This window comes from Triticum urartu, chromosome 4 (genome assembly GCF_003073215.2).
Source record: "Triticum urartu cultivar G1812 chromosome 4, Tu2.1, whole genome shotgun sequence".
NCBI lineage: Eukaryota > Viridiplantae > Streptophyta > Magnoliopsida > Poales > Poaceae > Triticum > Triticum urartu.
Genome location: NC_053025.1, coordinates 149,051,722 through 149,195,900, shown reverse-complemented (window position 1 = coordinate 149,195,900; position 144,179 = coordinate 149,051,722). Strand labels below are relative to the sequence as shown.

General features: G+C 44.9%; 1 protein-coding gene and 1 long non-coding RNA gene across 3 annotated transcripts; one reads left to right on the top strand and one right to left on the bottom strand.

The window, feature by feature from the left end:
• Positions 1 to 109,822: 109,822 nt before the first annotated feature.
• On the top strand, positions 109,823 to 112,892 carry LOC125551161 (laccase-22). Its single transcript, XM_048714321.1, has 6 exons — positions 109,823 to 110,113; positions 110,450 to 110,601; positions 110,957 to 111,201; positions 111,285 to 111,416; positions 111,515 to 112,438; positions 112,510 to 112,892. Exons 1-6 carry the CDS (start codon positions 109,823 to 109,825, stop codon positions 112,638 to 112,640), a joined length of 1,875 nt encoding a protein of 624 aa, XP_048570278.1. The 3' UTR covers positions 112,641 to 112,892.
• LOC125551163 lies at positions 109,960 to 113,702 on the bottom strand. 2 transcript variants are annotated; one of them, XR_007302222.1, is made up of 3 exons: positions 113,342 to 113,702; positions 110,181 to 110,855; positions 109,960 to 110,100 (listed from the first exon to the last, which is right to left on the bottom strand). It is a non-coding gene; the product is annotated as an uncharacterized LOC125551163 (long non-coding RNA). The 2 variants fall into 2 exon arrangements; XR_007302221.1 differs by having other exon boundaries at positions 110,181 to 110,736; positions 113,342 to 113,693.
• Positions 113,703 to 144,179: the final 30,477 nt, after the last annotated feature.

Below are 144,179 nucleotides of genomic sequence, written 5' to 3'. Positions count from 1 at the left end.
CGAGTTCAGCACATGTTTAGCTCGATGACGTCCCTCGAACTCTTGATCAGGCAGAGGGTCGAGGGAGATTTTCGTCAGCATGATGGCGTGGTGACGGTGATGGTGATGTGATCCGCGCGCAGGGCTTCGCCTAAGCACTATGACGTTATGACTTGAGGAGTAAACTATGGAGGGGGCACCGCACACGGCTAAGAGAACTATTGGTGTGCCTATGGGTTGCCCCCCGTCCCCATATATAAAGTAGGGGAGGCCGGCCGGCCCTAGGGGCGCGCCAAGTGGGAGAAGTCCCACTAGGACTCCTAGTCCTAGTCGGCTCCCCCTTCCTTCCAACGGAGAGGGGGGAAGGGGAAAGACGAGGAGAGGGAGAAGGAAAGGGGGTCCTCGCCCCCACCCCTTGTCCAATTCGGATTAGCTTGGGGGGGCACCTCCCGTGGCCTGCCTCCTCCTCTCCACTATGGCCCATGAGGCCCACTAACTTTCCCGGGGGGTTCCGGTAACCTCCTGATACTCCGATAAATCCCCGAACCTCTTTGGAACCATTCCGGTGTCCGTATATAACATTCCAATATATCAATCATTACCTCTCGGCCATTTCGAGACTCCTCGTCATGTCCGTGATCTCATCCGGGACTCCGAACAAATTTGGTCACCAAAACACATAACTCATAATACAAATCGTCATCAAACATTAAGCGTGCGGACCCTACAGGTTCGAGAACTATATAGACATGTGATACGTCTCCAACGTATCTATAATTGATGAACTTTTCATGCGGTTATATTATCATTCTTGGATGTTTTACAATCATTTTATAGCAAATTTATATCATTTTTTGGGACTAACCTATTGGCCCAGTGCTAGTTGCTGTTTTTTGCTTGTTTTTTACATCGCAGAAAATCAATATCAAATGGAGTCCAAACACCGCGAAACTTTTTGTGGATTTTTTATGGGCCAGAAGACTCCTGATGGGCCAGAGCAGCACCTGGGGGGTGCCCCGAGGGGGGCATAACCCACCAGGGCGTGCCAGGGCCCCCTGGTGTGCCCAGGTGGGTTGTGCCCACCTCGGTGGCCTCCCGTACCCCTTCTTTGCACTATAAATTCCCAAATATTCCGAAACCCCTCGGGGTTAACCTAGATCAAAAGTTCCGCCGCCGCAGGGCTCCGTAGCCACCAAAAACCAATCTAGACCCGTACCAGCACCCTGCCGGAGGGGGGAATCATCTCTAGTGGCCATCTTCATCATCCCGGCGGCCACCATGATGAGGAGGGAGTTGTCCACCCTCAGGGCTGAGGGTTTGTACCAGTAGCTATGTGTTTAATCTCTCTCTCTCTCTCATGATCCATATCATGGGCTTTGTTAATATAGTCGGATCATATGATGTTTCTCCCCTCTATACTCTTGTTGTGATGAATTGAATCTTTACCCATTGAAGTTTTGTCTTGTCTGATTGAATATTCAGATATGAGAACACATGATATATATCTTGCGGTGTGAATACTTGAGGTGACAATGAGGTATCATATTGATACACTTGATATATGTTATGGCATTAAACTCGCGGATTCCCGCGGTGATATTGGGGTAATCTATGCATAGGGGTTGATGCACGTTTTTATTATCTTTTCTCCGACGGAAGCTTTGGGGTCTCTTTATAGTTCTTTGTGTGGATTGAGTATTATGAATATGAATTTGCTTTGGTGTTATCTTAGTACGGACTCTAAGATAGATCGAACGGAAAAAATAGCTTTGTGTTATTTTAGTACAGACTCTTGAATAGATTGAACGGAAAGAATAGCTTTGAGGTGGTTTCGTACCCTACAAACAATTCCTATCTTTTGTTCTCCGCTAATAGGAACTCGGGAGTGATTCTTTATTGCACTTTGAGGGATAATCATATGATCTGACTATGTTAGCACTGTTGAGAAATTTCACTAGCGAAAGTACGGACCCTAGGCCTTGTTTTTAAGCATTGCAAGTTTGCAACACCGTTTTTGTGCATGTTCACTATTAGTTACCTTGCTGTTTTTATAATTTCAGATTACAAAAACCAATATCTACTCTCCATATTACACTTTTATCACCATCTCTTCGCCGAACTAGTGCACCTATACAATTTGCCATTGTATTGGGTGTGTTGGGGACACAAGAGATTGCTTGTATTTGGTTGCAGGGTCGTTTGAGAGAGACCATCTTCATCCTACACCTCTCACGGATTGATAAACCTTAGGTCATCCACTTGACGGAAAATTGCTACTATCCTACCAAACTCTGCGCTTGGAGGCCCAACACGTGTCTACAAGAATAAATTTGTGTAGTAGACATCAACATGACTGCGACACATCTCCCGGTCAATAACCAATAGAGGAACCTAGATGCTCATATTGGTTCCTACATATTCTATGAAGATCTTTATCGGTCAAACCGCAATAACAACATACATTATTCCCTTTGTCATCGGTATGTTACTTTCCCGAGATTCAATCATTGGTGTCATCATACCTAGTTCAATCTCGTTACCAGCAAGTCTCTTTACTCGTTCGGTAATGCATCATCCTGCAACTAACTCATTAGTCACATTGCTTGCAAGGCTTGTAGTGATGTGCATTACCGAGAGGGCCCAGAGATACCTCTTTGATACTCGGAGTGACAAATCCTAATCTCGATCTATGCCAACCCAACAAACACCTTCGGAGACACCTGTAGAGCATCTTTATAATCACCCAGTTAAGTTGTGACGTTTGATAGCACACATAGTGTTTCTCGGTATTCGGGAGTTGCATAATCTCATAATCAGAGGAATATGTATAAGTCATGAAGAAAGCAATAGCAATAAAACTTAACAATCATTATGCTAAGCTAACAGATGGGTCTTGTCCATCAGAGCATTCTCTAATGATGTGATCCCGTTCATCAAATGACAACACATGTCTATGGTTAGGAAACTTAACTATCTTTGATTAACGAGCTAGTCAAGTAGAGGCATACTAGGGACACTCTGTTTTATCTATGTATTCACACATGTACTAAGTTTCCGGTTAATACAATTCTAGCATGAATAATAAAAATTTATCATGATATAAGGAAATATAAATAAAAACTTTATTATTGCCTCTAGGGCATATTTCCTTCAGTAGAAGCATGAGTCCATCATTGTTCTAAACGAATGATTTGAGATGAGAGATTGTAACAAATGGTAGTTCATATTCATCATGATAAGGATCATGCAAACATCCACATTTTGTCGCTCAATTTTATTGTGAACACTAACAACTGTATATCCTAGTTTATCGCTATTTCAAGCGGTCAAGCAGTTATTCCTTTCCACTTATTCTTTTCAGAACTTTATATTCTTTATATAGTTAAGTCTCCTATCCTTGAGACAAACTGTAGGCTCGTCTCATATTTTGTATGATATATAAGCCAAACACGAATCTCGGCAAGACTTATTTTACAAAAGCACTTTTAAATTTTTAGGAGGATTAATTTCTTTGCTTGCCCTCTTGTGAGTTGAAACCTTCAATGAACTAGCATATGCAATTATTTCATCTTATTTCAATAATTTAACAACTGCAGTGCGGAGGACTTTTAATTATTATGAAAGTAATCATGGGCTACTTTTAGATCACAAAAGTCATCAAGTACGTTCACAATTTAGTAATAATGGTCTCATGCATCAAGATATGCGTATACTCATTGGAAAGGATCATCCCTTATTCAAGAGAAAATGATAGTTCAACCTTATTGAAAATAAATCCTAATCTTGACTTGCGGAAGGGAAATGCATAAAAGTAAAGATACAAAGTGCACGTGAATCTCCCCCAAGCTTACAATCAAGCCAGGCGATCCAGGCACTAAGCGTTATATGCTCACTCCTAAGAATCTTGGAAGGCAGCGCAGATGCTTTTGAGTTTTTTCTTCATCCCCTCGATCACGCCATGCTGATCATCTACAACATGGTTCAAAAACTCAAGTTGTGCAGTGTTGTTGTGAAGGGCTTCAATCATAAGCCCGACCTTATGAAGAAGACCATCTACCCTTGCTTCCAAGTCTGTACTCATCAACAAGTAAGAATCAATTCCAACTCCGATCACATTAACACAAGAATTTGAAACTTTCTCCAATTCCCTGATCTTTTCCTTCATCTCCTCTGGGGTCGGCGGCTCCTTCCCACACTTAGCTTGAGGAGGCCCTAGAGGAAATAATGGAATAGATCCATGGATATTGAATTGATAGGGATTAGGAGGATACTTATCTGGAGTTGTATCATCATCTCCTTCTTTTGCTTGTTCTTCCTCTTTGATCTCCACCACCTCGACCTTCTCATCAAGGTCCTTATCTGGACGCGACACCTCCTTGAGGCTTAGCTTCCTTAAGCTTTCCCATCCCGAGGACATGACATCATCCAAGTCGGGGATGGGGATGATGCGAGCACGTGTGGATGAGCCCTTGTTGCTCATGGTGGCGGCCGGATTCATGATCTGTAACTAAAAGCTTCTTCGTGGAGAAGGGAAGCAAAAGAGATGTGAGATCAAATGGTTTAGGGATTAATGATGTGCCCCTTCCCTCCTTATAAAGGCTAAGCTTACAGGTAATCACGGGATAAAGGATAAAAAGTTAGTTAGAAAGAAATCATAACAAAATCGGGAAGGGATCTAAAAACAAACCAAAAGACAACCTTCCATACATGTGCTTGTGCTCGTATGGCCGGTCGTTTGGCCTACTGCTGCCAAGATCCCCCCTCTCTCTCTATACCTGTGGCGATGGCAAGGTCATGCAAGCGTCCATACAGGCGCTTGCGGTCGTTTGATAGGCCGGTGTTTGTTCTATAATTTTCTCCTCCGTTTAGGACAAATCAAACGAATGCTCAAATGGGTGGTGGCGTCTGCATGAAACACCATCTTTTCTTCTGGAATTTTTGCCTCTTTCGTCTGCATCCATGCAACCGCCCGAACGGGCTCCAACGATCATTTGGAACGCCGTCTTTCGTGTTGTTGGTTGCAGCGTCAACTTTTCCCATAGAAAATTTTCTCCAGCCTACTTAAAATTAAAATTAATACTCTTGATAACCCAAAAAGCTTTATGCTCTAGCTATAAAGGTAAATGACAAGCCTTACAATACACCATAATGTAGGGTGACATCCCCATGGGATTCTTGTAGGCGGTGCAGTATGCCCATAGTGTTTCATTTAATTTACCTGCCTAGTCTTTTCTGGATTTCTACACTGTCTTCTGCAATATAGTTTTTACCTCCCGGTTGGAGAGTGATAGCGGCTTCAAGCTACGTAGGTATTTCCCCAAAGAGGAAGGGATGATGCAACACAACAACGGTAGGTATTTCCCTTAGTGATGAAACCAAGGTTATCAAACCAGTAGGAGAACCAAGCAACACTACGTAAACAACACCTGCACACAAATAACAAATACTCGCAACCCGACGTGTAAAAGGGGTTGTCAATCCCTTTGGGGTAACTGTGCCAGAAATTGGCAAACGGGCGTAAATAAATTGTAGAAGATTGATAGATTGAAGGACAAATAAAATAAACTGCAACAATGTATTTTTGTATTTTTGGGTTTAATAGATCTGAAAATAAAAGCAAAGGCAAATAGATCTCAAAGGCAAATAATATGAGAAAGAGACCCGAGGGCCGTAGGTTTCACTAGTGGCTTTTCTCGAGAAAAATAGCAAACGGTGGGTAAACAAATTACTGTTGGGCAATTGATAGAACTTGAAATAATCATGACGATATCCAGGCAATGATCATTATGTAGGCATCACGTCCAAGATTAGTAGACCGACTCCTGCCTGCATCTACTACTATTACTCCACACATCAACCGCTATCCAGCATGCAGCTAGTGTATTAAGTTCATGGAGAAACGGAGTAATGCAATAAGAACGATGACATGATGTAGACAAGATCTACTTATGTAGAAATAGACCCCCATTGTTTTATCCTTAGTAGCAACGATACATACGTGTCGGTTCCCCTTCTGTCACTGGGATCAAGCACCGTAAGATTGAACCCACTACAAAGCACCTCTTACCATTGCAAGATAAATAGATCAAGTTGGCCAAACAAAACCCAAATATAGGAGAAGAGAAATGAGGCTATAAGCAATCATGCATATAAGATATCAAAGAAACTCAAATAACTTTCATGGATAAAAGGAGATAGATCTGATCATAAACTCAAAGTTCATCGGATCCCAACAAACACACCGCAAAAGAGTTACATCATATGGATCTCCAAGAGACCATTGTATTGAGAAACAAATGAGAGAGAGGAAGCCATCTAGCTACTAACTACGGACCCGAAGGTGTACAAAGAACTACTCACGCATCATTGGAGAGGCACCAATGGAAGTGGTGAACCCCTCCGTGATGGTGTCTAGATTGGATCTGGTGGTTCTGGACTCTGTGGTGGCTGGAATTGATTTTCGTCGACTCCCCTAGGGTTTCTGGATTATTGGGGGTATTTATAGAGTAAAGAGGCGGTCCCGGGGGGGCACCCGAGGTGGGCACAACCCACCAGGGCACGCCTGGGCCTCCAAGCACGCCCTGGTGGGTTGTGCTCACCTCAGAGAAACCCCCAGGTGCTTCTTCGGCCCATTGGTTGTCTTCTGGTCCAAAAAAATCCACAAAAAGTTTCGCTGCGTTTGGACTCCGTTTGGTATTGATTATGTGATGTAAAAAACATGAAAAAAACAGCAACTGGCACTTGGCACTATGACAATAGGTTAGTACCAAAAAATGATATAAAATGATTATAAAACATCCAAGATTGATAATATAATAGCATGGAACAATCAAAAAATATAGATACGTTGGAGACATATCAGCATCCCCAAGCTTAATTCCTACTCATCCTCGAGTAGGTAAATGATAAAAAAACAGAATTTATGATGTGGAATGTGTTGGGGAACGCAGTAATTTCAAAAAATTCCTACGCACACGCAAGATCATGGTGATGCATAGCAACGAGAGGGGGGAGCATTGTCTACGTACCCTCGTAGACCATAAGCGGAAGCGTTATGACAACGTGGTGGATGTAGTTGTGCGTCTTCACGATCAACCGATCCTAGTACCGAAAGTACGGCACCTCCGCGATCTGCACACGTTTGGCTCGGTGATGTCCCATGAACTCACGATCCAGCAGAGTGTCGAGGGAGAGCTTTGTCAGCACGACGGCGTGATGACGGTCAGGATGATGCTACCGGAACAGGGCTTCACCTAAGCACCGCTACGATATCACCGAGGTGGATTATGGTGGAGGGGGGCACCGCACACAGCTGGAAACAATCAACTTGTGTGTCCTAGGGTGCCCCCTGCCCCTGTATATAAAGGATTAAGGGGGGAGGCCGGCTGGCCCTAGTGGCGCGCCAAGGGAGGAGGAATCCTCCTCCTAGTAGGAGTAGGATTCCTCCTTTCCTAGTCCTACTAGGAGGAGAAGGGGAAGGAAGGAAGGGAGAGGCAGAGGCAGAGGAGAAGGAAAGGGGGGGCGCCCCCTCCCTAGTCCAATTAGGACTCCCCATAGGGAGGGCGCACGGCTGCCCCTTGTGGGCTGCCTCCCCTCTTCCCTATGGCCCATGAAGGCCCAACTTCCCCCCCCCCGGGGGGGGGGGGGCTTCCGGTAACCCTCCGGCACTCCAGTTTTCTCCAAAATCACCCGGAACACTTCCGATGTTTGAATATAGTCGTCCAATATATCAATCTTTATGTCTCGACCATTTCGAGACTCCTCGTCATGTCCGTGATCATATCCGAAACTCCGAACTACCTTCGGTACATCAAAACACATAAACTCATAATACCGATCGTCACCGAATGTTAAGCATGCGGACCCTGCGGGTTCGAGAACTATGTAGACATGACCGAGACTCATCTCCGGTCAATAACCAATAGCATAACCTGGATGCGCATATTGGCTCCTACATATTCTATGAAGATCTTTATCGGTCAAACCGCATAACAGCATACGTTGTTCCCTTTGTAATCGGTATGTTACTTGCCCGAGATTCGATCGTTGGTATCTCAATACCTAGTTCAATCTCGTTACCAGCAAGTCTCTTTAATCATTTCGTAACACCTTCTTTGACTGTTCCATTTTGAACTACTTCAAAATCTTGTCAAGGTATGTACTCATTGAAAAATATATCAAGCATCTTGATCTATCTCTATAGATCTTGATGCTCAATATGTAAGTAGCTTCACCGAGGTCTTTCTTTGAAAAACTCCTTTCAAATAGTCCTTTATGGTTTCCATAAAATTCTACATTATTTCCGATCAACAATATGTCATTCACATATACTTATCAGAAATGTTGTGGTGCTCCCACTCACTTTCTTATAAATACAGGCTTCACCACAAGTCTGTATAAAACTATATGCTTTGATCAACTCATCAAAGCGTATATTCCAACTCCGAGATGTTTGCACAAGTCCATAGATGGATCGCTGGAGCTTGCACACTTTGTTAGCACCTTTAGGATTGACAAAACCTTCTGGTTGCATCATATACAACTCTTCTTTAATAAATCCATTAAGGAATGTAGTTTTGATACTCATTCTCTAGATTTCATAAAATGCAGCAACTGCTAACATGATTCAGACAGACTTTTAAGCATCGATACGAGTGAGAAATTCTCATCGTAGTCAACACCTTGAACTTGTCAAAAACCTTTTTGCGACAATTTGAGCTTTGTAGATAGTAACACTACTATTAGCGTCCGTCTTCCTCTTGAAGATGCATTTATTCTGAATGGCTCACCGATCACCGGGCAAGTCAATCAAAGTCCATACTTTGTTCTCATACATGGATCCCATCTCAGATTTCATGGCCTTAAGGCATTTCGCGGAATCTGGGCTCATCATTTCTTCCTCATAGTTCGTAGGTTCCTCATGGTCTAGTAACATGACTTCCAGAGCAGGATTACCGTACCACTCTGGTGCGGAACGTACTCTGGTTGACCTACGAGGTTCAGTAGTAACTTGATCTGAAGTTTCATGATCATCATCATTAACTTCCTCACTAATTGGTGTAGGCATCACTGGAACTGATTTCTGTGATGAACTACTTTCCAATTCGGGAGAAGGTACAATTTCCTCATCAAGTTCTACTTTCCTCCTACTCACTTCTTTTGAGAGAAAACTCCTTCTCTAGAAAGGATCCATTCTTAGCAACAAAGATCTTGCCTTCGGATTTGCGATATAAGGTGTACCCAACAGTTTCTTTTGGGTATCTTATGAAGACGCACTTCAATGATTTGGGTTTGAGCTTATCAGGCTGAAACTTTTTCACATAAGCATCGCAACCCCAAACTTTAAGAAACGATAGCTTAAGTTTCTTGCTAAACCATAGTTCATATGGTGTCGTCTCAACGGATTTTAAATGGTGGCCTATTTAACGTGAATGTAGCAGTCTCTAATGCATAACCCCAAAACGATGGTGGTAATTCGGTAAGAGACATCATAGGTTGCACCATATCTAATAAAGAAAGGTTATGACGTTCGGACACACCATTACATTATGGTGTTCAAGGTGGCGTGAGTTGCGAAACTATTCCACATTGTTTCAAATGAAGACGAAACTTGTAACTCAAATATTTGTTTTCACAATCAGATCGTAGAAACTTATTTTCTTGTTACGATGATTTTCCACTTCACTATGAAATTCTTTGAACTTTTCAAATGTTTCAGACTTATGTTTCATCAAGTAGATATACCCATATATGCTCAAATCATCTGTGAAGGTAAGAAAATAACGATACCCACCGCGAGCCTCAACACTCATTGGACCGCACACATTAGTATGTATTATTCCCAACAAGTCTGTTGCTCGCTCCATTGTTCCGAAGAACGGAGTCTTAGTCATCTCGCCCTTGAGGCATGGTTCGCAAGCATCAAGTGACTCATAATCAAGTGATTCCAAAAGTCCATCAGCATGGAGTTTCTTCATGCACTTTACACCAATATGATCTAAACGACAGTGCCACATATAAGTTGCACTATCATTATTGACTTTGCATCTTTTGGCTTCAATATTATGAATATGTGTATCACTATGATCGAGATTCAATAAACCATTTATATTGAGTGTATGACCGTAGAAGGTTTTATTCATGTAAATAGAACAACAATTATTCTTTGACTTAAATGAATAACCGTATTGCAATAAACATGATCCAATCATATTTATGCTCATCGCAAACACCAAATAACATTTATTTTAGGTTTAACACTAATCCCGAGGGTAAAGGGAGTGTGCGATGGTGATCTTATCAACCCTGGAATCACTTCCAACTCACATCATCACCTTGCACTTAACTAGTCTCTGTTTATTTTTGCAACTCCCGTTTCGAGTTACTACTCTTAGCAACTGAACCAGTATCAAATACTGACGGGTTGCTATAAACACTAGTAACGTACACATCAATAACATGTATATCAAATATACCTTTGTTCACTTTTCCATCCATCTTATCCGCGGAGTATCTAGGGCAGTTCCACTTCCAGTGACCATTTACTTTGCAGTAGAAGCACTCAGTTTCAGGCTTGGGTCTAGCTTTGGGCTTCATCATGGGAGTGGCAACTTGCTTGCCATTCTTCTTGAAGTTCCCTTTCTTTCCCTTGCCCTTTTACTTGAAACTAGTGGTCTTGTCAACCATCAACACTTGATGCTTTTTCTTGATTTCTACCTTTGCCAATTTCAATATCGCAGAGCATGGAAATCGTTTCCGTTATCCCTTGCATATTATAGTTCATCACGAAGTTCTAGTAACTTGGTGATAGTGACTAGAAAACTCTTTCAATCACTATCTTATCTGGAAGATTAACTCCCACTTGATTCAAGTGATTGTAGTACTCATACATTCTAAGCACATCCTCATTAGCTGAGCTATTCTCCTCCATCTTGTAGGCAAAGTTCTTGTCAGAGGTCTCATACCTCTTAACACGAGCATGAGTCTGAAATACCAATTTCAGCTCTTGGAACATCTCATATGCTCCGTGGCGTTCAAAACGTTTTTGAAGTCCCGGTTCTAAGCCGTAAAGAATGGCGCACTAAACTATCAACTAATCACCATACCGAGCTTGTCAAACGTTCATAACGTTTGCATCTGCTCCTTCAAAAGTCCGTCACCTAGCGGTGCATCAAGGACACAATTCTTCTGTGCAGCAATCAGGATAATCCTTAGATCACAGAGCTAGTCCGCATCATTGCTACTAACATCTTTCAACATAGTTTTCTCTAGGAACATATCATAAATAAAACGGGGAAGCTATACGCGAGCAATTGATCTACAACATAGATATGCAAATACTATCAGGACTAAGTTCATGATAAATTAAAGTTCAATTAATCAAATTACTTAAGAACTCCCACTTTGACATCTCTTTAATCATCTAAGTGATCACATGATCCATATCAACTAAACCATGTCCGATCATCATGTGAGATGGACCACTTTTCAATGGTGAACATCACTATGTTGATCATATCTACTATATGCTTCATGCTCGACCTTTCGGTCTCAGTGTTCCGAGGCCATATCTGCATATGCTAGGCTCGTCAAGTTTAACCCGAGTATTCTGCGTGTGCAAAACTGGCTTGCACCCGTTGTATGTAAACGTAGAGGTTATCACGCCCGATCATCACGTGGTGTCTTGGCACAACGAACTGTAGCAATGGTGCATACTCAGGGAGAACACTTGTACCTTGAGCTTTAGTGAGAGATCATCTTATAATGCTACCGTTGAACTAAGCAAAATAAGATGCATAAACGATAAACTTCACATGCAATCAATATAAGTGATATGATATGGCCATCATCATCTTGTGCCTTTGATCCCCATCTCCAAAGCACCGTCATGATCACCGTCGTCACCAGCTTGACACCTTGATCTCCATCGAAGCATCATTGTCGTCTCACCAACTATTGCTTCTACGACTATTGCTACCAATTAGTGATAAAGTAAAGCAATTACATGGCGATTGCATTTCATACAATAAAGCGACAACCATATGGCTCCTGCCAGTTGCCGATAACTCCATTACAAAACATGATCATCGCATACAATAAAATTTAGCATCATGTCTTGACCATATCACATCACAACATGCCCTGCAAAAACAAGTTAGACGTCCTCTACTTTGTTTGTTGCAAGTTTTACGTGGCTACTATGGGCTAAGCAAGAACTGTTCTTACCTACGCATCAAAAACCACAACGCGGTATAGTGATTGCTTTTTGATCTTCAGAAAGAACCATGTTCATTGAATCCGATTCAACTAAATCTGGAGAAATAGACACCCACTAGCCACCTATGTGCGAAGCACATCGGTAGAACTAGTCTCGCATAAGTGTACACGTAATGTCAGTCTGGGCCGCTTCATCCAACAATACCGCTGAATCAAGAATCAACTAGTGACGGCAAGCAATATCTATATACCCATGCCCACAACTCCTTTGTGTTCTACTCATGCATATAACATCTACGCATAGACCTGGCTCTGATACCACTGTTGGGGAATGCAGTAATTTCAAAAAAAATCCTACGCACACGCAAGATCATGGTGATGCATAGCAACGAGAGGGGAGAGTGTTGTCTATGTACCCTCATAGACCGTAAGTGGAAGCGGTATGACAACGCGGTTGATGTAGTCGTACGTGTTCACAATCGACCGATCCTAGTACCGAAAGTACGGCACCTCCGCGGTCTGCACACGTTCGGCTCGGTGACGTCCCATGAACTCATGATCTAGCAGAGTGTCGAGGGAGAGCTTCGTCAGCATGACAGCGTGATGACAGCATGTAGGAGTAGGATTCCTCCTTTCCTAGTCCTACTAGGAGGAGAACGGGAAGGAAGGAAGGGGGAGGAAGAGGAGAAGGAAAGGGGGGCGCGCCCCCCTCCCTAGTCCAATTCGGACTCCCTATAGGGAGGGGCGCGCTGCCCCTCATGGGATGCCTCCCCTCTTCCCTATGGCCCATGAAGGCCCAACTTTCCCCGGGGGGTTCCGGTAACCCTCCGGCACTCCGATTTTCTCCGAAATCACCCGAAACACTTTCGGTGTCCGAATATAGCCGTCCAATATATCAATATTTATGTCTCGGCCATTTAGAGACTCCTCGTCATGTCCATGATCATATCCGGGACTCGGAACTACCTTTGGTGCATCAAATCACATAAACTCATAATACCGATCGTCACCAAACGTTAAGCGTGCGGACCCTATGGGTTCGAGAACTATGTAGACATGATCGAGACTCATCTCCGGTAAATAACCAATAGCGGAACCTGGATGCTCATATTGGCTCCTACATATTCTACGAACATCTTTATCGGTCAAACCGCATAACAGCATACGTTGTTCCCTTTGTAATCGTTATGTTACTTGCCTGAGATTCGATCGTCGGTATCCCAATACCTAGTTCAATCTCATTACCGACAAGTCTCTTTACTCGTTCCATAATGCAACATCCCATAACTAACTCATTATTCACATTGCTTGCAAGGCTTATAGTGATGTGCATTACCGAGAGGGCCCAGAGATACCTCTCCGATATACAGAGTGACAAATCCTAATCTCGGTCTATGCCAACTCAACAAACACCATCGGAGACACCTGTAGAGCATCTTTATAGTCACCCTATTACGTTGTGATGTTTGATAGCACACTAAGTGTTCCTCCGGTATTTGGGAGTTGCATAATCTCATAGTCATAGGAACATGTATAAATTATGAAGAAAGCAATAGAAACAAACTAAACGATCATCGTGCTAAGCAAACGGATGGTCAAGTCAATCACATCATTCTCTAATGATGTGATCCCGTTCATCAAGTGACAACTCTTTGTCCATGGCTAGGAAACTTAACCATCTTTGATCAACGAGCTAGTCAAGTAGAGGAATACTGGTGACACTCTATTTGTCTATGTATTCACACATGTACTAAGTTTCCGGTTAATACAATTCTAGCATGAATAATAAACATTTATCATGATATAAGGAAATAAATAATAACTTTATTATTGCCTCTAGGGCATATTTCCTTCAAAATTCTGCCTAACATGTCATCCCAATTTCTTTTCTTTATAGCATGCACATTTGGACTTTTATATTGTTCAAAGAAATAGTCTAGTTTTGACATGATAACTTAAATACTCAAGCATATCAACAAGCAACCATGTCTTTCAGAATATCAATGCTAAAATAAGCTATCCCTAGCCCATCATGCTCAATCATTGATCCATTCATGAAACGCACTTGCATATTTACTACACCCAATGCTCAAGTACGATCATAGTGCCTCCTAGTTGGTGCTTTTATAAAAGAAGATGGAGGCTCAAATTTAAAAATAAAAATTGCATAAAGTAAAAAAGAAGGCCCTTCACGGAGGGAAGTAGGGATTTGTAGAGGTGCCAGAGCTCAAAGCGAAAATTGAGAGATAAAAACATTTTGAGAGGCATACTTTTCCCACCAATGAAAACAAATTAGAGTTCCCAACACTTTCCATGCTAGATATATCATAGGCGGTACCCAAACAGAAATTAAAGTTTATTATTTTTCCACCATACTTTCACTTTCCATGGCTAACCGTATCCATGGGTGCCTTCCATACCAACACTTTCCAAGGAATTTATTATTTGACAACATAAAGTAAATTCATTATTCATTTCGGGACTGGGCATCCCTAATACATTTGCCTTACTCTCGTGCAGTAACAAGTAAATAAACACTCATCGTGAGAATAACACATCTAGCATGGGAAATATTAGCCACCCCTCACTGCCTCGTGAGCAGCACGAGCACACAAAAAGAGAAATTTATTTTGAATATTAGAGATGGCACATACAAATTTGCTTAGAATAGCAAAAGAATACCGCATATAGGTAGATATAGTGGACTCATTTGGCAAAACTGGTTTAAAGGATTTTGGATGCACAAGTATTGATCATACTTAGTGCAAAATGAAGGCTAGCAAAAGATTGAGAAGCGACCAACCAAGAAATGAATAATCTCATAAGCGAGCATTAAGCATAATTAACACTAAATAATGCACCACAAGTAGGATATAATTTCATTGCATAACTATTGAATTTCGTGCTTCCATAGGGAATCACAAACCTTAACACCAATATTCTTACTAAAGCATAATTACTCAACAAGATGACTCACATATCACATCATCATATCTCAAAACTATTACTAAGAATCAAGTTTATTTTGTCCAATGATCTTCATGAAAGTTTTTATTATATCCTTCTTGGATATCTATCACTTTGGGACTAACTTTCATGTGTTGCTTTGGACAAGCTCAAACAAACATAAGTGAAGATCATGAGCAAAATATTTCTTTCTCTCAAATTAATATAAGTGAAGCAAGAGAGAATTTCTTGAAAATTTTACTAACTCTCAAATAAACCTGAGTGAAGCAAGAAAGCATTTCTTCAAAAATACTAAAGCACACCATGCTAAAAAAGATATAAGTGAAGCACTAGAGCAAATCCATAGCTCATAAAAATTTAAGTGAAGCATAGAGAGCAATTTTAACAAGTCATGGCATAATTTTGGCTCTCTCAAATAGGTGTGTCCAGCAAGGGATCAAGACTAAAAACAAAAAATAAAACAAGCAAAGACTCATATCATACAAGACTCTCCAAGCAAAACACATAGTATGTGACGAATAAAAATATAGCTTCGAGTAAAATACCGATGATCGTTAGAAGAAAGAGGGGATGCCCCGAGCTTAGTTGCTTGCTCTCTTTTGGATAATACCTTGGGATGCCGGGGCATCCCCAAGCTTAGGCTCTTCTTGCTCCTTATTCCTTCATCCATCGTAAGATAACCCAAAACTTGAAAACTTCAATCACACAAAACTCAACAAAAGCTTTTGTGTGATCCGTTAGTATAAGAAAATAAATCACTACTATAAGTGTTGTTGTAAACCAATTCATATTTTGTTCTTGCATTATAGTACTGTATTCCAACTTTTATATGGCAAAAACTCATCAAAGAAAACCATAGAATCAACAAAACAAAGCACACAATGCAAAGAAAACAGAATCTGTCAAAAACAGAACAGTCTGTAGCAATCTGGATATTTCTAATACTTTTTTAATTCCAAAAACTCTGAAAATTAGGACGACCTAGGCAATTTGTATATTAATCTACTGCAAAAGGAATTGGTATGTAGCGACCTGACCCGAATGGATCAAGTCTCTGTGCTTAAGTGTCATCCCTGGATCGGTATGCTGACACACACAGTACTCGAGGATTTATAACAGAGGTAAATCACATGTATAAAGTAACATAAATACTATTACCTCAATCCAAAATAGCGTAAGTAACAAGGTTGTGGATTCCCATCAACACCAACGGCAAAGTTGAGTGTAGAAATCGTAACCCTAACGTATCACTTACTCGTCGTAAGATTCCTGCAACATGAGACGTTGCAGCCACAAAGGGTCAGTACATTGAATGTACTGGCAAATTGACACCATAGAGAATGATGAACAAAGGCTATCACTACATGCATATTTGGCTGGTGGAAAAGCTCTATGGTTATAGTTTTTGCGAAAAGCCGATTTTTCCCTACTGCAAAGGAATAAATTTTATTTAACTATCAAGGTGGTTGTTGAACATTGAGAATGGTTGACAGCATCCTCAATCCCAATTAAGTAACATCATTAAAACCCAACAATATTCATCTAAAGTAACGTGATGAGATCAACAGGATAATCCAGGTACTAGATACTCAAGATGTCCATAACCGGGGACACGGCTAACCATGATTAGTTTATACACTCTGCAGAGGTTTGCGCACTTTTCCCCACAAGACTCGATCTCCTCCGTTGGATTTCTCGCACTACATGGTGTTTGAGAAACGGATGACCGAGACATAGTCTTTCAGAAGCGTTTGCACCTTACGATGGGTAGACCGTACCACCTACAACCCCTACATCTGCTAGTCTACCACTGTAAGAGTTCACACGACTTAATCAACTATGCTAGAGCCCATAATAGCTTGTGGCTGCACACGGAAGTTTCTAGCATGAATAATCTTATGATCCCTTTGAGCCTGGGTGGCGGACCGTAGGATGATCACACAGTATATCCCTGGGATCTCCTAGGGCAACACTGGTATATCCCCAGGTGTCCGGGCAAGTCCACTGGTATATACCCAAGGTGCCCCTAGCAATCCACCCAGATGTGTATTAAAGTTGCCACCTTAAGTTGAACCATTAATTAAAAATCTCACATCTGTCATGAAATACTCTCAAACCCAATCCACGTCTACGAGCATAGCATGGCAATGTAAGCTTAACGTAAAAGTAACTCCCAAGGTTTGAATGCAGGGCAATAGGTTCCTACCTCATCAACTACTTCCCAATACCCACATGTTATCAATCCTACTCATGCAATGTTTGAGGGTGAAGCTAATGCATAAAAACTGGGTATGGAAGGGGATATGATCAAAGTGTGAACTTGCCTGCAATGTTGATGAAGATGATTCACACTCAAAACTCTTGATATCTCTACTCGTCACACTACGGTCAATCTATCGTAAGCAAGAAATAGTAACCACACATAAGCAATCACTCAAAGGATCAGAAAGAACGAAGAAGATGAATCGGAAAACACCAAAACCAAGCAAATACTCTTGCAACATAAAACAATTTCTAACAGTACCAAAATTATGTGAATTTGGCCTTATCAGAAAGTTTAGGTCAAGAGCTTTGATTTGCAAAAAGAATCAACTCAAACGGAGCTACGGAACTCAACTTATGATCAAACGAAGTTTGAATTCAAATATGATCTAATTCAAATTTTTAAACTTTTCAAAAACATGTTTGAGTTGGATTACTGGATAGATCAGATCATAACAAAGAAGTGGGCGTTGGTTTCGTTGGATTTGGATCAACGAGCAAAAAGTTGTGCTTGTTTGAAGATCAGGGACTATTCTGTACATAAAGTATTCACATCTAGGTCCCTGGCCGAAAATAACAGAAAAAGAAAAAGACTAAAAGGCGAACGTTCGCTTATAAGGGCTAAACAGCGGGCGTTCTCTATATAATTAAAACAAAACCGGTTTTAAACGAAAACTAAACCAAAAGAAAAAACCGGCGAACCGGGCGGTTTTACTCGGGTTATACCGGTTCGGTCGGTTCGGCGGTTCGGCGCGAAAAACCGACGACCGGCGACGACGGTTGGCGGCGACAGTGGGGCACCGGCGAGATAGCTGGCGACGGCGAGCGGCTCTTGGGCGGCGGCTTCGACGGCGAGCGGAGGCGGCGACGCGGGAAGTGAGGCGCGGCAGCGGCGGCGAGTGCAAGCGGCAGCGGCGCGGTTCGGCGACGGCGGCGGCAGCAAGTGCGGCGGCGGCGCGAGGCGAGGGCGGCGGGCTGTGGGTCCAGCGGCGGCGGGTTTTATAGGGGAGGGGGCGGAGGAGACGTGCGGGAGAGGCAAGGAGAGGCGGCGCGAGGAGTCTGCGGCGGGGACGGCGGCCATGGCGGCGTGGCGGCGTACTGCGGGCAGAGTCCCGCCCGGGAGGAGACGAGCGGGGCGCGCGGGCGAGCTGGGTTGGGCCTCAGTTGGGAGCTGGGCCGGCCCAGTTTCAACGGAAAGATTTTTTTAAAAAAACTTTTCGGGAGAATTAAAATAATAAAACGAGATAATTAAAAATATTATATAGGCATATAATATATCAAAATTTTCAGAAAAAGATTTTCTATAACCTAAACATTTTTCTAGCATTAAAGAAAATTCACACAAATTCAGATAATTCAAACAGTGCTACTGGTCTATTAAAATCCAACAAAAATCATTTTAAAAATACCAAAATGATTCCAAATTAATTTTTCTCCAATTTTCTGTTGTAGGGAATCATGTTACCCTATTTTCCATATATTCTATTTTTGGAGAAAAATAATTTGAATAAAACTCAAATAATTCCAAATTAAAAAAATTCAAAAAGACTTTGAATTTGATTCTTTGAAACTCCCAACTCATATTTCATATAATTTGAAGAAGTCATTTTATCTTCTCTCGTGAAAATCATTGAGCTTCATAAAGTTTCAGAATTGGAAATATTTTCAAATGAAATTCAAATATTTTTCAAACACCCTTTTCATTTATTTAAATGGAAGAAGTCATGTCATCTTCTCTGTAGGGTTTTGTATTTGAAAAGAATTTGAATTCACGAAGATCATAAATGCAAAATGAAAGTTTGGGAAAGTCCTTTTATTCCCTCTCATTTAACTTTCAAAAAGTTTCGAATTCCACTCACTTTCAGTTAATCAATCAAAAAGTCAATCAAATCTATCTATTTATTATAACATTCCAAAATTTAGAATTTTGGGATGTTACAAACCTACCACCCTTAAAATGAACCTCGTTCTCGAGATTCTGAGAGGCTAGAAAGAAATAGGTTAGGTTTGGGGTCTTCTCAAAATCCAACAATCATCGCAGGGAGTCTGGGGTGCTACCACCCTTAGAAGCATGGTTACAGTTCCATCAAAACTCATATACTCCATCCTTATTCTTAACAGTGTCAGTCTTTCAGATCGTAAGGATAATTCCTTCTCTGGGCTCTTCCGGTAGTGGCATAACCTTTTTCCTCAATTCTTTTGTATCCTTTCTTCTTGGTAAGGTTATTCCGAGATTGGGTCTTCTTAGCTGACGGGTCTGGCGTCAGTACTAAATAACTATCGATATCTCATGGTGGTTAACCATTTATGGTTTCTCCTGCAGGAAATGGGTCTGGGTTGATCCTCACCGTATAACCTACGGTTGGCAACAACTGCCGTGTACAAGGGAAAAAATACTTATACCATTCTAAGTTTAAATAGGGTTTTGATCGTCGTCTCTTTACTATAGGTAAGTCACTCAGATTTTCCATCCCATATATCAAGGCGAATAATAAGAGTAAGTCGGTATGGTGATCAATCCATCCCGCACCCAAATCATTACCTTGTATACGGTTTAGCGAATCTCGCATTCTAACACTCGGTCATCCTCACAAGCATTGCAGAATTTCTCTTGTCCATGAACTACGTTCGGAATAATCCATTGATTCTGCAGGCCAAACAAACATCTATCGTTCCTTCACAACTCTCAGGTTTTGCGTTACTCCTATAAGATCGTCTTATCGATAAAATCATAACTTCGTCCAGGGTTTTTCCTTCAGCAAGAATGTGCTCGCTTCTTGGCAGGTCCTGGGGCATGTGGGTTATGGCCCATCTCATCACTTGTAGTCCTTAAACTTATCATCGGGCAACGGATCATTATTCCAACTTCCCACTTCCTAGTATTCTTTAGATCCATCCAATTGTACTGTCTTTCTTCCTTCTATTGGCACCAAACTAGGACATGATTCTCAGACTCATCATGGAATTTCCCTTGATCCATATCTCCAACATCATACCTCCTTTATATCCAATAGTAATTTATCTCTTCATCCTCGTGGGATATCCCACATACCAAGATAAAAACTTATACTTATGGGGTCCATATTCCACTTTGTGGAAAATCATTATCCTTTCCAGGGTCAAGTGTCCTTACAGGGGAATATTGGCCATCTCTGCATGGCACTTCTTCAACTGGGAAACGTGAAACACATCTTGAACTCATGAAAGTCCTTCGAGTGACTCCAACTTGTTGGCCACTTCTTCCATACGCTCCAAAACTCAGTATGGTCCTACAAATCTAGGGGCTAACTTTCCCTTAACTCCAAATCGTTTAACTCCTCGCAGAGGGGACACACGAAGACATGCTTTGTCTCCAATTTCATTGACTACCTCCTTGAGTTTTTGAGTCTACATAACTCTTCTGCCTGGACTGAGCTACCTTCAGTCTATCTCGAATCAACTTTACATTCTCCTCTGACTCTTTGATCACATTTGGTCCACAACTGACGGTCTCCAACTTCATCCCACATACTCTTGGGGCATCACACATATCGAGACAAAACTCGTATTCATTTTGTCTGAAATCCATTACAGGGTACTACCACCCTTTAAAATGCACAAATCTTCCATAGACCATATTTCTCTTATCCTCAAAAATGGTCAAAATCCTTCTTCATAGAGTAACAACTCATAAAACCCAAATCTTTACCAATGATGCTAACTTTATTGATTCTCCAATGATTACAGTCTCTTGCTTTTCCATTACATGTCTCAACTCAACACCTCAATATAAAAGAAAATGTTCTCACTTCTACTACTCCATTTCTTTTGTTGCAAACTCAACTATCTAGCACAAGTTTCCTTCTCCTTGGGGCATTCTCTGGCAAAGTGCCCTGCTCCATTACAACTAAAACATATTACTTCTGACAAGTATCGAGGTTTCCTTTTTGGGAAACTGTGGAGGTAGTGCCCTGACTCCTTGCACCTGTAACAGGTGATATGACTTAGGTCCTTCCTGGAATCCAATCGGTTTCTCTTCCGGGACTTTTCCGTTCCAATCATGGATTCTATTTCTCGTGGGTCATACTCTACTTCCTCCGTCGGGAATTCTACTAGATCCCCATTCATACAATTCTGGGAGATGTGTCCTTCTTCTCCACATGAATAGCAAGACTTAGTGCAGGGTTTACTCCGGTCCTCTTTAGGTGTGTCCTCCACATCTTCCTTCATCACGGGTTCTTCTAAAATTTCCATAAGGGCTCCTTTCTTTACTTCTTTCTTCTGTTGTACGGTTCGTTGTACCATGGGGTAAATGTGACACTGAGTAGGATAGAGGGTAGTCCCTTCACACAAGAAACAAGTAATCTGCCTAGTTGGGCATTCTTCAACTGGGTGACTTCCTTCACAATTAGGGCATTCATCCTTGTGTTCTTTATGGGTGTGTCCTATTTCTCCACAAATCTTGCATGCACCTGGTTTCCTCATATCCTTTCCATAAGGCTTCAACTTCTGGGACACAAACCGAGACTTTGGCAAAGTCAACTTAAATTCTTTCCAAGTGGTTACTCCTTGCCATCCATTGATGGTTTGGTACATCCTCCACCAAGTAGCAGCACCTCTTTCAAAGCACTGAAGGGCGTGTTGGGTCATATCCTTTCCAACTATAGGGTTATTCTTCATATGATCCTCCATGTTCTGAATCCATCGGTCCGTCTCCAACTGACTCATCGGTCTAGAAAATACAAGATCATCTTGATTCATCCTCTATTGGGTCCATGGGTTTGGGGTGAGATAAGAGAGATAGAGAGGGATACACACAATACAAACAAAAGTTTTGAAAGGACATATTTTATTTATGGCTATAGGGAAAACATCAAACAAATGATAGCTCACAAACATCGCATCTAACGTAGGTATATAACAGGGGTTTGGTCTTCTAAAGGTCAATAAATCTTCAACGTCTCCAAACTCTTAAAGCCTTGTTCATGCCTCCAATGGCTTCTTCCGATCATGCTTGTCTTCTCAAGTTCTTTTGCCAGATCATCTCGGTTGACGTGAAATCTCTCGTGACCTCCTTTAATTATTTTTGGAGATGTATTTCAAACTTCTAGGTTTCAACATCCTTGGCATGAGCCATGATCATACTGTCCTTCAGTTCCTGACAAATCTCTGGTATCTCGAGGTTGTAGCTCCTCCAGCTTGGCTACCTTCAGCTTTTGTTTCCTGAGTTTTCACGAAATGCTTCCTTGTCTAATACGGCTTCATGGAGCTCCACCTTAAACTTCTTGATGTCTACTCTAGATCCTGGTGATACACCGGCTAAGGTTAAAACTTCATCTTACTGATAGGTGCTCCATCAGCCTTCTTCCATAAATCCATTCCTAAGAAAGCATCCTTAACTCAGCACGGTGACAATAGCATCAGCGGGCGATGACATCACGGATAACCGTGTTTCAGCTCTTGTCTTTCCCATGAGCTATCATTCCATAGTTGATATCTCATGCCTTAGGGTTTCTTGACAAAACTTTGAGTCCTATGATCCATGTTCCAGTCTTTCACCGATACACCTTGATCTCGGGTATTGACAACTTCCATAGTCTGCCAAGTTCCATAAGGGTAGCCTTCCTCGGTCATACAAATCTGGGGATTCTTTAGAGCCTTCAATTTCTCCTAGTCTTCGGTCTTCAACTGTTGTAGTTTCCATTATTCAGATGCACAGTAAAATCGTCTTCATTCCGAAGCGGTCTTAGTTGTCCAATATCTTGTACTTCTTGGAGTGATCTCATCAGCCGAATCTTTGAGTGGTCAAAAGGGAAAAGGGGTATGGTCGCACTAAAGGGAATTTTTGAATAAGCTCAGAAGAGAAGAGAGGTAAAACTTCTTTTTGAAAGGGAAAGTTGTAGAGAAAAATCTTTGCTATGGGCTTGCCGGTTTCTAGGGTCACGTCCTACAGTCAACATGTGCTCTGATACCATCTTGTAGCGACCTGACCCGAATGGATCAAGTCTCTGTGCTTAAGTGTCATCCCTGGATCGGTATGCTGACACACACAGTACTCGAGGATTTATAACAGAGCTAAATCAAATGTATAAAGTAACGTAAATACTATTACCTCAATCCAAAATAGCGGAAGTAACAAGGTTGTGGATTCCCATCAACACCAACGTCAAAGTTGAGTGTAGAAATCGTAACCCTAACGTATCACTTACTCGTCGTAAGATTCCTGCAACATGAGACGTTGCAGCCACAAAGGGTCAGTACATTGAATGTACTGGCAAATTGACACCATAGAGAATGATGAACAAAGGCTATCACTACATGCATATTTGGCTGGTGGAAAAGCTCTATGGTTATAGTTTTTGCGAAAAGCCGATTTTTCCCTACTGCAAAGGAATAAATTTTATTTAACTATCAAGGTGGTTGTTGAACATTGAGAATGGTTGATGGCATCCTCAATCCCAATTAAGTAACATCATTAAAACCCAACAATATTCATCTAAAGTAACGTGATGAGATCAACAGGATAATCCAGGTACTAGATACTCAAGATGTCCATAACCGGGGACACGGCTAACCATGATTAGTTTATACACTCTGCAGAGGTTTGCGCACTTTTCCCCACAAGACTCGATCTCCTCCGTTGGATTTCTCGCACTACATGGTGTTTGAGAAACGGATGACCGAGACATAGTCTTTCAGAAGCGTTTGCACCTTACGATGGGTAGACCGTACCACCTACAACCCCTACATCTGCTAGTCTACCACTGTAAGAGTTCACACGACTTAATCAACTATGCTAGAGCCCATAATAGCTTGTGGCTGCACACGGAAGTTTCTAGCATGAATAATCTTATGATCCCTTTGAGCCTGGGTGGCGGACCGTAGGATGATCACACAGTATATCCCTGGGATCTCCTAGGGCAACACTGGTATATCCCCAGGTGTCCGGGCAAGTCCACTGGTATATACCCAAGGTGCCCCTAGCAATCCACCCAGATGTGTATTAAAGTTGCCACCTTAAGTTGAACCATTAATTAACAAATCTCACATCTGTCATGAAATACTCTCAAACCCAATCCACGTCTACGAGCATAGCATGGCAATGTAAGCTTAACGTAAAAGTAACTCCCAAGGTTTGAATGCAGGGCAATAGGTTCCTACCTCATCAACTACTTCCCAATACCCACATGTTATCAATCCTACTCATGCAATGTTTGAGGGTGAAGCTAATGCATAAAAACTGGGTATGGAAGGGGATATGATCAAAGTGTGAACTTGCCTGCAATGTTGATGAAGATGATTCACACTCAAAACTCTTGATATCTCTACTCGTCACACTACGGTCAATCTATCGTAAGCAAGAAATAGTAACCACACATAAGCAATCACTCAAAGGATCAGAAAGAACGAAGAAGACGAATCGGAAAACACCAAAACCAAGCAAATACTCTTGCAACATAAAACAATTTCTAACAGTACCAAAATTATGTGAATTTGGCCTTATCAGAAAGTTTAGGTCAAGAGCTTCGATTTGCAAAAAGAATCAACTCAAACGGAGCTACGGAACTCAAGTTATGATCAAACGAAGTTTGAATTCAAATCTGATCTAATTCAAATTTTTAAAATTTTCAATAACATGTTTGAGTTGGATTACTGGATAGCGCAGATCATAACGAAGAAGTGGGCGTTGGTTTCGTTGGATTTGGATCAACGAGCAAAAAGTTGTGCTTGTTTGAAGATCAGGGACTATTTTGTAAATAAAGTATTCACATCTAGGTCCCTGTCCGAAAATAACAGAAAAAGAAAAAGACTAAAAGGAAAACGTTCGCTTCTAAGGTCTAAACAGCGGACATTCTCTATATAAATAAAACAAAACCGGTTTTAAACGGAAACTGAACCAAAAGAAAAACCGGCGAACCAGGCGGTTTTACTCGGGTTATACCGGTTCGGTCGGTTCGGCGCGAAAAACCAACGACCGGCGACGACGGTTGGTGGCGATAGTGGGGCTCCGGCGAGACGGCGGCTCTGGCGAGACAGCTGGCGACGGTGAGCGACGCTTGGGCGGCGGCTTCGACGGCGAGCGGAGGCGGTGGCGCGGGAAGTGAGGCGCGGCAGCGGCGGCGAGTGCAAGCGGCAGCGGCGCGGTTCGGCGGCGGCGCAAGGCGAGGGCGGCGGGCTGCGTGTCCAGCGGCGGCGGGTTTTATAGGGGAGGGGGCGGAGGAGACGTGCGGGAGTGGCAAGGAGAGGCGGCGCGAGGAGTCCGCTGCGGGGACGGCGGCCATGGCGGCACGGCGGTGTGCTGCGGGCGGAGTCCCGACCGGTAGGAGATGAGCAGGGCGCGCGGGCGAGCTGGGCTGGGCCTCGGCTGGGAGCTGGGCCGGCCCAGTTTCGACGGAAAGATTTAAAAAAAAACATTTCCAGAGAATTAAAATAATAAAACGAGATAATTAAAAATATTATATAGGCATATAATATATCAAAATTTTCAGAAAAAGATTTTCTATAACCTGAACATTTTTCTAGCATTAAAGAAAATTCACACAAATTCAAATAATTCAAACTATGCTACTGGTCTATTAAAATCCAACAAAAATCATTTTAAAAATACCAAAATGATTCCAAATTAATTTTTCTCCAATTTTCTGTTGTAGGGAATCATGTTACCCTATTTTCCAAATATTTTATTTTTGGAGAAAAATAATTTGAATAAAACTCAAATAATTCCAAATTAAAAAATAAATTCAAAAAGACTTTGAATTTGATTCTTTGAAACTCCCAACTCATATTTCATATAATTTGAAGAAGTCATTTTATCTTCTCTCGTGAAAATCATTGAGTTGCATAAAGTTTCAGAATTGGAAATATTTTCAAATGAAATTCAAATATTTTTCAAACACCCTTTTCATTTATTTAAATGGAAGAAGTCATGTCATCTTCTCTCTAGGGTTTTGTATTTGAAAAGAATTTGAATTCACGAAGATCATAAATGCAAAATGAAAGTTTGGGAAAGTCCTTTTATTCCCTCTCATTTAACTTTCAAAAAGTTTCGAATTCCACTCACTTTCAGTCAATCCATCAAACAGTCAATCAAATCTATCTATTTATTATAACATTCCAAAATTTAGAATTTTGGGATGTTACATGGTATTTTATCGCTTTCTGGTTAAAAATGAAAATTATTTTCGCGAGCGCAAAAGTTTTTGTTTTTTAGCAAGATCAAACAACTATCATTCAAGAAGATCCTAAAGGCTTTACTTGGGACAAACATTAATTAAAACACAAAAACACAATCATAAAAGTAGCATAATTGTGCAAACACTCAAGAATAGAAAGAAAAAAAGAAAAAATAAATTTTATTCATTGGGTTGCCTCCCAACAAGCGCTATCATTTTACGCCCCTAGCTAGCCATAAGATTTCAATGTTGCTCACATGAAAGATATTAATTGAAACACGAAGAGAGTATCATAAAACATGTGACAAACACATTTAAGTCTAACATACTTCCTATGCATAGGCATTTTATAAGAAAACAAATTATCAAGGCAAGGAAAAACTAGCATATGCAAGAAAGAAGAAAGAAACAATAGCGATCTCAACATAATGAGAGGTAATTTAGTAACATGGAAATTTCTACCACAATATTTTCCACTCTCATAATAATTACATGTGGGATCACAATCAAATTCAGCAATATAAGTATCACATAAAATATTCTCTTCATGACCCACATGCATGCAAAGTTGACACTCTTCCAAAATAGTGGGATTATCATCAAATGAACTCATGGCCTCTCCAAGCCCACTTTTATAAAAAAATCATAAGATTGAACACTCTCCAAATAAGTGGGATTACTTTTAGATAAAGTTGACGCTCTTCCAAACCCACTTTTAATATTATCGCAAGCATATTCATCATGAGATTTAAATAAATTTTCAAGATCATAAGAATCATCGCCCCAATCATGATCATTGCAACAAGTAGTGGACATTGCAAAATTAGCATCCCCAAGCTTGGGTTTTCGCATATTAATTGCACAATTGACATTAATATAATTTATAGTAAAATAATTGCAATCATTCATTTCACTCAAGGAGCTATCATGAATCACTTCATAAATTTCTTCATCACAATTATCAGATTCACGAATCTCAAGCACAACTTCGTAAAGATAATCTAGTGCACTAAACTCACTAGCAATTGGTTCATCATGATTATATCTTTTAAAAATATTAGCAAGTCGATGAGGATTTTTATCAAGAGAAGATGCAAGCAAATAGAAGAAACATGGCACACAAGCAAAGAAGTGATGTCATGAGAAAACGGCGAATGAAAAAAAGAGGGCGAATAAAATGGCATTTTTTTGTGAAGTGGGGGAGAGGAAAACAAGAGGCAAATGGAAAATGATGTAAATTGCAAGGAGATGAGATTTGTGATTAGGAACCTGGTATATGATCCTCCCCAGCAATGGCGCCAGAAATTCCTTTTGATAGCGGCTTGAAGCTACGTCAGTATTTCCCCCAAAGAGAAGGGATGATGGAGCACAGCAACGGTTGGTATTTCCCTCAGTGATGAAACCAAGGTTATTGAACTAGTAGGAGAACCAAGCGACAAGACGTAAACATCACCTACACACAAATAACAAATACTCGCAACCCGACGTGTACAAGGGGTTGTCAATCCCTTTGGGGTAACGGTGCCAGAAATTGGCAAACAGACGTAACTAAATTGTAGTAGATTGATAGATCGAACGCCAAATAAAATAAATTGCAGCAAGGTATTTTTGTATTTTGGGGTTTAATTGATATGAAAATAAAAGCAAAGGAAAATTGATCGCAAAGGCAAATAATATGAGAAAGAGACCCAGGGGCCGTAGGTTTCACTAGTGGCTTCTCTCGAGAAAAAATAGCAAACGGTGGGTAAACAAATTACTGTTGGGCAATTGATAGAACTTCTAATCATGACGATATCTAGGCAATGATCATTCTATAGGCATCACGTTCAAGATCAGTAGACCGACTCCTGCCTGCATCTACTACTATTACTCCACACATCGACTGCTATCCATCATGCATCTAGTGTATTAAGTTCATGGAGAAATGGAGTAATGCAATAAGAACGATGACATGATGTAGACAAGATCTACTTATGTAGAAATAGACCCCATCGTTTTATCCTTAGTAGCAACGATACATACGTGTCGGTTCCCCTTCTGTCACTGGGATCAAGCACCGTAAGATCGAACCCACTACAAAGCACCTCTTCCCATTGCAAGATAAATATATCAAGTTGGCCAAACAAAACCAAATATCGAAGAAGAAATATGAGGCTATAAGAAATCATGCATATAAGAGATCAAAGAAACTCAAATAACTTTCATGGATAAAAAGAGATAGATCTGATCATAAACTCAAAGTTCATCAGATCCCAACAAATACACTGCAAAAGAGTTACATCATATGGATCTCCGAGAGACCATTGTATTAAGAATCAAACAAGAGACAGGAAGCCATCTAGCTACTAACTACGGACCCGAAGGTCTACAAAGAACTACTCATGCATCATTGGAGAGGCACCAATGGAAGTGGTGAACCCTCTGTGATGGTGTCTAGATTGGATCTATTCTGGACTCTGTGGCGGCTGGAATTGATTTTCGTCGACTCCCCTAGGGTTTCTGGAATATTGGGGTATTTGTAGAGTAAAGAGGCGGTCCGGGGGGCACCCGAGGTGGGCACAACCCACCAGGGCGCGCCTGGGCCTCCAGGCGCGCCCTGGTGGGCTGTGCTCCCCTCGGAGCAGCCCCCATGTGCTTCTGGCCCATTGCTTGTCTTCTGGTCCAAAAAAATCCACAAAAAGTTTCGCTACGTTTGGACTCCGTTTGGTATTGATTATCTGTGATGTAAAAAACATGCTAAAAACATCAACTAACACTTGGCACTATGTCAATAGGTTAGTACCAAAAAAATGATATAAAATGAAAATGACTATAAAACATCCAAGATTGATAATATTATAGCATGGAACAATGAAAAATTATAGATAGGTTGGAGACGTATCAGAGAGTTACACTTGACCACTAGTTTGTGGATGATATGGGGAAGCTACCCAGTGGGTTACCCCATATTTGCGGAGTATCCTTTCAAAAATTCCCTGTATAAAATGAGATCTACCATCAGTGATAATAATTTTAGGAACTCCAAACCTAGGCACGAAGTAGAGAGACACTTGGCATACTTGAGATGGGATTGGTGTCGAGCCCTCATGAACCTTCTCGACTCCGTATTCCTCCCAAAGAGTTATCCTGCAAGATAAAAATTCATTATATGTGTGCGTGTGTGTGTTTCGTTGTTTTGACCTCCGTATCACAAGTTTCTCTTATGTTCTTATTTCGGGCTATTTTCTGTCAGATCTAGATCGCCATGTCATCATCAAGCTCGTCGAAGGACACGTTCTTAGAGAAGGTCATCACCCCTATCTTTCGGAGGTGATGAAGCACCCTCAAACCATGGAGCTCCGTGAGGGGGTGCTTCACATCTGTGACGTTCAAGGACCGAAGAAGGAGGGGAACAAGAAGGCCAGGCTTGAAGCTGTGGAGCAAGAAATTTTCAAGTGCCAACACTACAAAAAAAGACACATCCGTGACATTTTGGGCCGAACGAAAAAAAATTATGTCATACATATGACACTTCTATGACGATAATTGTGACAAAACCCGGTATCATCATAGATGTTGTGGGCTCCTACTTCTATGACAAAAAATCATGACAGAAAATGGGCTTTTCGTCCTGGGCGGGCCGGAGACGCAGCTGCATGACATTCTTTGGTCCATCCTTGACGGAAAAAACTGTGGTAGAAGCGAGGGCGAGGAAAATTCCAAGGAGTTCCCAGTTACGGTGGGAGGTCGGGGGCCAAGCGATGCGCGTTTCTCTCGTACACGTACACGCGTGTGTACGAGGCGTTGGCTCTAACTGAACCCGAGCAAGGCGTTGGGCTCTAACTTTGCTACTTCTGCTAACTGAAGCCGATCGATGCTGCCTCTGGATGAACAGTGAGTGTTGCGGGGGGGGGGGGGGGGGGGGGGAACAGTTCCCTTGGGGGGGGGGGGGGGGGGGGGGGGGGGGGGGGGGGGGTTGGATGAACAGTTCCCTATGGGGGTGGATGAACAGGACCCCGTGGTGTTGCCTTTGGATGAACAGGACCCCGATTGATCGAGCCGGTTGGGGCTGGATGAACAGGACCCCATCGAGGGCTGGATGAACAGGACCACCCCGTGAAGGGTAGGATGAACAGTAGACGGTGGAGGGCAGGATGAACAGTAGCCCATGGAGGGGTGGTTGAACAGGAGCCCGTGGAGAGGGCTGGTTGAACAGTAGCCGGTGAGTAGCTCGCGGTGGAGGCTGGATGAACAGGAGCTTGTGGATGAACAGTCGCAGGTGGAGGCTGGAGGAGGTCGACGGTGGATGAACAGTAGCTCATGAAGGCTGGAGGGGGTCGACGGTGGAGATGAACAGTATCCCATGGAGTCCCGTTTTGCAGTACGCCACACCCCTCCCGATGAACAGGACCCCCGTTTCGACCGTAGCGCTCCAACACAAGTCCATTTCGTCCGTTTTGCGGTACGCCACACCCCTCCCGATGAACAGGACCCCCGTTTCGACCGTATGAGGTCCGTTTTCTCCGTTTTGCGGTACGCCAGACCCCTCCCGATCAACAGGACCCCGTTCCGAACGTAGGAGGTCGGTTTCCTCCGTTGTGCGGTACGCCAGGCCTCGTTTCCATCGCCTGTTCCGTCCAAGCCCTCCCGATGAACACGACCACGCATTCCGTTCCGACACAGCCGGTTGGCTCCCACGCATTCCGTTGCCTCCCCATGAACACGACGCATTCCGTTGCCTCCCCATGAACACGACGACGACGCTGTTTCTTCGTTCCGACCCAGCCATGTACACGAGCCCTGGACGTACATATGCGCGAGTAGGCATTCGAGACCCCGCCCATATGTACACATACGTGGCCGTATTTTATTTTTTGCACCCTGGCTACTGTACGTACGTGTACATGCTACGTGCGCGCCTCTACTATGACACATGCGCGCCTCTACTACGACACGTGCGCGCCTCTACATCGACCAGTATGTACGTACACGTTCGCGACTAGAATGACAATGCTACGTACGCTTCGACCAGGTGGGTCCCGACTGTCAGGCACTTCCTTGCCTGCGAAGATGTAGCTGATGGGTCCCAGCAGTCAGGGGGTGAATCATTTTTTTGCCTGGACGCACTTCCTTGCGTGCGAAGATGTAGCTGGTGGGTCCCAGCAGTTAGGGGGAAACATTTTTTTCACGAAATACAATGGCCCGTCCGGTGGGTCCTAGCTGTCAGGTGGAGGAATCATTATTTTCCGCGTAAGAAGAAGGCACTTCCTTGCTACGGCCGTGGACCCAGCTGTCAGCCTCTCCACGTACAGTCCACATCCGATGGAACTCGTTCCTTGACCACGTTGACCACGCCACGCCGAGAGCACCAGGGCAGTGGACGACGGCGAGGCCTAGGAAGGGGACGACACAGAGGTAGGGAAGACTCGGCAGTTGTTTCCCGCGCGGAGGGGAGTATGACTGTACGAGGGTTTACTGGTTCGTCTGGCGTCACCGGAGAATAACAGCAGGTGTGGGTGAGTAGAGGGATGGCTAGGCCAGCGATGGGAGTACGGTCGGGCGGTGAGGCCTGCGTGGCAGCACAGCCAGCCGCGAGGAGGAGGGAGCAGGCAGTCCTGCCGGCGCTTGTTTGAGCGGCTGGAGCAGGAAGAGCAGAGATTGAAGAAGCACGGCGGCCGTTGGATGGACATCCAACAGTCAGTGCTTGTGCGTCAACCTTTTTTTAGGAAAGCCTCAAATCTGTGGAAAACAGCATACAGCCCATCTGCCATTATTTCTAATAATTTACAACCCATTTGCTAATTCTTAAGTTTTTTTTGGAGCCCGTATTCTTTTTGTTAGCATTACAGCCCATATTGTGGCAACGGTTAAAAAATTATACGAAATTTTGCATATTTCGGTGCGGTCCGAACTGTTTTTAATCCCGAAATTTTGACTCACATTCAAACTGATTTTAAAAATAAATGTATATCAATATAAAATCCAACAAATTCTCCACGCATAAAAATTAATGTAATTTAAAATCTTGAAATGAAAAAAAGATATTTGAAACTAATTGCCGGTTTGATGTGTTTTAAAAATGTACAACCCATTTCTCATTACTGATGGGCCATTTTCTCGGCCAGCCGAATGAAAGCTCTCCTCGTCTTGAAAGATTTGCAGCCCAATAGGCCTGGCAAAGCGACTTACTTGGCAAATCACAAAAAAACTGGGCTGTGGCCGTGGACCCAGCTGTCAGCCTCTCCACGTACAGTACTCTTCCTATGGAAGTTGTTCCTTGACCACGTTGACCACGCCGCGTGGAGAGCACCATGGCAGTGGACGACGGCGAGGCCTAGGAAGGGGACGACGCGGCAGTGGAAGCCCGCGCGGAGAGGACTACGAGGGTTCGCTGGTTCGGCTGCGGTGTGAGGCTGCCGTCGCGGCAGGGCCTGGCCAGCGGTGGGAATAGTAGGGGGCGGTGAGGCCTCTGCGGCAGCACAGCCGGCCATGGGAGGCAGGAGCATGCGGCACGACCGGCGCTGCTTTGGGCGGCTGGAGCAAGAAGACCAGAGGTTGAAGAAGCACTACGGCCGTTGGATGGGCATCATATGGTCACTGGAGCTAGAATCGTTCATATTGACTAAGTTGACAAAGCCCTTCGTCCCCGTCAACTTAGTAGGCCCACAAGTCAGCCTCCCAACAAGGTGGGTCCCAGCTAGCCGGGGGAGTATTCATTTTTGTGCGTAATAAGGAGGCACTTCCGGTGGGTCCGAGCCGACAGCGGGGGGAATGTTTTTTTCACGAAATACAATGGCCCGTCCGGTGGGTCCCAGTAGTCAGGGGGAAACGATTTTTTCGCAAAATACTGGTGGCCCGTCCGGTGGGTCCCGCTGTCAGGTGGAGGAATAATTATTTTCCACATAATAAGGAGGCACTTCCTTGCGGCTGCCATGGACCCAGTTGTTAGCCTCTCCACGTACAGTACTCTTCCGATGGAAGTCGGTCGTTGACCACATTGACCACGCCGCGCCGAGAGCACCACGGCGGTGGACGACGGCGAGGCCTAGGAAGTGGACGACCCGGAGCCGTGCAAGACGCGGCAGTGGATGCCCACGCGGAGAGGAGTACGAGCGTTCACTGGTTCGGCTGCGGTGTGAGGCTGCCGTCGCTACAGAATAACAGGGGGTGTGGGTGAGTGGAGGGATGGCCTGGCCAGTGGTGGGAGTAGTATGGGGGCAGTGAGGCCTCCACGATAGCACAGCCGGCCACGGGAGGCAGGAGTAGGCGGCACGAGCGGCGCTGTTTTGGGCGGCTAGAGCAAGAAGATCCGAGGTTGAAAAAGCACTATGGTCATTGGATGGACATCATGCTGTCACTGGAGTATTGACTAAGTTGACAAAGCTCTCCGTCCCTGTCAACTTAGTAGGCCCACAAGTCAGCCCAACAATATGGTGGGTCCCAGCTAGCAGGGGGTATTCATTTTTTTGGACGTAATAAGGAGGCACATCCTTGCGTGCGAAGATGTAGCTGGTGGGTCCGACCTGTCAGCGGGGGGAACGTTTTTTTCGCGAAATATAGAGGCCCTTCCTGTGGGTCCTAGCTGTCAGGTGGAGGAATCATTATTTTGCTCGTAATAAGGAGGCATTTCCTTGCATGCGGCCGTGGACCCAGCTATCAGCCTCTCCACGTACAGTCCAGTTCCGATGGATGTCGTTCATTGACCATGTTGACCAGGCCGCGCCGAGAGCACCAGGGCGGTGGACGACGGCGAGGCCTAGGAAGGGAACGACATGGAGCCAGGGAATACTCGGCAGTTGTTTCCCATGCGGAGGAGTACGAGGGCTTATTGGTTCGTCTAGCGTCGCCGGAGAATAACAGCATGTGTGGGTGAGTAGAGGGATGGCTAGGCCAGTGATGGGAGTACGGTGGGGCCGTGAGGCCTGCGCGGCAGCATAGCCGGCCGCAGGAGGAGGGCGCAGGCAGTCCCACCAGCGCTTGTTTGAGCGTCTTGAGCATGAAGAGCAGAGATTGAAGAAGCATGACAGCCGTTGGATGGACATCCAACAGTCACTGCTCTCGTGTGTTGACTAAGTTGACAGGGCGTTGCGTGTGCGTCAACTTTTTTTATGAAAGCATACGCGTCAACCTGTAGTAGGCGCACAAGTCAGCCTCAAATCTGTGGAAAACAACATACAGCCCATCTGCCATTATTTCTAATAATGTATAGCCCATTTGCTAATTCTTAAGAATTTTTTTGGAGCCCATCTTCTTTTTGTTAGCATCACACCCCATATTGTGGCCACGGTTAAAAAGTATATTAAATTTTGCATATTTCGGTGCGGTCAACTGTTTTTAATCCAGAAATATCGATTCACATTCAAACTATTTTGAAAAATAATTTATATAAATATAAAATCCAAATAATTGTCCACGCATAAAAATCAATGGAATTTAAGATCTTGTAATGAAAAAAAATTGAAACTAATTCCCGGTTTGATGTGTTTTAAAAATGTACAGCCCATTTCTGGGAAAACCGAATGAAACTCTCCTCATCTTGAAAGATTTGCAGCCCAGCAGGGCCGATAAAGCAAGTAGGCCTTGTTTGGGTATTTCTTTAAAAAAAATAGAACTGGGCTAGCCATTTTCAGCAAGAAAAAAACACAACTGGGCTCATGATGTGGTAAACATAAATAAAACCCTGGCTAGACGGGCCACAGCCCCCGCACAGCCCTGTTGTTACCCTGATCCGTTCCTAAAACTAGTATAAATAACAACTGCTTGTTCCTAAAAAAATTGCACGACTTGCTGGGTCCCTGGTGTCAGCCGCTCGTAGTGTAATTCTCTCATTTATTGACTACGTTGACAATGGCGTGAGCCCCAGATGTCCAACCATTAGGAGGAACCATATTTTTGGGCTTGTACTATAGAGGCACTTGCTTGCGTACTGCCATGACGCTGGTGGGTCCCTACTGTCATCCTCTCCACATACAGTCATCTCCTTGTTCCTCTCGGTTGTTGACGACGTTGACAACGCAAGAGGGCGACGCACCGCACACGGCGAGCGAACCAAGGCCGCAAGGCGAAGGACGACGGCGAGGCCTCGGACGGAATGAACAGGAGCCATTGAAGATGCGTCGGTCCAGTCGCAGGCGGAGGGGAGTACGAGGGTTGACTGGTTCGGGCACGGGTGCGTGTTGGGGCTGGCATCGCCGGAGAATAACAGGACGTGTGGGGGAATAGAGGGAGGGACTGGCCAACGTTGGAGGGTACATACGGTAGGGCGACGGAGGCGCAGCCAGCCATGGGAGGTGGGAGCAGGCGGAGCCGACGGGGTGGTTTGGTTTGGGCGATTGGAGGAAGAAGAAGACAAGAGATAGAAGATACACGACAGATGTTGGATGTCAATCCAACAGCTGGTAGGCAGAATCGTTTGTTGACTGGCTAGTAAGTCGACACCACCTTGGATAGGCTATTTCCTCACGGGTCCCAAATGTCAGAATCCAAATCTGTCACGGTCATGCAGCCTTTCCTATGAAAATTTACAGCCCATTTGATGTGCTAGTTCAAAATAAGTTTGTGGGTGCTGGTGGGGGCTAATCACTTGGCTTCTGTAATGCACAGTGAGCTCAAGCAGCCAGCGAGAGTGATGTTATTTCCCTTGGTTTGGATTTGTTACAATATTTCACTCTAAATTAAATGAATGGCAAGCCATTTGCCTTGTTTCAAAGTAAATATGACAGTCACAGCCGAGTTGAAAAGGGCAGGAACATCTAACTCCAGCTTACAAACTGTACAAAAGCACAAGGGTTAATTGTCCATCAGGTTTACAAAAAAACCAGATTGAAAAGGGCAACAACATCTAACTCCAGCACTGTTTTCGGCAGCCACAGTCAAATGGATCGGTCAGGTCCATAGAATGAACATCCTGGGTCGTAAAATTTACTGGATTATGACCACAATGTGTTGTAAATAGAAGCCTGGCACGTTCAGAAGCTCTTTTGCCCACCTGAAACTCCTTTTTTGCTCTTCGACATACCCATCCGTCAAAACCATGCTGCTGATAAACTTAAGCCTGATGGACAATAGTAACCTCGCATTCAGCAGGAAGAATGTGACAAATCTTGTGTTTGCACGGTTGGCTACATATCGTTCTAGCATTATTGTCTTCAATCGAATCTCATGAGAAGTGAGAAAATCCCGATGCTTACGAATCCACTGATTGGTTATACCTTTCTTACCCCGTCCTGTTGCCTAAATAGACATGAAGATTGAAAATAATTAAGGTCTAAAAGAAGAGTGTCGAAAGAGCAACAGCTGAACGGTTAATTCTAGTACACTATATGCGGGCTTCCAATGTGCGTGAAATTATCACCTTTATATAAAACTTCTCCAGACATGGAAAGCATTGCAGCAAGCCAATAATCTTGTTCAGATCAAAACTATTCATTTGGATATATAAGATCTTGACAGAATCCAGCACCATTGATAGGCCATCCATGGAGAAACTCTTCATTGAGCATAGAACATAATATTAGTACAAAATGTGTACTCCAAGATTATATATAAATTATGCGCATAAATTTAAAATGCATCTTATGGTTACAAGTGTAGATGATAATATAAAGTACTTGAAGAACTGTGGAGCCAAACACCATATTGAAATGAGCACAGAGATCATGTATTACACCCAAGGTCTCCAGTTTAGGCGCGGAGAGGACGGTTATTTGCAACGGTGAATAACTAGAATCAAGGATCAACCTTTGAAGTGACGGGGCATCTTGGATGATGAGCTACCTTCCATCAAAAGAAATTCCAAGTCTTACAAGGTTAGGCGACTTTATTTGGAGACAACCGATTCTAACTGTGAAAACAAGCACCAAGCACTCCAACGCAGGGCAACTGGAGTGGATGATGTTGTGCAATGAGGCCTCCGATATACGAACCCGCACAAGTGAAAGTTTCTTGAGAAATGGGAGTAGAAGGTTTAGTACCGGATTGTCTGGTAGGTAGCACTGTGCAAAGGTGGCGGTGTGGAGAGAGGACAAAAACCTCGAGATGGACATTGGTGCTGAGGGCACAAGTTCATGGCGTTCGGTATGTGGTATGTGATTTCCAGGGGAATAGTGGAACTCAAGCAGCTGTAGTTCTGTGAATTCAGGGGATTCTAGCCAGGCGTCCACCGTGCAGGGCATGGTATGCTTGCTCAAGTAGCATGACGGGTTGCAGAGGCTTTGAACAGAGCCCTGGTGGGAGGAGATGATGGCTCTGGGGATTTTGAAATCATTGAAGAGAGATAGCTGACGATAGTCGAGATTAAGGGGAACAGCGCGCCATAGAGGGCGACACCGAATTGAGAGGACTTGGGTGCGGCAGCAATCCTTGGTGGGGAGAATCGAGATGGTCTCCCCAAGAATGGCATCCGGGAGATCGCTGATGCGGTCCACCCGAGATTCTACGGGTTCCTGGGATCCGGTGGGGGCGTGGTCGCCGCTTCTCCCCGCGCTGCCAGGTGCGGGATCTATAACAGGCGTCGCCACTGGCGGGAGCCTTATCTTCTTGGCGCTAGGGTCAGCCGACTCCATTTTCCTCGAGGGCGTCGCGTCGCGCTCATGGATTTGAGCAGAGTAACGAATGACGAGCCTAGTTGTAGTGTGAGCGAAGAAGAAGGGGAGCTGGGGGTTTTCTGTAGGAGGGAGGAAGAAGGGGAGCTGGGGGTTTCTGTAGGAGTGAGGTGAGGAATTTGGGGGTACGAGTGGAGCGAGCTGACGTGAGGTGGGTGGGAGCGAGGAGGAAGAAGAGCACCCAGGATTTTTGGGGGGGAGGCGGTGTGCTGGGTGTGGGTAGCGCATCTCATTCAGTAAATATATGGGCTTTTGAATTGATTTTACTATTTACTAGTGTGGATGGGTTGTTTTGTCTTGGGACCCGAGAAACAATTACTACTAGTACAGTGTAGACACTCTACAGCTACCCAGAAAAACAATTACTACTAGTACAGTGGAGACACTCTACCGCTTCTGGCTCCTCCTAGGTCATTGAAACGTCTCCCTCTACTGAATGCCGCTATACTTTTGTTCACCGACATGCGGGCCATGCAGCGCGCGGGCCCAAATGCCATCCACATAATTAGAAGGCAGTATGCAGGCGAAGAGTCGCCCCGGTTGTAGCGCGGCAGTAATGAGCCGTCGTATCACAAAACCCCACCTCCCCGCAGGCTAAGTTTGACGGACGAAGCAACCATCATTTCACTCTTCGCTGAATCCCCTTCTCCCTCACCGTCTTCAAGAAAGGCAACACTTGCATCTCCCACTGTTCTTTTCTCCGAACAAAGGGAAGGTAAGCGGATCCGTGATGTTGGTATATTTTCGTTCAGAGGAAAAAAGAAGAACTTTTGCAAAGCAGTAACCGATCCTCACTCTCTTTTTTGTTTCATTATCATTGCGATTGTGTTTTCCTTTCAGTGGTCTCCTAGTATTCGTCAGTTTCATGATGGACCAATGAGAACTAGGCAAAGATCTGCCAATATTGGAGCAGACGCGGGAGGCTGATCCCCACGAGACAGAGAGCTCCAAGAAGATGGAGGCAACCACCGAGGCGACCCCAGATATTGAGATGGTCAACGCCCCGTTTGAGGTTACAGCCCCCGTGGCACTGCAGGAGCAGTTTTCCCCTTCGAGGATGTGTCCCCCCCCCCCCCGCTGAGCTGCCCAAGGTGATTTCCTTCTTTGCCGATCTCGATTGTGGTTTTTCATCTAAGTATGTGGTGAATTTTTTTAGAAAAGGAAGTATGTGGTGATTAATAATGCAAAATTTTATTAGCTTCGATGCCATGGTATACGTAGTGGTTTAAATAACTTGTGTTTCTTATACTGAAAAGTAATTCAGAATTTGTTTCTATTTCAATTAGAGCCCTGATGCAGACAAGGATTGTGTGGTTGTACATGTCACTCGCTATGAGGCGGACGACCTGAATATACGCACTGGGAAAACAGAGTTCTTAGGCTGTTGGATCCTGGAAGCCATTTGCGGTTATACCAATGAAGAGTTGTATTTCAGCCTCACTGTTGTCAGGCGTCTTGTCCAGGGTGTACTGAAGCACAAGAAGTTCAAAGCTACTCCTTCGTTTGTGAGGAATACTGTTCTTGTCAAGCATACGCAGGAAGATGACGTGGCATGCCTCCACAAACAAGTTTATCAGTGGCAAGGCCACAAGGTTGTCTTCATGAAGGTTCACAAGATTGAGCTGCTGCGGGACGTCCTCGATGATGTTCATGGCAAGGTCCGTCTTGTGTCCAGCCCAAATTAGATCGAGGCATGAAATAGTTGCCCCAGCTAGTGTTTGATAGTAGTTTGGATTGTATCTAATTATCCGAACCTTGCATGTTATCGACCCCTCTGGGGCTAGTACTCTGTTTGAATCCGTCTATGGGAACTGCTGCTACTTTTGTGTGCCCGTGAATCATGTGAGAACCATCGTAATTGTTGCTGAAACAGATGCGTCCTCACTAGTTTTTTCATGAATATGGCATGGTAAGACATAAGTTGTCACGGTTTATCATACGAGCAGTGTGTGTTTTGATGAAATAGAGCACTCATTCGAGAACCGTGCGCCGACGTATACATAAGTACTTGTAAACACTATTGGTGCTACCCCACTTGTAAGCAGTTGTGCAAAACATGGCACATTGGCTCAGCTCGCTTCAACACTAGGCTATCGACCAGCTAACAATCAACAATCTGTTGTCTGACATATAAGCAACTATGTATCTTGTTACAGTGGTTCGTGCAGTTAATTGAGGCCACAATGTAATAAATTCCAAACGTTCACACGCTAGTCCAGCGCTCATGTGGAACACTCACATTAAACTCGTCTTCATAAAAAACTTGAAAAGCATAAGTTAAGCAATTTTATACATCTCAATGATTCATAGAACATAACAAACATATACTAGTTCACAGCAAAAGACAAAGTTGTGAGAAGGTTTACAAATCAGGAAAAAACAAGCAAGGCTTCTCTCTGAGCAAAGGGCCTCCCGGCAGGCTTAAATTTCCTGGAGTTCACTCTAGTTTTTTCTTGTTGCCACCATTCAGGGTTAGGTTCTCTCATTCCAGAATAACCAATTATAATTGTGGTCTCAGCTGGAATGCTGAACTGAACCATGCAGTGTACTGACTAGCTGAAATGCTTGTGCATTCCACTAAATTTAAGCACCGCTATTTGCAGAAATAAGCAGACCACAATGCCTCTTGTCCGTGCACCTGTCCAAAAAACCGCCGTGCAGCCATGCTAGCTTGTCCTTGGTCCATGGATGAACTGGTAGAAAGTGCATTCCGGACTAGGATGCAGTTGTTTTCGCTCGTCCCTGCACTGCAATCAGGAAGTAAAACATATGAATCAGCTTCTTTTAGATTGCGTTGGTCATTCTACCTTAGTTACTACCAATGTAGGGATACCTTGAAGACGGGAGGTTAGACGACGGCAGTGAGGGATGGCCATCTCATTTTGCGCAGTTGTACTAAAACTGAGGTGTGTGCTTTTGATTGCGCGGATAGAAACGATACGGAGACAGACATCCCGAAACGATATGGAGACAGACATCCCTGTTTGTGCAAATAAGAAATACGGTTATTTAAACAGTGACAGATATTACTACTTTCCCCCGTTTCCTCTTAGAACCAAGTCCTAGATTCATGCTACAGCTTTCCCACTTTCTTCCCTGTTTGAACCAACGCTTTGAGTCGAATGTATGAAATAGATTTACTTCTAATAATAGTAGAAGTCTAGGTGGCTTTGGAACAGCGGACGGAAGTAGAAAAGGATCCACACGAAGGGAGCTGGGGTAGTAGAGCAAGGCAGGTTTCGAAGGAATATATACCCGAGGGTCGTCGGCATGTCGCAAAGACGGCGTCGGGAGGCCGCATCTTGGCCACAATACCGCAGGGAGGAAGAAGGGGTCGGAAGCCCTCCCGAGCCGGTGCTCTCTTAGAGAGAACGGCACGGCCGCCGATCGGGACGCGTGGGCAGCCGTTGGTCTCCTCCCTCGCCGCCGACGACAGCGTGAACGATGCACCTATACCCCTGCCCCGGTCGAGGTTGTCCGGCCGGATTTGTGACCAGCTGTGAGCTGAGAGAGAGTGTGGCCACCTATGTGTTGCTTAGATATGGAGAGCATGAGAGAGTGAACGAGAGGAACCCTAGTAAAGCAAGCGCTAAGGCTCCTGCTTTTATATATAGTGGAGTGATTTTGTTGTACCAGCTTCAAAAAAATGCGCTCCTACATGTACCCACGAGTGGGTGTGAGAGAACTAGTGTGTGCGTGCACCGCTTCTCTTCGTGAGAGTACAATATACTATTCCCAAAGAACAATCTCCGCAAGAGTAATAGTACAAGTGTGTGACGTGTGAGCTAAAATAAAATGTAAGCGTCGTCTTTTGTTTTTTAGAAGTTCTGAGGGTAGGGTGTGAAGAGCACATATGTGCATGACGTCTACCTGCAAATAGACGGTGGGTGCGACGTGCGAGTCTGTGAGAGGACTCGGGATAGTCGTGACTCGTGAGGGTGCATGTGCGTGAGAGAGGGGGGCACGTATCAATGCAATGCATGTGTCCATAAATCATTATCTGACAAACGTTCACCACAAGCCTTTTCCTGACGAACGCCGTAAGGACCGTTAGATCGGCATCCGACAGTGTCAGTTTTGCCATGTCGTTTAACAGAACAGCCACTCCTCCTACACACAAATCTTCCACGTGAGTGTTAGCAACTGCCGTATGCTCCCTCCGTTCCGAAATGCAGTGCATATAGCTTTATTGAAAATTCGAACCTCGCAAACTTTTACCGAGTTTTCGTGTACCAAATTGCACATGTAGAATACCATGTATATATCATTTCATTCATCTTCGAGAGGTAACTATAAAGTTGGGTGAGGAGTCTACAAAGAAAGACCATCGTATCACCCGCAGCAATTTCAAGCATCCTTTAGTGTCGAGGAATATCATAGGAACTCTATATGATATGATTTTTATAGGATTTTTTTTCTTTAGAGCCAATTGGTTCATAGGAATAGATTCATATACTCCACATTTCAAAGGAAATAAACATGATATCATTTCTATAGCTTTAGAGCCACTTGGTTCATATGAATGGATTCCTATACTCCCTTAATTTCAAAGGAAAATAAACATTAGTGTATATTCAATAGAAAAGTTCCTATGATATGAACCAAATTACATCTCTTTTCTAATCCCTCCTCATAGGAATTGAGAAACATGTCATCTCTAGATTCAATAGAAAAGTTCCTATGATGTGAACCAAATGACATCTCTTTTCCAATCCCTACTCATAGGAATTGAGATGCTCCATGTCATCTCTTTCCCTACAACTTCCATGTATACATCTTCTATTCCTAAATAGATAGTACAACCCACTAGTAGCTTTTTTCCAAAACATGCAACTATGGCACAAGAACTATATAGTGTGCCAATAACTTTGAAAGATGGTCGCTGGATGAAGCTAACCCGACAGTGCAGAGATAGGCAAATCCGAGAACTACTGGCCGTTGGATATCATCAACATTCCACCAGATCTGCCACATGTACAATTTAGAAGACTCCATGGTTGACTTAAGCATAATGCACAAACCTCAAAACACAAGCACTTCTCCTTTGTTCTAGAATCTTCTGTATCATAGTTGATTATTTTTTTCTAAATGAATTGCCATTATTTGTTTTTTACTTTATGATTTACTCCCTCCGTTCCAAAATAGATGACCCAACTTTGCACTAACTTTGTACAAAGTTAGTGCAAAGTTGGGTCATCTATTTTGGAACAGAGGGAGTACAATGCACAACCCCATGAATCTTAACATTTTTATAAAACTTATTGATTTTGAATGAGATGAACTATAAGAACTAAACGAACATCTACATCATGCATATATGACTGAAAGCTTTACATGCTATAGTATGTATTTATTCATAATTTGGTTTCGAAATCTCATGCGTTCAATACATGTGTACCTTACTAGTTTTGAGTAGAGTAGCAAATTTCACGTTGCCCCGGGTATATCAAAATGCAGGGCCCATGCATCATTGCCTTTCGGTCGAACCTATGTCCACAATTTTTTGTACGTACTATATCTCCACTAGTCCCCGAACCCAAAATGCTGCCTCGTTCCGGTAAAACCAAGCAGCCAACACATATTTAAGGCATCGGCTCAAACCCGTTTACTACGACGTGGCCCCCCACACCGTAGTACTCCTACAAACCCTACCGCCGCACTCATCATCGGTTTTCTTCAAGAGGACGAGGGAGAAGCCGATTTGTAGTGGAGGCGCTTTCAAAAAAAAGGTTCTGTAGTGGAGACCCCTACCCTAGGGTGCCCTAGGTAGCTATCGCATGCATCATTGCTTTCTCTTTTCTTTATGCTTTTGCGCCCTAGAGTGAAATGATGGTTGCTTCGTCCGTCCAACTTAATGCGGGAAAGTTGGGGCTTTGTGATTTGACCCCTCGTCACTCATTTTATACTACTGCGGCGCTACGACCGGGGTGCCTCCAATTCCAACCGCTGCTCCGAACTGTAATTTGGTGCATCGCACGTGGAACAAGACGGTGGATGAGCCACATGTCCACCAAAGGGGTCCTATTAAGTGTGTCGCCATTTCGTGTGCGGACTGACCCTACTTGAGTTGCTACGCCAACACGACAGGAGCAGCCTACCACTTGGTTTTGCTCCTTGGTGAATCCCGACTATATTGATCTAAAAAGATACGTGCTGAACTACCCTCTCCATCTCGGTTTTTTATTTTTAGGCATCTCGGTTTATAGGGCCTTCACGTAGTTCTAGGTCATCGATTTGACTAACTAAATATGAGTTACTATGTCACAAAAAGTATATCATTGGATTCTTAAGCGGATGTAGTTGTATTTAAAAGTCGAGGGAGGGGCTTTTCCTGCGCGGTAGGCGGCAGGGCAGTTCCACCTAGTCGGTTCGACAGAGACGCGAGAAGACGAGGGAGTAGGCTGCTGCAAACGTAGGGCTGTGTGATTTGACAGCGAGTTACTGCTGGACAGGTGGGGCCCCATGATTTGACTTCCCATTATCATTTTAACTGCGGCGGTACGACCGGCGTGAGTCTCCCAGATTCCTGACCACCTCCATACAGGTGCCTCTCCCAATGCTCCACCATGTAGTAGAGGCTGGCTCTTGCATGAGAGCCCACTTCTCCACTTTTTCCTTGCCTCTCTTTCCTCCACATATGCAAAAATGCCATGTAAAGCGCACTATTGTACTTACTTTTACTTGCTCGTACAGGTGCTTAAGCTTGCCACATAGGCATAAAGTCTGATGTGGCAAGTTAATCAAGAAGAGAGAGACTAGTTTGGTGACCCAAGGAAGAAACGGTGCTAAGCGCGTGTACCTAGGTGAAAGACAATTTTGAGTCTATAGCTAATTAAATGAAGCAAACTTAGCAACACCATTTCATTGGAAGAGGTCACTCCTTGGCAAATGCAATAAATACACACGCTTAGCACCGTTTCTTCCTTGAGTACGAAGAAAGAGATAGAGAGGAGTAAAAAAAATACACTTATAGCCAACCTTGTTGTAGTATGAGTGACTAAGTGATGACTATGTATGACATGCCAACATCAGATAGCCTAACGCACCGTGTTAAATCTCCAAGGGCGCAACCGCGCGAGCGACGCGACGGTCGTGGTAGGCGCGACCATGATACGGGCTGCTGGCAGCCCTTGGATCTGAGATCAAACGGTCGCATGCTAAGTTGCTGAAAATTTGCAGAATAACCCTCCAGGATAGGATATTCACCCGTAGGTCTAGAATCATGCCATGCAACCGTTCAATCTCATATCCAAGGGCTCTCGGAAGCCCGTATCATGGGAGAATGGAAAGCCACTACCCTGCCGTTCGCACGCTGGCAGTTCGCTCCTACTCGTCCCCGCACATCCTTCAATACTACGGCGGTTTGCTCCTAGTCGTCACGTCCATTCACATTACGGCAGTTCCACTAATCCTAACCCTCCTCCCAAATCCATGGCGTCCCAAATCTCCACGATTGGCGGTGAGTACAAGGTTAGAACCATCACCGGCGATGAGTTCGACGTCATCTACACCCATTCTTCCACGACGATGAAAGGATGACTTTCTCGCTTCAGACGCATGTTTGAAAACTCAGATGATGAGTGGGTCGCTGGGCTAGATGTTGAGTACACCACAGTCCTGGGACGAGAGAAGGATCTAAAGGACGAAGAGAGGAAGAAGCCCGTTGTGATCCAGGTTTGCGTACATAATGTTTGCTTGGTCTACCACATATGCCATGCCGACGTTGAGTGCCAGGATTTTAAAAACTTCCTCAAGGACAAAACAGTGAAATTCGTTACTATAGACTTTACGAACGACGAAGAAGTCCTGGGTCGGGTAGGCCTCGTTGTAGGCAACCCCTTCGACCTCCAGAAGAATCGGCTAGTGCCCTCTCGTCAGCCTTCAATGCTGACCCTGGCAGGAGCCATGGTTCATCCTTCGTACAGTAAACTGGAGAAACCTCCATACATGTTTCATCGTCATGCATGGCAGTGGAATGTACTAGATATAGACCACATCCACTAAGCTGCAATGGATGGCTACCTTTGTTTCAATATCTACAAGGGTTGGATGAAGAGCAAAAGCCAAGTGTGCGGTTCAAGCAAAGAAGTATCGGCCAAGAGGAATAGGGACAAGGACGAAGTCGAGGACGTGGATGAGGACTCCGAGTAAGGTGGCAGTGTCGTTGCTCATGGTGGTTGTAAACTTCTAATGCAGTGTCTACCGGATTAGTTGCATAGTTTAATTTTAGGTGTGCTTAGTTTAATTTGAGGGGTGTGTTGTGCTGAGCCCCCAGCAGAACCATGTTATGTTTCTTCTCGTTACTTTAACTCTTCAGTATCTACATACTACTAGTATTACTTTAATAGAATTTAGCACCCCAATTAAGCATGTACTAGCTTTTTTAATAGTACTATATGCATAATTTGGCGACGAGCGCTCTCTATATGTACCACCTTTTTTTTAATTTCAATTTTTGCTCCATGGCGCAATCCATCGATAGTACTACTGTACAAAAGTATACATTTTTTAAAAGGCTAGAGTACTATTCATCACATATATAGCCAGTTAAATTCTCAACCTAGAATGACGTGCATGCCATGTAGTAAACCGATACAGAGGAAGTATAGTAAAAATGAGGTGATTTTACCGAGCGATCGGTGGGGGAGCATGGCCTGTCATGCGGTCCCATGTGTCATGAAGTACCAAGGCGATGCGCGTGTCCCTCTTGAGGCAAGCAATACTAGTACGTGGTTTGACATGATGGTGAACCGAAGTGTGAAATAATGGTTGCTTCGTCCGTCTGGGAAAGTGCGGCATTGTGATTTGATGTCTCATTGCTCATTACTACTACTAGGCCGGTACGAGTGGGGTGCGTCCCCCTGCTGTTCTGCACTGTTATTTGGTGCTTGACACGTCGACCCGGTTGCTATATGTCCCACATGTTGGCGACAGGAAGTACAGAATTCATGAAAGGGAGCATCGGCAGAGGAGTATACTACAGAATTCATGAAAGGGAGTGACTTAGTTTTGGAAAAATCTGTTTTTATGGAGTACGTACCCACTAGGGTTTATAGGGCTCATCTAAAAAACATTCGTTTTTCTGTTTGATAAGTCTCAATTCTACTATACTAGTAGTAGTACCATTACATGTTGGATTTCGAGGTGCGTTAGATCACCCGACGCAAGCAACATCAAGAGGAAACTAACCAATGCATGTACAAGTTCATGGAAATTTAGCGGTCATTCATGCATTTGTTCTAATTAATGCCTCGATAAACATAACTTCTTGAGAAAAACGAGCGTACTAATTACTTGTGCAAACTATGAAATTAATTTGACCACTCACCGTCTACCTTGGTTGGAGAGATTTTGAAATTGAGCCATAAACTGGAAAGGAGGGAGTAGTAACTTTTGTCTCGATTACTATTTGTGGCCTTGTATAGATGCAAAATGTATTTTTTTTATAGTGGCCTTGTATAAGTAAATGGAGGGAGTACTAACCAAAGTACGTAGTAGGGACGAGGAGTAAACGGAGGGAGTAGTAAAATTTTCTCCTCGTGCTGCGAGCCACCACGCGCGTGGGCGAGGGAGCGGGCGTAAGGCGTAGTAAGCAAGCTTCACCTCATCCTGCGAGCCACCGCGCCCGTGGGCGGGGGAGACGGTGTACTAAGCAAGCTTCTCCTCGTTCTGCGAGTTGACGGGACACATCAAAAGTACTCTAGTGTATAGAGCCTTGCCTCTAAGGTAGGCCCCACATGGTTTTCCTCTTTTTTTAATTTAACATAACGCGTCAAGTCGCAATTTGTTTGTTCACTCGTGGTAGACGACCCTCCCTCCACCAAGAAGACAACCAGTACACTTGCCAAATTACCACGTGGGCTGCCTTTTTCATACAAAAATGAGCTCCACCGTGTACCCGCGAGGGTGTGGTTGGGAAAGAGACGGGAGTACGTGTGCCGTGCGTGCACCTCTTCTCTTCGTGCACGTCCCCCACCTACGTGGGTGTGTGTGAGAGAGAGATACAAACCTAGACATAATGCGCCGTCCATCCCCATGCCTCCGCCCAGTCCGACCACCAGTCACCACCACGCCCCACTCCTCCTCACCTTATCTCTCATCTTTCTCCCTCCATTTTTATATACAAGGGGCCACTATCAAAATTACAATTTGCAGATATACAAGGCCACTAACACTAATCGATGCAATATTAATGGTGTTTGCCTCATGGTACTAGCAAAGGAGGACATTAATTATCCCTTGCATGCATGCGGGAGTTTGTAAAAAATGCATCTTGATGTTTCGTGCAATGCACGGGCATCTTGCTAGTCCATGAAAACAACACATGGTGAAATTCCACGGCGAACGAGGGATTTGAATCTATTGGGAGCGGCTGTTTGGATCTTGCCCAGGGTAGCCAAAATATTGGCGACCCTTTTGTCCACCAGTGCCTTTGCCACTGATGAACGAGGAATGGCTCGGGTGCTCATGCTGTCATGCATCCTCCAGTGCGCACGTTGGAGACGAGCTCGCATGAGCTGTGTTTTTTTGTCCCACAATGCCGCCCGAGCCGCCCACAGACCGACCGGCGACCCGCAAATTACGCCATCCAACCGTAGTCGCACACATTATAACAGCAACTCAACCAACCGGACGAAATTCACGCAAACACGTAGACAAACTGATATTTCATACAAACAACGACGGAAATCATATAAAATACCGGATTTTCATACAAACATGACGGATTTCATTACATTCAAATGAACTATGCGGTGCTAGTTCTGGACCGCACAGGTATATAATACCTGGCCTAAATGGTCTCCCGCTGATCGATTTGTGTTCCTCATTTTTGGCAGCACAATCATCGGACTGCCGGGAGCCCCGGAGGTATATGCTTCAGCGCAAAGGACGGCTCGCTTCCCCTCTGCCCAACTGATATCATTGGCTGGTGCCGAAGATGATGGTGGTCGGCACCGGTTCGAGTTCATCACCGGCCACTACTTCGCCATGGTCGGCACCGGCTCGAGTTCATCCTAACATTCCCCTCTTCCGTGGAGCCCATGCGGGGTCGACGAAGGTCCTCGCAAAAAAAGGATCCGGCAAGACACCTGCTGTGTACGCCGGCGTCGCCTCCACGGTGGCCTTCATGGGACCCAAGCGGCGGCAGCCTCCCGTTTTCTACTTCTCCTCGATGATGGCGGCGGATGCGGAGGCACTGGCCACCGACTCTTCGCTCTCCGCGCACCCGGCTTCTGTCGCTGCTTGCATGGCGCGGCCGCCGGCATGGGAGTCTCGGCCACAGAAATGGGAGATGCGGTACGAGGCGGCGGCGTGGACGGCAGCAACGACGCCCGTGCGCCGCTCCTCGTCGAGCTGGCCTGGAGTGGCGAGTTGCTGAACCGCGCGCCGGCTTGGGGCGGCAACTGGCTCCGTCGGGCGAGGGGAGGGAGGTGGATCAGCAAGCTGCATAGCTCGTATCCGGCGGGCAACCCAGCCGGCTTGGATGCGGAATAACTACTCTTCGTAAGCCATTGTAAGAGTGGACAAAATGGTGGAGGAGATAGGGGAGCGGCGGAGGTGTGCAATTCTTGGCCGGCGTTTGGCCTCGTTTAAATAGGAGATTAAATAAATGGCGGACGGGAGGAGCTCGGCCGGCGTTGCGTTTAACGCCGGCCCAGTCATGAACGGACGTGTGTCCAGAGTGGGTTTCTCGGCTTCCACACGGGCGGGTTTCATGGAGGCGTTTGAATGCGGCACGGAGGCGTGTTCAGCCGGGCGTGCCGTGAGTGGCGCCCTCGACTCTGACCTAGGATACCGCGCCGTTCTTCCACTGACATGTGGGCTCTTTGGGTGCATGGCATGCATGTCAGTGACCCAACGCAGGCAGTGCACAGCAGAGGAACCTTTGGTGGTCCAGGGCAGTCAGAAGCGGGCATTTCATAAACCGATGATTGTTCATTGAGTGTGATGTCATCTTTTTCATGTAGATAAGCCTACTATGTTGATAGCCCGTACGTTGTGATTCATAAAGACCGCTACAAACATCAATGTTCTGCTTATCACAGATAAGATTGATTAATACCCGTAACAATCCATGTCCTTAACAAAGGGTGCATGCACGTATAGGTTGAACGTGTGTCTTGCGTCGTGTGCTGTGTGCATGCAGGCGTGCAAGGGTACGTTTCAGTGTTGCATGCATGGGTGCGTATGTGCGTGTGTTCGTGAGTGCATGTGTACGTGTCAGTGTTGCACGCCAGCATGCGTGTGTGTGTGTGTACGTGTCAGTGTTGCACGCCTACATGCGTGTGTGTCTTGCGTGCGTGCATGTGTACGTGCGGGGCGAGGCTACACGTCAGTCGACTGACTTTTTCATCTCTGGTCATTAGATTTTCCAGCCGTTGGATACGAAATCAAGGGCCTCCAGTTTATCATCAAACTCCACCCCCCTGAGCCGCCAGCCACCACCGGCCGAACCGCCAGCCCCCGCCGCCAGCGGCCGGCCCGCCCTCCCCGAAACCACTCCCCACCGCCGGTCCGCCGCCGCACCGGCCATCCCTCTAGCCCCCCCCCCCTCGCCGAGCTTTTTCTCCGGGGATCCCCACCCCACCGCCCAATGAATGCCCCCCAACTGCCGGTGACTGCCAACCAGAGGTCTCACGACTTCGAATACCCACCGACCACTAATTTATTACCATTTATGTCCTTCATATACGCGCTGACGGGTGGGCCCTATGGTAATGTGCGCTGCTGAATGTGGACCGTTTGACTGGTCAATTGATCGTGTTATCAACAAATTACAGAGCTGTATGGTGAGCCAGTGACCGTATGATCACCCTAAAATGTACTCCTATTTTATTAACACGGTACAGACTCAAACTACAATTTCTTTCTTTCATATACGGGCTGACAGGTGGGCCCCACGGTTACGCGCCCAGATGGTGCAACACTAGTTGCGCCGCGTGGAACGTTTGACTGGTCAATTGATTGTGTTATCAACAAAATACGAAGTTGTACGGGTGAGCCAGTGACCGTATAATCATGATATGTATTTGTTTAACACAGTACAGACGCAAGGGCTCATATATATGCGCGAGCACTCACCGCTATAAGCGCACACACGCGAACCCTACCCCTATGAGCACCTTCGAGAGAGTGGGCTAGCATATATGATCTTGAGATTTTACGAAGTCACCATAGGTGCCTCGTAGTCGAGTGGAACGTCTCCTCCCACTGAACGTACGTCGCTGGAATACTGAAATTAACACAAGATAAATGCGAGCACCGGGACTTTAACATTGGTGGGCTCGAGAAACCACTGTCCTCTAACCATCCAACCACATGTTGGTTAGCACGACAAAATGTATGTGGTGACCGTGATGAGCTTATTCTGAAGTCCGGTGACCATATCGTGCTTTTGCTTCAAATACAATGACCGTAAGTGTCGTCAACAAAATACGGAGCACGCATCAAATGCAAAGTCCGTCAGTGTCATCAACAAAATATGGAGACGTATCGTGAGCTAGATACCATTGTACTATTGTATATGCTTATTTTCTTAGTGGCCAATTGCGTGTGTGGTGTGGTGGGCACATCATTTCTAGTTGTGGTGGGTCAACATGAAGACTCATGGGTCGGTTCCATCCTGTGCCACATATAGGTTGGACCGAGACGTGTTATACGAAGACCCATGTGGAGGACTCGGCGTACAACACGAAGCTACCAGAGTCGTGGAGGACTCTATCCCCACTGGTGATAAGCCGACTATATATGATTTGTAACCCTAGGCCCTTAGTATGTTATACAAGCTTGGGGGCTAGTTCGTCAATAGTATACACACACGCACAATGCCTGGTATTCACGTGTACTTTGTACACACCCCTATCACTAATATACAGTACCGGGAGTAGGCCCTTTCTTCAAATGCAATTGAATTCTAGCATGTGCATGTGTTTATTTCATATTATCGATCCATAGAGTGAGAGCGGTTTGAAATACAGGCAATGGATGCTTTTGCAATTCATATATAAACATTAATTAGTGCACTCCATGTTGTTAGTGTGAAGCACTTTATACATTTGTCACTTGCATGGATACATTCCAAATTGTTGTGGGGGAACGTAGTAATTTCAAAAAAATTCCTACGCACATGCAAGATCATGGTGATGCATAGCAACGAGAGGGAAGAGTGTTTTCTACGTACCCTCGTAGACCGGAAGCGGAAGCGTTAGCACAACGCGGTTGATGTAGTCGTACGTCTTCACGGCCCGACCGATCAAGCACCGAAACTACGGCACCTCCGAGTTCTAGCACACGTTCAGCTCGATGACGATCCCCGGACTCCGATCCAGCAGAATGTCGGGGAAGAGTTCCGTCAGCACGACGGCGTGGTGACGATCTTGATGTTCTACCGTCGCAGGGCTTCGCCTAAGCACCGCTACAATATTATCGAGGATTATGGTGGAGGAGGGCACCGCACACGGCTAATAGATCTCAAGGATCAATTGTTGTGTCTTTGGGGTGCCCCCATGCACCCGTATATAAAGGAGCAAGGGAGGAGGAGGCCGGCCCTAGGAGGGGGCGCGCCAAGTGTGGAGTCCTACTAGGACTCCCTAGTCCTAGTAGGATTCCACCTCCCATATGGAATAGGAAAAGAGGAAGGGAAAAGGAGAAGGAAGGAAGGGGGTGCCCCCTTCCCTAGTCCAATTCGGACCAGACCAAGGGGAGGGGTGCGGCCACCCTTGAGGCCCTTTTCCTTCTTTCCCATATGGCCCAATACGTATTCCTGTAACTCTCCGGTACTCCGAAAAATACCCGAATCACTCGGAACCTTTTTGATCTCCGAATATAGTTGTCCAATATATCGATCTTTACGTCTCGACCATTTCGAGACTCCTCGTCATGTCCCCGATCTCATCTGGGACTCCGAACTCCTTCGGTACATCAAAAACTCATAAACTCATAATATAACTGTCATCGAAACCTTAAGCGTGCGGACCCTACGGGTTCGAGAACAATGTAGACATGACCGAGACACGTCTCCGGTCAATAACCAATAGTGGAACCTGGATGCTCATATTGGCTCCCACATATTCTACAAAGATCTTTATTGGTCAGACCGCATAACAACATACGTTGTTCCCTTTGTCATCGGTATGTTACTTGCCCGAGATTCGATCGTCGGTATCTCAATACCTAGTTCAATATCGTTACCGGCAAGTCTCTTTACTCGTTCCGTAATACATCATCCTGCAACTAACTCATTAGTTGCAATGCTTGCAAGGCTTAAGTGATGTGCATTACCGAGAGGGCCCAGAGATACCTCTCCGACAATCGGAGTGACAAATCCTAATCTCGAAATACGCCAACCCAACAAGTACCTTCGGAGACACCTGTAGAGCACCTTTATAATCACCCAGTTACGTTGTGACGTTTGGTGGCACACAAAGTGTTCCTCCGGTAAATGGGAGTTGCACAATCTCATAGTCATAGGAACATGTATAAGTCATGAAGAAAGCAATAGCAACAAACTAAACGATCAAGTGCTATGCTAACGGAATGGGTCAAGTCAATCACATCATTCTCCTAATGATGTGATCCTGTTAATCAAATGACAACTCGTGTCTATGGTTAGGGAACATAACCATCTTTGATCAACGAGCTAGTCAAGTAGAGGCATACTAGTGACACTCTGTTTGTCTATGTATTCACACACGTATTATGTTTCTGGTTAATACAATTCTAGCATGAATAATAAACATTTATCATGATATAAGGAAATAAATAATAGCTTTATTATTGCCTCTAGGGTATATTTCCTTCAGTCTCCCACTTGCACTAGAGTCAATAATCTAGTTCACATCGCCATGTGATTTAACATCAATAGTTCACATCACCATGTGATTAACACCCATAGTTCACATCGACATGTGACCAACACCCAAAGGGTTTACTAGAGTCAATAATCTAGTTCACATCGCTATGTGATTAACACCCAAAGAGTACTGAGGTGTGATCATGTTTTGCTTGTGAGAGAAGTTTAGTCAACGGGTCTGCCACATTCAGATCCGTAAGTATTTTGCAAATTTCTATCTCAACAATGCTCTGCATGGAGCTATTCTAGCTAATTGCTCCCACTTTCAATATGTATCCAGATTGAGACTTAGAGTCATCTGGATTAGTGTCAAAACTTGCATCGACGTAACCCTTTACGACGAACCTTTTGTCACCTCCATAATCAAGAAACATATCCTTATTCCACTAAGGATAATTTTGACCAATGTCCAGTGATCTACTCCTAGATCACTATTGTACTCCCTTGCCAAACTCAAGGCAGGGTATACAATAGGTCTGGTACACAGCATGGCATACTTTATAGAACCTATGGCTAAGGCATAGGGAATGACTTTCATTCTCTCCCTATCTTCTGTCGTGGTCGGGTTTTGAGTCTCACTCAACTTCACACCTTGTAACACAGGCAAGAACTTCTTCTTTGACTGTTCCATTTTGAACTACTTCAAAATCTTGTCAAGGTATGTACTCATTGAAAAACTTATCAAGCATCTTGATCTATCTCTATAGATCTTGATGCTCAATATGTAAGCAGCTTCACCGAGGTCTTTCTTTGAAAAACTCCTTTCAAATATTCCCTTATGCTTTGCAGAATAATTCTACATTATCTCCGATCAACAATATGTCTTTCACATATACTTATCAGAAATGTTGTAGTGCTCCCACTTACTTTCTTGTAAATACAGGCTTCACCGCAAGTCTGTATAAAACTATATGCTTTGATCAACTTATCAAAGCGTATATTCCAACTCCGAGATGCTTGCACCAGTCCATAGATGGATCGCTGGAGCTTGCATATTTTGTTAGCACCTTTAGGATTGAAAAAACTTTCTTGTTGCATCATATACAACTCTTATTTAATAAATCCATTAAGGAATGTAGTTTTGTTTATCCATTTGCCAGATTTCATAAAAAGTGGCAATTGCTAACATGATTCGGACAGACTTAAGCATAGATACGAGTGAGAAACTCTCATCGTAGTCAACACTTTGAACTTGTCGAAAACCTTTTTGCGACAATTCTAGCTTTTGTAGATATTGACACTACTATCAGTGTCCGTCTTCCTCTTGAAGATACATTTAATATCAATGGCTTGCCGATCAATGGGCAAGTCAATCAAAGTCCATACTTTGTTCTCATACATGGATCTCATCTCAGATTTCATGGCCTCAAGCCATTTCGCGGAATCTGGGCTCATCATCGCTTCATCATAGTTCATAGGCTCGTCATGGTCAAGTAACATGACCCCCAGAACAGGATTACCGTACCACTCTGGTGCGAATCTCACTCTGGTTTACCTATGAGGTTCGGTAGTAACTTGATCTGAAGTTACATGATCATCATCATTAGCTTCCTCACTAATTGGTGTAGTGGTCACAGGAACAGATTTCTGTGATGGACTACTTTCCAATAAGGGATCAGGTACAGTTACCTCATAAATTTCTACTTTCCTCCCACTCACTTCTTTCGAGAGAAACTCCTTCTCTAGAAAGGCTCCATTCTCAGCAACGAATATCTTGCCTTCGGATCTGTGATAGAAGGTGTACCCAACATTTTCTTTTGGGTATCCTATGAAGACGCACTTCTCCGATTTGGGTTTGAGCTTATCAGGTTGAAACTTTTTCACATAAGCATTGCAACCTCAAACTTTAAGAAACAACAGCTTAGGTTTCTTGCCAAACCATAGTTCATACGGTGTCGTCTCAACGGATTTAGTGGTGCCCTATTTAACATGAATGTAGCTGTCTCTAATGCATAACCCCAAAACGATAGCGGTAAATCAGTAAGAGACGTCATAGATCGCACCATATCTAATAAAGCACGGTTACGATGTTCGGACACACCATTACACTATGGTGTTCCAGGTGGCGTGAGTAGTGAAACTATTTCACATTGTTTTAACTGAAGGCCAAACTCGTAACTCAAATATTTTACTTCTGCGATCATATCGTAGAAACTTTTATTTTGTTACGATGATTCTCCACTTCACTCTGAAATTCTTTGAACTTTTCAAATGTTTCAGACTTGTGTTTGATCAAGTAGATATACTCATATCTGCTCAAATCATCTGTGAAGATCAGAAAATAATGATACCTGCCGCGAGCTTCAATATTCATCGGACCACATACATCAGTATGCATGATTTCCAACAAATCTGTTGCTTGCTGCATTGTTCCGTAGAACGGAGTCTAGTCATCTTGCCCATGAGGCATGGTTCGCAAGCATCAACTGATTCATAATCAAGTGATTCCAAAAACCCATCAGCATGGATTTTCTTCATGCTCTTTACACCAATATGACCTAAACGGCAGTGCCACAAATAAGTTGCACTATCATTATTAACTTTGCATCTTTTGGCTTCAATATTATGAATATGTGTATCACCACGATCGAGATCCAACAAACCATTTTCATTGGGTGTATGACCATAGAAGGTTTTATTCATGTAAACAGAACAACAATTATTCTCTAACTTACATGAATAACCGTATTGCAATAAACATGATCCAATCATATTTATGCTCAACGCAAACACCAAATAACACTTATTTAGGTTCAACACTAATCCCGAAAGTATAGGGAGTGTGCGATGATGATCATATCAATCTTGGAACCACTTCCAACACACATCGTCACTTCACCCTTAACTAGTCTCTGTTCATTCTGCAACTCCCGTTTCGAGTTACTACTCTTAGCAACTGAACTAGTATCAAATACTGAGGGGTTGCTATAAACACTAGTAAAGTACACATCAATAACATGTATATCAAATATACCTATGTTCACTTTGCCATCCTTCTTATCCGCCAATTACTTGGGGTAGTTCCGCTTCCAGTGACCAGTCCCTTTGCAGTCGAAGCACTCAGTTTCAGGCTTAGGTCCAGACTTGGGTTTTTCACTTGAGCAGCAACTTGCTTGCCGTTCTTCTTGAAGTTCCCCTTTCTTCCCTTTGTCCCTTTACTTGAAACTAGTGGTTTTGTTTACCATCAACACTTGATGCTTTTCTTGATTTCTACCTTCGTTGATTTCAGCATCACGAAGAGCTTGGAATCGTTTCCGTTATCCCTTGCATATTATAGTTCATCACGTAGTTCTACTAACTTGGTGATGGTGACTAGAGAATTCTGTCAATCACTATTTTATCTGGAAGATTAACTCCCACTTGATTCAAGCATTGTAGTACCCAGACAATCTTAGCACATGCTCACTGCTTGAGCTATTCTCCTCTATCTTTTAGCTATAGAACTTGTTGGAGACTTCATATCTCTCAACTCGGGTATTTGCTTGAAATATTAACTTCAACTCCTGGAACATCTCATATGGTCCATGACATTCAAAAACGTCTTTGAAGTCCCGATTCTAAGCTGTTTAAGCATGGTGCACTAAACTATCAAGTAGTCATCATATTGAGCTAGCCAAACGTTCATAACGTCTGCATCTGCTCCTGCAATAGGTCTGTCACCTAGCGGTGCATTAAGGACATAATTCTTCTTTGCAGCAATGAGGATAATCCTCAGATCACGAATCCAATCCGCATCATTGCTACTAACATCTTTCAACTTAGTTTTCTCTAGGAACATATCAAAAATAAAACAGGGGAGCTAAATGCGAGCTATTGATCTACAACATAGATATGCTAATACTACCAGGACTAAGTTCATGATAAATTAAAGTTCAATTAATCTATTACTTAAGAACTCCCACTTAGACAGACATCCCTCTAATCTTCTAAGTGATCACGTGATCCATATCAACTAAACCATGTTCGATCAACACGTGAGATGGATTAGTTTCAATGGTGAACATCACTATGTTGATCATATCTACTATATGATTCACGCTCGACCTTTCGGTCTCCGTGTTCCGAGGCCATATCTGTTATATGCTAGGCTTGTCAAGTTTAACCTAAGTTTTCCGCGTGTGCAACTGTTTTGCACCCGTTGTATTTGAACGTAGAGCCTATCACACCCGATCATCACGTGGTGTCTCCGCACGAAGAACTTTCGCAACGGTGCATACTCAGGGAGAACACTTGTACCTTGATAATTAGTGAGAGATTATGTTATAAAGCTACCGTCGAACTAAGCAAAATAAGGTGTATAAAAGATAAACATCACATGCAACCAAAATATGTGACATGATATGGCCATCATCATCTTGTGCCTTTGATCTCCATCTCCAAAGCATCGTCAAGATCTCCATTGTCACCGGCATGACACCATGATCTCCATCATCTTGATCTATATCAATGTGTTGTCACATGGTTGTCTTGCCAACAATTTATCTTGCAACTATTGCTATCGCATAGTGATAAAGTAAAGCAATTATTTGGCGCTTGCATCTTATGCAATAGAGAGATAACCATAAGGCTTTTGCCAGTTGCCGATAACTTCAACAAAACATGATCATCTCATACAACAACTTATATCTCATCACGTCTTGACCATATCACATCACAACATGCCCTGCAAAAACAAGTTAGACGTCCTCTACTTTGTTGTTGCAAGTTTTACGTGGCTGCTACGGGCTGAGCAAGAACCGTTCTTACCTACGCATCAAAACCACAACGATAGTTTGTCAAGCTGGTGTTGTTTTAACCTTCACAAGGACCGGGTGTAGCCACACTCGGTTCAACTAAAGTTGGAGAAACTGACACCCACCAGCCACCTATGTGCAAAGCACGTCAGTAGAACCAGTCTCGCGTAAGCATACGCGTAATGTCGGTCCGGGCCACTTCATCCAACAATACCGCTGAACCAAAGTGTGACATGCTCGTAAGCAGTATGACTTATATCGCCCACAACTCACTTGTGTTCTACTCATGCATATGACATCTGCGCATAAAACCTGGCTCGGATGCCACTGTTGGGGAACGTAGTAATTTCAAAAAAATTCCTACGCACACGCAAGATCATGGTGATGCATAGCAATGAGAGGGGAGAGTGTTGTCTACGTACCCTCGTAGACCGGAAGCGGAAGCGTTAGCACAACGCGGTTGATGTAGTCGTACGTCTTCACGGCCCGACCGATCAAGCACCGAAACTACGGCACCTCCGAGTTCTAGCACACGTTCAGCTCGATGACGATCCCCGGACTCCGATCCAGCAGAATGTCGGGGAAGAGTTCCGTCAGCACGGCGGCGTGGTGACGGTCTTGATGTTCTACCGTCGTAGGGCTTCGCCTAAGCACCGCTACAATATTATCGAGGATTATGGTGGAGGAGGACACCGCACACGGCTAATAGATCTCAAGGATCAATTGTTGTGTCTTTGGGGTGCCCCCCGGCACCCATATATAAAGGAGCAAGGGAGGAGGAGGCCGGCCCTAGGAGGGGGCGCGCCAAGTGTGGAGTCCTACTAGGACTCCCTAGTCCTAGTAGGATTCCACCTCCCATATGGAATAGGAAAAGAGGAAGGGAAAAGGAGAAGGAAGGAAGGGGGCGCCCCCCTTCCCTAGTCCAATTCGGACCAGACCAAGGGGAGGGGTGCGGCCACCCTTGAGGCCCTTTTCCTTCTTTCCCGTATGGCCCAATAAGGCCCAATACGTATTCCCGTAACTCTCCGGTACTCCGAAAAATACCAGAATCACTCGGAACCTTTCCGATGTCCGAATATAGTCGTCCAATATATCTATCTTTACGTCTCGACCATTTCGAGACTCCTCGTCATGTCCCCGATCTCATCCGGGACTCCGAACTCCTTCGGTACATCAAAAACTCATAAACTCATAATATAACTGTCATCGAAACCTTAAGCATGCGGACCCTACAGGTTCGAGAACAATGTAGACATGACCGAGACACGTCTCCGGTCAATAACCAATAGTGGAACCTGGATGCTCATATTGGCTCCCACATATTCTACGAAGATCTTTATCGGTCAGACCGCATAACAACATACGTTGTTCCCTTTGTCATCGGTATGTTACTTGCCCGAGATTCGATCGTCGGTATCTCAATACCTAGTTCAATCTCGTTACCGGCATGTCTCTTTACTCATTCCGTAATACATCATCTTGCAACTAACTCATTAGTTTCAATGCTTGCAAGGCTTAAGTGATGTGCATTACCAAGAGGGCCCAGAGATACCTCTCCGACAATCGGAGTGACAAATCCTAATCTCGAAATACGCCAACCCAACAAGTACCTTCGGAGACACCTGTAGAGCACCTTTATAATCACCCAGTTACGTTGTGACGTTTGGTGGCACACAAAGTGTTCCTCCAGTAAACAGGAGTTGCATAATCTCATAGTCATAGGAACATGGATAAGTCATGAAGAAAGCAATAGCAACAAACTAAACGATCAAGTGATATGCTAATGGAATGGGTCAAGTCAATCACATCATACTCCTAATGATGTGATCCCGTTAATCAAATGACAACTCATGTCTATGGTTAGGAAACATAACCATCTTTGATCAACGAGCTAGTCAAGTAGATGCATACTAGTGACACTCTGTTTGTCTATGTATTCACACATGTATTATGTTTACGGTTAATACAATTCTAGCATGAATAATAAACATTTATCATGATATAAGGAAATAAATAATAGCTTTATTGTTGCCTCTAGGGCATATTTCCTTCAATTGCTAGCTACGAAATAGAATACATGTCAAATTCAACATAAAGGGGGTTTCAAAGATTCAAATTCATAGGAAGTGCATTCATCTATTTGAACCCGAGATAATGGCATTTGTAAATCAGATGTAAAAGGGGGCATCAATCTTTGTTGTGAGTTTGAACATGCTAAATATATTCATACGCATATCTAACTTTTTTTTGCAACCAAGGAGATTATATCTGGAACCATGCATGAACTGAGGTAAGTTGCATATTTTTTAATATATACTCGTGTACAATGTATATTCAAATGTACCCCCTCCATTCCAAAGTAATCGTAGATGTAGGATTTTCAAGAGTAAAGATTTGTGAAGTTTGACAAATCCTAAAAGTTCAATTCAAGAGAACCGAAAATGTTATGATTCTACTCCCAAATATTGAACGAAGCGCCAAATAGGCCTCTGGTCACCCGAATCCGCGCGAGACTAATGTTTTGGTGGTAGGAAATTACTGTCCTGACTCTGGCCCGTGTAGCATATCAGCCCGATGTCCAAAGGTCTAAACCGGGGTAGGTTTGTAACTTCACCAAGACTACAGAGAAGCATTCATACACCGTGGGTGCCTACCCATGCGCTCGGCCGAAATCTATCCCGCCCACATTTGGGACACCTGACATGACTGTCCTACCCCCAACCCGCAATATGTCCGAAATTTTAGATGGGGGGAAAGTTTGTAACTTTCCCCAAATTTCAAACAAGCGCGTCTCAAACCGAAACATTGTTCCCCCTTAGTTCCCCGCCTCCCTCCGTTTCCCCATTCATACTCCGTGGGCGCGAAAACGCCCTCTCCATCAGCCGCGAAACCCCAGCCTCCTCTGTCCTCCACTCCATAGCGGCCAATCCACCGCCGCCCTCCTCCATCACGCCGGAGCCGGTACCCTGATGTTGTCGTCCAACGCAACCGCAACCACAACGCCCTCAAGGATTTAGCAGCTGAAGCCGAGGCAGAGCTGCCTCCACGACACCGACGCCGACATGCGCCGTACCAGAACCACTCTGACCATGCCGTCCTGCGCCTCACTGCTGCGGCTCCACTGTCGCAACCGTCCACCGCACCGGAGTTGTTCCCGCTACGCCGTCGTTCGCCGCCTCGGAGCTGCTTTGTAGCGACCAGACCTCAAACAGTCTGATCTCTGTGCTCCGGTGTCATCCCTGGATCAGTAATGCTGACACCACATAGTACTCGGAGGATTCGTAGCAGAGTAGCAATCACACACTTATTACATCGAGTGTCTCAAAAGAGAACTTAATACAATAAATATGGCTTAAGGCCATCTAATAACGGTAACAGCGGAAGGCTTGGAAGATAAGTGAGTCCATCAACTGCAACGGCATCACTGAGTATAGAACCACGACCTAAAACTCCTTAATTGTCGTCTGAAAAGTCTGCAACATTAACGTTGCAGCCCAAAACGGGTCAGCACATGGAATATGCTGGCAATGTAACACATAGAGAGTAATGGAATGAAACAGCTATACTATATGCATATTTGGCTGGTGGAAAGCTCTATGGTTACAGTTTGGCGTAAAGCCAATTTTTCCCTACTTCAAAGGAATAAAATTTATTTAACTATCATGGTAGTTGTTAAACATTGAGAATGTTGACAGCATCCTCAATCCCAATTAAGCATCATCATTAAACATAACCCAACAAAATTAATTTAGAGTAACATGCTGTGATTCACATGATAATCCAAGTACTAGATACTCAAGATGTCCATAACCGGGGACACAGCTAATCATGATTAGTTTATTACACTCTGCAGAGGTTTGCGCACTTTTCCCCACAAGACTCGATCGCCTCCGTTTGGTTTCTCGCACTACATGGTGTTTGAGAAGATGGATGACCGAGACATAGTCTTTCAGAAGCGCTAGCACCTTACGATCGGGTAGACCGTACCACCTACATCCCCTACATCTGCTAGTCTACCACTATAAGAGTTCGCACGACTTAGTCAACTATGCTAGAGCCCATAATAGCTTGTGGCTGCACACGGAAGTTTCTAGTATGAATAGTCTCATGATCCCTTTGAGCCTGGGTGGCGGTCCAAAAGAAAACAGGCAAGTCCTGGAATACCTAGGTGCCTCAATCCACCCAGATGTGTGTTTAAGTTGCCACCTTAGATAAACCATTAATTAACAAAACTCACATCTGTCATGGATATCACTCACCCAATCCACGTCTACTCGCATAGCATAGCATGGCATAATAAGCAAACGTAGAAGTAACTCCCAAAGGTTTGATAATAAACAGGTAATAGGTACTACCTCATCTACTTCCCATCCCACAATTTAGTTAGATCCTAACCATGCAATGTGTGAGGATTGATCTAATGCAATAAAACTGGGTAGTAGAAAAGGTATGATCAAAGTGTTACTTGCCTTGCTGATGATCCGCGAAACCTAGAGATTCGAAGTAACAGGCGGCGCACTCCGGGTATTCTATCGCAGACAAACAAACAAGCATACAATAAGAACTCATCTAATGCACGGGTAAAACTCAAATAAGAGATCTAACCAGAAGGTTCAACTTAAGAACTCCGGTTGGCAAAAAGAATCAAATCGAACGAAGCAACGAAAGTCAAACAGCGAAAGAAAACAACTTCGTTCTACTAATCTGGATCTAGGGAAAATTTTACAGTACCAAAATCTTGTTTAAGTTGGTTAAACGGATAGAGGGTTTTGAGACGAAACTCTAGGCGCTTGAATCGCCTGATTTCGATAAACGAGCGAAAAGTTATACTAAAACGGAAATCAGATCAGGAATCGCGATCAGAAAAATCACGGATTTAATCCGAGAAAAAGAAAAACGACGAACGTTCGCTAGAACGAACGGACGGACGAACGCTCACTATTTAAATAAACCAGAAAATCGATCTATTTAAAAAATCGAATCTAAAAAACCGACGGAAAAACCAAACGGTTTTTCGAAAAAAAATAAAAAAACTGGGCATGGATTTCGAGGCGGCGACGAACCTCGGGCGGCGTGCGGCGGCGGCAGCGTCCGGCGGCGGCGGCGGGCGGCGAGGCGGCGCGGCGGCGGCGGCTGCGGCGGCTAGGGTTTTGGGGCTGGGCGCTGGCTCTCCCGGCTGGGCCTCTTCCCCGGCTTTTAAAGCCTACCCCGGGCCGGTGTCCAGGTCGGACACGGCCCGTAGGTCGGTGCGCGTTTTTTTTTATAATTACGCACAGAAGAAAAATAAAAATAAATACTAAACGGACTCCAAAAATTCCGAAATAAATTTTCACGGGCTTCTAAAATCAAGCCGCACAAGGTGAACATTTATTTAGGACCTAAATGCAATTTTGAAAAATGCACATTTTTCCTAAATTCAAATAAAACACCGAAAAACTCCGAAATAAAATCTTATTTGATTTTATTATTAAATCCTCAATATTTCTCTATTTTGGGAAAGTCATTTTATTCCCTCTCTCATATTTTTGTAATAGAAATAATTGATGATAAAATAAATAAAATCAAATGATCCTATTCTCAAAATTTGAGAAAACTCAAATATGAAAATAACGAAATCCCCAACTCTCTCCGTGGGTCATTGAGTTGCGTAGAATTTCTAGGATCAACCAAAATGCAAAATAAAATATGGTATGCAATGATGATCTAATGTATAACATTTCAAATTGAAAATTTGGGATGTTACATGCTTCCCCGCCGCCAACAGACGGCCACCGCACCACACTCAACAACTTGGCCATGGGTTCGTCCAAGGCTGCACCATCCTCCACAACTTCTGGTTTCCGGCGAACAAGAAGATCGTCGGAAAAACAGAAGGAGGATACAGCACTGCCAGCAGAAAGAGGTACTCATCTTCCCTTATTCGTGCAAATCTTACGTCTCCGCTCACACCGTATTCATCCCATGAAAGAAACTAGTTGAGCGCTTCTTACTGCATCTTCTTCGTGATACTAAATGCACAAGTTTTCCTCCATTTTACTATTTCACCTTTGCTAGAGGTCAGTAGCCCGCCTGGATTTCAATTCAGGGTCAGTCGAACCGCAATTAAAAGAAGCAGCACCCGCTTAGGCGCGCGGAGCACCTAGTCCGCCTGTTCCCCGGGGAAGCGGCACATCGGTGTCTATCTTAGGGGTGTGGGGCGCAGGAGCTGCTTGCGCCCGATCTGGAGGTCGGCGGGGCTTGAATGGATGGCCGGGGGGGCGGTGCCAAGCACGGCGGTGCGGTGAGGTCGAGGGGAGGGCGCAGGCAGGGGAGGAATACTGGGTCGGTCATCGCTGGCATTTCGAGGAAGATCGTCAACACTGACTCGCTGGAGGTAGATGAAGGCGATCTGCCCGTTCTTTGTACATCGAACGGTGCAGAAAAAATGGACTGACCTATTTGCTTTCAGTCGACTGTTATTTTCATAGAATCCTGTAGTAATTTAGTGTGCCATGCATGTTGTAGAGCTATCATATGTCTCCCGTCATTTATTTCTCACCGACCTGCTATCTGCTACCTTTACACTGTACTAATTGTGCACACACTTCACCCATACTCACACTATTGTTTTTTTATGCATGGGTATTTCAGACTCTGACGCAGTGTTGATGAATGCAGAAAAGAAAAGACAGAAGTCGCTCCAGTGTAATTCGAAGATAAGCACTAAGCATTCCAGCGCTCTAACGGGTGCAGTGTCAGCAGTTGAAGACAGTAAACGTAGCTCTGCAATTGATGATCTCAATTGCCACACACAACCATCCCAGCTGCTTGCTTTAACTTCGCGCTGTCAAATGTGGTTGCATGTTGCATATGGTGTCTAGCTTGTATTGCTTCCAATTTGGTTAAATTGCATCTGCTTACTTTACACATTATACCTTTGATAATGACATGCCTTCCTGTTTTTGATACATACTGCATATGTCTATTAACCATGTTCGTACATCAAACTAATGCTCTTTTGTATCCCTCGTCAATCACTTATGATGAGACAATCACCCGGGTGGGTTTCTGTGAGACACCATACTCGTTTAAAAGAGTGCAGTGTCATCCTCCCCACATGATTCTCAAGAAATAGCAAGGCTAAATGAAGATAGTCAACGTAGCTATCTAGTTGATCACCGCAATTCCCCCACACCACCATCGCAGGTGCTTGCTCTTACTTGGCAGTGTGATATGTAGTGTTCGTCTTACATGAAAGTAGTGTTCGTCAGTATCATGCATCAATGAGTTCTGAAGAGAAAATTTTATTCCTTTTTCTTGTGGGTTTGACTTGACAAGGCAAAATCAAGAAAGAGGAAGGAAAAGAGTAAGGAAGGCGATGATGGTGGTCCCCTGCATCAACGTAAACGGAGCATCTGTACCGATTCTCCTTGTACTGATAGTGCATTACAAGGTCCAAGTCTCCGCTCCCCTACTCCACCATCCAAGGTGATTGCTCTAACTTGGCAGTGTGATATCTGGTTGCATGTTGCATATGGTGTCTAGCTCGTATTGCTCCTAATTAGTGTAAACTGCATCTGCTTAGCTTACACATGATACATGTGAATATGACACGCTTTCCTGTTTTTGGTACATACTATATCTTATGATAAGGCACCTTTAAGTCACCACTGTGATATTGGTTGTGTCTTGCATATGATTTCTAGCATGTACTGCTTCTAATTTGTTGAAACGCCATACAGTTTGAACTTGGCAGAGTGATATTGGTTGCATCTTTCATATGGTGTCTAGCTTGTAGTGCTTCTAATTTGTTGAAATGCCTTCTGCTTAGTTACCACATCATAGGTGTGAATATGTCACACCATCCTGTTTTTCATACATATTCCATCCTCGCATCATGTGGTTGCCTTTCATCCGAGTAGTGTTCGTCAGTATCATGCATGAATGAGTTCTGAAGAGGGGATTTTATTCCTTTTTCTTATCGATTTGACTTCACAATGCAAAATCATTACAGCTGAAGGAAATTAGTCCGGCAGTGGATGATGGTGGTCCTTCGGAGCAACTCAAACAGGGGGTCTCTACTGATTCTACTCCGCCATCCTCCCAACAAGATTCGCAAGACAACACAAGGTTGGACAGTCAACGTAGTTGTGTAGATGATGAGCACATCTCCCCTACTCCACCATCACAGGAGCTTACTCTAACTTGACACTATTATATGTGGTTGCATGTTGCATATGATGTCTAGCTTGTATTGATTCTAACTTGAATTGCATCTTCTTACTATACACATAATGCATGTGAATATGACACATGTTCCTGTTTCTAGAACATACGTGTACATGATGAGCACATCTCCCCTACTCCACCATCACAGGTGCTTGCTCTTACTTGGAACTGTTATACGTGGTTGCGTTTTCCGTATGATGTCTAGTTTGTATTGCTTCTGATTATGTTGAATTGCATCTACGTAGCTTACAACTTATACCTGCAACGATCACTTACCCATAAGACACATTTAACTTGGGACTGTGATGTAGGTTGCATCTTGCATTGTCTTCTAGCTTGTACTGCTTCTAATTTCTTGAAATGGCACTTACGATGAGACACTTTTTACCTGATAGAGTGATATTGGTTGCATGTTCATATGGTGCCTAGCTTTCATTTCTTCTAATTTTGTTGAAATGCCTTCCGCTTACTGTTTTTTCATACATATTCCATCCTCCTATCGTACATGTGAATATGAAACGCTGTCTTTTTTTGTATATATTCCATCCTCCTATCCTGCGCTTGCCTTACATCAAAGTAGTGTTCGTCTGTATCATGCATCAACCAGTTATGCAGAGCTAATTTTATTCATCTTCTTGTGGTTTTGACTTCATAAGGCAATATCAGAAAATAGGAAGGAAAAGAGTAAGTTAGGGGATGTTGGTGGTCCTCCGCACCGACGCAAACAGAGACTCTCTAGATTTGCCATTGCTACTGCTAATGAAGTTGAAGTCCCAAGTCTACATGATGAGTTCATCTCCCGTACTCCACCATCGCAGGTGCTTGCTCTAAGTTGACAGTGTGATAATTGGTTTCATGTTGCATATGTTGTCTAGCCTGTATTTCTTCTATTTTGATTAAATTGCACCTGCTGAGTTTATACATTATACATGTGCATATGACATGGCTTTCTGTGTCTAGAATACACTGCATCTATCTATCATACCATGTTCTTACATCAAAGTACTGCTGTTGTGTATCCCGCATCAGTCACTCATGATTGGACGCTTTTAACATGAAAGTTTGATAGTGGTTGCATCTTGCATTGATTTCTACGTTGTACTGCTTCTAATTTTTCGAATTGCCACTTATGACATGACACTTTTAACTTGGCAGAGTAATATTGGTTGCATCTTTCATATGGTGTCTAGCTTGCATTACTTCTATTTTCTTGAAAATCCTTCTGCTTAGTTTGCACATCGTAGCTGTGAATATGTCATGCCATCCTATTTTTCTTACATATTCCATCCTCATACGGTTGACTTACATTGAAGTATTGCTTGTCTGTATCATGCATCAATGAGTTCTGAAGAGTGATTTTATTGTTTTGTATTGTGGGTACAACTTGACATGGCAAAGTCAAAAAAGAGCAAGGAAAATAATATAGTAGGGAGTGCTGTTACTCGTCGGGTGAAACGGAAAAGGTTCTGCCGTCGAGATTCTGCCGGTACTTATAGTGCAGTAGAAGGTCCAAGTCCACCGGCTAAATCTACAAACACAGTATCACCTGCTCCACCAGCTGCAGCATCCGCCTCAACTGTACATGCATCTCAACCAGTTACTCGTTCGTTTGCTCCGAAACTGGCCAGTTCCCAAGCTGCCTTCACACCTAACACTACTTCTGAAGCACTGCTGACACAACAGGACTTGGCAAGATCAGATGAACCTCATGAGCATCAACACCAAGACAGTACCTAACCGAGTCAAGTTGCAGTTGCATGCTCCTTTATATGTACTCTCATAGTTTGATATACACTAACACTTTCCATATTCATTGTTGAACTAGCACCACGGCGCAAGCGGAAACAGACATCAGGGATAATGCTTGACAGATTAACAAAATCTAAAGGAGGAAGAATGGAGATCCATTTTGAGGCAAGTTTAAAAAGGCCACGTGATGCTACAGAGTCAGCCAAGTTAGTATCAGAGGCAGCCGTTGCCGTTAGGTGTCATGCAGGTATCCTCCCAACGTGGATCCAGTACAGGAATGAGAAAGACAATACCCAGTTTAACACCTTCCTTGACCATTTATCCGTAAGTAATGTTATTCATCGCAATTAGTAATATTGTCTTGCTCTGTCCCATACTTTCTAGCTTCCTCCTAATAAGACTCACATTCTTTTTTCAACAGATGAGGTTCAAGTTGGATCCGAAAGATGATGCAACTAGACAAGCATGCACTCATGTTTTTCAGTCTGCTCTGCGACAGTATCGGTACCACCTTAGAAAATCTCACTTTGAAGGCAAGGCTAACAATGAAATCGCCCAAACATCTCCAGTGGAATATATTACAGATGAAGACTGGACAGCCCTCATTAAACACTGGTCTGATCCAAAGTATCAGGTAGGCTATATGTATTTTATCAGAGCACATATTGAACTTGTATTTATGTATGTGCCTTACAAGTGTATCTTCTTCTAGGCTAACTGTTTGAAGAACAAAACCAACCGTTCTAAAGTGAAATTCCAACAGACCACAGGATCTCGTAGCTATATTGCACACTGCGAGGCTCTTGTAAATAGTTGCTACTTCCTTCTTTTTTTGTGCCATATTATCGTATCTATATTGACTTGTTACAAATACAGAGCAAATCTCGTGCGGACCAAAAAGAACCTGAACCGAATGTAGTGCAAATCTTCAAGGATTGCCACACCAGCAAGATGAAGGGCATGAGCACACCAGTTCAAGCCGATGTTGTAAGTCCTTACTCCTCCTGACTTGAACTGATTGGTACTGTGATGTGTTCATTTAACTACTTGGTTTGCAGCCAATGTCAGTTACTCTGTTCACTTTTATTCACAGTTGTCTTAACGTATCATTTCACCTTACATGGTTTAAAAGAGATGAAGGATATTCTTTTGGTCTTGATCTGTAATCTAGTTGTTATGTTCACGTGCACACACAATGATAAAATAGCCTGTTTGTTTTATATCTGTTTGCCCATGATATGAATGATGTCATACTATGTTCATCCTACTTTAAACCATGTCTCTTTATCCTTAGATGTCGATGTCAACGAATGTGAGGAAATAGACAATACAGTAGGCATGCTACATGGACATATGTTTCGAAAGTGATTTTATTATGTAGTTGGCACTACAATACATGCTAATGTATTACAGTAGTTCACCAAAATAAGTTATGTATAAACGTTTAACCTACTTTGTTTGTTTTTGTCTCATTAGTAACTTATCTGGTACACTAATCTACAAGTTCAAACTTTCAGGAAGCTATGGAACAAATGATTAAACAGCCACAACCACATGAAGGTGACGAGGCTACTACAGGCACAATGTCACCTCTTGCTGCAGTGCGTCAGTATCTCTCCACTAACAGTGCAAAAAGCACCTTCCTGTGTAATTCTGGGTTGGTTGTCAAGGTAACCTCGTCCAAATCGCCTACTGAACAAAATCTTCCTGCTAGACAGAGTGATATATCTGTGCTCCAGACACAAGTCCAATCCCTAATGGACGTTGTTTCGGAAACAAGAATAGTGGTTGAGAAATGTTGTCAAGATATGAATGGTTTTGAAACCAGACTATCAGACATTCGCTTCGTTGTTCCAAAGCAATGGCGGAAAAAAGGTGGAGATCGTGCTGCTCCATCAGATTCTACAGCCTGAAACATTAGCACTCAGGTCAAATGATTTGTGCTTCTATACATCTGATGGTGCTTTTATCTGGAAGGACTGTAAACTTTATGCCAACAGGCCTTTTGTTGTATGGTTGGAATTTATTTTGTTGTGATACAACATTTATGAAGCTGCCTCAAGCTGCAGTAATTACAATGCTATTTTTGTATACTGTAGGTTTATCTTAGTAATGTATTCGGCCGAAAGCTTCGTAGGAGCCCAACATGCCAACATTCGTCGGGCCCATTCCAATTGGGCTAAAAACGATTACGGGCCAAAATTGGCATGTAGCCCACTAAAAATATCTGGGCCTAAATCAGCATAAGCTTTCATATTTTTCTGGTAGGCCTGTGCCCATAGTGGGCCTTTAACAGGCCTAAACATAATTTGGGCCCTCAGTAAAAATAGGCCGTTTACAGGTGTAAATATCTCAAGCCCATAAAATACATGGGCCTTTAATAGACCGAAAGTGAGATTGGGCCCTGATTGTGCCAAATAACCCACTGGACTTTAACAGGCCAAAATTCGGACGGGCCATAAATGCGCCGACCTAATACACGGGCCTTTAACAGGCCGGAACTTCGGTTGGGCTAGATTATCATCATTTTTATATGGGCCGTTAATGGGCCCGATATGACATTGGGCCACATATGCCCCATGGTTTACGTCCGGCGTTAACAGGCCAAAAATGACAACAGGCCAAAAGTGGCCCAAAGCTATAGTGGACCTCTAACAGGCCGAATGTCAGACATGGCCGAATATGACCCAAATCCTTCACGGTCGTTTATGGGCCGAAAGTTTTGATGGCCTGTAAATGGGCCCAAATGAAGTCGGACCTTTAAGAGGCCGGAAATACACCGGGCCGTAATTCGGCCCAATTACTTAGCGGACTATTAACGGGCCAGAAGTGACCATGGGCCGCGTTGATGACAAGTTTAGGATAGGCCATTGACGGGCCGATTTGACAGAGAATGTTGGGCCTTTAGCTGGGCCGGCCCATTATGGTCGGCAGAATCTTGTGGGCCTTTAGCTGGGCCGGCCCATTTTGGTCCGCAAAATCTTGTGGGCCTTTAGCTGGGCCGGCCCATTATGGTCTGCAAAATTGTGTGGGCCTTTAGCTGGGCGGGCCCATTATGGTCTGCTAAATTTTGTGGGCCTTTAGCTGGGCCGGCCCATTATGGTCCGCTAGATCTTATGGGCCTTCAGTTGGGCCGGCCCATTTAATATTTGTGGGCCACTTTTGGGCCGGTCCATGTGTCAACATATCATAGGCCCATCTCGACCGTTGGATGAGTGACACCTGTGCCAACGCGGAGCTGACGCGTGGATCCGTCAGCCAATGAGAATTTTACACGTGGAAAATCGGCATTGGTCGTGGCTGTTAACGGGTTATCGGATCCAAAATCCGACCCGATAGCTTAACAGCGTTCCGTTACGATGGATGCCACGTGTCGGTCACCCTTGACGAAAGCACTTCTGTGACGCGTGATTTATTGTCATGGAAGTGGACACTTCCGTGATGATAATTTTGGCAATGTCATGGAACACTTCTACGACAGCACAGGTATGACTATCTTGATTCTGTCATAAATTTGTCATGGATGTACATGCATGACAGAAAACGCGACCTAGTGTGACAAACACGTATCATCACGGAAGTGTATTTTTTTTAGTGCAAGGGATGGTGAAGTGTGGACTTAGTACAAACCACTCCCTGATCACGAATTTCGTTTGTGAGTATAAGTGGTATTGCAAGGAGATCAAGTAGGCCATCTTTAAGCTTCAAGCCCAGATTGAGGATCTTCAAGCACAAATTTTGACCTACAAAACCAAAACTATGAGTATGAATCCAGGCTTAAAAGGATGAGCCTAGCTGCAAATTTTAGGATCCCAGAGACTCGTTCTTCTTTCTTCAATGGGGAGCCCATGCCCTGGAAGACAAAGGCCAAACCTACCACTTCATCAACACCATCATCGAAGAAGGAAACTTGAGTATACGGGTACGGGAACCACCCTTGGCTTGTTCCATGCTTGGGGGAGGTGCCCCGGTATCGTATCACCATCAATTTTTATCATCATCTATCTTAGTTTGATCCTTAGTTATTCCATGATCTAGAATAAAAGTATTAGTATGGAGTAGTTTGAGTGCTTTTTGTTTCAGTGTTGTCAATGTAATCGTGATTGAAATTTATAATAAAGAGTAGTATGAGTTTGAGTGTTTCTTTACTTCCATTCTTTTGCTTTGATCACATCAATGGTTATAAAAAGTTCATATGCTATCCTATAACATGTGGTGCTTGCTTATAATATTTTGCTAGCCGAAATTCTGTACTAAGTAGAAATACTACTTGTGTATCCAGATACCCTTAAACCCAGTTTTTTTAATCATAAGAGTCCACTATATCTACCTATGGATTGAATAAGATCCTTCAAGTAAGTTGTCATCTGTGCAAAAGTAATAAAAATTGCTCTTAAATATGCATGATCTTTATTGTAAGGGAAAACAAGCTTTGTACGAACTTGTGATGGTAACGCAATAAAAGTGATGGACTACATAATAAAGGTTACTATCACAAGGGGTAATATAAAGTAATGTTCCTTTACATTAAGAGTTTGCACATCCAAATAATGAGTGCAGACAAGCTCTGCTCCCCTCTGCGAAGGGCCTATCTTTTAATTTTCAATGTTTACTTTTATGTAAGAGTCAAAGTGTTCATCCCTATTCCAACCTTAATTATTCTCCATTTGGCAAGCATTATGTGGTAGGGAAAGATCCAGGCACATATATCTAGTTGGATATAGGTAGTCATGAGTTATTATTGTTGACATTATCCCTGAGATAAATAAGTTGGGTGGTGAAACATTAAACCCCCATCTTCCTTTGTGTTTGATTGAAAAGTTTGTTCCAAAAATATGCTTTGAGTCTCAACAACCATAGAAGACTATATGGTAGTTGAGTATGTTGAATTTGCTAAATTAGAAACTCTTACATAGACCCTTCCTAGAAGTATGATGATTTGTAATTACTTCAATGATTGAGAACTGATACGTCTCCATCGTATCTAGTTTTCCTAACGCTTTTGCTCTTATTTTGGACTCTAATGTGCATGATTTGAATGAAACTAACCAGGACCGACATTGTTTTCAGCAGAACTACCATGATGTTATTTTTGTGTAGAAGAAAATAAAATTTGGAGAATTATTTTGGAATAAATAAAAAATACTGGAACCAAGACCCACCGGAGGAGGGCAGCTTCCCACAAGGCACCAGGGCACGCCACCGCCCTTTGGCGTGCCATGGTGGGTAGTGGGGCCCACGAGGCTCCGCTAGCCCTAATTTCAACTCTATAAAATCCTATTTTTCTAGAAAAAATAGGAGAGAAAGTTTCATCGCGTTTTACCATATGGAGCTGCCGCCACCTCCCGTTCTTCATCGGGAGACCAGATCTAGAGCCCGTTCGGGGCTCCGGATAGGGGGGTCTTCGGTCATCGTCATCACCAACCATCCTCCATCACCAATTTCATGATGCTCACCGCCGAGAGTGAGTAATTCCTTCGTAGGCTCGCTGGTTAGTGAGGAGTTGGATGAGATTCATCATGTAATCAAATTAGTTTTGTTAGGGCTTGATCCCTAATATCCACTATGTTCTGAGGGTGATGTTGCTATGACTTTGTTATGCTTAATACTTGTCACTAGGACCCGAGTGCCATGATTTCAGATATGAACCGTTTATGTTTTCACCATGATTTCAGATCTGAACCGCGCGCCACTCCCCCCCCCCCCACGACGATCCCCCTCGCACTCCCTCTCCTCCCCTGGATCTAGATCGAGGATGCAGTGCCCCGACCCCATCGCCGCTCATCACCGATCGCCCCCGACGCCACGTCGCCGGCACCCGACCCCGACTCCTCCCAGAGCACACCTTGCTCAACTACAGGGCTCGGTGAGCCCCAGTCTCCTCTTTCCCTCTCGCCCGTCGCATGCCCCGACCATGCTCTCCGTGCATGACTACGTCGGGCCGCGCACCGCGCCCCTGGACGCGCACTGCGCCCGCCTGCGCCTCCTCTGACCGCCGTGGTCGGGCGCCCCCTTGCACACCCCGCGCCGCCCCGCGCCGTTTCCTTCCTCTCTCTGCTCCGTGCCGCGCCGCCCGCTGCCACGCGCGCTCGCACCACGCCATCGGTCCGTCCGCGCCGTCCCACTCCTCGCGCCCCTCGCCGCGCCATCCCGCTCGCCTTGCCCGCTAACCTCACGCCCCTCCCGCACGCGCGCCGCCTACCCTGAGCCGGCCGCCCTCTGCATCTTCTCCATTGCCTGGCCTACACCCAGCGCCCTCCTTCCGCCTCCTGGCAGCGCCCCGCTCTCGCTGTCACCGGCCACGGCCGCCGCAACCTACCGCAGCCCACGCCGCATGGGCCCCTGCTCTCCGCGGCCTCGCCCCTCCGCCCCCGGCCACTGCAGCACCCGCACGCCCCTGCTCTTCCACTGCCCGCTGCTGGGCACAGCTCCGCCCGGCCGGCTCGCCGCACCCGCTAGCCGCAGTCGGGTTCGCCTCGCCCCTGTGCCCGTTCGGGCTGCGCCCAGCGCCCACTATGGCCTCTGGCCCATTGACAGCTGGGGCCCACGCCCCTGAGAACGAGAATAAAAATATATAAGAATAATTAAATTAATTAATTAATTAGTTAACCTAATTAATCATGTTAATTAACCTGTTAACTACCACACAGGAACTTGGTGCTCTCGGGTTCTGGCGCACCCTATATGCGCCAAAAAATTTAGTAATTCAAAAAAAGTTCAAAAGATTATAAATCTTCTTTGGAATCAAACATGATCAGGCATTCTACTCATATAAAAAGTTTGGACAAGAAATGATTCATTTTGACTTCAGGGCAAAAAAGAGAAGTTTTTGACGACAAAATAGCATGTATAGTACTTGTATATAGTGTTTTTTGCCAAATCTTCGACCCAGGATGCAATGGAAGTCATTCTTCGATGAATCTTTTTATACGACTACAATACTTGATCATGTTTGATACCAAAAAAGATTTGGAATTTTTTGAACTTTTTTTGAATTACTAAATTTTTTTACATATAGGGTGCGCGGTACCCAGGTTCTCCTTTGTATTTTCCGTTAACTACCTAATTAGTCTAGCTAAATTTGTTAGTTAACTAGGCAGATAATGACAGGGGCCCCACCCCTGTCGACCAGTCAAAGTTTGACTGGTCAACTGGGGCCCCCTGGTCCCACATGTCAGCCAGTGTACATTTTTGTGTACACTGTGCTGGGTACATCTAGCAATTTGACATTTAATTTCGAATTAACATAATTTAGAAAATGAATTAAAACTTTGAAAATTAATATAAAATAATTCGTAACTCCGATGAAAATACTTTGTACATGAAAATTGCTCAGAATAACGAGACGAATCTGAATACACTCGCTGTTTGTATGTCACACGTCCCTGGCATAGCGAACATGCAGCCGTCCCCCTTCGGTTCGACTGTACGAAAACGTCAAACACCAGGAATACTTTCCCGGATGTTTTGCCCCTTCTCCAGTATCGCCTAGTACCGCGTTAGGGCATACCTAGCATTGCTTAATATCATGTCATGCATCTTCATGCATCTGTTTGCATTGTATTCATTGTTTCTTCCCCCTCTTCTCTGTGGTATACTACGAGACTGACACCGTTGTTGCCCCGTATGACTACGGTGTTGACGACCCCTCCTTCTCAGAGAGCTTCTAGGCAAGCAAACCCCCCTTGATCATCCCGATATCGCCTACTCTTTCCCTCTACTACTTTCATTAGAGTAATGTTACCATTTCATCGGTTTGATCCTATTCGGCTGGATAGCGTGTCCTTGTTACTTCTGTTGTTGCCTTTACCTGCAATCCTAAATGCTTAGTATAGGTTGCTAGTATTACAACAGCGGCCCTACATTCTTGTCCATCTGCCATGTTATGCTATCAGGCCATGATCACGTCGGGTGTTGATCACGGGTACATACATACATACATATTATACTTGACACATGATGTGACTAAAGTCAGTTCGGCTCGTAGAATACCCGCGAGTGACTCATGGCCTGGGGGCTGAAGGGGCAGGTGGTTCCATCCAGGTTGTGATGCGATTGGGTTCCTGACGGCCCCCCGAGTGATTCTTTGTGGCGGAGCGACAGGGCAGGTTGTGACCACCTAGGAGACAAGTGGGCCTGATCCTGGTTGACGCCCGCGGTTACTTCAAATAACATGCTTAACGAGATTGGGTATTTGACTGAGTTGGCCACTGGCCTATACGCACTAACCACCACGCGGGAACAGTTATGGGTACTCGACGTCGTAGTATCAGCCGAAGCACTCTAGACGTCAACGACTGAGCAGCGCGTGTCGTGTTGGACTGCGTAAAGCACCCTCCTTTGTAATGGAGGCTGCCAGGTCTACTCACCGGTCGCGTACGCAATGTGCAGGTGTGCAATAGGTGATGGGCCCAAGACCCCTGCGTGCATAGGATTTATACTGGCGTGCTGACCTCTTTGTTAGGCCTAGGTAAGGTTGCGACGTGTTGATCTTACGACGCCGGGCATAACCTAGGGAAGTGTGTTCGGCCAGAGTGATCGAGCGTGTTGGGTAATGTGGTGCACCCCTGCAGGGAAGATTGATCTATTCGAATAACCGTGTCCACGGTAATAGGACGACCCGGAGTTATATTCCGACCTCATGACAACTAGAACCCAATACTTAATAAAACGCAATCAGACAAAGATAACCGGGTGATCGCTTTCCCACAAGGTGACGAGGGGAGGATCGCTGGGTAGGATTATGCTATGTGATGTCACTTGTTACTATACTTGCTACTCTCTTCCATATGCTTCAAGATGGAGGCTCCTAGAAGCGTAGTCTTCGATAGGACTAGCTTCTCCCCCTCTTATTCTGGCATTCTGTAGTTCAGTCCACAGACACTACCCATTTCATTGATACCAATGCATATGTAGTGTAGATCCTTGCTTGCGAGTACTTTGGATGAGTACTCATTGTTGCTTTGCTTCCCCCTTTTCCCCTTCGGTACCCGGTTGCTGCAACAGACGATGGAGCCCAGGAGCTAGACGCCACCGTTGACGACGACCCCTACTACACCTGGGGTGCCTACTACTATGTTCAGGCCGCCGAGGAACAGGAGTAGTTAGGAGGATCCCAGGCAGGAGGCATGCGCCTCTTCGATCGGTATCCCAGTTTGTGCTAGCCATCTTATGGCATCTTATTTAACTTATGTCTATACTCAGATATTGTTGATTCCGCTGACTCATTTATGTTAGAGCACTTGTATTTGAGCCATCGAGTCCCCTGCCTTGTAATATGATGCTTGTATAACTTATTTGTGTTTAGAGTTGTGTTGTGATACCTTCCCGTGAGTCCCTGATCTTGACCGTACACGTTTGCGTGTATGATTAGTGTACGATTGAATCAGGGGCGTCACATTTTTAATCTCTAGGTGTGGTTGAATTGGCAACTCAACTCCTAATACTTACATATATTCTTTGGCTCCCCTTGTGTCGAATCTATAAATTTGGGTTGAATACTCTACCCTCGAAAACTGTTGTGATCCCCTATGTTTATGGGTTATCAAGTACATAGTTTGTTAGTTTTCACGTTATTGCTTATACTTTAGCATTGTGGATGGATTGTCACTTGACCATGAGAAGCTTTATGATGAATAATTGTTGTTATAATAATGGTCATGATGCTGCCATGTCTGGATTTTGTTTATCGACACCTCTGTCAATAAACATGGGGCCATGATTATTGAGTTCAGCTTTCTCTTGAGGACAAGTGAGGTCTAAGCTCGGGGGAGTTGATACGTCCATTTTGCATCATGTTCTCATACTGTTATTTATAATGTTTTAGATCAATATTTCACTTTACGATGCAATTTTGGTGCCTTTTCTCTCTTATTATGCAAGATATACATGGAGAGGGAAATTGCCGGCACCTGGAATTCTGGACCTGGAAAGAGCTACAACAAAGATAGATATTCTTCGGAGCTTCAATTGACCTAAAACTTTACAGAGATTTATTTTGGAATTAATAAAAATACTGGAAGAAGAATCACCAGGAGGGCCCCCCACTAGTGAGCCACAAGCTCAGGTGGCGCCCCCCTGGGGCGTGCCATGTGAGCTTGTGGGCCCACCATCAGGCCTCTGTGGTCCTCCTCCTATTTTCCCTAGGAAAAAATCAAGATAAGACTTTTGGGAGGAAGCACCACTGTCTTGAGGCGAAACCTGGGCAAGAGCACTTTTGCTCTCCGCCGGAGTGATCTCGCCAGGGATACTTTCCTCCAGGAGGGGGAAATAGAAGCCATCGACATCACTAATGATACTCGCATCATGGGAGGACCAAAATTCATCAACATCTTCACCAACACCATCTCATCTCAAACCCTAGTTCATCTGTTGTATTCTATCTTTGTCTCAAAACCTCAGATTGGTACCTGAGGGTTGGTAGTAATGTTGATTACATCTTGGAGTTGATACTAGTTGGTTTATTTGGTGGAAGACCATATGTTCAGATTTTCAATCCTATATTATACTTCTTTGATCTTGAACATGAACAGGGTTTGTAAGTAGTTTCGTTTGTTCTTGAGGACATCAGAGAAGTCTTGTTATAAGTAATCATGCGAAGTTGGTATTCATTCTATATTTTGATGATGTGAATGTTGTTCTTCCTCTAGTGGTGTCATGTGAATGTCGACTACACGACACATTACCATGCTTGGGCCTAGAGGAAGGCATTGTGGAGCAGTAAGTATATGATGGGTTGCGAGAGTGATAGAAGCTTAAACCCTAGTTTATGCGCTATTCCGTAAGAGGCTGATTTGGATCCATATGTTTCATGCTATGGTTAGGTTTATCTTAATTCTTATTTCATAATTGTGGATGCTTGTGAGAGGGGGTAATCATAAGTGGGACGTTTGTTCAAGTAAGAACAACACCCTGTCACCGATCCAACCACATATCAACTTATCAAAGTAGTGAACACGAATCAACTGAAACGTGATGAAGTTAACTAGACAATATTCCCATGTGTCCTCGAGAATGCTTTGCTTAATATAATAAGTATTTTCGACTTGTCCTTTGCAATAAAAAGAATGGGCTACCTTCCTGCACTTTATTACTTTGGTTACTTCTTACTTGCTATCAATTATCTCGCTATCAAACTATCAACTACTGTCACCTTTCAGCACTACCAGAGAATACCTTGCTGAAACCGCTTATAAATTCCTTCTGCTCATCGTTGGGTTTTACACTCTTACGTATCGAAAGGACTACGATTGATCCCCTATACTTGTGGGTCCTCAGCGTTGTTCAATGGGGTACTAGGATCCAAGATGATCCATCAATGAGAAACTCAAGCTCCCCAAAGTGAATGCTATCAACCGGAACCTAAGATGAAGACAACTGCATCATATCATCGATAGACGCTTGCCCCATGGTGGGTGCCAACTGTTGTGTATATAATCCCGACAATACTACATGGGTGGTAATGTAGAGGCAACCATATCTACCGAACAGTGCAGGTGGGAGTACACACAAGAAATTATACACTTTCGGTCCATCATCGGTGGAGGTAATAACCTACTCTCGTGGTGCTCTTAGCTCCTAGCGTAAGGTACAAGGCGTGAATGTTCAACCCTCGGCCCGATGCTCCCCTCCCGACTTATATAGAATGCAGGTGTGGCCGACTACTTCCTCCCATTTACTATTGGTAAGTGGTAACTGCCGTATTTAACTAGATTATATCACCATTGGGTAGCTGCTACCTTTAAGACATCGTGGGCGAGAGGTATCCTAGGTAGCCGCCGACTCGTGGTGTATCCAACTACTCCCATTATCTCCATCCTGACTGTTGGACTTGACCATCAGGCGACTCAGGATCCGACCTATGGCACTTAGCCTAGTCCTGAGCCACCCTCCTTATTCTTGTTGGGTTGATGATGATGCTCTGTGGCCCATGGTCTTCTGGGTCGTATCCTGGACGGGTCATGGGCCTTTGGTGGGCCATTCATATATTTGGGCCTACCTGTATTTATAACTGAGGGAGTCCTGGATTAGGGGGTCTCCAGACACCCGAACTATATCCTTTGGCCGGACTGTTGGATTATGAAGATACAAGATTGAAGACTTCGTCCCGTGTCCGGATAGGACTCTCCTTGGCGTGGAAGGCAAGCTTGGCAATACGGATATGTAGATCTCCTCCCTTGTAACCGACTCTGTGTAACCCTAGCCCCCTCCGATGTCTATATAAACCGGAGGGTTTAGTCTGTAGGACAACAACAATCATACCATAGTCTAGCTTCTAGGGTTTAGCCTCTACGATCTCGTGGTAGATCAACTCTTGTAATACTCATATCATCAAGATCAATCAAGCAGGACGTAGGGTATTCCTCCATCAAGAGGGCCCGAACCTGGGTAAACATCGTGTCCCCTGCCGCTTGTTACCATCCGCCTTAGACGCACAGTTCGGGACCCCCTACCCGAGATCCGCCGGTTTTGACACCGACATTGGTGCTTTCATTGAGAGTTCCACTGTGTCGTCATCATAAGGAGGGATGGCTCGTCTCGTTGTCAAGAACAACATCACCTCTAGGGGAGCCCTGGCTGTAGGCCAAACTCTCCGATTAGGCGGCTTCGTCATGACCGCCCGCTCGGCCGCTGCGCCGACGATGACTTCTCGGGTCATCGAAAATAGCCTCCACATCGGCTCGAAATTCACCGAGCAGATGGATCCAATGGATCTCTCCTCTTTGAACGAGCTCTTGGATCGCATCGCCGCTCTAGGAGTCGCTACGGACTATGATCGAATTGGGCTTAAACCTGACCAAAGAGAGATTAACTCTCCGCCGGTGACCCATCAGATAGCGGTGGTGGAGGAGCAATGCGGCAAATCTTCCTCTATCCTGAGGACGAACTATGTCCAGATTCCGGAGCTCTTCGAGCCGGATACCCGTCCACGGGAGGACATCGCCCTAACCCTGAACCTAGAATCAGGCAGTATGCCGAACCTACGGGGCAACATCCCAGAGCCCGAACTTCCTAGATCGGAAACTCCCCCGCCCCTGGGTCTCAGATTGGGTCAAGGTCTGGACTTAAATCCACCCACCCACCCAGATATAAATGATCTTTCCCACATTAGGCAAGAGCCCCAAGAGACAGTACATCACTATTGGGCCAGATTCCTCCTTGTAATGAACAAGGTTAAGGACTGTTGCGAGGAAGACGCAATTTCGTTCTTTTGCAACAATTGCACGGACAAGGGAATCCTCAACGCCATAAGTCGCTGTGACATAGAACACTTCGCTAACTTGGCAGCCATAGTACGGAAGTATTGTGCGATGGAAAGCGCCTGGAAAACCCAAACAAATTTTTTGGATAATCCGGCTCTGACAAAACCCCCAGTCCGAACTAAAAGGGTGCACTCTCATAAGTCACCCGACTCAATTACAAAAAAGCAAAAGCCCACTACAGGGCGTGGAACCGTATTGGAAGGATGGCTTAACGGGCCCTACAAAATTCATAGTACATCGGATACCATACCAACACACAGCCTTAGAGCATGTTGGGTACTTTGGCAGGTGGCCAAGAGCGGTGAGGATCTCCTCATTCAAAACACCGCAGAGCACCATCCCATGGATAACAATATAGTATTGATGGTCTTCGAGACCTTCGCCTCAAATAATAGGCGTAAGCGAGCACTCCGCAGCCTTGCCGAAGTCTACCACGTGGCAACAATAAATCCATGGAGCGACACGGCTATCACCTTCAATGCCAGTGACGAACCTAAATTCCGGACAGCCCGAGCACCAGCCGCCTTGGTCCTCAGTCCAATTGTGGATGGCTTTCGGCTTACCAAAGTGCTCATGGACGGCGGCAGCGGACTAAACCTCATTTATGAGGAGACTCTTCAAAAAATGGAAATAGACAGAAGCCGTATCGAGCAAAGCAGCACGACCTTCCGAGGAATCATCCCCAGTCGGGAGGCACGCTGCGCTGGGAGAATCACACTAGATGTGGTATTCGGCACTCCGGAGAATTACATGTCTGAAGAAATTACATTCCAAGTGGCCCCATTCAGTAGCGGATACCACACCCTTCTAGGGCGTGAGGCATTCATGATCTTCCAAGCCATACCCCATTACAGGTACATGCAGCTCAAAATGCCCGGGCCCAATGGAATCATCACTCTAGCTAGTGATCCAGACATAGCACTCCGCGCCGAAAACAAGACAGCCGCACTGGCCCTCGAGGCATTATTCGAAGCCCTTGCAGCGGAGGAATTAACTGCATTGCGCTCCATAGTGGACAGGGACGACGTGATACTTGACAAAAGATCCAAGTCCACCTCTTTTAAACCAGCGGATGAAATAGTCAAATTGCAAGTCCATCCAACGGACCCCACAAAAACAGCATCCATCGGGGCATAGTTAAACCCCGTTGTAGACGCTGCACTACGGGAGTTCCTGTGTGAGAATTGGGACATATTCGCCTGGCATCCTTCAGACATGCTAGGAATCCCACGCAGGTTGGCCAAGCATAGCCTTAACATTCTAAAAGGATTCTAGCCGGTCAAGCAGACTCTTCGGCATTTCTCTGAACCTAAGCGACAAGCCATGGGGGAAGAGCTAGCCAAGTTACTGGAGGCCGGATTCATTAGAGAAATAAAACATCCGGACTGGCTAGCAAACCTGGTGATGGTACCAAAGAAGGACAAATCCTGGCGCCTATGTGTCGACTTCAAGGACCTTAATAAGGCTTGCCCAAAGGATCCCTTCCCCCTCCCTCGCATCGATCAAATTATCGACACTACCGCAGGACACGACTCATTGTGCTTCCTCGACGCATACTCCGGTTACCACCAAATTAAGATGGCGGAGTCCGATCAAGCCACAACGGCATTTATCACTCCATATGGCCCCTTCTGTTTTAACACAATGCCCTTCGGGCTCAAAAACGCAGGCGCAACGTATCAGCGCATGATTCAGACATGTCTGGAAAAGCAGATCAGCAAAATAGTGGAGGCATACGTAGACGATGTGGTCGTTAAAACCAGACACGTCGACTCCTTAATAGACAACTTGAGGCTCATGTTCGACAATCTCCGAACATACGACATTAAGCTCAATCCGGAAAAATGTGTTTTCGGCGTACCCACCGGAAAGCTCCTGGGCTTCATCGTCTCCAGTAGAGGAATTGAAGCAAATTCGGCTAAAATCCGAGCCCTGTCACAGTTGGCTATCCCAACTGACCTCAAGCAAATCCAGAAGTTAACTGGATGTGTGGCGGCCTTAAGCCGCTTTATCTCCCAATTAGGAGAAAAGGCACTCCCCCTTTATTTCCTTCTTCGGCCCACCAAACACTTCGAGTGGACGGACACATCCACGGCCGGATTGGAAGAAATAAAAGCCATCCTGGCCACTAACCCAATCTTGGCCGCGCCAAATCTCGACGAACCAATGTTGTTATATATAGCGGCAACTCACCAAGTTGTAAGCGCAGTGCTCGTCGTCGAACGAGAGACGGACGGACATAAATTCCCACTTCAAAAGCCGGTATATTATGTATCCACTGTCCTCACTCCATGCAAATCACGGTACCCACATTATCAAAAGATAGCATACGCGGTATTCATGGCATCCCGGAAATTACGACACTACTTTCAAGAGTGTTCAATTACGGTGGCCTCAGAAGTACCACTCAACGACATAATAAACAACCGCAATGCCACGGGCCGGATTGTGTAAGTGCATCTAGTGCCACCCCTAGTTGGTTTTGGAGTATTGACGACAAACCTAGTTGAGGGACTAATGTGTTTGTGAGAATTGCAGGAAAACACAGGTAGAAGTCCCTCATTGATTCGGTTTTACTACTAGAGATGACCCTAAAAATGTATGAAGACATTGAAGACAAAGGTGGTATATGAAGATATTCACATTGAAGACTATGACAAAAGAAGACACATCATGAAGCCTATGGAGCTCGAAGACTTAGATCTCTCGTAGTTCTTTTTATTTTGTGTTGAGTCATAGGAACCACCGTACTGTTAAGTGGGGTCCAGGAGAACCAGTCAGAATGACTGAAGTGATGCCTAAACCAAAAACCTATGTCTTCGAGTGAAGACAATGAGAGCGAATCTCGTCCAGAGCCGGACAAGTCAGCTTTGCTGTAGCCCAAGTAAAGTTGCCATTGAGAGTTTGAAATCTGACCGTTGTGACACGTGTCAGTTCCTTAGTGACCCAGGGTCATTTCGGACAAATCAGGTCGGGTTGCCAAGTGGCTATGAATAGCCCACCCCCACAACCATAAACGGTTGGCTGCTCAGATTTTAGTGCACGGCTTTTGTCGTTTGAGAGCAACCCACCTCGAAGCCTTTGAGAGAAAATTCCTAGTGAGGAGAAAACCCCTAACCACCTAGAGCCAGAGCAAATTGGGCATCACTTGAGTCTTCTTGTCTGTGTGATCTGAAGACTTATTACACTTGAGGACTGTGAATCCTCCAGATGGTTAGGCGTCTCGTTCAGAGCATCCAAGAGACATTGTGGATTGCCAGTGAACGAAGTTTGTGAAGGTTTGGGAGTCTACCTTGAAGACTTACCAGAGTGATTGGGCGAGGACTAAGTGACCTTAGCTCAAGGAGAATACGGTGAGGACTTGGTGTCCTGGACTGTGTGTTCAGGACTGGGTGTCCGGGACTGTGTGTCCTAAGGTTTAAATACCTAGCCGCTCCAACCAGACGTACAGTTGTCACAGCAACTGGAACTGGTCCAACATATCATTGTCTTCAACGAGTCACTGGTTTACTGTTACACATTGTGAAGCCATTGCATGCTTGCTTTATCTTTTGTCTTCACAACGTGAATGTATGATCTGTTTGGCTTCATAACTTCTTCCTACCTGATCCTTATTACACTGTAGTTGTTTGTCATTGTGCTTTCACTCTATTGAATACATGACCATGGCTGGCCTAGTGTAATCTAACTTCCGCTGCATAGTAATAGGCATAATCTTCGCTGTTTGTCTTCATAACTCTCACGTTTTGAAGACTTTCATAAAAATCGCCTATTCACCCCCCCTCTAGTCGATATAACGCACTTTCAATTGGTATCAGAGCAAGGTGCTCCCTTGTTCTATGTGATTCGGTTTAACCACCTGGAGTTTTAGCTATGTCGACTGCAGGGATAATCAAAGTCTCCGCTGCGTGCCCCGTCTTCGATGGAACTGAATATCCCTACTGGAAGAATAAGATGCGCATGCATCTTGAAGCCATTGACGTCGACCTATGGTATGTCGTCGAGAACGGCGTTCCCAAGGCTGGAGAAGGTGTCACTGCTGCTGATGTCAAGAAGTTCACTCAACTGGACTCTGCTGCCAAAAATATCATCTGTGGCCATCTAACAAAAGGACAGTATGGCCGTGTGAGTGCCTTGAAGACATCCAAGCTGGTCTGGGACTGGCTCTCCATGGTCAATGAAGGCGTCTCAACCCAGAGAGATCAAAGAATCAGTGTTCTTCGCAACCTCTTCAACCGCTTCAAGCGAAATGACAATGAGAATGTCCAGCACACATTTGATCGGCTCACTGACATCACAAATGAGCTTCAAGCCCTCGGCGCCACTGAGATCACCAAACATGAAATCGTCAAGACGCTGCTGAGATCACTTGATAGTTCGTTTGGCATCCTAGCCCTAATGATTTAAGAACGTCCTGATTTCAAGACACTCGATCCGTCTGACATACTTGAGAGGCTCAACACACATGAGTTTCAGCTTTCTGAGAAAAGAGATATCTACGGTCCAAACTATGGGCGAACTCGTGCCTTGAAGGCAAAAGTTGTTTCCTCATCTGAAGAAGAATCTGACAGCAGTTCTGATGATCCTGAAGACATTGGAAGAGAACTTGCAATGCTAGTGAAGAAGTTACAAAAATTCACCAAGAAGAAAGGCTTCAGAAAATCTTCACGATCAAGCTCAAGGAATGATGAAGCTTCTGCTCATGACTACAAGAAGAAAACATGTCACAAGTGCAAGAAAACTGGACACTTCATCTCTGAGTATCCACAGTGGGACAATGAGAACAGAAGGAAGAAGAAGAGCAAGGAATATGATTCTGATGACAAGAAGAAGAAGAAGAAATACTCAAAGTCTTCTTCCAAGTCTTCCTCAAAGTCTTCATCACACAAGAAGAGCTCATCTGGCAAGGCACGTGCGTTTGTTGGCAAGGAAATGGATTCAGAGGATGAGTCCGCTTCTGAGGAGGCGGAGGTGGAGTCTGAGGAGGAGTCTGATTCTGGCATTGCGAGTCTGGCTACAGCATACGTCGCCAAGTCCATCTTCAACACTGAAGACAATGACTTCATCACCGACACCGATGCAAATGACAAGAACGACTCCACTCCTACCTACTGCTTCATGGCACGCGGTGCCAAGGTAAACACACGCACTACTCGCTATCAAACATCTAGTGACGATGACTCTGACTGTGATTCAAAACCCAGCTACAAAACACTTGCTAAAATTGCAACTGAACAACAGAAAGCTATGGAACATATTCAAAAACTGTTAGACAGAAGCGATGATCTGTTGGGTGCTGAAATGACTCGATCTGAATCCTTAATTGAAGACATAAAAAATCTTCACGTTAAGTATCAGGAACTTGAGGATCGTCTTGATACTCTCTCAACAACTCATGAAAAGCTTTCCTATGATTATCTTCAAAGGAAGCAAGAACTTGAGAAATTGAGAGCGGCTCATGAAGATCTTCAAAAGGAAAACGAGTCACTTCGTGCCGAACAGATCAGTCCCGCTCAGGAAGGATTTGAACCACCATGTCTTAAATGCATTGAGCATGATAATGCTACTTCTGTTGCTGAATGTTCCACTGCTACTGCTGTTGCAATATCTTCAACTGTTGATGTGGTAACTAACCCCTCTGCTAAGGATACCACTGCTATTGCTGATGAGAATGCTAGGTTGAAGACATTGCTTGAAACAGGGATGTACAAAAGTCTTAAAGGACATCAGACATTATGTGATGTCCTCAAGAGGCAGATTCTGAACCGAAACCCTAGGAAAGAGGATGTTGGGTTCGTAAGGAAAATAAATGCAGATGGCTCTTACTGGAAACCTGAGCAGTACCCCAAAACCACATGGGTTGCTGCAAAGGAACTTTCAGCAGATCCATCCAATTTATCTGGCTTCACTTGTGCTAACCCCATTATCATTGATGAATCCTTTGATGCAAACTATAAACTGTTTAAGAATCAGAATGGTGAAGTGTTTGCCAGGTACATTGGTACTAACTGCAGGAATGGACCGCCTATGAAGAAGATCTGGGTTCCGAAAAAGTGTCTGGAAAATCTTCCTGTGAATGTCTTCATGACACCTCACTTGAAGAAGACAAACCTCAGACCAAAGGCTTCATACGGTCCAAAGGCTTCATACATACAGAGGACTCACCTGAGTCACACTAACGCAAATGTTTTGCAGGGAAACCATACTCAGGCATATGAATATGAGAGCGGTTCATCAAACCATCATGTTCATATGACCAAAAATTATTCTGCTTATTCCTATGAGTATTATTGTCCACCTGCAAGACTGTTTGCTAAGGCTTCAAAGCCAAAATTCTCAGATGCTGCACTTAGACTTATTGCTTCTAAGCCACCCTTGAAGATGTGGGTGGTTAAGAAAGCTTAACTCTCTTTTGCAGGGAAAGGTCTCCAGCAGAAAAACAAAATCTTCTGATGCTATTGCTGGGGACCTTAAAAATCTTGTAGGGTGCAAGATAAAATGCCCGAATGGCATCATTATGTACTTCGTTCCTGAATCGCATGCTACTCTCCCTATTAGTCCTAATCTGGATTTAAGTTTTCATAACCCACTGGTTTGTCAAATGTTTTTGCTTCACAATTCTCTTCGTGAAGCCTATCCCCCTAACTGCACTATAGGGTACGACACCAGCGACTTCAAAGTCTTCAGAATGGATTATTGACAATGGGTGTACAAATCACATGACTGGCAAAAGAAGCCTTCTTATGGACTCAACCTTACGTCCATCCGACAAGAGCCACATCACATTTGCTGACACTGGTAAAAGTAAGGTATTGGGTCTAGGTAGAGTTGCAATCTCAAAGGATCAACACATGGATAAAGTCATGCTTGTTGAATCCCTTGGATTCAACTTAATGTCTGTCTCAATGCTTTGCGATTTGAACATGATCGTAATGTTTGGAAAATATCGTTGCCTAGTACTAATGGAATCTGACAAGTCTCTAGTGTTTGAAGGGTATCGGAAAGATGATTTGTATGTGGTAGATTTCTCAGCAGGGCCACAACTTGCAGTATGTCTTCTTGCAAAAGCTTTAGAATGCTGGCTTTGGCATCGGAGGCTTGGGCATGCTGGCATGAGGAACCTCCACACCCTTGCGAAGAAGAAGCATGTCATAGGCATCGAGGGCGTCAAGTTCAAGAAAGATCACTTATGCGGTGCCTGTGAAGCAGGGAAGATGACAAGGGCAAAACATCCTTCGAAGACAATCATGACTACTACACAACCCTTCGAACTGCTCCACATGGATCTTTTCGGTCCCACTCACTACTCAACTTTTACTACTACTGCTTGCCTCTATGGCTTCGTCATTGTTGATGATTACTCTAGATATACTTGGGTGCACATAATCCTTTACAAGACTGAAGTGCAGGATGTCTTCAGACGCTTCGCCAATCGAGCTATGAACAATTTTGGCGCCAAGATAAAGCACATCAGAAGTGACAATGGCACTGAATTCAAGAACACTGGCCTTGATACATATCTTGATACCTTGGGCATCACACATGAATTCTCAGCTCCGTACACGCCACAGCAGAATGACGTCGTCGAACGCAAGAACAGAACACTCATTGAGATGGCCAGAACAATGCTAGATGAGTACAAGACTCCAAGAAAATTCTGGACTGAAGCCATTGACACTGCATGCCATACAATCAATCGTGTTTATCTTCACAAGCTTCTGAACAAGACATCTTATGAACTCCTAACTGGCAAGAAGCCAAATGTCAGTTACTTCAGAGTATTTGGCTCAAGGTGCTGGATCAAGGACCCACACCACACCTCAAAGTTTGCACCAAAAGCACATGAGGGCTTTATGCTTGGATATGGAAAGGATTCGCACTCCTACAGAGTCTTCAATCTCTTTCATTACAAAGTGGTAGAAACAGTGGATGTGCGGTTCGATGAGACAAATGGTTCACAAAGAGAGCAACTGCCAAATGTGCTAGATGAAGTTCCAGCTAGTGAATCAATCAAGCTTATGGGAACTGGAGAGATTATACCTTCTGAAGCTCATCCTGAAGAAGAACTTATCATCTCAGCACCTGATCAACATGAAGACAATGCTCGGCTTGAAGACATTCCTCCCAACAACAACACAGATCAGCAAGAGCAAAGTCTTCGCCCTGTACATCCTCGTGTTGCCAATGAAGTGCAGATTGACAGAATAATTGACAGCATCAATGCACCTAGTCCACTCACTCGTTCAAGGGCAACTCAGCTAGCAAATTTCTATGGGCACTTCGCATTCGTATCAATATCAGAACCCAAGAAAGTTGAAGAAGCCTTCATGGAACCTGAATGGATTCAAGCTATGCAAGAAGAGCTTCAACAGTTTGAGCTGAATAATGTATGGGAACTGGTCAAGCGTCCTAATCCACGGAAGCACAACATAATAGGCACCAAATGGATATACCGCAACAAGCAAGATGAGCATGGTCAAGTTGTCAGAAACAAAGCTCGTCTCGTTGCTCAAGGATATACTCAAGTGGAGGGCATTGACTTCGATGAAACATTTGCTCCTGTAGCAAGGCTTGAAGCCATACGCATACTGCTGGCCTATGCAAATCATCATAACATACTTCTATATCAAATGGATGTGAAAAGTGCCTTTCTCAATGGCAAGATTGAAGAAGAAGTGTACGTTGCACAACCGCCTGGCTTTGAAAATCCAAAACATCCTGACATGGTATACAAGCTCAACAAGGCACTGTATGGCCTCAAACAAGCCCCTAGGGCATGGTATGACACACTCAAATACTTCCTGAAGAGCAAAGGCTTCATACCTGGTTCCCTGGATCCCACTCTTTTCACGAAGACATATGATGGTGAACTGTTTGTGTGCCAAATATATGTGGATGACATTATCTTCGGCTGCACCAATCAGAAGTACAGTGAAGAGTTTGGATATATGATGCAAGAGCAATATCAGATGTCCATGATGGGGGAGCTGAAGTTCTTCCTTGGTCTTCAGATACGACAACAACGCAATGGCATCTTCATATCTCAAGAGAAGTATCTCAAAGATTGCCTGAAGAAGTTCGGTATGCAAGACTGCAAAGGCTTCACAACACCAATGCCAGCCAAACATCATCTAGGTCCTGACGACAATGGTAAAGAGTTCGATCAAAAGGTATACCGCTCCATGATTGGCTCTTTGCTTTATTTATGTGCATCTAGGCCAGATATTATGCTTAGTGTTTGCATGTGTGCTCGATTTCAAGCGGCACCAAAGGAGTCGCATCACTTAGCTGTGAAGCGAATTCTTCGATATTTGGCTCACACCCCAACTCTAGGATTATGGTATCCAAAGGGCTCAGAGTTTGATTTGGTTGGATTTTCGGATGCTGATTATGCTGGTGACAAAGTTGATCGCAAGTCTACATCAGGCACATGTCACTTTCTGGGACGATCACTTGTATGTTGGTCTTCAAAGAAGCAGAACTGTGTATCTCTCTCCACTGCTGAATCTGAATACATTGCTGCTGGATCTTGCTGCGCTCAGCTTCTGTGGATGAAGCAAACACTCAAGGACTATGGCATTCATCTGAAGCAAGTGCCACTTTACTGCGACAACGAAAGCACCATCAAGATTGCCAACAACTCAGTTCAGCACTCGAAGACAAAGCACATTGAAATTCGTCATCACTTTCTCAGAGATCATGTTGTGAAGGAAGACATTGATATCATACACGTCAACACTGAAGAGCAATTGGCAGATATCTTCACCAAGCCCTTGGATGAGAAGAGATTTTGCAAGTTACGGTGTGAGCTAAATATCTTGGAATCCTCAAATGTCCTGTGATCAGGCACACATCCTAACACTTATGCATATTGATGACTTAGATGTGCAACACACAAAGTAAAGTATATCTTCAATCAATGAAGACATACATTCTAAGTGTGAATACATTAATGTGGAATTTGACTTCGGAGTGCCACGATACTTGTGCGCCGTGTCTGGGTCTAATACTTCCTATACAGTGGGTAACGCCACCACCAAACGTTCTATTTTGAAGTGTTTCACTCATGGCGTTACCTTGCAATATCTTCACATTTGGTTTGGCTTCGAACTTAACATGTCTTCATGATCATCTTCACTACGTTGATTATATAGATATATACATACTAGTGTTCTGTCCTCTACAGCATTCACTTATAGCTATGTCTTCTTGGTTGAATCTTTTGAACTAAGCGAATGTGATCGGACCCTAATCTCTCTATGCTTTCTATCTCAAACTCTGTCTCTCCAAGTCATATGCATTCTATTGAAACTGTCGAATGTCTTCACTGCGTCCTAGTCAGCAGAAGATATAGAGACAACCATAAAGTCCGTTTTAAATGCTCATTCCTCCACATAAAATCCGGAGAAGCAGGAACGACCGCCCGACAATCCAGGCGTGCGTGGGACGTGGAACAAACACAAAACTTCCGCAAACTGGCCACGCGTTTCTCAGATGCGAATCGCCAGGGGCACCTGTGTAATAGCACAGTGCCGCCCCTGAGCCTATAAATTCACACTTACCGCGGTCATTATCTCCTTCTTCCACCCTCGCACGAACCCTAGCGCCACCGCTAGCACTCGACGACGCCGGCGACGAAGCGCTTCGCTGCCGCAACTTCTCCGACGCCGTCCTCACGCCGACTGCGGACATCGTCCTCTCCGCCGTCGCCGTAGGTGTCTTCCGTCGCCAAGTTAGGGCACGGAGGACTGAACTGCTCGTCATCATCTCCCACTTCCGTCTAGCAGTTCCAAGTGTGGTAAATAAAACTTCTTTTTACAGCCTCTTTTGATCTCATGGTTCTGTCACTTTCTACCATAAGAAGTTTCTCTTCACATAAGATAGATCTCTCAATCTGCATCTCATAACATGCCTAGTATATTCACTTGTGCTTCATGAAGTAGTTAGATTCCTCACTTGTACTGATCTGTGGGTTCGTACAAATCTGGAACCAACTTCTTATCTATGAGTGAATGTCTTCGCACGATGAGGTCAATGTCTTCTAAACTGATTAATCTTCAAAACCTTCTGAGAATGCATATGACCTCTTCCCCTTCACTCGCACCTTAATGCTGTCACGGGTACATGTCCGTGGGAGAATCCTTCGGTTCTCATAGTCTGCATTCATTTGCAGAATTCCTACAGCATCACATAAACTCTCCTGAAGCCAGTTCCTGTTGGTCCAGCAAAAGAAAGCCTTTGAAGCCTTTGAAAGCTTTGAAGCCTTTCAAGTTAAAGTTTATGGCTTCAGAAGCAGCAGCAAGGAAGGGGGGCAGACAGAGACGTGAAGGAACTTCCAAAGATCTGCCTGAAGACCTGGCAGAAATGTATAAAACAGATCCTGAAGAGAACTATGGGCAGCGCAAGACTCGAATCCAATGGATTCGACACTATTGGGCAGAACAATGGTTCAAATACCGCTTCGTCACCCAGGAGTATGCTGAGAAAAGTGCCATCAGGAGACCATGGGGGGACATCCGTTTCAAGAATCTCATACCCAGGACCAGAGATGAAGCCATTGCTCAAGGCTTCTACCCATGCATGGTCTGAGGACCACAGCCTGATGATGCACATCCGTCGTCACTACTCTGGTGTCGTGACGACAATCTGTTCAAGCGCAACGTCTAGTTTGCTCAACAATCAGCGAAGCTGAACAAGAAGAAATTTGGGTTAGACTTCAACCCTGGTCCCTCCGCACCAAGGGCAGATGGCACACGCGACGCCGAACCCAATATCATCGGTCCGTTTGCCAACCTTGAGGGCCTGATCACCCACATCTTAGTCCAAGGGACTGCCGTGAATGACCCTCCAGCTGACTCTGAGTCTGATAAAGCTCCTGCTGTGCCGAAGCCAAAGCAGTCAAAGAAGCCAAAAGCTTCAAAGCCAGCCCCTGCCTCAAAAATCTCAAGGGCGAAGCCATTGAAAACTGCACCTCCTGAAGTCAGTGTGCAGTCTGAAGACGTATCCCGCGTCTCCAAGCCCCAGAAAGAAAAGGAGCCCCGGCAACAAACCGGCAAAGAGCTCACTGCTGCTGCCATTCTGCGCAGCGAAGCCATTGATCTATCAAGCGATGAAGATCTTGGAGATGACGCTCTAGAGCAGCTTATCAAAAGCAAAGAAGAAGCTGAAATCTTCAACAATTTGCCTCTCTTTGATGTCGCCATCATCCACAACTTCATCGACGAATGGTTTGCCTCCCCAGACATAAGCTTCGAAGATCTGCAGCTGCCTGTCGGCCTCAGCGTCGCCTTCCAAGGCGCAATCGCTTCAGAACTTGCCATTGCTCAGCGCATAGTTGAGCTGAAGCAGAAAATTGATCATGAAAAGGCTCAGTTCAAGAAGCACATGGCCAGGCTCAGCATGCAGGAAGTGAAGAGCTTCAAAACCATGTTGCATGAGCTCAAGGAAAATTTCCTGAAGAAGCGTGCTGAAGCTCAGGGCTCGCATGAGCGGATGAAGTCTCTGGCAGAACGATGTGTGCAGGCCTACAATGAGGCCGAGAAGCGCAAGGCACTTGGGCGTCCTGGCATTGACCCCAAGATGGCCGCGAAGAAGAAGAAGCAGCCTGCTGTGAATGAACCAGAGGTACCAAGACAAGAAGCTATTCCGATTGTCTTCCCAACCACCACGACTAGCTCGAAGCCAAAGAGCCGGTCAACCGCTTCAGAGCTTAAGAAGACACGGAATGCAGACGCTGAAGCTAGGAAGAGGAAACACTCTGAAGCCTCTCCTTCTGACCCCATCAAGAAGAAGCGCAAGATTAAGAAAGCTCGGGCTGCTCCCACAGAGCCCTTGATGGTTGAACCCCTCTATGTCATTCACCCCAACGCAGAACGTCAGCTGACAGTTCATGAGCCTGCTCCCACAGAGGCTCCTGAAGTTGAAGACATTCCAGCAGCCGACCCCATCGCTGCTGAAGACATTGGTCACCAGGACAATGTACAAGATGGTGCAGCCCTTCCTCAGCTTGAAACAAGCAAACTCATCAGCATTGGTCGTCCTCTGACGCCAATGGCACAAGATGAGTCATGGGCGGATCGCCCTCAGGAGGAAGAAGACTTTGAGGCCCAGCCCACTCCAACCCCACAAGCGTCGTCTGCGTTCCGTAGGCTTCGCAAAGCTCCAAGGCCTCAAGTCCATACTGAAGAAATTCCGGCTGCATCAGCCGAAGACAATGAAGAAGCACCACCAGAACCCACTCCCCCGCTACATCAAGATGCAGTTCTCCAGGAGAACGTGCCTGAGGTTGTCCCTCCAACTACACAAGCGGAGGAAGAAAATGTTGAGGCTGCCACCACAAACACTGAAGCCAATGTGGAGCCCGCCCCACCAAATGCTTCAGCAGACAGCGAAGCTACTGAGCCAGACACTTCTGTTCCTGAGTCTGCTGCATGTCCTTAATTTGATTACCATATTGAGCACAGGCCTCATGTTCAGAAGCCAGTCCCAAGGCTGCAAGGTTCCCAGGTCCTGCATCAGCACCTGGCTCCTTTGATATTAATAGCTTCAAGGCAGACAATACATTTTTCAACAGCTCCAAGAACCCCTATTCAAGGGAAAGGATTGTATCAGATAGGTTCTGGAGCTATCCTCAGCGCATCTACTACTCAAGCATCCTATACAACCAAGGTCGCATCTTCCTGCACAAGCGCCTTGAGGTTGAAGCCATTGCTAGTCTGCCATGTCTAGAGGAAGCTTTGGATTGCTTTAAGCAAGTGGGTCTGCTGCCGTTTGTCATTGATGAAGAGCACTGGAATGAAGAGCTTCTGCTTCAGTTCTATGCCACCCTCCATATAAAAGGATACAACAGAGATCCGAAGACTTGGGTCCTGGAGTGGATGACCGGCAATGTCCATCATGAAGCCAATGCATTTGATATCATTGAGCTCACCGGCCTGCCCACTCCTGGCGAATTCTTCGAGGAAGGCTGTCAACTACATTCTGAAGCTATTGAGAGCATATTCCAGAGGCCTGAACCAAATATGAGTCAGATGCTCTCAATGATGAAGCCATTGCCTCAGGATGCACCCTATCCAACTGTGTTCTTCGTTGAAGACCTTGAGTACCTGCCCAGGACCATATATCACATCATCCGGCGGACTCTCTGGCCCATTAAGGGACACTCTCCACATGCCAAGATGGAGGGTGCAATGAAGACTCTCATATTCTATATCCTGCATGGCAAATGCTTCAACGCACAGGATCTCTTCATACGCCAACTTGCAGCGTCAGGCTCAGAATTATTTGGTTTGAAGTTCTATGCTCCTTGGGTGATGAGGCTGATCAAACTGCACTCTGCGATCTTGTATCAGCCCTCAGCCCGAAACCATCGGATCTTCTTGCCAGATGTGGATACCTCTGCTGAAGCCATATATCCTGAACCTGCCAAGCAACCTTTAAATCTTCAGAATGCAGAACACCAGAGCTTCACGCAGAACGTTGAAGGTGTTGAAGCCATATCCAGGGTGTATCCGTTGGCTGGCACTACACGTGCGCCACACCCAGCATCTACTGAAGCCACAGACAGCACAAATGCTCAAAGACCCAAGAAGCGCGCTCGTGCCCTCACTGACCGAGAGCTTCTTGTGGCCCTTCACCAAAAACAAGATAGGCATCACGACTGGCTAAAGCGTCAAATGAAAAGCCTCTTGGTGGATGTCAATCGTCTTCGAAACCTTGCCACCAAGAATGCCTTTGTTACACATGAAACCTGCCGTCGTACATGGAAAGGGCTCTCAATGATATGTACTGAAGCTGAACTTGAAGAGGATGGCTTCACTGAGCGCTTCAAGTTTGACACCACACCCCCAGAAGGGCTGTGATGCGCAACACACCATCACTTGAAGACTCTGAGTTTTCTTCATCTGCTGCCACAGTTACTGCAAGGATCATTGATGAAGACGACGATGCTACATCACCGCCACCTGCTTCAGCACCTCCAAGCTCGTCTGCACCGCCAAACACCTCCAACGACCTTGCTGCTCCTGGAAATGAGTAGATACCCTATGTCTTCAAACCTTTTTTGTCCTTGCTGACAAAAGGGGGAGAAGCATATGGGTTGATAGTCTTCAAGCGGGTCCATATGGGCGGGTGCTATATTTTTGCTACATTTTGCTTCGTGCTTACAACTCTCGTTTTTGCTTCATTTGGTTCTTTGAGTTGTAACATTGAGACTCGATGGTCGTCTGCTACTCGTTTGCCACTCTGTTTGCGAAGATAAATTCCGCATGTGCGACGATAAATTCCGCACTTATCTCATTCTGCAGACGTCCATTTTCCATTATGCATGTCATTATCTTCATATAATTTCACATGCATAGTGGATCGTCATCATAAGCTGAAGTGGATCTCCTAAAGTACAACCTGCCATGTGCATTTGCACTCCAAAAGCAAATTAACTTATATGCACATCTTCACGGGGAGCCCTTGCAACTTATGAAGACAATTCCTCGTCCTTTACGATTTCACAGACTATATTCCCCGTTGAAAACTTCAACTAGTTTGTCATCAATCACCAAAAAGGGGGAGATTGTAAGTGCATCTAGTGCCACCCCTAGTTGGTTTTGGAGTATTGACGACAAACCTAGTTGAGGGACTAATGTGTTTGTGAGAATTGCAGGAAAACACGGGTAGAAGTCCCTCATTGATTCGGTTTTACTACCAGAGATGACCCCTAAAAATGTATGAAGACATTGAATACAAAGGTGGTATATGAAGATATTCACATTGAAGACTATGACAAAAGAAGACACGTCATGAAGCCTATGGAGCTCGAAGACTTAGATCTCTCGTAGTTCTTTTTATTTTGTGTTGAGTCATAGGAACCACCGTACTGTTAAGTGGGGTCCAGGAGAACCAGTCAAAATGACTGAAGTGATGCCTAAACCAAAAACCTATGTCTTCGAGTGAAGACAATGAGAGCGAATCTCGTCCAGAGCCGGACAAGTCAGCTTTACTTGTAGCCCAAGTAAAGTTGCCATGAGAGTTTGAAATCTAACCGTTGCGACACGTGTCAGTTCCTTAGTGACCCAGGGTCATTTTGGACAAATCAGGTCGGGTTGCCAAGTGGCTATAAATAGCCCACCCCCACAACCATAAACGGTTGGCTGCTCAGATTTCAGTGCACGGCTTTTGTCGTTTGAGAGCAACCCACCTCGAAGCCTTTGAGAGAAAATTCCTAGTGAGGAGAAAACCCCTAACCACCCAGAGCCAGAGCAAATTGGGCATCACTTGAGTCTTCTTGTCTGTGTGATCTGAAGACTTATTACACTTGAGGACTGTGAATCCTCCAGACGGTTAGGTGTCGCGTTCAGAGCATCCAAGAGACATTGTGGATTGCCAGTGAACAAAGTTTGTGAAGGTTTGGGAGTCTACCTTGAAGACTTACCAGAGTGATTGGGCGAGGACTAAGTGACCTTAGCTCAAGGAGAATACGGTGAGGACTTGGTGTCCTGGACTGTGTGTTCAGGACTGGGTGTCCGGGACTGTGTGTCCTAAGGTTTAAATACCTAGCCGCTCCAACCAGACGTACAGTTGTCACAGCAACTGGAACTGGTCCAACATATCATTGTCTTCAACGAGTCACTGGTTTCATCTTCACTTCCTTTTCTTACTGTTACACATTGTGAAGCCATTGCATGCTTGCTTTATCTTTTGTCTTCACAACGTGAATGTATGATCTGTTTGGCTTCATAACTTCTTCCTACCTGATCCTTATTACACTGCAGTTGTTTGTCATTGTGCTTTCACTCTATTGAATACATGACCATGGCTGGCCTAGTGTAGTCTACCTTCCGCTGCATAGTAATAGGCATAATCTTCGTTGTTTGTCTTCATAACTCTCACGTTTTGAAGACTTTCATAAAAATCGCCTATTCACCCCCCCTCTAGTCGATATAACGCACTTTCAGATTGCCAAATGGGCTATCGAGCTCCTCCCATTCGACATAACATATAGACCACGACGAGCCATTAAGTCGCAAGTACTGGCCGATTTCGTCGCCGAGTGGACAGAAGCCGAACTCCCTAAAGAGTATGGTGCGTACTCCAATTGGATCATGCACTTTGACGGCTCTAAAATGCTGGCTGGTTTGGGGGCTGGCATCATCCTGACGTCCCCCACTGGAGATACAGTCCAATACGTACTCCAAATACTATACACAGACTCCAAAAACGCAGCCAACTACGAGGCCCTATTACATGGTCTCCGGATGGCAGTTTCCATGGGCATTCAATGCCTGGAGGTGCGTGGGGACTCGAACCTCGCAATATCTCAAATAAATGGAGACTTTGATGCCAAGGATCCGAAAATGGCGGCATATCGCAACGTCGTCCTCAAAATGTCAGCTCGGTTCGAGGGGCTTGAATTCCACCATGTGGCTCGGGAAAATAATCAGGCGGCGGATATCCTCGCCCGTATCGGCGCTAAGCGCGACCCTGTCCCACCTAACATCTTTCTGGAAAAGCTGTTTAAGCCATCCGTGGTATGGGAAGGGGACACCGGTAACAATAGTCCGGACCCGGCCACAACACCAGATACCGGACACTCTGACACAATCAGAGGCTCTGCCATCGAAATAACACCTTCAGCCCACGGGATAATGGCCGTCATCGCCCCGTGGACAGAACCATTCCTGGCCTACCTAACCAGGCAGGAACTACCCGAGGACCAAAATGAGGCACGCTGCATAGTGCAGCGATCTAAAGCCTACAAGGTCCACGAGGGAGAGCTTTATAAGAAAAGCACTACTGGAGTCCTTCAAAGGTGCATCTCCGAAGAGGAAGGGAGGAAGCTTTTGGCAGAAATCCATGCTAGACTCGGCGGCCACCACGCCGCAGCCCGGGCCCTTGTAAGCAAGGCCTTTCGTACTATTGGCCGACGGCCCGAGCAGATGCACAGTATCTTGTCCAATGTTGCATCGGTTGCCAGCTTTTTGCAAACCAAAGCCATATGCCGCCTACCGCTCTCCAAACAATCCCCATTACTTGGCCCTTTGCGGTCTGGGAGCTTGATATGGTCGGACCCCTCAAAGGGGGAACCCATAAGAAAAAATACTTACTGGTCATGGTGGATAAGTTCACCAAATGGATAGAAGCCAAACCCATTAAAACGGCTGAATCCGGACCGGTGATAGACTTCATATCTGGGGTTGTACACCGTTATGGCATCCCCCACAGCATCATCACTGACAACGGCGCAAACTTTACAGCCGACGAGGTAAAACTTTGGTGCAGCAACATGGGCATCAAGCTCGATTATGCTTTTGTCTATCACCCGCAAACTAATGGTCAAGTCGAGCGAGCAAATGGTCTTATCATGAGCGGCATCAAACCCAGACTAGTGCGGTCCTTAGAGGAATCAAACACGCACTGGGTAGAGGAGCTCGACTCCGTACTATGGGGGCTGCGGACCATGCTGAATCGCACTACCGAATACACACCATTTTTTATGGTGTACGGCGCAGAGGCGGTTCTGCCTTGCGACATAATTCATGACTCACCTCGAGTGCGCATGTACGAAGAAAAAGAGGCCGAGCTCGATCGGCAGGACAGTTTGGACACCCTGGAGGAGGAGCGCGACGTGGCAAAAGCCCGTTCCGCATTCTATCAGCAACAGGATCGAAGGTATCAAAGCAGAGAAGTACGGGCCAAAACCTATAACATTGGCGAACTAGTTCTACGCCTGCCGAAGAAGAAAAAGAACAAGCTCAAGCCCAAATGGGAAGGTCCCTTCATTATTGACCAGGTTCTGACTGGTGGAGCGTACCATCCGCGGGATGCATCGGACAATCGACTCGAGCCAAACCCATGGAACGCAGCCAGACTCCAAAGATTCTACGCCTAGTGCCGGACTCTATGTTCGTCTCCTTACCCCCGTCAATTTTTTGCATATCCGTTATCTGTCTTTTCTCTCTTTCTCTCTTCTTTTTTTCTTCTCCTCAAGGCCTTAAAAGGCTAACTTGTGTCTTAACTACACAATCTTGACGCGCTAACCGCGCTCATTATACCTGGGGGCTTCTTATACAGAAGCTTAATATAACTATTTTTCTGGGCTTTATGCCCCACACATGTGTTATTCTTCCGCATGTACCTTTTTCGCCATTATATGCAATGATATGACTTAAGTTTTGGCCAAGCTGGGTTGCCTGGCTCTTGTATTTATGCCCTGTGTTCCCGTTAATTCGGCTAGGGCATAAGGGGAGCACATCTGCGATTGTTACTGCCGGGTCAGCCGGATGTGTACCTCAGACTGGGTGAAGCTGAAAGCTAGCGTTCTTAAGGGAATATTCGGTCGGTGAACAAAAGATGACTTTTATTTATTTTGATACATGCCCCCAGATGTTTATAGTCCGCGTCTCTTTTCGCAGTTCGGACATGCACATTAGGGCATGCGTACCCAGGGAAAGGAACCCTTAACGGAACTATTCTCCCTAGAAGATGTTTCTTACTATCCATGTAATATAACATAGCTAGTTGGGTACTTGTCTGTTCAAGCACTTATGACCCCTACGCCTGGTTTCCATGCATACCCCGGTTTTTACATAACCGAGCGGGTATTCGGATACACTCCGGACTATCGGGTCCAGAGGTCGAAGCGAAAAGGTCCGCCATGACAAATGATTTACAATCCGGCTAGGGACATTATATATGTCACTTAAAGTACACAGTCACTAAGACTGATTAAATTCTTCTTCTATACCATCCAACAGGCTGTCTAGCCTACAATCCTGTTGGGAATACTTTGCGGCTAATTCTACTTGGTCATACACCAAACTGACGGGGATCTCTTTCCCATCGGGCCCCACAGGTCCGACCTCGGCCATGTGGTTTGGGTCATCTTTGGTATATCGTGTCTTCACCATGGCCCAGGCTTCCCTTGCACCTTGTCGGCAGGCTGATATCTTCCATAATCGGAAGCACCGCCGCACTCCCTTGAGCTTCTCTATAAGCTCCCCCATGACTACTGGCGGGGAGGCGGATGGCCACAATGCTTGGGCAATACCCTGCATCACCTGCCGAACTTGTTCGTGCAGTTGAGAGAGCTCTGGTAGAAGATCACCCGCAGACCCGGGCATCTCGTCCATGGGACGACCCGTCAGCATACCTGCAGACATAACTCTGTTAGTCGGCTTCTTCGCCGAACTCTTTCAAAAGTTCATTCAAGCACTTACTGAAAATGCCGCGTCGAAGCCTCTTATTCTCCTTCACGGAGTCCGCAAGCTGGGCTCGGACATCTTTCAGTTCCACGCCTAGCTGGATATTGGCGTCCTGGAGATTATTTTTCTCCTGCCTGACCCGCGTAAGGACGTGCTCGCTAGCATTTAGCTGTCGATTAGCACGTTGCGCATTCTCCGGTGCGGCCTCCGGATTCACTCCGGAGTCATCTGCAACATCTATTGTTAGATTTGCATGCCTGCAGCATACTATCTGGTACCTGTCATTCTTTGCCATGGAAGCAAGTGTTACCAGAGGGGGCCTTCTCGGACTCCTTCAAGGCGGCAACCGCGGCCCGTAGCTGGGCTTTGCACTCTTCCAGCTCTTGAGACAATTGGGTATTCTTCTCTGTAAGAACCTGCATAAATAATGATCCTTAAATCAGTTGTGTCAACTGTTTCAAGTCTCAGGGGCTAGTGATATATATAATCGTCAGATTTTCTTACCCGTATATCCTTTACATACTGGTCCATGGCTCTGGCAAGACCATTTTGAGCAGCGGATGTACGCGTCTCCTGAGTTGAAGGCATCGAACGCCTCTTGGGAGAAACAAGCGTCACGGAGTACGACCCGGCGACGCCTGTGATTCATGGCGCTCTCCACTTTGGAATTTGTAGCGGATAGTCTATCCGCATCCTCTATAGGAGGAGCATCCAGCGTTCGCCCCGTGTTAGCTTCCGCCTCTATGTCCGGCCCTGGAGCCCGACTGGTGGAGGCGTGATCGGCAACCTCTCTGGATATAGTCCGGCGAGCGTTTTTCCTACTAGGAAACATGGACGTCATTATATTTTAAGAAAGACGACAACCACGGAGCAAGGTTCTGTATCATACCTCTGCGCCGGCGTCTTAGTCCTGACCGCCTTCTCTTTTAGCCTACCCGGCTTCGGTGTCCCTTGTTGGCGAGTCAATGCAGGTTCGGCATGGCGTCCCAAGGGCCTTCCCTGTAAAAAACACCATATGTGTACGGTAGGTAAAGTGCATAAAAGGGGATCCTTCTCGGAAGTTGGGACTCCGGTTTTTCTTACATGCGATGCAGGGAGTAGCCCAGGATAGTCGGCTATGATGGCCACCATGGTATCATCGCAGCTCAATTGATAGAATGTCCTGTCAATCAGCTCCACAAATATGTCCGGATCCTCTTCGAGTCCGGGATCAAGGGCCCGGTCAGGGTCCTCCGGTTGTGGAGGTGGGCTGTTGACCTCCCTTACGGCTTTTCGCAGTTCCTGCCATGAAACGGCAAGGTGAGTATTTATGACAAAGAATGCGGGAAGGTTGGGAGTAAAAAGTGACAGCTCACCCAGCTTGGGGGGTTGTACATGGAGAATCCATCCCGTGGCTTAATACGGATAAACTCATCTTCCTCTCCCTTGAACAAATCGGACAGAATTTTTGCTAGAGCAGCAACTGAGTCCGGTCCCTTACGCCCACAGCGGGTGGCATCATCTTCCCCGTTAAAGCGCCACATGGGGTGCCCTCGATATTGAAGTGGCTGCACCCCCCGCATTATACATATTGACATAACCTTGATTATTGTCAGTCCTGATTGAGCCAGCACTTTTATCCGGCCCATCAAGTAAAGGACTTCTCCGTTATCTTCCTCCTGAGGGCTCCGTGGGCGCCAGCTCCGGCGTTTCTTCAAAGGGGCATTGTCGAACTCGGGAAGACCCATCCGAATGGGATCTGGAAGGGGGACGTCCTCCATGTAAAACCACTCTGAAGGCCAGTCTTCGGACGTCTTCTTCGGAGTACCGGACAGGTATTCGGTACCGGCGATGCGCCATATTTCGGCTCCGCCCACTTGATATATTGACCCCTCCTGTGTGCGGGGCACAAGGCAGAATAGCCTCTTCCACAGCTTGAAATGAGCTTCGCAGCCCAGAAACAACTCACAAAGAGCAACATAACCAGCGATGTGTAATATGGAAGTGGGGATGAAATTATGCAACTGGAGGCCATAAAACTCCAAGAGCCCGCGGAGGAACGGATGGATCGAAAATCCAAGCCCCCTTAGTAAATAAGGGACAAGGCATACCCGCTCCCCCTTGGAGGGATTGGGGAAGCTCTCCGCTTGCTCCCCGCCATTATAGGTGGTGAGCCCGGCTCGAACGGGGACCATATACGCTGGAGGGAGAAATCCCTGGGTCTGTAACTCTACTAATTGGCTGTGTGGGACGGAACACTTCTCCCAGTCACCGGGCTTAGGGATACGGGAGCGGGAGGAGGAGCTGCGATGGCCGGCCATGTTGGAATGGATTTTTCCGAGCGCTCCGATGGATACTCGCCGTGGGAGGATGGTGTGGTATGGATCTAAGAATCCCTGTCTCTTTAATAGACAGTTTTCTTACATGGCTAGGGTGGCAAATGTAAAAATGCCCTGGCTCCTCGCATTCTCTCGACACGTGGAAGATAGCCCTTATTGGGCGCGGAAGCCAAGAAGTGCAACATTTATGGGGAGCCGGACACTACTTAGCAGATATTCAGAATTTGGAGAAGAACCCGCCTTGCAATGCCGAAGACAAATCTGCGCGCCGGACTCATCGTCATTGAAGCCTGGATTAGGGGGTCTTCGGACAGCCGGACTATATCCTTTGGCCGGACTGTTGGATTATGAAGATACAAGATTGAAGACTTCGTCCCATATCCGGATAGGACTCTCCTTGGCGTGGAAGGCAAGCTTGGCAATACGGATATGTAGATCTCCTCCCTTGTAACCGATTCTGTGTAACCCTAGCCCCCTCCGATGTCTATATAAACCGGAGGGTTTAGTCCGTAGGACAACAAGAATCATACCATAGGCTAGCTTCTAGGGTTTAGCCTCTACAATCTCGTTGTAAATCAACTCTTGTAATACTCATATCATCAAGATCAATCAAGCAGGACGTAGGGTATTACCTCCATCGAGAGGGCCCGAACCTGCGTAAACATCGTGTCCCCTGCCTCTTGTTACCATCCGCCTTAGACGCACAGTTCGGGACCCCCTACCCGAGATCTGCCGGTTTTGACACCGACAATAACCCTAACATGGGGCCTTGCACTCGCATCGCACGCAACTTGCAACTCACCTTAAAGGCTGCTAGTGATGATAGATAGCGCGACGTATATAAGAATAGATAGCAGCGTTCATACATGAAAACAATTTTCAAAAAATTCTGAATGTTTCTTAAAAAAATGAGAACAATTGTGAAATGCTGACCATTTTTTTAAAACACATATAATTTATGAAGTTCCAAAAAGATTTTTTGAAAAATGTGACACAGATTTTTGAAAATCCAAGCATTTTTGAAACACGTGAACAAATTTTGGAATTCCGATCACTTATCGACAAATGTGAACAATTATTCAAATCGTTAACAGTTTTTTAAATGCAAACAGAATTTGAAATTTCCAAATATTTTTTAAAAACATGAATTTTTTTAATTTGTGACCAAAAAGAGAAAACAAGAACATATTTTAACTTTTGAACAATTTTAAAAGGCGACCATTTTTTAAAAAAAATGTGTACAAATTTTAGAAACACGAATAGTTTTCTTAAAATTTCTGAACAGCCCAGTCCAAATTCTCGCCACGCCGCCCTCTCTCGGCCGCAACCAACAATCCCGGGTTTGGCCTGCCACGTCGACAATCCCTGTTTGGGAATGCCCTCAAGATTGAAAATAGACCGGGATCAGTGAGTTTGGTGTGCTGGTCTCAGAGATTAGAAGTTGAAGGTTCGATTTATCTTTTGTCTACAAATTCAAGATTTGTTTTGAAATTTTTCCGATATCTCATTGATACTAATATATATTCTCTTTATATATAAAGGAAAGTATAGCTAAGCATGATAATAAAGTAGACGTTTCTTGCATTGATAAAAAGAATTCGGAACAACGCATGCACATGGACAAGGGCCAGGGATACCATCCGTAACATCGGTTAGGGAGTAGACACATACCACTGTAAACTGTATGTGATGGTCGAGAGTAAGAAAATAAAGCTGAATCCTATTCCAATCTGTGGAAAGAAAAAGAAAGACCTGCAGCTGCATCGATCCATTCCTGCACGGAAGGAAGGGAAGCAGAGGCAAGACAAACCGTGGAGCCGTATCTCCTACCTATCTATTCTACTACTCCTACCTAGTAGCAGTAGTATTGTTTGTAGCAGACAGAGCAGTGTCTGTCGTGACAAGTCGCTGAGCAGTGGTAGTAGTAGCAGTATCTATCTATTTGCTTTCTTTTTCAATCGCCTTTGCTTTGCACCGTTTCCAAGGATTTCTTTTCTTCTTTTGTTTTCACTCGCTCACCCGCAGTTTCATGGGAAATCGAATTCAAATTCTAGTCGGCTCGGTGGCAGGGCGTAGAAATCACATGAACCATTTCCTTCTGGAGTTAAAATGGTGTATCATATCACCCGCAAAAAATAAATAAATGGTGTATTATATAACTCGAGAAAAAGTGGCGTATCATAACCTTGTTTTTTTTGTTTCAGAACCAGTGCAAATAACCACTTAGCTCGAATTTGGAAGCTGAACCTGCCTGTTTTTCTAGGCCTAAATTACACTTTGCACCGTATTTTTTTTATTTATTCTCTTGACAAAAAAAGTAGTAGTCATGTTCCTCTGAGGTGGAAGATGGCGTGTTGAGATATTCACCTTTGTACAATTACGCAATTTTATTGGCAATGTTCAGACACCATCTTGTTGCTCTGTGTTATACATGCAAAAAGAAAAAAGTTCCATGTGCTATTTCTATATCAATATAGCAACCAGCAAGGTTGTCAAGATTTTGAAGAAATATTTCCAGTACTTATGTAATTGTTAGAATTGCATATTTTACATTTAGGCAGGTAGATCTTCTCCTTGGCTGCACCAGAAACGCATGAGCAGCAATAACTTACATCCATTTATGTCAGTTAAGACTCATTTACTACAACCAGTTGGAAGATGACAAAAATCTGAGGCAGGCACGGACAGAGGGAGATGCAGATCGATCGGCGTTCGAGGTTGTTCCAGTAGTGTTGTGTTGGTTACATCGAAAGTGTGGTATCATATCTTGTCCTGATCTTCTCGGCGGTCGAGAAAGCATAATAATAGTATTGTTGATACGGCTGTGAGGTCGGAATTACGGTGCAGGACTTGACTGTGACGCCAGAGACTCCATCGTCCATTTTCAGTCTGATGTACTCCCTTTGTTTCTTTTTAATCCGATATAAGGTTTGGTCAAAATCGAGCTTTGTAGAGTTTGACTAACTTTATATTAAAAATATAAACATTCACAATATGAAATTTATATTATCATATGCATCATGAAACGTATGTTCATACTAAATAGTTTTAGTATTGTAGATGTTTATATTTTTTTAATATATATTTAGTCAAACTTTATGTAATTTGACTCTGACCAAATTTTATATACGGAGTAAAAAGAAAAAAGGGAATACATGCCTGCCGACCATCTAGCCAGGTGGAGATTTAGTAGCTAGCTTGGCTTTGAATCAATCAAAGGAAAGCTCTGTCCACTCGACAAATGTCATGCATGAATGAAGGGTAAAACAAATGCCATGCCTAGCTAGACAAGACAGGAACCTCCCAACCACATACAGGATGCGATCCATGATTCAGTTAAGCTCGAGCAAAAAAGAAGTAGAAAGGAAAACGCTTAAGTTGAAGCACACGCACCACTTTTTTTTTGTAGAAACCGGCAGGAGCTCTGCCTTTGCATTAAGGAGAAGAAAATTGACCAGAAGAAAAAAATTGACCATTTTATAAAAAAAACCAACCAACACCGATACAACGATACACACACCAACCCCGAGGCTGCGTACCTAACGAGCCGACTTCCCTGCCGCCCAAATGACCAGAGTTGCCACCCCACCATACGACCCAGAGCCACCACTCCAGCTTACAAACATCAACAACTCACACACGCTGGCCCGGAGGCCTCATTCCACATGAGCCGGCGAGTCTGCCTCCCACTGGACTAAATTCGGCACTCAACAGCAAAGAGGTGCTCTTCGGAGCCGTCACTCCGACTTCCTCGCTAGCCCGGAGGCCGCGCTCCACCTGAGCCGTCGACTCTGCCGCTCACGCGACCAGACCCGACACTCCACAACATTGTTCTCCGGAGCCGCCGCTCGGACTCCCTCATTGGTCCTAAGGCCACGCACGCACCTGACTGACGATGAACCCGCAAAGCCACCTGAGCCACCGCAAACTAACGAAGGACCAGTCCTCCAAGGTGTCGCCCCCAAGAGGGAGCGACGAGTATGCCATCGATGCCCGCTCTGTGTCACCTCCCAACGACAATGAGGGCTGCCGCCAACCCTTTGCCGCAGTTTGCGCCACACCCCACTACCAAAGGCGGCGGGGAGGATCTTTGCGTCGACGGCCTCCACTTCGGCTGGGAAGACAGTGGTTGTCTCACCAGCGATGGAATGCTGGGGCGGCGGCCCCAGGAGGCAACGGTGTCGACATGCACCTCCCTCGCGGAGGTGGTCCGGCAGTAGCCTGCGAGGTGGCAGATCCGGAGCCCTCATGCTTGGATCGGGTGGTGAGGCAGGCCGTCGGTTTGTGGCGGCGGCGAGCTGCCTTGCGTGCCTGGTCATGTGGCTTGGGCAAGGACGGTCACCGGAGACTGTTTGCTGGCAGGCTGCAGTGATGATGGATTTGGTGAGCTCCGGGCCAAAGCCTAGCTCGACCTTGGTCGATGCCGGCGTCGACTATGTCCTAGGACGTCATTTTCTTTTTGAAGGCATCATCGTGGATCCCCTTCACCACCATTGTCGCCCCGGTCACGGGCTCTCCGGGTGAAGCACACGCACCACTTACTAGATAGACATCCATGATCCATCTCTTCCACATCACCAAAAGCGGTTGCCATCTCCATCCCCGTCCCCATCCCCATCCCCTAGGCTAAGCTAATTCCCGTCCCTCCCTCCCTCCCTGTACACCTGACAACTAGATGTATCAATCAATCCGTTGATCGATTTGTTTCTGCACAAACAAGACAATATATGGTTGCAACCGGTCAATATAGCTCATGTATATCAATCTAAACGACACATCAAGCCTAGTAATATCTAGCTAGTGATCTGATGCATAACAAATTGCACTATGAGATTCTGCACGCCACTGAACTTACTGATAGCTCACTTGTCACATCCGGCTAATGTAATTTCAAAAGAAGACCACTAAATTAACCGAGGAGCCGTGTTTATTCTGCCTGCGCTAGTGCTAGGCTATAAGGCTCAGTGCATGCAGCTTTGGGTTGCTTGTACTACATAACATACATACGTTGTACTACATGGAAGTGGACTGCAAGTTACTTAAAGATTGATGGCTATTAACCGACACCCGTACTAGCTATAGCACTGGCTGGTTAACAGCACAAGTGCTCTTCCCAGTGAGCAGAGACAGGTACGTGGAACCAAACTCCAAATCGATAAAGGTAGATGCACTGCAAGTCCTGCAGATGGCTACTCATTTGTACTAGCATGTAAAGGAGTTAGCTGGGTGCAACTGGGAGCTACCTTTGCATATCTGCAGGTGAAAACACAAGAAGAAATTACCTGCAATCTGCACAATTCCCAGCACAGCTAGCCAGCCTTGCCAAGCAAGGGTTTCTCACCTAAAATGAAAAACGACATGGCAGCTAGAAACCCAACACCGCCCCAGCCCCCTCCCTGGGCCATTAAAACCATGCGTCGCCCGGCCTGTCATTCCATGCAACCAGGCATACTGCACTGTCTCGGCTCACAGGCATCGTCGTTCGTCCTTGTCTCCTCCGATCAGGTAGCTCTGCCAGTGCCAGGCAGCATGGCCATGCCTCGCCGTCTTGATCAGCTGCTCCTCCCCCTCATGGCCAGCTGCTTCCTGCTTCAGGCTCTCAGCGTCCATGCCATCACCCGACACTACAAGTTCAATGTGAGAATCTTAACACAAGCAGCATATGCTTTCATCATCAGAAAGACACATATACGTAGATACTCACCGGAGGAGCAATAAATAGCTAATGACTCTTTTCTGCATGTAGCCAGGGTCGTATAGCATTGCACCACTCTTTACACAACCCGATATGGAGTACAATGCTTTCTTTGCCATAATTTCGAAATGTCATTTTCCTTTCTGATGCAACATAATACTGTGAAAACCAATCTGGCCCAGCGCCAATAAAAAAAGACAAAACGGCCACCCTTACACCATGAGGCGGCTACAGAACTCAGGCTGCCGTGATGGTTTACCATGGTTTCACTCGTGCAGGTGGTTATGAGGAACATGACACGGCTTTGCTCAACCAAGTCCATCCTCACTGTTAATGGCAAGTTCCCGGGGCCGACCCTCTATGCAAGGGAAGGCGATAATGTTCTTGTCAAGGTCGTCAACCAAGCATCTCACAACGTTACCATCCACTGGTAAGACATTCCATGCTTCAGCTGCAATTTATAGCAGAAAACTGCCACCTCAAAGTAGCAACTGCATGCCCACACATATAAAAGACAGCCTCAATCTTTCTGGCATGCTGTTGACGCCTGAGAATTTTTCATTTGCTGGAAAAGAAGAAGGAAAAAGGTTATGCCAGCTAAACGTTACAAGAAGGAACATGTTTTACCTTTGCATTCATCTAAGGAACCACGCATCCTCTCCGTTTTTTCAGCCAAGGCACATCCTTTCCATAGACAGGCAAAAATAAAAGAAAATTCATACATAATATATTCATATTTATGCAGCACACATACGTATATAACTTTCTAACTGAATCATAATCAGGCATGGGGTAAGGCAAATCCGGACTGGGTGGTACGATGGACCAGCCTACATTACACAGTGCCCAATCCAGCCAGGGAGCAGCTTTCTGTATAATTTCACCGTTACTGGCCAACGTGGTACACTCCTATGGCATGCCCATATCAACTGGCTGCGGGCTACCGTCCATGGTGCTATTGTCATACTACCCAAGCTTGGAGTACCCTACCCCTTCCCTGCTCCTCACAAGGAGGCAGTTGTTGTCCTAGGTATATGTATAATTGATCCTCATAATTGCTATTAATAGATAATAACCCATTCAGCACTGAAATTGCTTGATGATGCGCTGCAGGTGAATGGTGGAAAGCTGATACAGAGACTGTAATCAACCAGGCCATGCAACTAGGAGTAGGACCCAATATTTCTGATTCCCACACCATCAATGGCCACCCTGGTCCGATGTCTGATTGTGCCTCCTCCCAAGGTATATGAATGAAGGTGCTACAACATCCTGTTATTGCAAAGTCTATAAATTTCCATTATAGAGTAAAAAACTGCTTTCCTGATGAATGTTTTATGCAGATGGATTCAATCTCGATGTCGAAAATGACAAGACATACATGCTCCGGATCATCAACGCTGGTCTGAATGACGACCTATTCTTCAAGATTGCCGGGCACGGACTAACTGTGGTTGAGGTTGATGCAGTCTATACCAAGCCATATAAAACCGATATCCTGCTCATCACTCCAGGCCAGACCACAAACGTCCTCGTCACTGCTGACCAAAGTGCTGGCCGTTACCTTCTCTCAGTCTCTCCCTTCCTGGATGCTCCACTACAAGTTGACAACAAAACAGGCACTGCTACCTTGCACTACGCTAACACTGTCTCTGCCACAGCACGCCTCACTCTCGTCAAGCCACCACCACAAAATGCCACCCCTATTGCATCAAAATTCTCTGAGTCGCTCCGAAGCCTCAACTCCAAGGAGTACCCAGCCAATGTGCCACAGACAGTAGACCACTCGCTTTTCTTTACCATTGGTGTGGGTGTCAATCCATGCGCAAACTGCATTAACGGGACCAGAGTGGTGGGCACAATCAACAATTCGACATTCGTTATGCCATCCACCCCAATTCTCCAAGCCCGTTACTACAGCATTCCAGGGGTCTTCACCGAAGACTTCCCAGCAACACCACCACACAAGTTCAACTACACAGGAAGTGGCCCCAAAAACCTTCAAACCATGAAAGGAACCAGGGTTTATAGGCTGCCATATAATGCTTCAGTGCAGGTCATACTCCAGGATACAGGGATCATATCAACAGAAAGCCACCCGATCCATCTGCATGGATTTAACTTTTTTGTCGTTGGGAGGGGTGTTGGTAATTACAACCCCAAAACCTCCCCTTCCACATTTAACCTCATCGACCCCGTTGAGAGAAACACCATTGGAGTTCCTACTGGAGGCTGGACAGCAATCAGGTTCAGGGCAGACAACCCAGGTAGAGATTTCAATCCTACATTACCCTACTGCTTACTAGAAGGAGTTGCTTGATATGTTGTTCTATTCCAGGTGTGTGGTTTATGCATTGCCATTTCGAGGTGCACACGTCATGGGGACTCAAGATGGTCTTTGTGGTGGACAATGGGAAAAGACCTAGCGAGACTCTAATTCCACCACCCAAAGATCTTCCCCAGTGCTGATTACAAGAAGAGTAACCGGATTCAGTCCAACTATGAAAAACAGATGCTGAAACTTCAACAGTGGTGATTTACTCAGTGTGCTTTTGCTTGACTCCTTTGGTCACACATTTTCCTTTCTCTCCTTTTGATTTGTTTGCTTGATTGCCAAGATAGTGTATACAGGAGCAAAAGACATCAAAGCCTGAAATTAGCTTTTGCTGTCCTATTAACATTTTCCCTTTTTTGGAATAAATGGAATTGCATGTGTTGGCATGCACATGAATTTGGGAACTGGAGAAAGCTCAGTCCCTCCTTATTTTTTTATCCCAAATAAAAACTGGTGTTCTAGAAGGCAGCTAACGTATAACTGAATTTTACTGACAGACAGACATTAAGGACACATTCCTAACTCGTGTTAAACAAGAGTCTGCCACAAAAATCTGTTGTCTAAAAATTCCATGTTTGGTCCTGATCCATGATCAGTGTTGTTCTCTTCCAGGAAGGAAGACGGAAGTCATAACACCCTACAGCGAAATTGGGGAGCCTAATATTATCTAAATTAAGATCAAGGATTGTCCCAAAAAGGATCTTCTTGCTCCTGCTCAAATCAATCTAATCTAAGACGAGTTGCCGTTTTTCTTTCTGCGAGGGAAAAGGAAGCCAGACAGATGAACCTCTACCCTAGGAAGATTGTAAGAAAAAGAAAAGAAAAAAAGACAAACCTGCAGGAGTGTGCGAGGAGGTGGAGCGAGAGGCTGGAGAGAGTCTTGTCGAGGCGGAGGAGGAGGAGGAGCGCGAGGGCGTCGTCGTCGAGGACCACGCGGCTGATGTGGGCGAGGAGCCAATCGCCGGAGATGGGGTTGAACATGGCAAGCCCCCTTCGAGCATGAGCGCCGTTGGGGGATGTTCGCCGATGAACCCCAACACGCCACTACTGCAACGGCTTGGGGATGCCGGGGGAAGCTACAGCTTTCAGAGCATCCATATAGCCTTTTTTTTAGGGGGAGAGCATCCACACATAGCCGAACTCGTATCCTAACCTGCCCAAATGGCCCGGCCCGGCCAGGCACGGCAAGTACACGACGGGCCATGCCGGGCCGGCACACGGGCTGCCCTCCCAAGGACGGACCTTATGTTACATTGGCCGTTTGGCACGCCACCAACGTAAAATTCAGCCTATTCAGAATGTTTTGGACCTATATTAGGCCTATTGGGTTGTACAAAAATAAAAATAAACGGGCCATGCCGTGCTGGCACTCGTGCCCAGCCTCACGGCCAGGCACGGCCAGATTATAACGTGTCAGCCAGGCCCACCACGGATCAGGCACGCGGCCAATCGGGTCGGCATGCTAAGACCGGCTCATTTGGCCAAGTTTCTATCCTAGAACTCCTTCACGTTTTAACTCTTTAAAATATGAGAAGTTAGAAAGTGGCCAGGCCTCATCGAATCTTCGGATTTAACTTTTCAAATGAATTAGACATAGGAAGTGTATTTCCCTCTTCTTCCTTCTTCTTTCTTCCATCCCGCCCAGTCAGGTAGCATCTCGGCCAAGCACACCTTTGGTATGTCACCCATCCCTGACCTCGTCGCCTCACCATCGGCCTCCGCCACCAAGGTGTGACGCGCCCGCTGCCTAGCTCCCCGATGCGAGGAATGGCGCGTTGGACAACTGAAACTAACCCAAACAAACCAAGTGCGGTAATTCCAGTGCGCACGACAGGTACTTATCGTGACCTCGTACCAAATAGCTAGCGCGCGGGTCCGCGGCGATTTGGCCCAAGCGAAGCATTAGGCCAAAACACCTAGCAGACGCACGCGAGTGGCATCCTAGAGCCCCTCCACATGCTTCGGCTGCACCTCTGTATCGTGCACGCATGGCTGTTGGACGCCATCTCCATTCCACGGAGAGTGTGGCGCGTGGGCACCACCTCTGTGTCATAGACGTGATGCGACCGGGCGACGTGCCTAGAGTGCGATGAGCACGAGCCACCGCGAGGATGACGAACATGAGCTGCGAGATCGATTCTCCTCCTGATGTTGTTACATTGTTGTATCGTCGCATGTTGACAACGCCATGACGAGATGCCAGGCGCTGGGGAGTTTGTTTGTGATATGCGTGCAGTCGAGCCCGAAAGTTATAGGGAGAGTCCTCGCCATGGCTACTACACTCTGCGCTCCATGGTGAGACGGAGATACGGTGGCGGTCATCCCGTCGTGATGAAATCACGGCAGATAACATGGGATGGCTAAAAGTGGGGCTGCGTTAGAACGCCGGTGGGTTTCGACGGTGTGACGCCCGGATAATTAAGCTACAGTAATCCTCTGCTAATGATGCCACGTCACCGCGATTTACTGTTGTTAAACTCGCGTTGGTTCGAATCCGGTCCAAATTCAAATTTAAAATAAAGTCAAAAATAAAAGTTTTCATATGTCAAAATTAAAATGTACAAACTGTGGAATTTTTTTCCATAAGTGATTATGGTGGTGAACCAACATTTTTGTAAAGTGTTTAGTGCACTAAAATTAAATAAACATGTTTAAAGAAAATGATAAAAGAAAAACCTCCCCCTCACCTTGGGCCGCTTGGCCACCAGACCCACCAGGTCGGCCCAGCCGGCCCACCAAGCTTCCCCTGGTCGCTTCCCCCTCCCTTCTCGTTCCTCTGCCTCGATCGCTACAGGGGCGAGGTCGACCCCGACCACCTCGCCGGCCTCATCGAGGGGATAAGGGCAAGCCTACGCCTCCTCGATTCCACGCAGCCCACTTGCCCCCTCGTCAAACCTTAGCGTGCCCCTTCCCTTTCCCCTCGCCTCTCCCCCTCTCCCTCCACTGTACACGAGCGCCTACATCGCCGCCGTCGGCCACCATGCCCCCCACCGCCTAGGACCGTGTTCGTCCGCTTCACCGTCATCCTCTGCATCCACTGGTGCCACCCGTTGGAGCTCCTCGCGCTGCAGCGCCGGATCGAAGCTTCTTCCTCCTCAAGTCGCCGACGAACCACGGCGATGCCGACCACCTCTGCTGCTCCTAAGCCACTCGACGGGCCTCCTTGCGCCTGCTTGCTGAGCGCCACTCCCTCTCTCTCCTACTCCCCGCCTCGGAACGCCGTGGTAGGCCGTTATCACCCCGCGCCCAGAGCCACCGCAGCTCGCGGTCGACGCGGTTCTGCCCGTGCCCCCCATGCCCCTTGTCCGCTGCCCCGCCCCCCGCTGCTCCTGCTCGCGCCGGCCTCGCACCCGGCCGCCCTCTCCTCGCTCCCGCTCGGTGCCTGCGCACGCTCGCCGCAGCTACCGCCCCGCACTCCCGCTGCTCCACGCCTCTGCATCCGCCGCTCCCTGCTACGCGCCTGCGCCGTGCCTGCTCTGGTCGTCCGGCACACATCCCTAACATAGTGAATATGGAACTGCCTCCTCTGGTTTGTCCGTCCGGAAATGCCAAACTTCGGGAAAACTTTCCCGGATGTTATCCCCCTTCGCCGGTATCGTGTAACACTGCGTTAGAACACCCCTAGCGCTGCTTATTTTCTTGTCATGCATAGTATTGCACTTGTTTGCGATGTATTTATTGTCTCTCCCTCTTCTCTCTAGTAGACCCCGAAACCGCTGCTAATGCCACTGTGATCGACTACGTCGACGACGACCCTTCTTGCCTTTCAGCGAAGCTTCTAGGCAAGCCCTGATACGTTTCCAACATATCTATAATTTTTTATTGTTCCATGCTATTATATTATCATTCTTGGATGTTTAACAATCGTTTTATAATCATTTTATATCATTTTTTGTGACTAACCTACTAGCATAGTGCCCAGTACCAGTTGCTGTTTTTTGCTTTTTTACATTGCAGGAAATCAATACCAAACGGAGTCCAAATGCAGCAAAACTTTTTGTGGATTTTTTTGGACCAGAAGACACCCAATAGGCCGGAGAAGCACCTAGCGGGTGCCCCAAGGGGGGCACAACCCACCAGGGCGCGCCTGGGCCCCCAAGCATGCCCATGTGGGTTGTGACCACCTCGGTGCCCTCCCGCACCGCCTCTTTGCTTTATAAATACCCCAATAGTCCATAAATCCTAGGGGAGTCGATGGAAATCAATTCTAGCCGCCACAAGTTCTAGAAACCACAGATCCAATCTAGACACCATCACGGAGGGGGTTATCATCCTCATTGGTGCCTCTCCTATGATGCGTGAGTAGTTCATTGTAGACCTACGGGTCCATAGTTAGCAGCTAGATGGCTTTCTCTTTCTCTTTTGATTCTAAATACAATGGTCTCTTAGAGATCTATTTGATGTAACTCTTTTTTGCGGTGTGTTTGTTGGGATCCGATGAACTTTGAGTTTATGATCAGATCTATGTTTTTATCCATGGAAGTTATTTGAGTCTTTTGATCTCTTATATGCATGATTACTTATAGCCTCGCATTTCTTCTCCGATATTTGGGTTTTGTTTGGCCAACTTGATCGATTTTTCTTGCCATGGGAAGAGGTGCTTTGTGATGGGTTCGATCTTACGGTGCTTGATCCCAGTGACAGAAGGGGAAATGACACGTATGTATCGTTGCCATTAAGGATAACAAGATGGTGTCTATTTCTACGTAAATAGATCTTGTCTACATCATGTCATCGTTCTCATTGCATTACTCCGTTTCTCCATGAACCTAATACACTATATGCATGCTGGATAGTGATACGTCCATTTTGCATCATGTTTTCTACTGTTATTTATGATGTTTTTATCGATAATAATGCTTTTTGGAGTAATTCTAATGCCTTTTCTCTCATAATTTGCAAGGTATAAACAAAGAGGGAGAATTTCGACACCGGGAAATCTGGACCTAGAAAAGCTACGCCAGGCTACCTATTCTACACAACTCCAAACAAGTTGAAACTCCACAGAGAATTTTTATGGAATATATGAAGAATATTGGAGCAAATAAGCACCAGAGGGGCCCCACCAGGTGGGCACAACCCACCTGGGCGCACCCTGGTGGGTTGTGCTCACCCAGGCCCACCTCTGGTGCCCATCTTCTGGTAATAAGTCATTTTGACCTAGAAAAAATAAGGAGAGGATTTTTGGGACGGAGAGCCGCCGTCTCGAGGCGGAACTTGGGTAGGAGCACTTTTGCCCTCCAGCGGAGCGATTCCGTCGGGGGAACTTCCCTCCCGGAGGGGGAAATCATCGTCATCATCATCATCAACAACTCTCCCATCTTGTGGAGGGCATTCTCCATCAACATCTTCAACAGCACCATCTCATCTCAAACCCTAGTTCATCTCTTGTGTTCAATCTTGTTACCGGCACTATAGATTGGTGCTTGTGGGTGACTAGTAGAGTTGATTACATCTTGTAGTTGATTACTATATGGTTTATTTGGTGGAAGATTATATGTTCAGATCCAATATGCTATTTAATACCCCTCTGATCTTGAGCATGATTATCATTTGTGAGTAGTTACTTTTGTTCTTGAGGTCACGGGAGAAATCATGTTGCAAGTAATCATGTGAACTTGATATGTGTTCGATATTTTGATAGTATGTATGTTGTGATTCCCTTAGTGGTGTCATGTGAACGTCGACTACATGACACTTCACCTTATTTGGGACTAAGGGAACGCATTGTGGAGTAGCAATTAGATGATGGGTTGTGAGAGTGATAGAATCTTAAACCCAAGTTTATGTGCTATTCTGTAAGGGACCGATTGGATCCAAAAGTTTAATGCTATGGTTAGAATTTATTCTTAATACTTTTCTCGTAGTTGCGGATGCTTGCGGGGGGGGGGGGGTTAATCATAAGTAGGAGGTTTGTTCAAGTGAGAACATCACCTAAGCACCGGTCCACCCACATATCAAATTATCAAAGTAGCGAACACAAATCGAACTAACATGGTGAAAGTGACTAGATGAAAATCCCGTGTACCCTCAAGAATGCTTTGCTTATCATAAGAAACCGTTTGGCCTGTCCTTTGCCTCAAAAGGATTGGGCTACCTTGCTGCACTTTTGCTACTATTATCGTTACTTGCTCGTTACAAATTATCTTGCTATCAAACTACTCGGTTACTTACAATTTCAGCACTTGCAGACATTACCTTGTCGAAAACCACTTGTCATTTCCTTCTGCTCCTTGTTAGGTTTGACACTCTTACTTATCGAAAAGAGCTACAATTGATCCCCTACACTTGTGGGTCATCAAGGCTATTTTCTGGCACCGCTGCCGGGGAGTGAAGCACCTTTGGTAAGTGGAATTTGGTAAGGAAACATATATATAGTGTGCTGAAATTTACTGTCACTTGTTACCATGGAAAACAATCCTTTGAGGGGTTTGTTCGGGGTATCTTCACCTCGACCGGAACCAGAATTAGCTACCCCTCAACCTAATGCACCTACTAAAAATATTGAATATGAAATTCCTTCGGGTATGATAGAACAACTGCTAGCTAATTCTTATGCAGGAGATGGAACCCAACATCCTGATATGCACTTGATATATGTAGAACAAATTTGTGGATTGTTCAAGCTTGCAGGTTTACCCAGAGATGAAGTTATGAAGAAGGCTAGCTTGGGGGAGGCTGAAGTCAATGTTACACTCATGCCCCAATCATGAGCTCTCAAGAGAAATTATTATCTAGAATTTTTATGCTCGGCTTTCTCGTAATGATCTAACCATGCTTGATACTTCTTGTGCTGGTTCTTTTATGAAGAAGACTATTGAATTCCGGTGGGATCTTTTGGAAAGAATTAAATGCAACTCTGTAGATTGGGAACTCGATGAAGGTAAAGAGTCAGGTATTAAACTTAAATATGATTGTGTTAAATCTTTTATGAATATCAATGCTTTTCAAAAGTTTAGCACTAAATATGGACTTGACTCTAAGATAGTAGCCTCCTTTTGTGAATCATTTGCTACTCATGTTGATCTCCCTAAAGAGAAGTGGTTTAAATATCACCCACCTATTAAAGAAGAAATTAAAGAACCGATACCAATTAAAGAAGAAACTATAACTTATAATGTAGATCCAGTTGTTCCTACTGCTTATATTGAGAAACCACCTTTCCCTGTTAGGATAAAGCAACATGCTAAAGTTTCAACTGTGGTCAACAAAATCTATATTAGAACACCTAAACCTGACGAACAAATTAAAGTACAACTTAGTATTTCTATGGTTAAGGATCTCTTGGAAGAAAATGTAGATGGGCATGTTATTTATTTCTGTGAAGAAGCTGTTAGAACTGCCAAACCTGACAAAAAGGACAAACATAGACATGTTGTTGGCATTCCCGTTGTCTCAGTTAAAATAGGAGGTCACTGTTATCATGGTTTATATGACATAGGTGCTAGCGTGAGTGCTATTCCTTATTCCTTATATCAAGAAATTATGAATGACATAGCACCCGCAGAGATAGAAGACATAGATGTTACTATCAAACTTGCTAATAGAGACACTATATCACCAATTGGGATTGTTAGAGATGCTGAAGTCTTGTGTGGGAAAATAAAATACCCTACTAATTTTCTTGTTCATGGTTCCCCACAAGATGACTTCTGTCCCATTATCTTTGGTAGACCTTTCTTGAACACCATTAATGCTAGAATAGACTATGAGAAACAAACTGTCGGTGTTAGTTTTGGTGATGAGTCTCATGAGTTTGTTTTTTCCAAGTTTAGTAGAAAAATTTATGAAAAAGAATTGCCTAGTAAAGATGAATTAATTGGCCTTGCTTCTATTGCTGTGCCTCCTACTGATCCACTAGAACAATATCTGCTAGACCATGAAAATGATTTACATATGCATGAAAGAAATGAAATAGATAAGATTTTCTTTGAACAACGTCCTCTGCTTAAACACAATTTGCCTATTCAAACTCTAGGAGGTCCTCCTCCACCTAAAGGTTATCCTGTGTTTGAATTAAAACAATTGCCAGACACTTTGAAATATGCTTATCTTGATGAAAAGAAGATATATCATGTTATTATTAGTGCTAACCTTTCAGAACATGAAGAAGAAAGATTATTGAAAGTTCTAAGGAAGCACCGAGCTGCTATTGGATATACTCTTGATGATTTAAAGGGCATTAGTCCCACTCTATTTCAACACAAAATTAATATGGAACCTGATGCTAAACCCGTTGTTGATCACCAACGTCGGTTAAATCCCAAAATGAAGGAAGTGGTAAGAACGGAAATCTTAAAACTTCTGGAAGTAGGTATAATCTATCCTATAGCTGATAGTAGATGGGTAAGTCATGTTCATTGTGTTCCTAAGAAAGGAGGTATAACTGTTGTTCCTAATGATAAGAACAAACTTATTCCACAAAGAATTGTTACAGGTTATATAATGGTAATTGATTTTAGAAAATTATACAAAGCAACTAGAAAAGATCATTACCCTTTGCCTTTTATCAATCAAATTCTAGAAAGATTATCTAAGCACACACATTTTTGCTTCCTTGATGGATATTCTGGTTTTTCACAAATACCTGTTTCTCAACCTAATCAATAAAAGACCAATTTTACTTGTCCCTTTGGAACTTATGCTTATAGATGTATGCCTTTTGGTTTATGCAATGCACCTGCTACCTTCCAAAGATGTATGACTGCTATATTCTCTAACTTTTGTGAAAAGATTGTTGAGGTTTTCATGGATGATTTCTCCATTTATGGGAAGTCTTTTGATGATTGTTTAAGTAATCTTGACCGAGTTTTGCAGAGATGTGTACAAACAAATCTTGTCTTGAATTGGGAGAAATGCCACTTTATGGTTAATGAAGGTATTGTCTTGGGTCATAAAATTTCTGAAAGAGGTATTGAAGTGGACAAAGCTAAGGTTGATGCAATTGATAAAATGCCATATCCTAAAGATATCAAAGGTATTCGTAGTTTCCTAGGTCATGCTCGTTTCTATGGGAGGTTTATCAAAGACTTTTCTAAAATTTCCAGGCCTCTCACGAATCTTTTGCAAAAGGATATTCCTTTTGTTTTTGATGATGATTGTTTAGAAGCCTTTGAAACACTCAAGTAAGCCTTAATTTCTGCACCTATTGTTCAACCACCTGATTGGAACTTGCCTTTTGAAATTATGTGTGATGCTAGTGATTATGTTGTTGGTGTTGTTCTAGGATAAAGAGTTGATAAGAAACTGAATGTTATTCATTATGCTAGTAAAACTCTAGACAGTGCTCAACGAAATTATGCTACTACTGAAAAAGAATTCTTAGCAGTGGTGTTTGCATGTGATAAATTTAGACCTAACATTGTTGATTCAAAAGAAATTGTTCACACTGATCATGCTGCTATTAAATATCTTATGGAAAATAAAGATGCTAAACCTAGACTTATTCGATGGGTTCTCTTGCTACAAGAATTTGATTTACATACCACTGATAGAAAAGGAGATGAGAACCCCGTAGATGATAACTTGTCTAGGCTTGAAAATGTGCCTGATGACCCGCTACCTATTGATGATAGTTTTCCTGATGAGTGATACGTCTCCAACGTATCTATAATTTTTGATTGCTCCATGCTATGTTATCTACTGTTTTGGGCAATATTGGGCTTTATCATCCACTTTTATATTATTTTTGGGACTAACCTATTAATCGGAGGCCTAGCCCAGATTTGTTGTTTTTGCCTATTTCAGTGTTTCGAAGAAAAGGAATATCAAACAGAGTCGAAACGGAACGAAATCAACTGGAGAAGTTATTTTTGGAAGGAAAGCTACCGGATGGACTTGGACCCCATGTAAGGATCCAAGGGAGGTGCTCACGAGGGTGGGGAGCGCCCCCCTAGGGTGCGCCCCCTGCCTCGTGGGGCCCCCGAAGCTCCACCGACGTACTTCCTGCACCCATATATACCTACGTATCCTAAAACTTCCAGAACATACAATAGATCGGGAGTTCCGCCGCCAGAAGCCTCCGTAGCCACCGAAAACCAATCTAGACCCGTTCCGGCACCCTGCCGGAGGGGGAAATCCCTCTCCGGTGGCCATCTTCATCATCCATGTGCTCTCCATGACGAGGATGGAGTAGTTCGCCCTCGGGGCTGAGGGTATGTACCAGTAGCTATGTGTTTGATCTCTCTCTCTCTCTCTCTCTCTCTCTCTTGTGTTCTTGATTTGGCACGATCTTGATGTATCGCGAGCTTTGCTATTATAGTTGGATCTTATGTTTCTCCTCCCCCTCTACTCTCTTGTAATGGATTGAGTTTTCCCCTTGAAGTAATCTTATCGTATTGAGTCTTTAAAGATTTGAGAACACTTGATGTATGTCTTGTCGTGCATATCTGTGGTGACAATGGGATACCACGTGATTCACTTGATGTATGTTTTGGTGATCAACTTGCGGGTTCCGCCCATGAACCTATGCATAGGGGTTGGCACACGTTTTCGTCGTGATTCTTCGGTAGAAACTTTGGGGCACTCTTTGAGGTTCTATGTGTTGGTTGAATAGATGAATCTGAGATTGTGTGATGCATATCGTATAATCATACCCACGGATACTTGAGGTGACATTGGAGTATCTAGGTGACATTAGGGTTTTGATTGATTTGTGTCTTAAGGTGTTATTCTAGTACGAACTCTAGGGCTGTTTGTGACACCTATAGGAATAGCCCAACGGATTGATTGGAAAGAATAACTTTGAGGTGGTTTCGTACCCTACCATAATCTCTTCGTTCGTTCTCCGCCATTAGTGACTTTGGAGTGACTCTTTGTTGCATGTTGAGGGATAGTTATGTGATCCAATTATGATATTATTGTTGAGGGAACTTACACTAGCAAAAGTACGAACCCTAGGCCTTGTTTCAATGCATTGCAATACCATTTACGCTCACTTTTATCACTTGCTACCTTGCTGTTTTTATAATTTCAGATTACAAATAACTTTATCTACTATCCATATGCCACTTGTTTCACCATCTCTTCGCCGAACTAGTGCACCTATACAATTTACCGTTGTATTGGGTGTGTTGGGGACACAAGAGACTCTTTGTTATTTGGTTGCAGGGTTGCTTGAGAGAGACCATCTTCATCCTACGCCTCCTACGGATTGATAAACCTTAGGTCATCCACTTGAGGGAAATTTGCTACTGTCCTACAAATCTCTACACTTGGAGGCCCAACAACGTCTACAAGAAGAAGGTTGTGTAGTAGACATCAAGCTCTTTTCTAGCGCCGTTGCCGGGGAGGTTAGCGCTTGAAGGTATATCTTTAGATCTTGCAATCGAGTCTTTTAGTTTCTTGTTTTATCACTAGTTTAGTTTATAAAAGAAAACTATAAAAAATGGAATTGAGTTTATCTCATACGCTTCACCTTTTCAATATGTTTCGTGAGTATGATGGAAAGGATAATTGTGCTCAAGTGCTAGAAGAAGAAATCTATAAAATGTTTGGCACTAAATATTTGAATGATGAGCATGATTGCAATGTTTTTAGTACGAATTCTTTGAATATCCATGATACTAATGATGATTGCACTAGTTATGATGAAAATGTCTCCTATAAACATGTCAATTTTTGTGGAGTGCATTGGGTTTGTAAGTACACACCAAATAGGGAAGATAGATATTGCAAGATGCATAAGTACTTAGAAACTGAATTGTTGCAAGAAAGTCTAGATGATTGTGCTGAAAAATTCAATATTTTTCGTGCCCCTTAAGAACTTTTCAATGAACATGGTCATTTAAATCTCCAATGCAAATTGTTTCATGACCGAATCGTATCCAAAAATTGTGATAATTTGATTACCCTTGAGCATCATAAAGAGCTTAGTCTTATTTTGGGGTATGAGGAAATGAAACGTATAACTGAGGGTATTCCAAAGTTTAATCTTGATAAATTTCTTGATTTTGATCTAGAGAAGATTTATATATATTGTGCGGTGAATTGCATTGAAAATCCTTATATTGCCAATTACATAAAGTAAAGAAAAGAAATAGAAGATGAAGAGAATGCTAACGAAAGGGAAGAGGCTTCGCAATACCCTTGTCGGTGTCAAAACCGGTGGATCTCGGGTAGGGGGTCCCAAACTGTGCGTATAGGCCGGATGGTAACAGGAGGTAGGGGACACGATGTTTTACCCAGGTTCGGGCCCTCTTGATGGAGGTAAAACCCTACGTCCTGCTTGATTGATATTGATGATATGGGTAGTACAAGAGTAGATCTACCACGAGATCAGAGAGGCTAAACCCTAGAAGCTAGCCTATGGTATGATTGTATGTTGTTGTCCTACGGACTAAAACCCTTCGGTTTATATAGACACCGGAGAGGGTTAGGGTTACACAAGGTCAGTTACAAAGGAGGAAATATCCATATCCGTATTGCCTAGCTTGCCTTCCACGCCAAGTAGAGTCCCATCCGGACACGAGACGAAGTCTTCAATCTTGTATCTTCATAGTCTAACAGTCCAGCCAATGGAGATAGTCCAGCTGTCCGGAGACCCCCTAATCCAGGACTCCCTAAGTAGCCCCTGAACCAGGCTTCAATGACGATGAGTCCGGCGTGCATTATTGTCTTCGGCATTGCAAGGCGGGTTCCTTCTCCGAATACATCACAGAAGAATTTGAAAACGAGGATAGTGTCCGACCCTGCAAAATAAGTTCCACGTACCACCGTAGAGAGAATAATATTTTCGCAAATCTAATTTGCTGGCTTGTTTTGGCAGCATGACGCTACGTCATGGCCCGGTTATTATTTGAACCATTTCTTTTAACTAGCCCCGCACATAACGCGAGGCAGTTTCTTGACACGTCTTGCCGAAGCAAAGATCGTGTTCCCCCAATTACGGGATTCTCATTAATGCGGTCATGGGTAACCCAACCGTGTCTAGGACTCCTAGATTATAAGCAAGTCCTAAACGACTATGGAGAGGACACTTAATATTCACCCTCTTTATAAAGGGACAAGGTTTTCGCTTTTTCCCTCTCGTGCTCAATTGAACCCTTCCCCCGCCTCGAGTTCTAACACCCAAAGCCCAGGTTAGGTGCTCCAGATCTTCAATCATGTCCGGATACAGCCTTCAAGGCCGATGGATGCCCTCCTCCGTTATGGAAGAGGACATTAAGAAATTGAGGGAGGCCAGATACCTGACCGCCGAGGTTTCGCATCGGCTGCCTGCTCGAGGGCAGATCGTCCCTACCCCCGAACCCAACGAGAACGTCGTGTTCGTCTCCCACTTCCTCCGAGGTCTAGGCCTCACTCTGGATCCCTTCGTCAGGGGTTTGATGTTCTATTACGGGCTAGATTTCCACGATCTAGCTCCGGACTCCTTTCTCCACATCTTGACATTTATTGTCGTGTGTGAGGCCTTCCTCCGCGTTACCCCTCACTTCGGCCTGTGGCTCAAGACCTTTGAAGTAAAGCCGAAGATGATCGAGGGGCAACATGCAGCGTGCGGAGGTGCATCAATAGGCAAGATAGCAGGATCTCCATGGCCGAAAGGTTCCTTTCCAGAGGTGCCCGAATTATGGCAACGGGAGTGGTTTTACGTCACGGCTCCCAGAAGTGCCAAGTGGGCGGCTGCCCCCGTTTCCGCTCGGGCCCCCCACCACAACTGATGTCATGGATTAGCAGAGGTCTGAGCTGGGGTCCAGCCAAGGACGTGCCTATGCTGCAAAGCCGCATCCGAGATCTCTTCGAGGGAGATTTTAATTTGGTTGTGGTAATACAAGTTATGCTGGTCCATCAAGTCCAGCCTTGCAAACGCCGGCCCCTTCGCTTGTGGGAGTTCAACCCAGAGGGACCGCATGCCATTCAAAGTTTCCTCGACCTGACGCACGAGGAGATGTACAAGTCATTCTTCGGACCTCAAGTAGAGTGTCCGGATATTACCGAGGACGTGGGCCTGAGCAGTAACCGCGCTGCCGAACAAGTAAGAAATCCTCTTGGCCGAACACACCGTTTTTTATTCGTCACGAAGTTATTTCTGAGAGTTCGCTTTTTGACCAGGACTGGCTAACAAAGGCGAAGATGATTCGGTGTTTGGCCCCCCTCCCTGAGGGTTTGGAAAATCCGGTATTGGAAAAGATGCTCGAGGTCGCACCTTGCCCGGGGCCCTCGAAGGAAGATACGGGGGGGGGGGGGGGTGGATAATACGAGCGGACGCGGGCCCCCATCGCTACCCGTTCCAACCGAGGGAATGAGCGTCTCCATGAAGGAGGATAACCGGGGGAGGAAAAGGACCGCTTCCGAGGATCCGGAAGCCGAAGCCTCCAAACGGGAGAAGAAGTCTCCCATAGAGGGTCCTGCCTCGGGGGGGGGGGGTGCTTTTGCCGCACAAAGTCCGCGGGGGGATCAGCCCTCCAACGAGTCGTAAGTGATCCAAAATACTTTTAATAGTAAAGGTGTGCTATCTTTTTTCTGAGAAAATAACCACCGCATATATCTTGCAGTTCGGGACTTAGCCCCTCTCAGCTGAGCTTGTCTTCGGGGGATCTTCTTCCAGAGATGATGGAGAGCGAAACGCCTCCCCCGGACTCCTCCGCTCAAGAAGCCGGCGACCCCGAAGTGTCGTCACGGAGGGCCTCTCCGGATCCGGTGAGGCCAGAAGACAAACCCATAGACCCCCGAAGTCCCCAGCGTCTGGCTCCCGAAGAGAGCAGACAAAAGAGTTCGGCACCATCTGGTATGCGGTCGGACGTTCTGAGGGAGCTGGTGGGGCGAGCGGCCATCTCAGAAGAACACCGTACGCTGATGGGTACGGTGATGGAGAGAATTTCGTCCGCCGAAAGCGGATTACATGAAGCCTTTATGAGTCTACTGACAGGCTTTGAGGTACGTGAGATAATATGTGATAGTACTACACATGTTAGGTGTGCCCTATGTAGATAGTAGCCCCTGAGACTTTGGTTGTCGTCGAGAACGATGGCGAATAGAGGATCATATTCCCAGGCAATAACCAGACTGCCCCTATGTGCAGGTGGTGGAAGCTCCGGTGGCTAGTCGGACTAGTGAGTTTGCCAAATTAAAACGACAACTTGATGCGGCAGACACCGACATCGAGTTTGTTAACAAGAGGCTTGATGAGGCACAGGGTAAGTGTTATTATCTGGTGAACATCACATAGTAAGAGCATCATGATGCCAGTATCTTTAATATGTTGTGACTGCAGATGGAGCTGCCACCATGGAAACCTTGCGGGCAGAACTTGCCCGAGCCAAGGAACAAACGAGGATTAGTAATGCGGCTGCTTTGAAGGCAGCCGAAGAGTTGAAAGCCGAGAAGGCCGCGCATTGCGAGAGCCAAGAGAAGATGACCAAGATGGCCGTAGAATTAAAAGACACTGCCGACCGTTGTTGGGTCCTTGAAAAAGAGAACCGAGCGAAGGCAACGGACCTTGAGAAGGCCATGATGGCGGACAAAGACACCCGTTCTGCTATGAGAGCGAAGAAGGAGGAGCTGCGGGAAGCCGGAGATATTGCAGCTGGGAAACCCTTCATGTTATGGAGGAAGTTCGGAGATCCACGGTATGCCCCTCTGGATCGGCTGTGGAGTTTGGCAGATGCGTATATGGATTTGGCGGCGAGCGCTGCCGATGCGGCCAAGTACTTCCAAGGTCAGACAGATCGTGAAGTGGACAAGCTGTTCTGGTCGCAATTTGACGTTCCAAAGCGTCCGCTTTCATTGACTGACCAGCTAGCCGAATGGGCCGAACTGAATAGGTTGTCCGGACTCGCCATGAGGTCTGTTGTGGATTAGCTATGGCCGGAAAAGCCAAAGCCGAACAGCTATTTCAGCTTAGTGCAGCAGTTCCTTGGTGCGGTGCCGCGCATAAATGCGATGAAGAGGCCGGCGTGCATAGAAGGCTGGCGGATGTCCCTTGTCCGTGTTAAAGCATACTGGGCGGAGATGGACGCTACCACTGTTGCGGCGCAGGGTTCGGCCATAGGCCGAGTGGCTGCCGAGCACTATTTCAAGGAGGTTCTCGAGGGTGCTTGTTTGATAGAGGCCCAGTCGAAGAATATTATGTTTGAGTGATATGTATTCTCATTGTAAACACAATGCTTTTATGAAATTTTATAAGGCTATGTTTATATTTTTGCTTGAAAGTAGTATGATGCCTCCTGTGCGGCCGTTTATGCATACATGTGTATACCTGAAAGATTGCAGCCGTCGGCTTCAACCCCCACGCATATAATGCGGAGGTGCTCGCGAAAAACGCATGTTCACACTTAACCCAACGTCTTGGTCCTATTAAGGAGGTGATAGCGTAGCGAACAAGGCAACCGTACTATAATGGTTTAACACTTTCACTTAGCCATAGGAGTTTGACAGTGGGGCTACTAGATAGCCCCTGGTGGCTCCGCACTCTCCCGATCGCGGCGTGCGTACATGCCTGGCCGGAAAACGGCCCTTCGTTAAGGTGGAGGAATTCTAACATTCCTAAAGGTCATCGAGTGGTTGACCAGTCTCACGCTATATCATGACAGTCAGTTTTCGGCTTTCTCTACTGAGGTGCTCGTCCGGATGAACCAGGGCACAATCGCAGTAGTTCTCCTGGTGCTACCTTAGCCGATAAAGCGGAATGTAAGGCACCAAAACATAGGAGCCGAGCAAACCCAACATTTGACCAAAGACAATGATTCGGAGCTGATGCATATAAGGCCAAACTCGCGACGCTGAACACTCCCTAAGGTATTCGGTCTTTATGGTATAAACCGGGCCTAAATAGTGCCCTTTGTAAGAAGCCCCTTGTGTCCAGGTACATGCATTATTCTGACGTGGCCACATGCCAAGACGCCAGCATCCTTCTCAACTGTGCTGAGAATTTGGTGGATGTGTATCAACAAGAGACAGTAAAAAAGGTTTATGCAGGGTCTTAATCTAAAAAGAATACTTGGAGCGGGTCCCTGCTGCACGTCTGCGCCTGTGTCTCCGTTGTGCCGTATCCTGGACGGGTGTAGCACGATGATCATCTGTAAAAGAGAGGAGCTTAGGTGAAAAAGTTGTCGTGCAAAAAGATAGTTTTTAAAGAAACCATGTATAATTCAAGATGAGTAAAAATTGCCACTTGTCTGCGCGCATTGAGCCCCTTGTATTTGTAATAGGGGTGTGACCATTGATCCGGTATGAATTACATATAGCTGCGCTTGACTCGTCTAACCGTGTCCGAGGTCTTGACGACCTGTTAAATGCTTTAGTTGGTGAGGCCGTTTTTAGTGTGCGGCTGCCAAGACAGCCGCACTCTCTTCGGCGCGCAAAGATCGCTTAATTCTTCCGTTTATTGTAATGATGCCACGTGGGCCGGGCATCTTGAGTTTGAGGGAAGCGTAGTGTGGTATTGCATTAAAGCGAGCAAAAGCTTCGCGTCCGAGTAGTGCTTGATAGCCACTTCAGAACGGAGCAATGTGGAAGGTTAAATGTTTGCTATGGAAGTTATCGGGGAAGCCGAATATAACCTTTACTAGCAGGGAGCCCGTGCAATGAGCCCCTGGGCCTGGCGTTACTCCTTTAAAGGTAGTTTTGCTAGGGCAAATTTTTGTTGGGTCTATCCCCATTTCGCGGATTGTATCCTGGTATATCAGGTTTAGACTGCTGCCACCGTCCATCAGGACTCATGTGAAGTGGTATCCGTCAATTATTGGGTCTAATACCAGGGCAGCCCATCCTGCACGCCGGATACTTGCTGAGTAATCACGATGGTCGAAGGTGATCGGTTGAGACGACCAGTGGCAGGACTCCGCGGTGATAGGCCCTTGGGCATATTTTTCTGGGAGTGTCATTTTGTTTCTTCCCTTGATCACGTGTAACACGTTTACTGTTTTGACTTCTGGTGGAAATTTCTTTTGTTCCCCAGTGTCTTGCTTGAGAGGCTCATCCTCGTCTTCGCTTGGTGCATCCTCCCCCTTGTGTACGGCGTTGAGCTTGCCGGACTGCTTGAAGACCCAACATTCTCTGTGAGTATGATTAGCGGGTTTACCAGGGGTGCTATGGATCTGACATATTTGGTCCAGAATTTTGTTTAGGCTGGACAGTTCGTCTCTGGCGCCTTTAGAGGGCGGCTTTTGTTGACCTGGCCGAGAGCTTTTGAATCCGGCGTTTACTGCCGTGCTCTTCGTGCTATCTTCTTTATTCCGGCGTTTGTTACTGCTGTTGCGCCGTGATTTCCCGTTTCCATCTCTAACTTTAGATGTACTGGGGTCGCTGGTGCTGCATCTGGCTAGCCAGCTGTCCTCACCCACGCAAAAGCGGGTCATGAGGCTTGTTAATGCTGCCATTGTTCTCGGCTTTTCTTGGTCGAGGTGTCTGGCAAGCCATTCGTCACGGACGCTATGCTTAAAAGCTACCAAGGCTTCGGCGTCCGGATAGTTGACAATTTGGTTCTTTTTAGTAAGAAACCTGTTCCAAAGTTTTCGAGCTTACTCTCCGGGCTGTTGAGTTATATGACTCAAATCGTCCGCATCCGGAGGTCGGACATAAGTCCCTTGAAAATTTGCCCGAAAAGCATCTTCGAGCTCTTCCCAGCTTCCAATGGAGTTTTCGGGGAGGCTTTTAAGCCAGTGACGAGCTGGCCCTTTGAGCTTGAGGGGTAAGTACTTGATGGCGTGGAGATCATCTCTTCGAGCCATATGGATATGGAGGATATAGTCCTCAATCCAGACCCCAGGGTCTGTTGTTCCGTCGTATGCCTCTATGTTTACGGGTTTCAATCCCTCTGGAAATTCATGGTCCAGCACCTCGTCGGTGAAACATAGGGGGTGTGCAGCACCCCTGTATCTGGGTGTACCACGCTATTTGGATGCTTGTTGTGTTACATCGTATGCTGGGGCGCGCTTGCGTGGTCCATAGATGGATCTGGTTGCGCCGTCCTTTTGGTGCGAGCCCTCGCGTGGATCGCGTATTGGCTTGTGAGTGGCGTTGTTTGCCGCTCGATGTTGGCCATGAGGTCGTCTATCCGGCCAGGTGGCTGTTTTGATTTTTTGTTGTGGGGGGTCTGAGGCCTCCTCATCGAATTCAGGTAGCAACTTCCGCTTTGGGTAGCTCTTGGTGGGGCGATTGTCGCCGTACTTCACTGCTGTGTTGAGTACTTTACTCCATCTGATTTGGAGTGTGTCCTACGTAGCCTTGAGCCTTTGCTTTTTCAGACTCCTCGTGGTGGCAACAAGCCTTTGACGGGCATTCTGCTGCTCTGGGTGCCTGTCCGGCGTTATGTCTTCCAGACTATTATCTTTGACAGAATTAGTTTGTTCGGTTTGATTCTCCGTATTGCCGTAGTCCGGCAGTGGTTCGCCCTGCTCCAACGCTGGGTCTGTATGATCATTATTTCTGCCGAGGCGGGATTTGGGGCGGCGCTTGCGCTGCCGCTTTGACTGCTTCTCGAGGGAACAAGCCTTCGGTGCGTCCTTCCGTTCCTCGTCATCGTCTTCTTTTGGTGTGTCCACCATGTATACGTCATATGATGAGGTGGACGTCCAGCGCCCTGTGGGCGGTGGTTTTTCTTCGCCTCCCGCATCGTCGTCCATACCGTCGATGTCTTCGGAGTCGAAGTCGAGCATGTCAGTTGAGTCATCGACAGTGGCTATTAAGTGGGTGGTGGGTGGGCGTCGAATTTCTTCGTCGTTCGCATCCCAATCCTATTGGCCATAATCCGGCCAGGGCTCTCCTGACAAAGAGAGAGACTTTAGTGAATTCAGAATGTCGCCGGGCGAGTGCTGAAAGATATCCGCGGCGGTCAATTCCGTGATCGGCGCCCAATCGGATTCGATTGGCTGGGGCGCGAGCGGTTCAGAGTCAGAAAAAGAGTCCGGCACCTTGGAGTCACGGGCTGCGCAGAGGATTATGCTAGTGTTCGGCTCGATCGCCGTTGAGACTGCAGCCCCTGAGGCGGTGTCTAACCACCTGTCCTCGATTGGCGCAGTTGGCTCCGAACTAAGGGTCGGAGCTGATGCGGGCATGGCCTCTAGGGTACTGTTCAGCGGCAGAGCTAGGTCGTACCCATCGCGACAGTGTGGCGCGCCCGGCTGTGGCTCGAATCTGTCGAAGATCAAGTCTCCGCGGATGTCGGCCGTGTAGTTCAAACTTCCAAATCTGACCTGATGGCCAGGGGCGTAGCTTTCAATCTGCTCTAGATGGCCAAGCGAATTAGCCCGCAGTGCAAAGCCACCGAATATGAAGATCTGTCCAGGGAGAAAAGTCTCACCCTGGACCGCATCGCTATCGATGATAGTAGGAGCCATCAAGCCTAATGGTGACGACACAGCGGAACTCTCAATGAAAGCACCAATGTCGGTGTCAAAACCGGCAGATCTCGGGTAGGGGGTCCCGAACTGTGCGTCTAGGCCGGATGGTAACAGGAGGCAGGGGACACGATGTTTTACCCAGGTTCGGGCCCTCTTGATGGAGGTAAAACCCTACGTCCTGCTTGATTGATATTGATGATATGGGTAGTACAAGAGCAGATCTACCACGAGATCAGAGAGGCTAAACCCTAGAAGCTAGCCTATGGTATGATTGTATGTTGTTGTCCTACGGACTAACACCCTTCGGTTTATATAGACACTGGAGAGGGTTAGGGTTACACAAGGTCGGTTACAAAGGAGGAAATATCCATATCCGTATTGCCTAGCTTGCCTTCCACGCCAAGTAGAGTCCCATCCGGACACGAGACGAAGTCTTCAATCTTGTATCTTCATAGTCTAACAGTCCGGCCAATGGAGATAGTCCGGCTGTCCGGAGACCCCCTAATCCAGGACTCCCTCAACCCTCCTATTATTTCTTATGATGAATCAGGTAACGAGGAGGAGTCTCCTATTCAACCAATCTCATTAATAAGGAGCTCCAAAAACAGGATTGGACCCACACATGATGTGGTGAAGAAGAAGAAAAGAAAAAGGAAGAGAGGTAAAAAGATATCTCCCCCAAATAGTGCTGCTCCTATTACTATTGTGCCTCATGAAAATATAATCGTGGAAGATAATGATACTTCTTATGATCTTGAAAATCTTTTTAGCACTTGCTTGGAAGAATATGATAATTGCTATATTATTGGTGCTATCCATACTATTAATGATGAGAGTGATTATGCTTATGATATGAAAAGGCCCAAGCTTGCGGATGCTATGTTTGACGAAGATGATATTTTTGAGAATATATTTGCTGCAATTAATGTTTGTCCCAAGCTTGGGGAAGCTATGATTAATGAAGATGATATTTTTAGTCTCCCAAGTTTTGATATGCAACTTTATAATGATGATAGCATGCCTCCTACTTATGATGATTATTGTGATGATACTTATGCTATAAAAAGTAGTTATTATATTTATAAAACTAGTCATGATTATGATTACCCCTTCTCTGAACATTACTCTTTTAATGTGGAAACAATTTATAGTATTCGAGTTTCCTACGATACTCCCACTATTCCGATTGAGAAGAATTTTGCTTGTGTGGAGAATAATAAAATTTCTATGATTGTAGATCATGAAAAGAATGCTTTAGGTGCTGGTTATATTGTTGAATTCATTCATGATGCTACTGAAAATTATTATGAGGGAGGAACATATGCTTGTAGGAATTGCAATAATATTAAGTTTCCTCTCTATGTGCTTAAAATTTTGAAGTTATGCTTGTTTTACCTTCCTATGCAAGATGATTATTGTTTCCATAAGTTGTTTGCTTACAAAATCCCTATGCATAGGAAGTGGGTTAGACTTAAATGTGCTAGTCATATTCTTCATGATGCTCTCTTTACGTTACAATTCTCATCTTTTATGTGAGCATCATTGAAATCATCATGCCTAGCTAGGGGCTTTAAACGATAGCGCTTGTTGGGAGGCAACCCAACTTTATTTTTGTTCCTTGCTTTTTGCTCCTGTTTAGTAATAAATAATTTATATAGCCTCTGTTTAGATGTGGTTTTATGCTTTTAATTAGTGTTTGTGCCAAGTAGAACCTTTGGGAAGACTTGGGGAAAGTCTTTGTGATCATGCTGTAAAAAACAGAAACTTTAGCGCTCACGAGAATTAATGCCATTTTTATTTGGAGAGTGCTATTTAGTTAATTATTTTTGAAGATGATTAATAGATAAATTAATAAGGTCCAGCAATTTATTTGAGAATTTTATGAGTTCCAGAAGTATACGTTTGATCCAGATTACTACAGACTGTTCTGTTTTGACAGATTCTGTTTTCGATGTGTTATTCACTTATTTTGATGAATCTATGGCTAGTAAAATAGTTTATAAACCATAGAGAAGTTGGAATACAGTAAGTTTAACACCAATATAAATAAATAATGAGTTCATTACAGTACCTTGAAGTGGTGATTTATTTTCTTATACTAACGGAGCTTACGAGTTTTCTGTTAAGTTTTGTGTTGTGAAGTTTTCAAGTTTTGGGTAAGGATTCGATGGACTATGGAATAAGGAGTGGCAAGAGCCTAAGCTTGGGGATTCCCAAGTCACCTCAAGGTAATATTCAAGCATAGACAAGAGCCTAAGCTTGGGGATGCCCCGGAAGGCATCCCCTCTTTCGTCTTCATTCATCGGTAACTTTATTTGGAGCTATATTTTTATTCGCCACATGATATGTGTTTTGCTTGGAGCGTCATTTTATTAAATTATGTTTTGATTGCTGTTTGAATAAAATACCAAGATCTAAAATTCTTAAATTTTAGAGAGTCTTCACATAGTTGCATAATTATTCAGCTACTCATTGATCTTCACTTATATCTTTCAGAGTAGTTTGTCATTTGCTCTAGTGCTTCACTTATATCTTTTAGAGCACGGTGGTGGTTTTATTTTGTAGAAATTAATGAACTCTCATGCTTCACTTAGATTATTTTGAGAGTCTTAAATAGCATGGTAATTTGCTTAAATAATCCTAATATGCTAGGTGTTCAAGATTAGTGAAATTCTCTTATGAGTGTTTTGAATACTAAGAGAAGTTTGATGCTTGATGATTGTTTTGAGATATGGAGGTAATAATATCAAAGTCGTGATAGTTGAGTAGTTTTGAAATTGAGAAATGCTTGTGTTGAAGTTTGCAAGTCCCATAGCATGCACGTATGGTAAACGTTATGTAACAAATTTGAAACATGAGGTGTTATTTGATTGTCCTCCTTATGAGTCGCGGTCGGGGACGAGCGATGGTCTTTTCCTACCAATCTATCCCCCTAGGAGCATGCGCGTAGTGCCGAGGTTTTTGATGACTTGTAGATTTTTTGCAATAAGTATGTGAGTTCTTTATGACTAATGTTGAGTCCATGGATTATACGCACTCTCACCCTTCCATCCTTGCTAGCCCCTTCGGTACCGTGCATTGCCCTTTCTCACATTGAGAGTTGGTGCAAACTTCGTCGGTGCATCCAAACCCCGTGATATGATACGCTCTTTCACACATAAACCTCCTTATATCTTCCTCAAAACAGCCACCATACCTACCTATTATGGCATTTCCATAGCCATTCCGAGATATATTGCCATGCAACTTTCCACCATTCCGTTTATCATGACACATTCATCATTGTCATATTGCTTTCCATGATCATGTAGTTGGCATCGTATTCGTGGCAAAGCCACCATTCATAATTTTTCATACATGTCACACTCGATTCATCGCAATCCCGGTACACCGCCGGAGGCATTCATATAGAGTAATATTTTGTTCTAGTATCGAGTTGTAATCATTGAGTTGTAAATAAATAGAAGTGTGATGATCATCATTATTAGAGCATTGTCCCAAGTGAGGAAAAAAAAAAAGAGAAACGCCATAAAAAAAGCGAAGGCCCAAAAAGGAGAAAGGCCATAAAAAAAGAAAAGGCCCAAAAAAATGAGAGAAAAAGAGAGAAGGGACAATGTTACTATCCTTTTACCACACTTGTGCTTCAAAGTAGCACCATGATCTTCATAGTAGAGAGTCTCTCATGTATCACTTTCATATACTAGTGGGAATTTTTCATTATAGAACTTGGCTTGTATAGTCCAACAATGGGCCTCCTCAAGTGCCCTAGGTCTTCGTGAGCAAGCAAGTTGGATGCACACCCACTAGTTTCTTTTGTTGAGCTAGCTCTAGTGCATCCATTGCATGGCAATCCCTACTCCTTGCATTAACATCAATCGGTGGGCATCTCCATAGCCCATTGATTAGCCTCGTTGATGTGAGACTTTCTCCTTTTTTGTCTTCTCCACATAACCCCCTTCATTATATTCTATTCCACCCATAGTGCTATATCCATGGCTCGCGCTCATGTATTGCGTGAAAGTTTATAGGTTTGAGATTACTAAAGTATGAAACAATTGCTTGGCTTGTCATCGGGGTTGTGCATGATGAGAGCATTCTTGTGTGACGAAAATGAAGCATGACTAAACTATATGATTTTGTAGGGATGAACTTTCTTTGGCCATGTTATTTTGAGAAGACATAATTTCTTAGTTAGTATGCTTGAAGTATTATCATTTTTATGTCAATATGAACTTTTGTCTTGAATCTTTCGGATCTGAATATTCATACCACAGTTAAGATGAATTACATTGAAATTATGCCATGTAGCACTCCGCATCAAAAATTCTGTTTTTATCATTTACCTACTCGAGGATGAGCATGAATTAAGCTTGGGGATGCTTGATACATCTCCAACGTATCTATAATTTTTGATTGCTCCATGCTATGTTATCTACTGTTTTGGGCAATATTGGGCTTTATTATCCACTTTTATATTATTTTTGGGACTAACCTATTAACCGGAGGCCCAGCCCAGATTTGCTGTTTTTTTGCCTATTTCAGTGTTTTGAAGAAAAGGAATATCAAATGGAGTCGAAACGGAACGAAATCAACTGGAGAAGTTATTTTTGGAAGGAAAGCTACCGGATGGACTTGGACCCCACGTCAGGAGCCAAGGGAGGTGCTCGTGAGGGTGGGGGGCGCCCCCTGCCTCGTGGGGCCCCCGAAGCTCCACCGACGTACTTACTGCACCCATATATACCTACGTATCCTAAAACTTCTAGAACATACAATAGATCGGGAGTTCCGCCGCTAGAAGCCTCTGTAGCCACCGAAAACCAATCTAGACCCGTTCCGGCACCCTGCCGGAGGGGGCAATCCCTCTCCGGTGGCCATCTTCATCATCCATGTGCTCTCCATGACGAGGAGGGAGTAGTTCTCCCTCGGGGCTGAGGGTATGTACCAGTAGCTATGTGTTTGATCTCTCCCTCTATCTCTTGTGTTCTTGATTTGGCATGATCTTGATGTATCGCGAGCTTTGCTATTATAGTTGGATCTTATGTTTCTCCTCCCCCTCTACTCTCTTGTAATGGATTGAGTTTTCCCCTTGAAGTAATCTTATCGGATTGAGTCTTTAAAGATTGGAGAACACTTGATGTATGTCTTGTCATGCGTATCTGTGGTGACAATGGGATACCACGTGATTCACTTGATGTATGTTTTGGTGATCAACTTGCGGGTTCCGCCCATGAACCTATGCATAGGGGTTGGCACACGTTTTCGTCGTGATTCTCCGGTAGAAACTTTGGGGCACTCTTTGAGGTTCTATGTGTTGGTTGAATAAATGAATCTGAGATTGTGTGATGCATATCGTATAATCATACCCACGGATACTTGAGGTGACATTGGAGTATCTAGGTGACATTAGGGTTTTGATTGATTTGTATCCTAAGGTGTTATTCTAGTACGAACTCTAGGGCTGTTTGTGACACCTATAGGAATAGCCCAATGGATTGATTGGAAAGAATAACTTTGAGGTGGTTTCGTACCCTACCATAATCTCTTCGTTTGTTCTCCGCTATTAGTGACTTTGGAGTGACTCTTTGTTGCATGTTGAGGGATAGTTATGTGATCCAATTATGATATTATTGTTGAGGGAACTTACACTAGCAAAAGTACGAACCCTAGGCCTTGTTTCAATGCATTGCAATACCATTTACGCTCACTTTTATCACTTGCTACCTTGCTGTTTTTATAATTTCAGATTACAAATAACTTTATCTACTATCCATATGCCACTTGTTTCACCATCTCTTCGCCGAACTAGTGCACCTATACAATTTACCGTTGTATTGGGTGTGTTGGGGACACAAGAGACTCTTTGTTATTTGGTTGCAGGGTTGCTTGAGAGAGACCATCTTCATCCTACGCCTCCTATGGATTGATAAACCTTAGGTCATCCACTTGAGGGAAATTTGCTACTGTCCTACAAACCTCTGCAGTTGGAGGCCCAACAACGTCTACAAGAAGAAGGTTGTGTATTAGACATCAATGAGCAGTTAGCTGCAATAAATGTTGCTCATAACACTCCTTGGTATGTTGACTGTGCTAATTACATTGTTGTTAAATATTTACCACCTAGTTTTACATATCAACAAAAGAAAAAAAAATTCTTCTATGATTTAAGACATTACTTTTGGGATGACCCACATTTTTATAAAGAAGGAGTAGATGGTGTTATTAGACGTTGTGTACCTGAGCATGAACAGGGACAAATCCTATGAAAATGTCACTCTGAAGCTTACGGAGGGCATCATACTGGAGATAGAACTTCTCACAAGGTATTGCAATCTGGATTTTATTGGCCTACTCTCTTCAAGGATGCTCGTAAGTTTGTCTTATCTTGTGATGAATGCCAAAGAATAGGTAATATCGGTAAGCGTTAAGAAATGCCTATGAATTATTCACTTGCTGTTGAACCATTTGATGTTTGGGGATTTGATTACATGGGACCTTTTCCTTCCTCTAATGGGCATACACATATTTTGGTTGCTGTTGATTATGTTAGTAACTGGGTAGAAGCTATTCCAACCAGTAGTGCTGATCACAACACCTCTATTAAAATGCTTAAGGAAGTTATTTTACCAAGGTTTGGAGTCCGTAGATATTTAATGACTGATGGTGGTTCACACTTTATTCATGGTGCTTTCCGTAAAATGCTTGCCAAGTATGATGTTAACCATAGAATTGCATCACCCTATCATCCTCAGTCTAGTGGTCAAGTTGAACTTAGCAATAGAGAAATAAAATTAATCTTGCAAAAGACTGTCAATAGGTACCGAAAGAATTGGTCTAAGAAATTAGATGATGCACTTTGGGCTTATAGAATAGCATATAAAAATCCCATGGGTATGTCTCCTTATAAAATGGTTTATGGAAAAGCTTGCCATTTGCCTCTTGAATTAGAACATAAAGCATATTGGGCTACCAAAGAACTCAACTATGATTTCAAACTTGCCGGTGAAAAGAGGTTATTTGATATTAGCTCATTAGATGAATGGAGAACCCAAGCTTATGAAAATGCCAAGTTATTTAAAGAAAAAGTCAAAAGATGGCATGATAAGAGAATCCAAAAGCGTGATTTTAAAGTAGGAGAATATGTTCTTTTGTACAACTCTCGTTTCATATTCTTTGCAGGAAAACTCCTCTCAAAATGGGAAGGCCCATATGTCATCGAGGAGGTTTATCGTTCTGGAGCCATCAAAATAAATAATGCCGAAGGTACTAACCCGAAGGTTATTAATGGGCAATGAATAAAACATTATATCTCAGGTACACCCATTAATGTTGAAAGTAATATTATCCAAACTATGACACCAGAAGAACACATAAAAGAGTCCTTCCAGGACACTCCAGAATCATGAAAACAAGGAGGTACATGATACGGTAAGTAAACAGACACCAAAAAATCCACAAAAAATATTTTTGTCAGTTTTGGAATATTTAGAAAATAGGAAAATAAGAAACTTCTAGGAAGTGTACCCTGGTGGGCACAAGACATCAGGGCGCGCCTGGCTTGCCAGGCGTGCCCAGGTGGGTTGTGCCCACCTAGGGTACCTTCCGGACTCCGATTTTCTACAGCTTGCTTGTTTCCCAAGATAAAAAAATCTTTGTATACCCCCAAAACCAATTGATCACCGTATCGTGGAGAAATCTTCTGTTTTCTTCTCTTGTTGTTTTTGTCAGATCCCATCTACCGTGGCCGCTTCAAGCTCCTCCAAGGACAAGTTCTTCAAGAACGTCATCAACCCATATTTGTGGGAGGTGGTGCAACACCCTCAAGTCATCTAGATGCATGAGGGGGTGCTTCACCTCTATGATGTGCTTGGTCCTAGGGGACGTGAACCGTGGAGGCCAGGCTTGAAGCTATGGAACAAGATGTCCTCCGCTGCAAGGGGACGGTGGAGCATGGACTCAATGCCAATCACCTCATGATTGCTGACCTTTCCTGTGATCTCAAGGTGTATGGCAAGCCCATGAAGGACACCATCTTCACCCTCAATGAGCAAATCAACTTCCTCCAAAGCCAGATCTATGATCTCCAAAACCAAGTCTTTGTATATGAGGCGAGGTTTAAATGTATGAGTTTGGCTACTAGTTGCAGGACCCGTGAGACTCACTCTTCCTCTTATGATGGTGGACCACTGCCATGGAAATCCGAGGACAAGATCTCTTCATCACCACCAAAAGAGAATTGAGTATCGGGTATGGGCACTCCCCTTGGCTTCTGCAAAGCTTGGGGGAGGTGCCCCGGTATCGTATCATCCCCACTATCCTTTTCCTTTACTTATTTTAGTTTGATATTTTGCTTTAGATGAATAAAAGTTTAGTTTGATCCTTTCTCTTCGAGAGTTTGCTTAGTGATCTATCCTTGTAATCGTGTGCAAGATATATAATAAAGTTTAGTTTGGGTTTTTGCTTTCTTTATTTTCATGTTGCAATTAAATAAATGAAAGAAAGGAAATAAATGAAAGAAAGGGAATAAATGAAAAGGATCATATGCTAATATTATGGTAGGTGATGACACCACATAAGGAAAAGTATAAGTAGAAAATTTTATTAGAGGTTGACAAACATATCATTAGTCAATGATGCAACTCATGAAAGAATTAATAAGGTAAGAGAAGATTCACATATAAATATACTATCCTAGAAATCTTTTGTGATTGTGAGCCCTCATCAAAATATTATATGCCAAAATTATTGACGTTGGACAAGGAAGACAACCTAATGGTTCATGTTTGTTTATATTCACACAGAAGTCATATTGTCATAGATCCTTTAACATGTGGTGCTTGCCCCTACCTTTGCTAGCCTAAATTCCGCACTAAGTAGAGATACTACTTGCGCATCCAAAAACCCTTTAACCCAAATCTTATTTTCAAGAGTCCACCATACCTACCTAGGGATTGAGCAAGATCCCTCAAGTAAGTTTCATCGGTGCAAAAAGGCAATAAAAATTGCTTCTAAAAGTGTGAGATCATTTAGTGCAAGAGAAAATTGAGCATTGCACAAACTTGTGATGGTGAAGAATAAGAGTGATAGACTACATAATAAAGGTCGCTATCACAAGGGGCAATGCAACGTGACGTTCTTTTGCATTAATGGGTTGAGCATACAAACAAATAAGCGCATGTCAACCTCTGCTTCCCTCTGCGAAGGGCCTATCTTTTACTTTTATGTATTTAGTTTTATGCAAAGAGTCAAAGTTTTATCTCTATTCCTTTTTATTTTTCTCCTTTGCCAAGCATCGTGTGGTGAGGAAAGATCTAGACACATATGTCCAGTTGAATATAGATTGCATGAGTTATTATTGTTGAAATCACCCTTGAGGTGAACACGTCGGGAGGCGAAACTACAAGCCCCTATCTTTCTATGTGTCCGGTTAAAACGTTTTGTTCATGTGCACGCATAGAGTGTTAGAAATCATGGAAGGCTATATGATGGTTGAGTATGTCGACTTGCCTAAAGGCTCTGATACGTGACCCTTCCTGAAAAGATGATGAATTGTAGTTGTAGAGTTGACTGAGAACATAGTTTGTTGGTTTCTAATAGAATTTTTTCTTTATACTTCAACAGTGTGATGAATTATCACTTATTCATGAGAAGTCTATGATAAAAGTCTTATGTTTAAGTTTGTTGCTGTTATAATAATGAACATGATGCTTCTATGTCCATATGTTGTTTTTATCGACACCTCTCTCTCTAAGCATGTGGACATGTTTTTCGATTTCGGTTTTCGCTTGAGGACAAGCGAGGTCTAAGCTTGGGGAGTTGATACGTCCATTTTGCATCATCTTTTCCTACTGTTATTTATGATGTTTTTTATCCATAATAATGCTTTTTGGGGTAATTCTAATGCCTTTTCTCTCATAATTTGCAAGGTATACACAAAGAGGGAGAATTCCGGCAGCTGGAAATCTAGACTTGGAAAAGCTACGTCAGGCTACCTATTTTGTACAACTCCAAACAAGCTAAAACTTCACGAAGAATTTTCATGGAATATATGAAGAATATTGGAGCAAATAAGCACCAGAGGGGTGTTGGGGAACGCAGTAGTTCAAAAAATACCTACGATCATGCAAGATCTATCTAGGAGATGCATAGAAACGAGAGGGGAGAGTGTGTCTACGTACCCTCGTAGACCGAAAGCGGAAGCGTTTAGTAACGCGGTTGATGTAGTCGAACGTCTTCGCGATCCAATCGATCAAGTACTGGACGCATGGCACCTCCGCGATCTACACACGTTCAGCTCGGTGACGTCCCTCAAACTCTAGATCCAGCTGAGGCCGAGGGAGAGTTTCGTCAGCACGATAGTGTGGTGACGGTGATGATGAAGTTACCTACGCAGGGCTTCGCCTAAGCACTATGACAATATGACTGAGGTGGAAATCTGTGGAGGGGGGCACCGCACACGGCTAAGAAATCAACTTGTGTGTCTATGTGGTGCCCCCCTCCCCCGTATATAAAGGAGGGCAGGAGGAGGAGGGCCGGCCTCAAGGGGCGCGCCCAAAGGGGGGATTCCTACTCCTAGTAGGAGTAGGTTTTCCCCTTTCCTAGTCCAAGTAGGAGAAGAAGGAGATGAGAGGGAGAAGGAAAGAGGGGGGCGCCGTCCCCTCCCCAGTCCAATTCGGAACAGCCCATAGGGGGCGTGCAACCTCCCCTTGTGGCTCTTCTCTCCTTTCCACTAAGGGCCATGAAGGCCCAAGACTTCCCCTGGCGAATTCCCGTAACTCTCCGGTACTCCGAAAAATACCCGAACCACTCAGAACCTTTCCGATATCCGAATATAGCCTTCCAATATATCGATCTTTACGTCTCGGCCATTTTGAGACTCCTTGTCATGTCCGTGATCTTATCCGGGACTCGGAACAAACTTCGGTCATCAAATCAGATAACTCATAATACAAATCGTCATCGAACGTTAAGCGTGCAGACCCTACGGGTTCGAGAACTATGTAGACATGACCGAGACACATCTCCGGTCAATAACCAATAGTGGAACTTGGATGCTCATATTGGCTCCTACATATTCTACGAAGATCTTTATCGGTCAAACCGCACAACAATATACGTTGTTCCCTTTGTCATCGGTATGTTACTTGCCCGAGATTCGATCGTCGGTATCATCATACCTAGTTCAATCTCGTTACCGGCAAGTCTCTTTACTTGTTCCATAATGCATCATCCCGCAACTAACTTATTAGTCACATTGCTTGCAAGGCTTATAGTGATGCGCATTACCGAGAGGGCCCAGAGATACCTCTTCGACAATCAGAGTGACAAATCCTAATCTCAATCTATGCTAACTCAACAAACACAATCGGAGACACCTGTAGAGCATCTTTATAATCA

Coding starts and splice junctions, on each gene's coding strand:
- LOC125551161 (XM_048714321.1), top strand. CDS start 109,823: ATGAAAAACGACATGGCAGCTAGAAACCCAACACCGCCCCAGCCCCCT. Junction 111,202..111,284: donor GGAGGCAGTTGTTGTCCTAG/GTATATGTATAA, acceptor GATGCGCTGCAG/GTGAATGGTGGAAAGCTGAT. Junction 111,417..111,514: donor TGATTGTGCCTCCTCCCAAG/GTATATGAATGA, acceptor TGTTTTATGCAG/ATGGATTCAATCTCGATGTC.